The 107,500-nt window shown below is 43.1% G+C and overlaps 8 protein-coding genes across 9 annotated transcripts in view; 5 read left to right on the top strand and 3 right to left on the bottom strand.

Moving 5' to 3' along the window:
• Positions 1 to 13,662, bottom strand: part of fibpa (fibroblast growth factor (acidic) intracellular binding protein a) — a 14,316-nt gene extending 654 nt beyond the window's left edge. The window contains exons 1-9 of the mRNA XM_063190578.1: positions 13,122 to 13,662; positions 12,825 to 13,023; positions 11,430 to 11,556; positions 10,025 to 10,125; positions 7,293 to 7,426; positions 6,468 to 6,576; positions 6,253 to 6,316; positions 5,547 to 5,633; positions 3,019 to 3,116 (exon numbers count right to left, since the gene is read on the bottom strand). Coding sequence (XP_063046648.1) covers positions 3,019 to 3,116; positions 5,547 to 5,633; positions 6,253 to 6,316; positions 6,468 to 6,576; positions 7,293 to 7,426; positions 10,025 to 10,125; positions 11,430 to 11,556; positions 12,825 to 13,023; positions 13,122 to 13,206 — 1,004 coding nt within the window. The 5' untranslated portion in view covers positions 13,207 to 13,662. The remainder of the gene's footprint in view (positions 1 to 3,018; positions 3,117 to 5,546; positions 5,634 to 6,252; positions 6,317 to 6,467; positions 6,577 to 7,292; positions 7,427 to 10,024; positions 10,126 to 11,429; positions 11,557 to 12,824; positions 13,024 to 13,121) is intronic.
• Positions 13,663 to 18,395: 4,733 nt separating this feature from the next.
• ccdc85b (coiled-coil domain containing 85B) lies at positions 18,396 to 20,121 on the top strand. The gene has a single exon (XM_063189533.1). The coding sequence runs from the start codon at positions 19,367 to 19,369 to the stop codon at positions 19,967 to 19,969; it is 603 nt and encodes a 200-aa protein (XP_063045603.1). The 5' UTR covers positions 18,396 to 19,366; the 3' UTR covers positions 19,970 to 20,121.
• A 6,356-nt stretch (positions 20,122 to 26,477) lies between these two features.
• fosl1a (FOS like 1, AP-1 transcription factor subunit a) lies at positions 26,478 to 32,971 on the bottom strand. The gene is made up of 4 exons (XM_063189773.1): positions 32,571 to 32,971; positions 31,440 to 31,721; positions 28,740 to 28,847; positions 26,478 to 28,365 (listed from the first exon to the last, which is right to left on the bottom strand). Exons 1-4 carry the CDS (start codon positions 32,676 to 32,678, stop codon positions 27,667 to 27,669), a joined length of 1,197 nt encoding a protein of 398 aa, XP_063045843.1. The 5' UTR covers positions 32,679 to 32,971; the 3' UTR covers positions 26,478 to 27,666.
• Positions 32,972 to 37,533: 4,562 nt separating this feature from the next.
• yif1a (Yip1 interacting factor homolog A (S. cerevisiae)) lies at positions 37,534 to 46,847 on the top strand. Its single transcript, XM_063190743.1, has 9 exons — positions 37,534 to 37,599; positions 37,929 to 37,976; positions 38,539 to 38,786; positions 39,057 to 39,161; positions 41,936 to 42,014; positions 44,039 to 44,096; positions 44,797 to 44,952; positions 45,230 to 45,323; positions 45,631 to 46,847. The coding sequence occupies exons 2-9, from the start codon at positions 37,952 to 37,954 to the stop codon at positions 45,787 to 45,789; spliced, it is 924 nt and encodes a 307-aa protein (XP_063046813.1). The 5' UTR covers positions 37,534 to 37,599; positions 37,929 to 37,951; the 3' UTR covers positions 45,790 to 46,847.
• An 831-nt stretch (positions 46,848 to 47,678) lies between these two features.
• On the top strand, positions 47,679 to 54,562 carry si:ch211-145o7.3 (forkhead box protein N2). The gene is made up of 5 exons (XM_063190714.1): positions 47,679 to 47,920; positions 48,478 to 49,116; positions 50,046 to 50,170; positions 50,487 to 50,542; positions 52,749 to 54,562. The coding sequence occupies exons 2-5, from the start codon at positions 48,490 to 48,492 to the stop codon at positions 53,126 to 53,128; spliced, it is 1,188 nt and encodes a 395-aa protein (XP_063046784.1). The 5' UTR covers positions 47,679 to 47,920; positions 48,478 to 48,489; the 3' UTR covers positions 53,129 to 54,562.
• Positions 54,563 to 55,209: 647 nt separating this feature from the next.
• Positions 55,210 to 83,348, top strand: atl3 (atlastin 3). Its single transcript, XM_063190200.1, has 14 exons — positions 55,210 to 55,297; positions 56,745 to 56,971; positions 58,568 to 58,702; positions 62,824 to 62,928; positions 63,139 to 63,189; positions 65,632 to 65,688; positions 71,797 to 71,889; positions 73,128 to 73,266; positions 74,090 to 74,217; positions 75,256 to 75,312; positions 76,013 to 76,084; positions 77,724 to 77,915; positions 78,810 to 79,049; positions 81,124 to 83,348. Exons 2-14 carry the CDS (start codon positions 56,768 to 56,770, stop codon positions 81,184 to 81,186), a joined length of 1,536 nt encoding a protein of 511 aa, XP_063046270.1. The 5' UTR covers positions 55,210 to 55,297; positions 56,745 to 56,767; the 3' UTR covers positions 81,187 to 83,348.
• A 5,724-nt stretch (positions 83,349 to 89,072) lies between these two features.
• cfl1 (cofilin 1) lies at positions 89,073 to 97,324 on the top strand. Its single transcript, XM_063189702.1, has 4 exons — positions 89,073 to 89,187; positions 93,905 to 94,203; positions 95,477 to 95,553; positions 96,211 to 97,324. Exons 1-4 carry the CDS (start codon positions 89,185 to 89,187, stop codon positions 96,327 to 96,329), a joined length of 498 nt encoding a protein of 165 aa, XP_063045772.1. The 5' UTR covers positions 89,073 to 89,184; the 3' UTR covers positions 96,330 to 97,324.
• A 1,688-nt stretch (positions 97,325 to 99,012) lies between these two features.
• Positions 99,013 to 107,500, bottom strand: part of prss23 (serine protease 23) — an 11,967-nt gene continuing 3,479 nt past the window's right edge. The window contains exon 2 of one of the 2 annotated variants that reach the window (XM_063189700.1): positions 99,013 to 103,529. In XM_063189700.1, coding sequence (XP_063045770.1) covers positions 102,042 to 103,511 — 1,470 coding nt within the window. In that variant the 5' untranslated portion in view covers positions 103,512 to 103,529 and the 3' untranslated portion in view covers positions 99,013 to 102,041. The remainder of the gene's footprint in view (positions 103,530 to 107,500) is intronic. The other variant, XM_063189701.1, reaches the window with a different exon arrangement.

Genomic DNA, 107,500 nt, shown 5'->3' with positions numbered 1-107,500 from the left:
GAGAGAGAGAGAGAGAGAGAGAGAGAGGGAGAGGGAAAGAGGAGGGCAAGGGGGTGCGTTAAAACCCGTCTGTGTTAATTTAAAAGTCTTAAATCAACGGCTCGTAATGTAACGGTGCTAAACATTTGCTGGGCAGCCAGAGAGAGCGGGAGAGAGAGAGAGAGAGAAAAAAATGAATAGTTGAGTACTGTAGTACTTGTTTGTGTAATCAATTTTGATGCGAGGTTCTTATTTCACGAGGGAGTTGTAATGAATATGTCTTTGTAGAGTCTGTAAGTGTGTGTGAGTGTGTTTGTATATGTGTGAGAGAGAAAGTCTGTGAGTGTGAGTGCGTGTGTGCGTGCGTGTGCATGTGTGTGGTGCAGAGTTTGTGTAAACAGCACAGTGCATTCCAGTCAGCCAGCCAGCCAGTCAGACTAGGCAGAGTAGAGCTGGGCTGAATAAATGTCTGGGCCCGGCCAGGAACAAGGTTAGCATAGTGGAGCAGAGAGGAGGAGAGGAGAGAGGAGGAGAGGAGAGAGGAGGAGGGAAGAGAGCAGAGCTGTGAGCAGGGCTCTAAATTAACTTTTTCCACCACCAGCCAATTTGGCTAGTAGACATTTTTTCTTACTAGCCAAATGGAAGGTCAACTAGCCATTTTTTTCTCACCAAAATAAACCATGCGTTAATTATGTTGCTTTTAATTATTTTATTAAACTAGGCTATGTCCTCAACACAGATAAACAATATAAATATTATACTCAATATAATTCAGTCTATTCTATAATTATTTAGTAATTATATTTTTATTACCAGACTTTCAACATACACTAGCCAAACACACACACAACCAAACACTGCAAAACCACATATCCCCTACACAGCATCACTTCACACACAGTGGGCCAAATACCATGGACAATGCACAGAAGACAGGTGAAGGGGAGAAGAGATGAAGGGAGAAGGAGAAGGAGAGGAGAAGGACAGGAGACACCCCCGCGCGCGCACGCACGAACACACACTCACCTACACAGTGGGTGAATGTTGTCTGCATTGTGTGTTTATGCTGCTGCTGCGTGACACCTTCAAGTTCCGACAATTACCGTTACGCTATGTCAACTAGATATCCAATAACACCACGGACACCACGCTTAGGCTACTTTGTTACTTTCGTCGCTAGTTTTTGTTATCTTTTTTTTTCACTTACTCGTATATCCATGTCAAACTCGTGCAGGGTCTTTGCGATGGCGTGGGCGTTATTAGGAAACGATAACTCCATCGTTTGTAGTTGCGAGGACCTCGCAAATATCAGACGGCTTCTGACGGCAACGACACTGTTTTGACAGACAGCTGTCCTGTCCCTTCACTCACTCACGCCGTTTTCGCTCCACCAATACTCTATTTCACCGTCACAACAGTTACGCTGCTATTACTTGCATTCATTGACACATAACCGTGCTTTAACCACTGCCACATTATTTTTCATCTGACAAACCTACAAAACCAAAGTAATCGGCGCTAGTCCGCTCATTGAACATATTCTAGTTCGAGCGGCGCGCGGGTATCAAACACGCAGCCAATGGATGTGAGGCTGCCTTATTGTGATTAACGGTCAGCCAATGGGTGTGGGCTACATCATGACGGTAGGACTAATGTTCATGGGTAATGTAGGCGACGTTTTAACGTTCATCAGACGGCAGCTACAGATCTGTGCAGGCAGCTGATTAACGTTCAGTCGGGCGCGCGCTACCGGCCAATTTGGCTAGTCGATGATTTTTTCTACCAGCCAAAATGATTTTCCACCCGCATTTGGCGTGTTGGCGTGCGTTAATTTAGAGCACTGGCTGTGAGTGAGTGTGAGTGTGTCACACACTGACCTCCACTGGTGAGGAAACACATTTCACCCAAAAGGCGCTCGTTTGCTCAATCTCTCCTTCCTCTCCCTCTGTCTCGCTCTCTGCTTATTTCACAGTTTCTCTCTCCCTCCCTCCTTTCTTCCCTCTCTCTCTCTCTCTCTCCCCCCTCATACATACAGACAAATAGAGAGAGAGACACACACAGACAGACACTGACACACACACACAGAGAGAGAGAGACACACACACACACACACACACTATTAGGCCAGGTGTCTCAGAGGGCCTAAACTAGATCACATCAGCAGTACAGTGCTTCCTGGTCTGGCTGTGCTGAGATATAGAAGTACTCCTCAGCCCCGGCCTCCCCTGAGACCCAGTCAGTTAGCCTAGATACCCAGACGCCACTAGTGGCAGCAAATGTACACCGCTGCCGGGGACACCTAGGGCGTGCTCAGGCTGACAGAGAAACGGTGCCGGTGCCCATTCCCGCACCTAATCTCGAATCAGCTAGCATGTTCATGTCGCAAGACTGAGCGTTCAGGAACAGGAAAGTTGGCTCATGGTGAGAAGTGAGTGAGAAGCCAAAAATGATTTTTCCCTGAGCTGTGACGACACTGTGCACGTCAGGGTAACACATGTGGCCACATACGGAAAAGTTCAGAGGCCAGCATGTACGCGGGTGGCTCGCAGGTGCGTAATTTAGTTATGAATGCAACTGGTAAAGGAATAGGCAGGCACCAGCATCGTTCTGGTCGGCCTGAGAACAGCACTAGTGAACACGTTGAACTCATGCTCCTAATAATGCCGGATGAATCCCGGCATTTGTAATATGATAGGCCTGCAGCCATGTTAAAATAAGGGTTTTACATTTGACAGCTTTTCCCGATATGAGGAGTGCCTTGTATTCTTTTTTTCTAATATTATTTGATTTTTTAACATTTTAGTTTTTCAATTTATTTTGGCTTTAACACAAAGTGAAACAGTGAGCAAGACACACCCAACATGAGATATTGACAATCCTGAATGTGAAGAGTGCAAATATGCAAATATGTTACATTGACAGTCACAAAATGTAGAAACTGAGAAACTTAATTTCTATGCATGATTTTTGTTGGTTTGGTTTTCTATTTTTGAAGATTTAAAACAGTAGGTTAAGAGACGTCACGTGATGTGGACCAACCTGAAGGTGTCGAGTATGTGTGCTGAGTTGGCGTAGTGGGTGAGGTACAGAGCCATGTCTACGGGGGTCCACCGATCAGAACGACAGGGCTCGATAAACTAGAGAGAGAGAGAGAGAGAGAGAGAGAGAGAGAGAGAGACAGAGACAGAGACGGAGACAGAGAGAGACAGGAGAGTCATGGGAAGTGAACTGTGCTGACTTATCTTCCTCACTGCACACAATGAAACAAGTATAAGAGACGCAGTATTTCCCATACATTGAGGAAACTATGGCGCACCGCCATAGTTTAAATTTGGCCGCCATAGTTTCCGAAAAAGTTAAAATACACACTACCGTTCAAAAGTTTGGGGTCACCTTCATTTTTCCAGTTATTTGTTTGCAATTCAAGTCGCAAACATCTTTTAAATAGCTTGAATTGGAATAATGGAAAGTACTGAACAGCCACAGGTGAAAAAAGGTTTGATTACCCATAAAATTGGCTAAACTGGACAGAAGAGTGAAATCTAACCAAGCGTTTTCACCCATTTATTACATAGAAATACGTGTTTTAGTCCATTTTTCTACAGCCATTTCTTTGGTTTATCAGAGAATGCATGGAACTATTGGAAAGCTCAGTGTCTTCCCTTTCCAATGGTAGGTGTATGACATTTGTTGAGTTGCCACCTCATCCACAAATTCAAGTCAAAGTAGCTGCATGATTTTCTAGTCTTCAGAACAAACCTACGTATGAATGCATGATCCATTGTCTCAGCGATGTTTTAGTGTGCAAGCCAGTGCCATACATCGTTGGAAAGTGTAGATTCTCCTCTTTCAAATGACGTGTATATCATCCAGCATTGTATGAATTGACAGGAGCAGACATCAACTTTTGCATGCATGGGGCTCATAGAACTCATGGGCAATTCTGAACCTCATCTCATCCCGGGAATGAATCTGTAGAACCGCAACTGGCTATTATTAATGCCAAAGGAGTCTACACTTTGATTAGTACACCAGACTAGACACTACCTTAGTAAAGGTACACTTTGATTAGTCAAAAGTTAGTGATACATTTTGGTGTGTCTATACAAGTAAATCCATTCAAGTTATTTTTCCAATATCAAATTACTTATTTGTTGCATGCATTATTTTCAGGGAACAATTACTCTAGAAACTGATTTTATACCAGAATTGAAATTGAAAAGGAATAAGCTTAACTGTCAGAAAGAAGCATTGTGGGAGGAAAGTGTGAAAACCATGAGTGCTTGAAAGTTGTTATAGTTAACTTGGGTTTGGGAGCAATACAAAACCTTCAGAGAAGGGACAGTGGGTTTACTGACACTCCCCAGGCTTTGTTTTACAGTTGTATGATAATGAGTTAGGTAACAGACCTTCATTGACACAGCAGAGGAGACATCGGGCTGCATATAGAAATGAATGTGTAATGAATGTGAATATAGACATAAATGTGTAATATGTTGTTCAGCCCTTTTACTTCGAGGTATTTTGATAAACTGGCCCTGTGATCAGCACCCCTCATGTAGAATGTGTACGCCTATGTGTGTGGGGCATAGCCTACTTAGACCCTTTTTGTCTGTGTGTTAACAATTTAACAGTGCTTCTTAATTGTTATCTGTGCTCCTATTTTGTTTGATTTTTTTTCATTGCATAGACCCCGGCATGAGGGACGAATGAAAAGTGTGTTGCAAACAGAAATGATTAACTGTAGGCCCTACTGCATTTTTGTATATAAATGGCAATGTAATACTATACAAGTCATGGATAAAATCTTATGTAATTTCTCAAAACATAAATGACTGAAATGTAGGCCTAAAGTCTCTCCATGCGGCAATGTCATACTTTACTCATTGTTTTGCCATTTTGCATTCACGAAATGGCAAAACCAAAAAACCAAAAAACCCGGCTGCCCCCATAGTTTCCAAATTTTTTGTGGGAAACACTGAGAAGGTAACTTGTGAAAGCTCCCTAGCCTGGAAAAAACTCTTCCACTGTAACTCTCTTGGCAGAAAGGGTGTGGCTATACTACACTGAGAAATGTGAAATTGCCTTCTAGAAGAACAAAATGTAAAATCATTGGAACGATTCTTTCAAATGAATGGTAATGATTCGTATGCTTTTAGATTGTAACATGCTGTATGCTTCAAGTATTGGCAGAGGACGCGCTCAACTTCTTGGAAAAACGAAAGTCTTTGGGTGCGAGATAAAAAGCGTCAACTTAAGGAAGAAAAATCCGCACTCACAAACTGCGTCTCATTATTTATTTATATTACCATTTATTTATTTATATTATTATTTTTGGACATGGTGGTAATATAAATAAATAATGAGACGCAGTTTGTGAGTGCGGATTTTTCTTCCTTAACATGCTGTATGCTGCAATTCACGTCTTGCAATTCAAGTCATTCATCACTCATGGACACTCCCAGACACTTCAGCAGAAAGTACCTGTACACTTCCTGCTTAACGTAGCACAAGCAAAACCCCTCAGTACGACATGTACCTATACGTAGATTACTTAGTATATTCACCTTTTCTACGAGGTCGATGAAGAAATCTCGCACGTCTTTGGTGTTAGTCAGTTTGGCAGCGATATTGACGAGCCCCCTTGAGAGATTCTGTGGAGGAATTAAGGTCAAATTTCACCAGTCATAACAAGTAATCAGCTGAGAAGGCAATTTCGTCCAAATCTCCAAAATATTAGTGTTATCTTATGAAGCACATTTTGAAGGCACTATATGTGTTATTGGAGTCGTTTTGAAGTGTAATGCAAGCAAAAATCAACCATACATGTGAAGAAACAATCTCTGACAAGGCCTAACTGAAGTAATGTGTATGCAAGGCACTGCAGAGATAGCCCTCAGAATAAGCATACTAACTGACAACCGTCAGCCTGTTTAGTCTTGCTAAAATCTACAAATTTAGGTGTGAGGCTTTGATAAACATACAGAGTAATATTGGAGAGAATAGGGGAGGGAGGAGCGGAGAATAAAATGTAGAATAGCGAGTAGAATGTAAAATATATTTTGTAATATACTAGCCAAAATCCATTATATGTTCATGGTTGCATACATTTTGTAATGGTGCACAGTGTGCATTTCTTCACAAATCGTCTTTTTTACCACATGGACATTTCAAAATGGCACAAATATTTGCCTATATCTATAGTAGAGCAAAGGATTTGCTATTTATTGTTGCAAAAGCACTACAATAAAAAACGAGATATCACACACTCACTTTAAAATTGGCTTCCATCTCATTGAAGACTTTTGTTTTGCCCCGGAGAGCGGTGCAGACCAGACTGGAGAGAGAGAGAGAGAGAGAGAGAGAGAGAGAGAGAGAGAGAGAGATGAGGGTTTTAATTGTTAATCATGTTGTCACCACTCCTCCTCTCATCATTCTCAGGACTGCTTTACGTGTATCGACAAATACGTGCGCGCACACACACACACCTCTTGTGCTGGTCCAGCAGATCTTTATCAGTGATTAAAATCTTCAGGTCTTTCAGGCCCTGCAGAAACTCTTTATCAAGGTCCACATCCATGTCCTCCGCCAGGTTATCTAAAACACAGGCCACACATTAATTATTTATATGGCAGATAAAAAATGAAAAGAATTTGTCTACAATGCAGATTACATTGAGCAGAATTTCCATGTTCTCAGTCAAGTTATCTGAAACACAGGTCAAGCAATTCTTTATACAGTATTACAGATAAAAATGAAAAGAATGTATCTACAAGGCAGATAACGTTGAACAGAATTTCCATGTCCTTGGCCAGTTTATCTAAGACAAAAGGGCACCTTTTATTCTTCATTACGGAGAAGGAGAAGATTATTAAGAACGTGTCAGCCATCCATTTGTCTATTTTGTCAGCATTTTTGTAGGCACTGTCAATTTGTATGACACACTGGATTATTTGTGAGGTGGATTCAGAGGTGCCTCCAAAGAATTGCATGTATTTCCTTCAAGTTCCAAAAAGAAGCCCAGATGCTTGCTTAGAAGCCCAGATGCTTGCTTAGACACTCTTTTTTAACAATATATTTTTAAATGATTGTAATATTAAATACATCTTATTAAATCATATAGATGCATACTTTATGTGCTTTCATGTACCTTTCCTTGAGACAGGACAGTGACAAAGAGACAGGAAACGAGTGAAGGGAGAGAGAGGGGGAAGGATCGAGAAATTACTTCGGGTCCAGAGTGTAATGGTATGGCTATGGCACCTTAGCCCAGAACTACACTTATTTGGCTAGTGTTCTCTGCAGGTTCTCACCCAGGGATCCTAGGGTCCAGTTGTTAATGAGTTGTCCAGCACAGAAAGCAAAGTCCTGGAAGGTCAGGTACTGCAGTTTCCTCTTGCCCGTCTCGAAGCGGTTACTCGCGAAGAACACGATAGCGGCATAGTCCCTGAATAACACAACCACAACACACAGACAAAACAAACACAACATGGGTGGGATCAAACACGCAACCATGAAATATAGACAAAACAACTGTAACATACAGACAACACAACCGTAACATACAGACAACAAATGATACAAACACATAACTCCAGCAAGAATCACCTTGGTCATTTTAGGTTTCATATAGGTAACATGTATGAATAAATGCTGTATATTCCACAGGTGCTTTATATTTAAAGTGATGTGCATGTGGTGTTGTGATCTGTAGAATGACAAACTGATTTAGTTAAATTCCCCACACAGAGTAAAAAAAAAATAAAAATCACGTTTGCCAAGATAGTTTCAGTCTCGAAAAACCTCAAACTAAGTAAAAGTGTCAGCTCACAGCTGGTGTGTGTGTGTGTGTGTGTGTGTGTGTGTGTGTGTGTGTGTGTGTGTGTGTGTGTGTGTGTGTGTGTGTGTGTGTGTGTGTGTGTGTGCGCGCGTGCGTGCGTGCGTGCGTGCGTGTGTGCGCACGCGCGCGTGTGCGCGTGTGTGTGTGCAATTATTCCCAGGAATAGAGAGAGTGAAGCAAGAGAACATGTGCATGCTCTGGCAACACGAGAGAGAGAGAGAGAGAGAGGGGAGGTGGGGGGGAACGGAGGGATGAGTCATCCTAGTAAACGGATGACAAATCTGAGGTAGAGAGAGATCAAAGGGAAAGCAGGAGGAGGCATCGCCGGGGTGAGCAGCTGGAGCAGGAGATCAGAGAGGTTTGCCGAAGCCTTCTCACCACAGCCTGCCAGGCTCACCATGGCCTCCAGATGGAGCAGAGCCTGGACAACATCCAACAGACAAGACAGTTTTTTCAAAAGGAGACTGTGGGCTTACCATGTGCCCCGTTCCTAGCCTGATTATCATCGACTTTCAAATCTCTTCGAGACTTGATCTGACCAAGAGCCTAACAATTAACATTTCCCAAACGGCATGGTTGACCCGACTCCCTTGGCTTGCTACTGGTTGTGTACAAAGTGAGAGAAGTTCCCGATTTTTCTGGAGATCAGAAACGATATTTGTATTGCTCCTGGCCTGACGCTGAAGGTGTTGTGTCACTAGGAGGGCACGGCCTGGCTACCCGTTCCACAAATGGAACACTGCAGTCGTGGTTGAAAAGACTTTACTACTATAGTACCAAAGATATTCTTAGGCCGTTAGAACATCTCTGATAGTACCACTTCAGTGTACTATAATACCAGGAGTAGATTGCCAAAGCTGTCTCATCTTCTCCTTCCCCACTGTCAAGCCAGTAGCTCATGATCTTGCAAAAGATTGAAGACACTGCTAGTTTTCTGATGTGACTTATAACTAGTGTCTTTCAAATTCTTCTGGGTAAAACAGGATGCAATTAAAAAGTAACAAAAATTAGTCGCACACTGGATCAAACAGGATTCCTCCATAGCCTTTTTCGTCATCACTTCTTCTCCCTTAATGTAACACCAAAGAAGGGGAGGTATGCCAAAGTCACATCACCTCATCCTGACATCCAGGCCTGAAGCCTGTAGTATGTTTCTCAACAGGGGCTACACAGTCCCCCATGGGGTGTTCAGCAACTGATTTGGGGGCATTGGGGGCATCAATTTTATTTTTTAATACTAAAGGGGGCGTTGGCGGACTTATGATGAGGTCAACGGGGTGTTGGGAGGCTCATGATAATGTCCAGGGGGAGTTTATTCAAAAAAGGTCGAGAGCCACTGCTGTAGTAGATAGAGCACGGCCTGGCAAACATCCAAGAGACAGCTAGTTCCCAGAGGCGACATGAACATCATTTCTTCCAGCTAATATATAGCACGTAATGCAAAAGATGGAGAGCCTTGCCAAAGCCCTCTCGCCTTCTCCTGAATCTCACACAGTCAAGCCTTAGGCTGTCTGTGACACCAAAGCCTGTAGACAGTGCATGGTCTGGCACCCCTCCAAGCTATATAGCTATAGCTATTCAGCTATTCGGCCTGACGCCTGTAGATGGAGGATGGTCTTTGGCAGAGCTCCAATAGATAACTGCTTCTCAAGAGGCGACTTTCACAGGCCTCTTCCAAATGCTGTTCCACCGCTTCTGCTAGCTAAATGAATACATTACTTCTGTAAATGGAGACAGTGTCTACAGATGGTGCAGAAGTTTCAATTTTCTTTACAGCTGTACGGAGCCAGACGCAGACCTCAGACGCAGTTGTTGGACATCATCCAAAGCTCCAGTTAATATAATTCCAAAAATGGTAGACATGCGAAGATTCATTCTGAAAAGACACTCCAAGGAAGAACCGTGGGTGTATGAAAGGGGACGACAGAAAATGTGTTCCAGCATTCAGCCTAGAACGAATTGGCCTATACACACACATGAACAACCAAAAGCCTTAATATACAGTATGTATATGGTGTGTGTGCACGTGTGTGTGTGTGTATGTGTGTGTGTGTGTGTGTGTGCACGCGCGCATGCGCGTGAGTGTATGTGTCTGTGTCTATAGTATCACCTGGCTTACTGTACTTAATCATTTCCTGCAGGTAATACAATACCTCCTCTGTCTCACCTGGTTATTATGCCTGAGAGACGGAACAGAAGCCTCACCTGGCCAGAGCGTCAGACAGCAGGAAGTGTTGGCGTATGTTCTCCACCAGGGGGCCTTTCAGCTCCTCCACCACTTTGAACACCCGCTTGAAGTTATCAAACTGGAGGAGAGGAGAGGAGAGGACATTCCATTCAAATTCCCCACAAATCATGCCACAAATCATGACTAGTACAAGGTGAGCTGAAATGCTTTAGTCTCCCCAAGAAAGACTATACCCAATCATTGTGTTTAAGACAAAAACATGTTTTAAAAGAAAATAACAAAATAAACCTGTTTACGATATACATTAAAGTTAGCTCAGAAAATTATTTTAACCCAACATGGTGTCATCTCTCCAGTAAGACACTCTCCAGTAAGATACTACTTAAAGGTAATTTAGGGCATTTTTGTGAACAGGCACGGGCCAAGTTTTGAATTAACAGTAACATTACCTTAATGGCCGGGCTTTAGGGTTTCATGGGTGCTTGCATTTACGGCCAAAATTGGCTTTCATTAGCCTTGCTGTGACCACTTGAATCTTAGTATCATTGGGATGTGGCTTGCCAAGTTCCTACAGCCTTTTTGGCCATTAATATAAAAGATGGTTTAAAAGGTCAAAAGGAGAGCTTTTAGCATAATTTTCACTTGCATCTGAACTGTATTCATCCCATCAAGAAACCTCTCCAGCCTGAATAATACAATTTTGGAACATGTCCCCACCTGACCTCATCAGAAGTGACTAGAAATGGTCTATATGATGTACAAAATCCACAATAGGCATCTATTTAGTAATTGCAGAGTAATGTGTATAGTCCTTTATAGTTTGTAACAATGTAATACCTACAATGAGAGATGCAAATTATCAATGAATTCATTAATTGTTAGTTGATTGACCTTATCGATCAACTTCTTACCCCAAATCTCAATGTTTCAAAAACAACAAAAAAACTCAATCTAAAAACTTAAATTAACAATGAGATAAAATGCTAAATTTAAACTAATCTTTAATCCAAAGGTGATTGAAATGTTCCCACTCTTCACACCCCTTTCAACACGCACTTCATCATGCCATTTCACCTGGGTCTCTTGCCAGTCGAGTTGGCGATTAATTGCAATTTTTTTGTTTTTTAATCGATTAACATTTTAGGTCACTTAAGTCGATAAATCGATTAATTGTTGACATCTCTACCTAGAATATTTTTAAAGATATTTTGTTGGTCCTTTTGACTTTATTTATGATAGGACAATGAAGATGGTGACAGGAAGCGAGTGGGGAGAGAGAGACGGGGAAGGGCCGGAAAAGGACCCGGGCCGGGAATCGAACCCGGGTCAGCCGCATGGCAGACAAGTGCCCTACCGTTTGGCCACAGCAGGGCCTCTACCTAGAATATAATAAATTTCTCTTCTTGTCCATTCCCCCCTCACCTGTCTTCTGCAGCTCTTCAGGGTGATGCCCGTCTTGGCGCTGATGTCATCCAGATCCTTCTTGGTTCCCTTGGAGAGCTTCTTCCCCAGCACTTCTCTTGCAAAAGCATCCTCAAAAGCGTAGTACCTTCAAGCCACACATAGACACTGGTTTATCAAGTACTAAGTTTATCAAGACAGTAGTTTTATCAATCTACAATAATTTTCAATCTTGTCACATCATGTGACACAATGTCTTTCAATAGGATGAACTACTTTTGGTATTGTCTAAATGTTCTGTGTGCCCCAAATGTTTAAAATGTTTTGTATGAGTCACTTGACTGCAAATCCAATCTTCTGTACTAATGAAAGTTATCTAATAACATAAACCCTACTTTGTCACATCAACTCTTAAGACACACATGACCTAAAAAGGTTAATTAGGAAATTAATATTTTATTAACTGTTTTTTTGGATTCAGCTACCTTGCCTCAGCAGCATTCATCAGAGGTGTCATGTGATGTTGGCAAAACACACATACTCCATCACAGATATACTTTAATATTCCTTTGGAAAAAGGTGAACAAACTTTTCTTGCCGTTTATGCGTTAGCCTGGGCCCACTCACACTGCGTGGACATTTATGTTAGAGACTATTCTGGCCAACCTTCCTATTCACAATCACAGCTTTACCGCTTTGCTGATATGCTACATTCACTGCTGATGTTGGACCAAAAGCATAATTACTACTACACCCTTTTTTTACAGACTTAACTTTGAGACAAAAGTACTTGTCACAGTGTGGCAAACAAACAGCCAGTTGACTTCCCATACAGAATATATTGTCAGCCGAAGATGGCTGAGGCTGAAACGTTGGTCAGTCATGCTTTCCCCATACACCACCCTTACATTCATACCCAAGAGTTTGCCGTTTCACTAATCAATGGCATAACACACCACAAGACCTCATTCAACTGATCTAGGGTCAGCGCACTTCCCATCGAAACAGGACATATTGTCAGCAGTCAGAACAATGGGGCAAGGGTGAGGCCATTATGGCTCGATGATGATTATGATGATGACTGACTCAGGTATGACAAGGCTTACAGTAGACTCTTGATAGTACGGCTGATAGGCAATCAGAGGTCAAATTGTACCAGTGCACCATTACACAGCTCAGCTTCTCCTCCTCTCCTTGACAGCACAGACAGACAGAAAACTAAACTCTCTCTGGTACAGTATTCATGGTACCACAATGGAGTACACTAATCAAATTAACTGAAGGCCATCACAAAGAAAATAGAATTTAGTGACTGTCTACACAAAGTCGAATACATACTGATTAGACTAATATACACGACTCTATTGAGCACACTAATTAGATTATACATAACTCTAAGTATAATCAATTCCAAACCTTTCAATCAGCATGGCTTGGCGGTCAGGTGGGATCTGGAAGAGGAGCTGATTGCCTAGTTTGGCAGGGTTCTGCAGAAGGCGCTCGCACATCTGGAAGGTTCTAAACTGGTCCATGGTGTCACTCAGTAGTACCTCGGCGCTGGCATCACACTCCTCCAACACACCCCCTTCCATCCGCACCCTCACGGCATCATTCACTGAAAAATATGGCATGGGGTATGAGTATGAGAAGTAGACATAACAAGAGAGTTTACGTATGTGCGTGTGCGTAAAAGTATGCGTAAAGGTAACTTACCAGTGTAACCGTTTAGCCATAACTGATATACCTCCTTGTCCAGAATAGTTGTGTTCCCAACGAACACATCGAGTTCCACAGACATCGTTGCACACGTCGATAATTTACAAAGGTATGTATTGAATGTGTATGTGTAACCCTCAGACAGAAGAAACCTCTAACATGTATATTAACGTTTCTACACTAATACAGCCTAATGACATTGACACCACATCACGAGATTAGAGGAGACATAGCAGATATCATGTGGTTTCAATATGTGCTCCTAGAGTGCCAAAGACAAGCTCAAAAGAGCAATATCCTAGTGACAACTGGTAAAGTAACTAAAATTAACGTTAGCCAGCTAGCTAGTGCATTGGCAAAAAGGCCCTTTCAAACCTTATCGGATGAGTACATAAATGTTTTGAACTCATATGTAATGTAACACTACGTTGCAATCACGTACTTGTAAAGCCAACATTCTACTACAATGATTTCATTAGTTAATTAAAATATAAATGCGACCACTTCAATGTTTTTCCTGTTTGCTTCCGACGCGTTGTGGCACTTTTTACTGACGTCATCCCACGTGACATGATGTGCCTTAAAGTGACACTGACCAATAAAAATAACATGCAGAGGCCTCGCCAAGGCCACGTTTTGTCACTCGTACAGTGAGCTGGTGCCATAATAACGTGTATTCGTTGTGTTTTTCTTCCCTTACCCTTTTTGTGTCGACAAGACCAACATTGAACACTTGTTGCAGCCAGATGAATTTAATGAATTCTTCATTCCATCTGTTCAGTTTCTTATGGTTGGGTTGGGTAGGTCACAAAGCAATGGTAGTGTTGTTTGCTCCCTTTGGTGCGGGTCTAAGTTAAAGGTGCACTGTGTAATATTTTTAGAAGTTTATTTCCAGAATTCATGCTGCTCATCCACAAATGTCACCTTTTTCAACAATACTTACCACCACCATGGAATTCCAAGTAGGCTATTCAGTACGACTTGGAAAATTGCATTTTTCATACATGAAAAGGGGGATCTTCTCCATGTTCGCCATTGTGAATTTCCAGAAATAGAAATTTTTAACTGCAAAATTTACTGTACTTTGGTCACACTTGTAAATGTTAGTTTATTACATAGCAAATATTCATGAACAGACCAATTTTGGCAATAGACAGTGCACCGTTTCAATGAGCAGCATAGTTGCAATAGGCCTATACTCTGGCCACCATCCTACACAGTGCACCTTAAAGGACTAGTTCAGTCAATTTCAATATGCTGTTGTATTGCTCACGCTACCCTTGACTTGTCAGTACCCGTTGATGCCACATTTTTCGGCTAAGCCCTTTCCGAGATATGAGCTATTCTAATGGGGGCAGCATTTGTTTACATTTTTTTTAAATGAACATAGGCCTACTCCAAATATTTTCCCAAAAGGTACCGCTGTTTGCTAGTTGTCTGCTGATGTTGTATAACCTTTCGGATGTTTTTGGAAATAAATAAAAATGTTTTTTTGAAATGTAAACAAAGCGCTGCCCCCATTACAATGACCAAGATCTCGGAAAAGGCTGAAGAAGAAGAAAAAGAAACCTCAGGTACTGACAAGTCCAGGGTAGTGTGAGCATTACAACTGCATGTTGAAATTGACTGAACTGGTCCTTTAAGGTTCAATAAACTGGTTGGGCAACTTCCCATATGTCTGATGTAAAATGCATGTCCAGGAGTGTTATTCCTTCATTATTTAACTGTTGTTTCAGATTGTCTTGAGAATTAATTTGTTCACACATAACTTATTCGACTTATCGACACGCACATATCGACTGTATAGGCCTACTATTCGACTGTAAAAATAAACCACATCAATACCATCCTCATATTTTAACCTTTATTATAGCATACAATACAGTTATTATAACACCCCCCCCCCCCTCTCTGTCTGACCAGCCCTACTCACAATGACTAAAACAGAGGGAAGGATGAAAGGACGTCAGAGAACAAGAGTAGTGGAGGAAAACAGGAAGGCCGGGGACAGATTTCTTGCGTTCCAAGAAGCTGCACTGCCACAACATGGTTTGTAAAATGCTCTCAACAACACATCCACCTTGACATGCTTTTATGTGAAAGCCCACCTCCACACTGCACGGTAAATGATTCATGTGGCATTTTTTAAACATGGGAACATATCTCCAGTGAATCATTTATAAACGGCACGGTGTGTACTTGTGCTGCTGTGTTGTTCCGTCGTGACTATAGTCCCCAGTCCTTGTTCACAGGCTCGGATGTAATGCTTCCATTAGCCAGCTGGGAAGCCAGCAAGGGCACGACACAGGCTGTAACCCAAAACACCCGACAGCTTGAGGCCGTGGCTGACCTGAGGACAGCAAGGGACCCTTGTCACAGCTGGGATTTGTCTGTCATCAAAGATAAACCAACGCTTTCAAAGATGAGAATTTTTTACACCCATAGGGAGACTAAGCAAAGGGGAAAGCCGGTACATTTTAACAAGTTTTGCTTTAATCCTTGATTTATATCCTGATATTCCTTAATTTACAGGATTAATAAAAGTTACTCTACACTGATAGATAGATAGATAGATAGATAGATAGATAGATAGATAGATAGATAGATAGATAGATAGATAGATAGATAGATAGATAGATAGATAGATAGATAGATAGATAGATAGATAGATAGATAGATAGATAAAAAAAACCATTATGACTTGAGGGAAAGAAATTCTTAAATCCATGGCAGCTTTCACAAATGCAAATAGCCTGACATTTAAACGAAGGCATTTGCGGAAGTGCATGGATATTTATCTGAATGAGAAATTTGCCTGGTGCCATTACGTAATGACATTTAAGGCAGATGGACTTCCTCTATGTGGCTGCGATTACATAGTTGACTTGTACACTCTATCTATTTTCGTAGAGTTAATTCACTCCTCAGAGAGTGGAACCAAATACAATATGATGTAGTGCTAAATTCAAATCTCTGAGTTTTTGTACAAACATTGCAAATAATCTTCGGCTCGATCTTGCAGTGTTAGCTCAACACGTAGTGAGTCAATATTAACACTCTTCTAGAGTGATTTGGTCCCACTGTAGTTGAATTAACACTATAATGTTTACTGTGTGTAGGTTATAATCCGCACACGGACAAATAAATAAGTAATGTTACAAAGATAATCTTCACTTTAATAGGATTTGATACAGTGAACTTGCAGGTTCACAGAGAAATATGCGACAGGCTGGAATGGCAGGGGACTCGGGCATGTAAAAATATTTTCAGCGCGCAGTGACAAAAATAAAAGCAAGCGTCAGTCACTCTTCATTAATATTGCATGTGCCCTCCGGTCTCTCTGAGCTTTTGACGGCTTGCTGTTTTTAACAACAGAAGTGACTCAGATTGAAGAGGGAAAAAAATAGAAAAAGGAAAGAAAAAACGGTAGACATATAGAGAGAACATCATAACACATGCACAAATGCCACTACATGAAGGGAGCCTCCATGGACATTGATATAGAGAAAGCTTTAGAAAGCAGGCATTCTGAATTCATTATGATATTGTTTTCATCTATCTGAATAACTTCTGCTTTCCAGGGTGCTGTTTTGTACTGTTCAAATCAGTCTTCGGGAGAAGGATTATGTGAAGGAAGGCTCCCATGTGAGGTTCCCCGTAGATGCAATATGGCTTGAAAAAAAAAGATGATCACTAAGCTTTGATCTTTCACCGTATTATATTAATTTATACATTTGTACACCTTAATTTCCCTTGGGATTAATAAAAGTACTCTACTCTACATATAGGATTATATTGCACTTATCTTGATGCATACTGTATTTCTACATGTCGCAGACCACATACAGTATAATCATCCAGGATGTACCCTATAAATATGATTACTATTTATATCTATTATCATTCATTATGTGGAAGTGAGTTGATTTGCTTTGACGCTAGTACAGTACAATACAAAGACATTTTTAAGCTGCCGCTATTCAGTGCAGCTGTGTTACCGCAATTTTACTCTGCTTCCAGGAGCAGATTAATCATAAATCCATCCAAATCCCCCTCTCTCTTTTTCTCTCTCTCGCTCTCCCTCTCCCTCCACCTCCTCTACCTCTCTTTCCCTCAACCTCCACTCTCTCTCTCCCTGCTTTTGTCTCTTTCTCTCCCTCCTTAATTTTGTCATTCTCCACCTCTCTATTTCCATACCTCTCTCTTTCTACTACTTTCATCTCTCTCTGCACCCTTCCCTCTCTCTCTCTCCCCTTTTTCACATCTTTCTCCTGCTGCCACCCATTCTTTCTCTCTACCCCATGTATCTCTCCCATCCAACTCTCTCTGTATCTATCCCTTCCTTTCCCTTTCTACCCCCCCCTCTCTGCTTCTCTTTCTCTGTATCTCCCTCTCTCCATATCTCTATCTGTCTGCCTCTCTATCTCTGTATTTCCCTCATTCCATCTCTCTCTCTCTCTCTCTCTCTCTCTCTCACACACACACACCCTCTTCTCTCTGGCCATCCATGAATTACACAAGTGTGAAAAAATGGCACAGTCAACTGTCTCATTGTTTGTTTAAAAAGTTTCGACAGCACTGTCTGTCCTCTCTGGTCACTGTATAGTCCCATCAGCCCGGGCTGCTGTGTAACCTCACCGTGGCCTATTCACATTCCCGCCCCCGCACTCCCTGTCCCCTGCTGTCGTCCAGCACCCCCCCCCCCCCCCACCGCCTATTGTTACTGACCCACGCTGACAATAGGTTTGGACCGCGGGGCCGGAAGGATGTGGCTGAATACCACTGCTTAATCTACCAAAAAACGCCTTTTGTTTTTTCTTCTTCACACACTTTTTCATTCTGCGTGAACTCTCTTTCTCTTTCTCTCCCTCTCTCTCTCTCTCTTTCTCTCTCTCTCTCTCTCTCTCTCTCTCTGTGTGTGTGTGTGTGTGCGTGTGCGTGTGTGTGTGTGTGTGTGTGTGTGTGTGTGTGTGTGTGTGTGTGTGTGTGTGTGTGTGTGTTGGGGACACAAGCAATCAAATAGTTTTATTTAAGGCCTGTTTTTTGTATGCCTACTCAAACCACTGTGTATCTCTGCATGTTGAGTTTCAGTTTCATGAATGGTCATGTATGACGTTAGGAAAAAACAAGCAAAATGTACATGTTAATCTGACAAAGTGATGTCATAGTTCCCATGAGGTAGCCTACCATACACACTGATCTTTACCGTAAAGGAAGGGAAGACGGAAAGGAAACAAGAAGGGAGGGGGAGGAGGAAGAGGACTCTTCCAGTGTACAGGGGACATTCCTGATGCGGTTACCACGACAGGCATCACAGGGACATCCATTATTACCAATCTTCGAAAAATATTTACCTCTGTCGTTTCGCTGCAAGTGAGCTAGGCTCTGGTATTCCTGCTGCTGCCCATCACATCATTCATTGGAATCACCTCGTTTCCATAGCTGCTCAGGCCGTCCCATTTTCCCCCTAAATTTATTTATTTATTTCGCACGAGGGGAAAAACATCGCCTGGCCACCAGCGAGACCTGACTGGCATAGCCTACTATGCAACGAAAATACTGCAATATGGAAGGATCCCTTCGTTCGTCAAAACACGAATCGGCTTTTGCATGAAGGTGGAATAAGGACCGTGGAGAACGGCGGTCTGAATCTTTTTCATAGAAACAGAGAAAGGAAGAACGGACATTGTAGCTTAATCCTTGACAACAGACCAGCACACAAGATTGTGATGAGTGCACAGTGGATCATTTTCCTCCTGTTGTCTGGTCAGTTTTTCGATTTCACCCGGGCGCGTTGTGGCGTTTTCTCCACTGGAAATACGCAAAAACATTAATCGGATGAAAAATAACAGTTTATTGAGGTACTAGTACGTCATTCCCAGCGATAACCGACCATAATGATGCCACGGTTGCACATTTAAAACACGCTCATCCGAAGATTACAGTCACTACGGGGGAAATACAGGGCTTTTCATGTTTACAATGGCACTCCTACGCGACGCTTGATCTTTTTTATTCGCCGTGGAGTTAAAAAGCATTGCTTTTAAGGCCTGGAAAACGGGAGTGTCGTGACCAATATCATCAGCGTTACGGTATCGACAAGACTGGGTGTAGTGCAGCTGTGTGCGTGATTTGCAATATGCAATTTTCAATTTACTGAATGCGTAGTGTTTGGGACTGGAACTGCACGCCGTTTGCACTACATTTTTTGATATTCCCAGCTGCACAATTGATCAGCAACAATGGGGAGCGACAGTGAGGTTTTCAACAGAGAGTTGTCAAAGATGTCTGACGAGGACTTGATGGCCTGCTCCAAAGAGGAGCTTGTTAGCAGACTGCGTAAAGAGGAGACGGAAAAGATGTCAGCGCTGATACAGCGCGGTCGCCTCATCAAAGAGGTAAATAAACAACTGCAGGGACATCTTCTGGAAATCAGGGAGCTGAAAGTCATCAATCAGCGCCTTCAGGAGGAGAACCAGGAGCTGCGGGACCTCTGCTGTTTCCTGGACGACGACCGACTCAAGGTGAAGAAGTTGGCCAGGGAATGGCAGCTGTTTGGCCACCACGCAGCCAAAGTGATGCGAGAGGACTTGGGTGGGTACCTGAAGAAACTCGCCGACCTAGAACGCATGCAAGACGGCCTTGTCAAGGAGAACCTCGACCTAAAAGAACTTTGTTTGGTGCTGGAGGAGGAGTGCGTCAGCCGGAGCGACTCCAGTCCCGGCGGGTCCACAGAACTGAACCTGCCGTGTATGGTGGCCCGGGACCTGGGGGATGGCAGCTCCAGCACCGGGAGCGTTGGGAGCCCGGACCAGCTTCACTTGGTGTGTTCGCCTGACGACTGATGTGCTAAGAAAAGCCATCTTTTAGCGTCATAAATACACCCTATCCTGGAGGAAGTGTCTGCAGTCCTGAGAAGATTAAAAAAATAGTTTACAGCTTGTTTCAATGTGCGTTGGTGGCCACAAGTGAGCTTTTGCTGAAGCTGCCAATTCTGTCCATGGGAGAGGGGTGAGGTGGGTTGGGGTGGGGATTTGGGTGGGGGTGTATATGGTAATGAAAGCAACGTGGTCCTCAATCACTGATGCTCTGCTGAAGCAAGTTTTACCTTCTAAGACAGTGAAGCAACTCAAAACTGGATTTATATGAATTGGTGGTTTGAAGGCTATCCAGACATTTCTACTTACACAGCTCAGGCCTTTACATCCCTTTCTTTCTTTCTTTCTTTCTTTCTTTCTTTCTTTCTTTCTTTCTTTCTTTCTTTCTTTCTTTCTTTCTTTCTTTCTTTCTTTCAGTGTTTTCTTTTCTTGCTGTGAACTATTGTAAGATTACCTTTTTTTATTTTAGAGGAAACTGTATATGAAAATGAAATTGTACATTTTATTCTATAATAATATTGTCATGGGCTTTCCACGGATGGAAAAACCAAATTGATAACTTTTGCCCAGGTTTTCAAGCACGTGCACTGGACTATTACTTGTCATTGTGGGCTATGATTCTTTTTTTCTACTGCACCGCACTGCACTAGACAGATAGGGCTGTGGGCGAGTGAATAATCGGAACAATTTGCTTGTTGAACCTGATTTGAGCCATAGTAACGATCTAATTTAGATCAGTTTGAAGAAAAAAAAAACACTGAAGTGAACTGAAGGGCAAATTATGAACAAAAAAAATCACATCGTTTGCTACAAGTAGTAATGTTAAGATCAGTTTGACTGGAAGACATTTTATTTACATGCTTGTGACTGAAAGGAGATACTTTTTAAAAAAAATAGCTGAAATCATTCAGTCAGGTTCTGGAGGTGCTCCAAGTAGCCTTGTGTATTACTGTGGTGTTCAGATGATGGGGCCTGTAGGCCTAGGCCTTCCATGGGCCTCGTGGTAGGCCTACTAACAGTGGGCCATAGGCCACCGGCCTCTACAGCATACACTGTGTCTCTGAGGGGGACGATTAAATATGGCTTCAGGAAGAAAAGGTCTTGCCAGATAGACTGTATTCCTCCTGCCTGTGCTCCAATCATTAACTGGCTAAAGAGGTGTGCAGCGCTGGGCTGTGCAGAGTCAACTGGTTCAGCGATTTAGCTGGAACAAATACATTTTCTGAACCTGGGATGTGTACCTCTGCCTCTAAGATGATGGTCTTTGCTGCAAATTGGGACCCTTCTGAAAGGCAGCATTTTTTGGTCCCCTCCCCAACCGGAACATTGTGAAGCTCGGGGCTCCATGCATCATCCTCACCAAGCCCATCTTGATGCGGCCCCTGCTTGTGTGTGACCATGTGCAGAGTGCTACTCCTTTGGGTGGGTGGGGGGTATCTTATCCCCACCTCTGCAAAATTATTTAAATTTCTAGTGGTGGTGGGGCCAAGACATAGCCTGGCGACGCCATACTATGTACTCCACCCAAAGATTTTGGCTCCATACATCAGTCGCTTTCGCCCAGGCTAGCCAAGACCCAGATGCAATGCAAGTCCACTCATATTTCTCCACTCATATTGCCTGAAAAGCTGCTTATAAAACACCTCCCCTCTGGTGTTCTGAAAACTATCACTCTTACCGCGTGAGGACATCACAGCCCCATCTCACCCTTGTGTCTTTTGTCCCCATAGTCTGAACACCGCCAGTAAATGCACATGTTGGGCTGCAATGGCCTTAAATCAGGAGTGTATGATACAACAGTCCAGCTGTGTAACACCAATTACTATCACGACTATTATGTTCTTACATACACTACACCGTACGGCACTAAATGAGACCGGAGAACTCCAGTGCTCTCAACCATTAATGACCACTCTATGCTGGGCCTATATGACCAACTTCACTTGCACATAGCTGTAATATAATTTAACAATTTTCATCGAACTGGATTTTTTCCTAAGACTGGATATTTTGGCACATAGGCTGTAGTCCTATAGTTTGTACACTGGTAACGTTTCGAAAGATGGATAAAGTGATATTTCACATTGTAGATTATTATTATTATTATTATTATTATTATTATTATTACACAGAATAAGTTTGGCTCACCAGTCATTTGTTTTGTGTGAATGTTGTCAGAATACTTTTCTATACGAGTATCACTGGCATGATCAACTTCACTTTGGTAATTGCATTTTTTGTTGTTTCTTCTTTTTTTTGTTTTAGTTTTTCCTTTTCAGCATAAATCTTATCGCCAATATTTCATTCTCTTTGGCTGTACCTGTTGGGCTATGCTTGTAGTGTGTTGGAGAGCTTTAAAATACACTGATTGAGACACCTAATCCTGTCATGGGCTGTTTTCTTTTCTGTCAAATCTGAAGGTTTTAACCCTCTGAGGTGTACAGACATGCCATAGACTGTATCACACATGATATCAGAGCATTGACAAACATTTGGAATCATCGCATGATGTCATAATGCTCTGAATTTTAACATAGCCAACTGTTCTATGGAAGCTGTGGAACGTTCAAGTAAAATTCTAGAATTGCTGCGGAACAATCCGTACTCAAAGGGTTAAACTGTGTCATTTGCCTACAGATTAGAGATACCTACTACCCATCAGGGGACCTATTCAAAGCGGTGGTTTCTGAAGATTCCCGGAAATTGTTCCTATTTTCAGGTCGTGGCCTTGGCAGCAGAGTAGAGCTATTCCTGGTCTGCTCGGTGATCTTTGTCGCACAGAGGCTTCTTTATCTGCTTAGCGATGTACTGCTGGTTGGTTTTGCGCTGGACAAACTCCCTCTTTATAATGAACTACATCATATGCTCTAAGGCCATGTGTCCAAGAGAGAGTGAGTGAATCTCTCTCTCTCCGTCTCTCTCTCTGCAGAGATAAAGAAACAGAGAACTCTATGTTCTCTTGGCAGAGGCCCTGAACTTTTCACCAAAATTGGTTTTTCTCCATTTTTTGTTTTTAAAGGCGCTGCACACAGCATTTCAGTCAGTGAAAAAGAGGGTTATTGCTTACTGGCTTTACTTATTATTAAGGCAAATGAACATTCAATTGGCAGCCCCAGTAGACCAGGGAAAAAAACAGATCTGCCTGGACTTGTGTCAGGTTGTCAATCATGGGCTTATAAGTCTCTTCTATTCAGGCAGTGAAGGCCAGAATTGGCATGGTGTGGGACCCCTAGGCCCCCTAGAAGGCAAATTTCACAACAGAATTACTTGGACGTGTCATAATTCCGAGCTAGGACTTAAGGATAACGCGTGACTCCCCAGTGTGGAGAGGACTATTAAATAGATATGAGAACTTTTCAGTACTGAGGGGGTGGGGCTGGCAGATGGGGGCCCAAGGCTGCAACTGTAACCAGCCTGTGTGTTAATCGGGCCCTGACGAAGGTCCCTAAGGGGAGACTCATATGAGAGCCATCCAAAAGTTGCATATCCATAGTATTACTTTAAACCAGATACTATACGCTATCCTGTATTTTTAGCGTTCATATATCACGTCCTGGATCTGTTGACCTGTTTGTTGTATCCATTTGCATCTCTGTTGTAGGACGGCATATTTCCTGTCAACACAGAACAGGATATGTATCATCACAACCGGTTACAGAAGCAGCAATGCGATCTCACAATATACTTGTTGAATCCCAATATTCTTTGCACGCAGAAAGGCAGCAGATAATACAATATTTTTTGTGAGTCTTTATGACAGAAAAGGCGAGGCATAATGGATCACACAATGCAGGATCACTATAAAACAACAAGCACAAATACAATTCAACAATTATTGCCCACAAAAACCCTCAACAGTAATGTCATATTTATGATATTCAGCTCTGAATAATATTCACTTAACCTGAGCAGTGTTTGTTTCACAGTCTTTTTAAATGACATGGATACAGCAATAACACTATCAAAATATGGTACATCAATTTTAGAAGTGCTCCATAGCATATCAGTATGGATTGAACACAGGCCAACACAGGCCTACTACACTATATGCCACTAGTTGCAATTTCGGATGGATTTGGAATGGCAGGGTTGTGTGGCAAACAATCTTTATCATGTTTCAACCATCATATTTATTTACTGCATTGATGACCATAGTTAGGATAGTAGGAAGACAGTAGAGTTTCAAATTCTGGAATGGACAGAATCATAGGACAACACATGTGGTAGTAGTAGTGTGTTTTAACAAGCAGCACATGAACACACATGAATACTAACAGTAGGCCTAATAACAGTTCTAGTGATTAGACGTTATGCTTGATTACTTTCGCTTGATGTAATCTATTTATTGACTGAGACATCGACTGTCCAGCCCAATTGCCAATTGATGAGGCAAATAACATTAAATGAACTGAACTGAACCAAACAGTGGTTGTTTGCTGATCTTTTTTTTCCAATTAAATACGGAAGTTGAACTCGTGTAACCCGAGGGAAGCTGTTTTTCGTTGTCCCCAATGCTGAAGTTTCACCATAGACCAGAATTAATTACAAGCATCCATTTGGCTCCTATCCCACTCTTTAATTCCCAGCCTCGGCATCCCTGCCAGATGTTTTCATTTGCCTTCAGTCAGCACAAGTTGTCTTTCCCGAAAGTGTTTTTAACACCCCTCCGTCATAAACATGCTCCTCTGTTGAGATGAGCTGCTTCGTCGAGATGACTTACCAATAGTCTATACAGCGTTATACATTTGATGTTACCGGAATGGCAAGGTCTAAGTCATAGTGCATTAAGGGCCCTGTGTTATGTCATAGTGTTGTAGCCTAGTACTATGGAAGTTAACTTTTCAATGTCTATTAAATCGTGCCACTGGAAGTACAGTGTGCATTAAGGGGCTACAGAGGCGATATATCATCTTGTCTAGATTGTACTGTATTTGGTTCCAGAGTACTGTACTGTCTAAGTGCTGAAACAACACTTCATTTTTTACTGTGTACAAATTGTAGCCCAGACTCAAACCCTGACCCCCGAGGGACACTAATGTAGAACGTTGTAAAAGCTTGGTGCCTCAGCTCGATGGGGTAGCTCATATCGACGCGACACACATGGGTTCAGAGAGTGGTTCCTGTTTATTTATTGATTTATTTATGTTTTGAATGAGTTCGACTTGGAAGAGTCATCGGTGTGTGTGTATGCGAGTGTGAGTCACAGCGTTTGTCTTTTGTCTGGGTTTTCAGGACATCCTAAGAGGAAGTCATGCACTGTGCCCTCCCTTCCTCTCCCAGATTCCCTCTCTTTTTCACCGATGGCATGAGTGAACCGATCTGAGTGAGTCGTACGGTGCCGAGCAGGAGCATGCCCTGGTCCACTCACAATGGCTAGCCTTACCTGTCCTAACATGCTTATATGCCAGCTGGCCCATACATGGCACATGTAGGCAGCCATGGTGTAATGGTTAGGGAATTGGACTATCACAGGGTTGCCGGTTCAATCCCTACCCTTACCAATCCCTTCCTCCTTCCATGACTCAAGTGCCCTTGAGCAAGGACCTATCCCCACAGTGCTTCGCTTCAGGAACTGTAACTAGTACAACCATTACCCTGAAATATCTGTAAGTCGCTTTGGATAAAAGTGTCAGCTAAGTGTAATGTAATAATACAATGTAAATGTTACTGTGTCATTTCACCAGAGTACCAACACTATGCCAGTTAAATGTCCATCTTTATTCATACTTTCTGATACGCCACCTAGTTGCCTATTCACAGCTGTCTGAAGATTCTCATTTGCGCAGGTCATGTCTGAAATGGATGCCAGACATTGTAATTGTAGGATGACTAACCTTAAACTCTCAAGACAAGGCACCTGTTACAAATTTGGCTTAAATAATTAGTAAATCATAAGTTGTAATGTATTACTAAAGACTGTGTATAATCATGCCATAGTAGTGCAGTATTATGATTGATGAGTCAGCGTTCCACTACACAGTAAAAAAAAATAAGTTGTTACCTGAACACCTCTGGGATAAATATAATCTAAATACAATCTACTGGGACTAAATACAATCTACTCTGGGGCTAAATACAATCTAGATTTTTATATCGATTTTGTAATTTGTTGGATTAACACTGCACTTTAATACTGTGTACACACCTTATATAGGCCTACTACCACTTCACCTGACCCATAGAGCATCATTCACAGCTGTCTGTGAACTCATATCCTTCCAAGCCATGTGATCCAAAGAGTTGAGTCGTACACAACTTGACTTGGCCGTGGAGCTTGAAAGGTCCCAAAAGTCCAGTTGCTTAAACCAAGTTTCTGTATGATACACCGGTCATAAAACAGTAGACAGTGTAATTTAACAACATCACTGAATCAGAAGTCAAACTGAAACAACAACATCCGAGGTGTCTGGGGCCACCGTGGATGAGTGTACACATGATTGTAATATTTGTTCTGACTAAGAACATACACACAGTGTTTGTGAGTCACACTTTTTTATTTATTCAATCAATCAAAACATGTCATAGTTGCAAACACAGTAGACACTTCTGTTACGACAGACTGGTAACAAACAACTCTTAGAAAAATATCATATATAATTTTTTTTGTCCCAAAATAAATATCTCGACGTACCCTTGTGGTCCAGCCTTGTGGTTGTGTCTCTATGCCATAAAATAACATATATTACCTCTATTACCTTTATTCAATATCTTCAAACTTAAAACAACATGCCTGACAAATAGTGTGACATTTAGAACTTAATCTGAAGTGCATAGTGAGCATGTAGTCACATGGCAAAAGTAGCATTTTACAGGTCTACTACTGTCAATATCATGAAATGGATTTAAGTTTGTATATAAGCAATAATATACCTAAAAAGGAAAGTACTACAATCTTAAATAAAAAAGAAATCAGGGGTATTCGGGCAGTACAATGCTCGGTGAGGTTACAAAAAAGAGGGGTAGGGGTGGGGCAAAGAGTTAGACATGTATTGGACTTTAATGCACACAGTTGAATATACTCAGAAATAGCATAATCAGAGCAATCACACATTCTGTGATATTACCTCTGATGCTACATGTGTTGAGATGATACCAATAGCAGCGTGTTGTATGTAACATAATGCATGTTATAACTTAAGTGTTCAAGGTTTTTAATGTCTATAATCATTAGTATAGCCACAAAATACATGTGGTTTAGTTGTTACTGAAATAACTGATATATTTATCTTGGGTCCAAAGTAGCGTTTCTCCATTTTCATGTGCTGAAATGTTTATTTTACTTCTATGATATCCCTTTAAAACACTTTTAACCGTGTTTCCACTATCCTTTTTTAAAACTATGACATTAGGATCAGCAGGCAACATTTTATCATCATATTTTTGTACTGTGTCCTCATCATTGTTTGCGTAACATTCAGTTCATGTCCCGTTCATATGCATCTCTGCAACATTAGAGCAACGCTTGGGCTACGTTTAAGCCTATCACAAGGTCAAAATGGTCCCTCCAAGTGCTCATAAACTATCCTTTCTTTACTACGATATCAGGATCAAAGGGCATCATCTTTCGTTTTTTTCATTTTTTATATTTCTATATTCTATCATCATCATCATCATCATCATCATCAGTCCATGTTCTTCACGTATCTCTGCAACGTTCGAGCCAATCACAAGGTCAAGATGGTCGGGGAGTGGAGCGAGTGATCAGACTGGTCCCCGCTGCTGCTGCTACGGCGATGAGCTATTCCACAAGGCGTCTGGTGCCTCCTCACCGCCTGACCACTCCCAAGCGGGTGAGCAGAGGAGGAACTCGAAGAAGACCCGGAACCGACGGTAAGGTTCTGAGCGGAACCCTCGGAGTGGCCTCCAGTGACATCCAGAGCGGCTGTTGGGTAGGTGAAGACTAGGCTGGCGGTGAAGGGGGTGAGGGACGGAGTGGACAACAGCACGGGAGTGTTGAGGGTCTCCGACTCCATGAGCATGGTGGAGGAAGATGTGGAGGCAGAGGAGCCAATGGTGGTGGAGGTCAAGGCCAGTGAGGACGGAGGAGGAGGGATGGTGATCTTGGGCCTGGGCTTGTCTACCTTGGCCTTGGAGGCTGAGGCAGAGGTCGAGGGGCGGGGTAGGTCAGAGTCGTCGGGCTCGATCTTGATGCCACCCAGAGTTGGACGTTGGTGATGGTGGCGCTGGGAGTGGGAGATGGAGTGGGTCGGGTGGGAGTCGGAGTCTGAGTCGGAGTCGCTGTCCTGGGCCTTGCAGATGGGACGGTGGGCCTCGAGAACCAGCTCGAGCTTGTCCTTCTCCTTTTGCAAGTTGGCTATCTCCTTCTGCAGGCGAGACTTTTCATCTTCCAACAGGTCGGTCTCCTGTAGAGGAAAGGAGGGCGAGAAAGCAGAATTAAAACAAAGCAAATAATCGTAATGATTCCTTAATTTTCTTCTGGATTAGTCAAGTTCCCTCGCGACACTACTCTGCCAATACTAACAGTAATGCAACAGAGTCTACAAACTTAAGTTGTAAGCAGTCCTGTGATTGTTCAAGTGTCCTTCTAGTTTAATGAAGAAATTTCCTTGATTCCACGTTGTATCTCTTTGGATAAGCTGAATGAGTTGGGTAAATGAGAACCCTCATAGTCATAGTAAACTATAGTTACCTTGGTCCATCCAAAGTAATTTAAGTTGTCCAGCCTGCAGCATATACGTACACATCATAAATGTCAGTTTGTCAGTTTTCTACTTACACTTTGAAGCGTGTCGGTCAGCTCTCTTCTGCGGTTCCTACATTTGGCTGCAGCCATTTTGTTTCGCTCTCTTCTGATTCTCCTGCGTTCTTGCTCCTCGGGGGATAACTAGTTAAAACAAAACAAAAACACACATCAAATAATGTTTAACTTAAGAAAGAGGAATGATGTCTTATAACCAGGGCTTTGAACCATTATTTTTTCCCAAATGTTCCGTTCCGAACAGAAACGGAATTATAACGTTTCCGGTTATGAGTTCCACCAATAAATTGACGTTCCCGAACCGGTTAGAACAGAAAAATATTGTTCCCGGAACGGTTAATTTCGTTCCTGTCAGCTGATTACTCCCCATAGGCCTAACTGACGTTAAAACCAAGAAAGACGGAAGTGCAAATTAGTCAGCCTACATTCCAAGCTGCTTATTCAAGAGGATGAAAAGAACATCCTCCAGAATTTTGTCATTCAAGGACACCCTAAACAGAGAATTGGAGAATAAACCTCAACGATGAAAACGAGGCTCCACACTGACTTGGGTCACGGGGAGCACTATGATGGACATTGTGAGTTTGTGCATATTTGAAGCGGCCATGGATGCCCAGTAACGTTGAACATTTTCGGTGCGCTTTACACACGCTTCTCTGCAATGTCTTGCAATGATGCAATGGAAACTCTGCCCTTTTGTATGACAGTGGTTTCTCTCATTTAAGATGTGGAGTGGAAACTTTGTAATCCACAGCTCTCTATCCATTCAGTCAGATAATGTCTGATGTCACACAGGACGTGAACCTCAGCTGTCATGGTAACGTGCGCAGGAAAATAATGACTTTTTTTGTTTGTTTGAGGAACGGTATTAACCGGTATTAACCGGTTACCATTATTTTTAAATAAGTGTTCCTGTTCCAGAACATAAAAAATAATAACGTTTCCGGTTTCGTTTCTGTTCCGTGTAAAATACAAAAAGTTCCGGGTTTTCGTTTTCGTTCCTTGAACCGGTTCAAAGCCTTGCTTATAACTGCACTGAGCAGTTGTGGCACTGTGTGTGTGTGTGTGTGTGTGTGTGTGTGTGTGTGTGTGTGTGCGCGTGCGTGCAGCTGCTTGAACTTGAATTCTTTTCAGCCACATGTGAAGTTATGCCTTTGACAACTGTGGTCCATGGTGCTTCTATGGTAAGTGAAATGCAACGCTACCCCCTACTGGAACTCTTATGTAATTACATGTGAGAGTACTTAGAGCCATGAAACTATGGACCCAGCTCATCATTTACAGTTACTAGCTCATCTTCTTACTTATCTCATCCAGTACACTCACAATAGCGATGTCAACTTCTGCCTATTGTCTGTCTGTCTGTCTGTCTTTTGTGCACTGTCTGTGTACTCTATTCCCTGTCCTCACATTTTGATGAGTCACCTTTAGACCCCCCTATGATGACTCACGGTTGAGTCATATGATTTGCCCCAATGAGTCACATGATCTTCCATTTCCTGTCACACTATTTCACGTATTGAACGCACGGCTACAAATCAAGGTGAGGGGTCAATGTGCAGCAAAAACATGCGGTCTGGAGCACGTTTGATTGTGCATGTAAATAAACAGCGTCTCTTGCTCAACAGGTTGATACTCGTGGTGGAAAGTATTCCAAACCATGACTAAACAAAAAAAATGTGTCCTACATTAGTCTGCCCCAGCCCCATAATATGAAAAGTTATTTTCCCAAAAAGCTACAAACGCCATCAGGGCAATTTGAACTGGGTTAATGTTGTATGAAGAACATTCTTCAAAATGGATGTATAGCGTTTTGGAAAGGAACTCTTCATATTGTGCATTATGCAAAGTGCTGCACCAATGATGACAAAACCATGCGTCTTGCATCAGCCTTCGCCTTACTCTCATGTCATAAAAGGAGGTACCCCATCTATGTAAATGTTCCTCTTTTTACCAATGCTGACCTTTCTCCCAACCCCTTTTTGTAATCGGCGAAACTGCGACACCAAAGGAGTCGCTCACACCCCTTACAGGATATTACACATGAATGACACACCGACTACAACATCTGTCCATCCATCTGTCAACCTAGCACGCCCTTTTTCTCCTGACCGTGGACTCCAATATGACCCCCCCCCACCACCACCCAATGTAAAACTGAAATGCAGTGTTAATTAAACACCTAGAGTGTCGATTTGATTTTTTTGTAGATTGTATGTGGTCTTAGAAAAATGATAGAGAGGATGGCATTTTATGGGGAATGTGAGGGGGAGACTCAACACATTCAAAAAATCAGTTGTTAATTCAAGAAGAGTCGATTTAACATCTTCTAGATTGCATGTGGTCCCAGAGCACTCTCTTCAGTGTTGAATTGGCCCCTCATTTTTTGGTACTGTGAAGCTGCAACTGTGAATACCACAGTATAGTATTACATTGCTTATGGGATAGTAATAACAAAACTGTCCCCAACCCCATCCCTCCCAAATATGACATCCATGACTGAGGCTTTGGACAACTCTCCCCACCCTACCAACACCCAAAGCAAGTAATATCTCGGTTATGTATCTCCCCCACCCCCTTTACACACACATCGTCTGTCTGTCTGCCTGTCTCTCTCTCTTTCTCTTTCTCTCTCACACACACACACACACACACACACACACGTTTCAATACTACCTAACAAGGATCTTTACTTTACTGCTGCTAGACTAGACTTACGTGGTCATCAGCGCGGCGCCTTGTACTGTGCCCACCAGACCCAGACCCGGTGGGGGCCCGAATCACGCCCGGACGGAACACCTGGTGGCCCTGGAAGTGCCTGGGGCCACCCATGGCACCCCCCGGGGCCCCCGAGGGGATCGGGTACTGGGGCCGCAGGGATCTGGAGGGTCCTGGGGGTCCCATGATAGAGGGCTCTACCATCCACTGGAGCTCCTGGCTGGAGGTGACGGCATTGAGGCTGGGGACGAAGTGACTGGAAGAACCTGCCACCGAAAACTTCTGATGGAGACAGAAAGACACATAGACAGAGAGATCAGACAGACGGAATAACAAGATTGTTGGTGAAAGAATTGAATGAAATTAAGAATTAAATGATTGTGTGAAATGATTGTTGCTTAGTTAGGACCTGGAACAAGAAGGCAGCAATCATCTTTAGATCAAGCAAGCAGCAATCATATCATTCTTAATTTAATTTCATTCATCATTTCATTCTAGAGTCTAGCAACAGAAAACTGAGAGATCAGACAGAAGGGCAAGCCAAATAACATTCAAATAGCACATTATGTTGACTTCCTTTCTGTGGTGCACACATATAGGCCCTACAGAAAATGTGGTGAATGATGGGGTTGTAAAGCTGAATTTACTTTATTGACTTTGGTTTCAGATTGAAATGCTTGCTGCTTAGTCATTGTTCTACTGCCCAGGAATGCACCACTGGAATGTATGACAAAGGACATTTTCATTCATTCACAGTAGGCTATGTTAACACATGTAACAATCGGTTATGATACAACTGTCATTTTGGTTTAAACGTACAGAATGAATAAGAGGTGGAAAGAAAATGTCACCAGTAGTAGTCAACCACACAGGTAAGCTCTGCTAGCGGTGGTGACAGTCTTTTTTGACCTTTGCCACACATAGGCTAGCCAAGTAGCCTGTAGCCTGTCATGCTCTACAACTATCTCTGTCATTCATTAGATATATGGCCAATACTTTTTGACTTAGGTAACCCTGTTTAAAGTAGCCTATGTTTGTTCTGTGGCAAGAACGAGAGAATCCAAGACTTTCGCTTGATGTAGTAACAAACAATGCGTAAATGTGTAATAATGTCACTGAAGAGTCACTCACCTGTTGCGGCTGTGTTGAGGTAGTGGTTGTTCCCGTGGATGAGCTGGATCCGCCAGAGCCACTCTCGGGGAAGGTCTGGTCGGTGCCTCTGAGATAGTTCCGATACATAAATGCGACGTTTGCCTTGATGTCTTTAGTGTTATCCGGCAACTCAATCCGGTACGCTGGTGTGTGTGCCTACTTCGCTTGAACTGCGTGCGGAATCCTCTGCCCAGGCAAGTACACGGCACTTTCAAAATCAAGGAAGCACCACCTATTGTCGGGAAGGATAATCCAAGTATCCGGGGGAATAGGGAAACGAACTGAATCGTAGAATCAACAAAAGTGTGTGTGAAATTAAAAAATATAGTGTAGCATGACCACGCGCATACAACTCGTTTCTGATTCTAGTGAAATTACGGATGAGTCAGTCGGTTATAAACTCCAGTTTTTTACATCTCAATCGCGACGCCCCTCCCATTTCGGGAAATGGTGCGAGCAGACGCGAATCACATGGATAGTGATGACGTAAATGACCATATTTAGTTTTTTCCGGGAATCCCTCTTTTGACAGTTCTGCTTCTGTTCTCTTCGCGTGGCTGAAATGCATTACGGTCATTTACTACGCGCCTGATGTCTTCCCACCAGACCCATCACGTTAATGAACCAAGCAAAACAGTAAACACTTTCAAGAACAAATGTCTCTTTAACTCGTGACCCATCTTTGTAGCTCAAAAATGTGACATGAGATATAGGTTATCAAATAGGCCTATTAGTTTCATGAGCACTGTCTATGTCCATACTGTCTTAAGTCCATGTATAAGTACTGTCTATGTCTATACTGTCTATGTCCTTACCTAGATTAGTCTATGTCTAATGGGAAAGCAAGAAATGTAATTTCAAATTCTTTGTATGACCAGTGCATGTAAAGAAATTGACAATAAAAACCTACTTGACTAGTTTCATTCTTGTAGTATAGTATAGGCGCACTTGACCCAAGGGACCTCGGCAGTGAAAAGTGAAAATAACCAGTGATGACTAAATATGAAACAGTCGATGTGCCATAGCCATGTTTTTGTCTAGGGTACCACATTAAACGAAAGCAGGGAAAGCCGCATGGGTTGTAAAATGACTCAGAGGCAGCGCGCACGAGACTTGTTTTAGCTACATTTTCCCGGGGTAGACTGGTACCTCCCCCCAAACCAACGCTAGTTCTTCTAGCCCTATCTGAAACATGTGCTGTCATTCCACCGGATAATGAGTTCTTTAGAATGCATTCAAAGGACTTCCTGTTCTTTAGCGTCCCAGCAACAAGGAGTTCCACAGTTGATTAGATCTACAACAGCTGCACTTGTTCCACTAGCCTACATCCTCATATACCGGTAATATGTCATGAGATTTTCGACAGCAGAACTAGACCAAGCCATCATTTGAGGGATACAGTGCATAGGCCTACTGTGAACAATCTATGCTGTGCCTTCAAAGACAAATGCTATTTTCATTGGCTGCATTTATTATGGCTATTTCATCATAGGCAATATAATAACAGCCTAATCATACAAGTTATAAATAACAACAACAACATTGTTGTTGTTGTTGTTGTTATTTGATTATTATTATTATAGACTAAATGATATGGGAAAAATCTTTATTTTAGCATTCCTTTAATTGATAATAATACTTTTTCGGTGGGTTGCAATTTATTTATTTTTCTAAGTTTCGACCTTTTAGAATTGAAACTCTATCTTATCTTGGCTATTGTCGACATCTCTGGGTCATGTCCTTGTTTCATCAACACCTAGAGAGAGAGAGAGGGAAACTGAGAGGAGAGGAGTGATTATGACTCATGCTTCTGGAATGCTGAGATGCCACACCCTCTCTGGTCCCGGAGAGGCATGTCGTGACCTGCGGGAAGGATTGCGTAGCTCAACACGCCAATTTGCCTCAGGGTCAATACCACCTGATTACGTTTTAATACATGTGCAGAACGCACACAGGCACACCTTATTCTTAAATGGACACATAAATCATGCATATCAGGCTTCATCTAAAGTTTTTTGTCACACTTCTTCCGGTCAGCTTCTTCTCTTTTTTTCCCCTGGATTTTTTCCATCCTTGTGGAATCTGGTAGCATATTTCTGTCAGGGGAGAGAATGGAATAAGTAGGCTATCATTAGGCCTACCTCCTACCATTACTTCCAATTGACTACTAATAACAAGCATAACGCATTAATAATCATAATAACAGCACTAATAATATAGTAACAACATCATAATCATAATTTTATAGGCCTATGTCACACTTTAGTGTGTGTGTGTGTGTGTGTGTGTGTGTGTGTGTGTGTGTGTGTGTGTGTGTGTGTGTGTGTGTGCCTGTTTGCCAGAGTGTATGAGTGTGGTGTTGGGTGGATAGCGCTGTGCTGCAGGGCATAGCCGATTGATCACTCTCGGTCCCGCCGACAGGTGGGGACAAAGGGGTATGTTGCCCCAGGCCCAGAATTGGGTCCCCATTACATTTTATGTATTGGGTAAAGGGCCCTTTTAGATGACTTTGTCCTGGGCCCAGTGAAAGCTGTCAGCGGCCCTGATCGCGCTCTACCACCTTAATGAGCAGACACTCGTGGTGTCACTGTCACTATTTACAAACCCCAACTCCGATGAAGTTGGGACGTTTGGTAAACAGTGAATAAAATCAAAATGCTATCATTTTCAAAACATTCAATCTATTCATTAGATGGAGAATAGTGAAAAGACAACATATTAAGTGTTAAAACCGAGAAAAAATATTGTTTTGGGGGACATATGTACTCATTTCTAATTTGATAAATCCAACACGTCTCAAAAGAGTTGGGACGGGGATCAGTGAAATTTAGTAAACATCCAAAAAAGATAAAACAACAAAGAAGAACATTTCAAAATGAATTGTACTGACGGACAATATAGGTGTCCAGGTATAAGATCATCACAGAGAGGCTGAGTCACTCAGAATTAAAGATGCAAAGGGAATAATTACCATAGTTATTACATACATTTTTTAATTCCCTTTGATTTACCACGATTGAGTGTATATAAGACATATTTTTGTTAATAAAATCATTGTATAGGTTCATGACATCATGAAATACATATTGGCTGTAGTCTCACTCTAATTCCTGGAGTGCTAGAGCTATTGAAAATTGACCATATTAAGAATGCTTAATGCATGAAAATGACACAGGGGTTTAACATTCTCCTAAGCACCTGGGCTCACTTGAAATAGACCCAGAAGACATGGGAAACTGTCCTTTGCTTACAGAAGTCAGCAGAAGTTGTAGAAGTCCATTCTTTTTGACAATAATAGAGCATTGCACATCCTGTGCTACAGTGAAAATGGACCATCCAACTTGTGTTAGTGCTAGCTTCAAAAGTCAGCCTCCATGATGGCATGTGGATGCAGTAGTGCATTGGTTAAGATGTTCTCACTCATCTGTAGAGTTAAATACAGTGCTGAATGGTATAAATGGGTTTTAAACAGCATGAAAAGCCACTCATGCATTATATTTTGAAGGGAGATCTTCAATTACTGCCACATAGTAAGGTCAAATTGCATTCTCTACTATGTTTTAACAGTTTGGCTCCATCATAAGGACCAGCATGTGATAAAATGGTGGGTTTTTGGTCAAGACCTGTCACACTGTAAGCACTACAGAAAGGAAAACATTGCAAAACATGACAAGGAATACACCCACCATTTAAGCTGGTGAAGTCATGTCCAAGATAGGAATTAACACTGTTTTTTTATATAGGCCTAAAATCATCTCATCGGTTAATGTATTCAACTGTTAAGTGTTGTCTTTTGTTTTGTTTTTAGTCTTCCTCGACATTTGCTGCCATTTATTGTCCCCGTCCCAACTCTTTTGAGACGTGTTGGATTTCTCAAATTAGAAATGAGTACATATGTCCCCCAAAACAATATTTTTTCTCGGTTTTAACACTTAATATGTTGTCTTTTCACTATTCTCCATCTAATGAATAGATTGAGTGTTTTGAAAATGATAGCATTTTGATTTTATTCACTGTTTACCAAACGTCCCAACTTCATCGGAGTTGGGGTTAGTAGGATGGACAGTAGCCTTGCGGTTATTACCAGGTTATTCCCACTAGATTACTCTTCCTATCTGACTAATACTTTCATATGATGATTATAATATACAGTGCACTAACACAGGGCCGATGACAGCTTTTGCTGGGCCCGGGAAAAATACGCATGAGGGGGCCCCAAACCCAATACATACAATGTAATGAGGATCGAATTCCCCCTTTCTCCCTGGGCCTGGGCAAGTGACTCCTTAGAGCCCTGCTGCCGAATACACTTTGTTTTTTTTGCATGTAACCTCTGATTAGGTTTCAATCGTCTAAGCCTAATGGCAATAGAGTTGTTTCTAACCTAATGAAATAATCAATTATATTAATATAATAATCCATTATGATCATCTATAATATTATCCATTATAGCCTAATATATGCCTAGCCTATCTCATATCAAAATTAATTCTGTGTTGTTCAGTGACCACACAGGCAAGAGTATTAGGCCTACATTCACTTCTCTGCCAATTCAATAGCAGCATTGCCGTATTCCGTATACTGTATTTCATTATAAATGTCAGAGAGTCAGACTTGTTAGTCTGTTGACTGAGCTCTCTGGTCTACACATAGAATTTGTAGGCCTTGTATACAACAGTAATTTTTGTAGCCATAATAAAATTGCTATTATCTTATAGACTATTGGTATGCTCTTATCTTAATAGACTTTCTTCGGTTCAGTGCATAAATATGAATCAGAGCTCCTTATTTAACAATAATTAGATTTCCTCATCAGGTTTCATGTGAAAAAAATGTTTGAGTGATGTTCAGACACACAAATGATTTTGTGGAATTCACGAAAACACAAAAAGCGACTTGGCCAATACGAGTGTCAGGATCGTCACGCTTGCCACGCAGGCAGAAAATTCGTCAACCAATGACGGCTGGCAGAGGGCGGGTCTAAGGAGCCTCATCGAGACACGTACTGGTAAGTGTCAGCTAATGTATGTTAGCTTTTAAATGATCAAGAAACATGTATTTTGTCAGCAGTTAGCATCAGAATGTGCTTACTTTAAAGGGAATCTGCGATTTGTTGACTTGATCTAGAAAGCGAGAGGTGTGTTGACTGTTGCTGGAAGCTTATGCTTCAGGTAAAGTGTGCCAGCTAGTTGGCTAGCCAAATAGCAATTGACGTGGATCATGCCCCAGCTGACGAAGTTAGCATCTGTCTGCAGCAACTGCCAGCAAGCCAATTTGTTTTCCTACACTCTCAAGAGATTTAACAAAATTGTCATTGTTTGCCTGTTTCTTTCCTAGAAGCACTGTACGTACGTTAGAAAATGGACCTTCATGGACACAGGGCGAGTAAGTATTGTGGGGTCACCATCACACAGATAACGTTAGTCAAGACTTCCTGCTTGAAACTGATAAACAACTGTAGCATCTCTCCAAGTTGTGTAGATATCACAGAACACTTTGTCTTTACAAGCATCCGATCAGGTTCACCGTTGAACCAATCCTGTGTTCAGTCAACTTGCCCAGTAACATCAAATAGCTCAACATCATAGGCATAAGCACGTTGTCATGCAGGCTGGGTATGATAAAAGCTTTATGAATGGAATGTGCAATTTGTTTCATCATCCAGGTAGCCTAGTATAATAAATAGGTGTTATTTATTCCCCCTCCTCCCTTTTACTCTCTTGTAATGCTCTGTATCTCTAAGTATCTCCATGCCACTTCCCCTTCTGAAATGACCAGTAACATCAAATTAGTTCTATACAACTTCACACTGCAGCCAGAGATGACACACTCCTCTTCCTGCATTCTCTCTGCCGAAGCTTTAGTTGCAAGTTGGCTAGGTGAGATACAGAAAAAAGCTGTTTGAATGGATATAATTGGCTCCAATTTTGCTCATTAACCCATACAGCGAAGCCAAGGGCGCGTGCGGCTCCTCCTGCTGGTGAACCGATGCTGTTTGATGACACCAGTTCCGGGGCCCCCCAGGTGCCCAACCAGGGCTACTACAACTCCTCGTACAACATGAGCGGGCCTGCGGGCGGAGGGGGCGTTGGCGGGCCCCCCATGGGCAACATATTCAACGACCCCATGGCCAACGTCGCCATGGCGTACGGTTCCTCCTTCGCCGACAAGGGAAGGGACATGGTCAACAAAGAGGTTGGTATCGTACTATGGAATGCGTTAGAAAGACTTTATTGCCATGTTACTCAGTACAATGAGATTTAACGCAGCTTCTCAAAAGTGCATGTACGGCATGTCCCATTTCACAGGGGGGAAAAAAAGCTTATTGATAGAAACTAGAAAAGGATGGGAACATTAAACAGATAATCAACTAGTATGTGTTGGAATGTTCCCACGTCACATCATGTTGTGTCTGTCTTTCAAGCTTCATTTTTCCCTTTCTGCTTCTGTATTTCCCCCTCACAGTTAAACCGGTTTGTTTCAGTGAACAAGCTGAAACACTTTTTTGAGGTGGATACGAAATACGTCATCAAGAAGCTGGTGCTCCTCATGTTCCCTTACACACACCAGGTAAGTTAGGCTCAGGTTGAAGTGTACCATATGCCGTGTGTTGCTTGCTGGGGGATGTTAGTCAAACCATAAACGTAAACATAAACGCATACACCTGCGCTTTTTGCCCCTACCCAGCATATGCATGACATGTACTCAACCACAAACACAGGCTTGTGTCTACCCCTATTAAGCAGTATGCACTGTATGTTGCTTTCAACCATACATGTACACGGCTATTCAAAACTCAACTCAGATTAGCCTTTAGCTCAGGGGTTCTGCACCTGTGCAGAAGGGAGGGTGCAATGCAATCCTCGAGTGCGGGAAGACGTGGGTTACACTAGGATGGGGTGTGGTTGGATGGAGAAGACGTGGGTTACACTAGGATGGGGTGTGGTTGGATGGAGAAGACGTGGGTTCCACTAGGATGGGGTGTGGTTGGATGGAGAAGACGTGGGTTACACTAGGATGGGGTGTGGTTGGATGGAGAAGACGTGGGTTACACTAGGATGGGGTGTGGTTGGATGGAGAAGACGTGGGTTACACTAGGATGGGGTGTGGTTGGATGGAGAAGACGTGGGTTCCACTAGGATGGGGTGTGGTTGGATGGAGAGGCCTATGGCGAGTTCAGCTGCTGCAGCGGCTTGCTACGTGTGTGGTGGTTTCCCAATGGAATGGCCTCAACACAAATGTAACGTTCTGCAGCATGTTTTGGGATCGTTTGCTTCCCTTCTGGAAGACGGGATCAATCACAAATGCAGATTGTAAAGTTTTATCCCCTATCAGAACGGCACAAAATATCACTCTCTGCCATATAGCTCCTAACGTTTGTCATCGTGGGATCTTCAACATACCAAAATGCGTGTTGCTACGTTTCAAGCAATTAGCATTTTTGATTCAAAGTCTTTGGCCGTTTAATTCTGCTAGTCTGTTTACTTGTGCAAGTTCTTTGGAAGCTCCTTTGTCGTGTACACCTTTTTAGTGTACATGTGAAGCATATCTCTATGTACATCGTAATCATTATCTATATCGTGCATCCCCTGATTATTTCCCCAGAACGTTAGTGACGTTCCACTTTCCATTGCATTCATTTGGAAATGTCCTTGTCATATTTGAATAACTTCGCTGTAAGGATATCAGTGCAGGGTACAATATATCAGTATATCAATCTGAGTTGTATATTTTCCAACAGACATTGGACAAAAACACTGTGTACTTGTACTAATACATGTTCTGTAGTAATTGGTCCTATCACTCTGTCATAGATATTCCATGTCTGGTCCATTTACTGTAGTACAAAGCTTTTGTCCTTTGCTTCATCTCGATGCACAAAACATCCCATATTCTGATAAGTCTAGGCACTCATGCCTGCCCGTGTTGATGCAAGTTCCATTCCATTACTTTACATTTAGCAGACACTTGTATCTACTGTGACTTACAAAAGAGGACATTGACAGCAATACATTACACGCTCTTGCATTTTGCCTGACCGTGTTGATGCAAGCAAACAAATTGAGAAAAGCTCCATTCCATAACAAAATTACATTACATTACATTTAGCAGACACTTTTATCCAGTGTGACTTACAAAAGCAATATACAAAGTGTGAAAAGGAGCATAGTAGATATAATGCAAGCAATACATAGTACTGCTAGTGTGATGGCTTACTTATGAGAAGGACTTGTCTGATTCCTTTGTGTTGTAGGCAAGCAATGGTGGCAATGATGAGAGAAGTTGCGTGAACAATGTTTTTATGTTGAAAAATGTGATTTAATCATAATGCAAATGAGGGTGGATTTTGAATGTGGCAGCAAATCAAATCTACGTAGAATCAAATTTTCAGATTTCATGCCTTTACGCCATCATAATTCCAGACAGTCGTGCTGTCAGAATTTAGCGCTGAACTTTGCTACCCAAAAATCACTTGCTTGTGTCACCCGCAACAACATGCAAATCATCCCATGGCATGCACTGATAAGCCAAAGCACTCGAGTCTTGCCCCATGTTCAGTCATGTGGTTACTCCCGACAAATCTTGAATTCCTGATTCCCTAATCTTAAAACACATGCATTAAACCATAGAAAACACTACCATACAATGCGCTCTGCAGAGTTTTCCACAGAACATATTAGTCAAGGGGGGGTTACTGGTATCAGAGACATGTGACTATCATGATTGGAAAGGCTGTGTTGTGCAGTTTTGTTTTATAAAATCATATTTCATATTCAATATGATATGAAACACCTCTTACACCATTTTTCTAAAGCAACATTAGAAGTTACATTAAGTGTACACTACCCTAATCTTCTCAGGGGGCTTAGTCAAGGGTAGTGGGTGTTTGTTGACAAGGTGGCCACCTCTGCTAGTAAATGCTTGGGGAAACCCTAGTCTGTATTTTGTCTGACCTTTCTGGCCTTTGCCAAACAGCGCTGCCTGTCTTAAGGGCCGTACACACACATCGCTGCTATTTACTAGCTTCTCGCCTACTCGCCTCTTTCATGGAACGTTCACTGAAAGTTCCCGCGGCTTTAACTGCCAATGAACAGGCGAGAAGTACCGAACTCTGCCTTCCAATTGGTTACTCACTTACTCGCCTCGCTCGAAGATAAAATATTTTCAACTCGGGATACGCCCACATCGCATCGCTTGTACAGTACTCGCCTACTCGCCTGCTAGTCTCGTTGGAACACATTGACATTCTATTGAGTTAATTCGCTGACCGACTAACTAGCAGCGACGTGTGTGTACGACCCTTAATGTCTTGTGCTGTCTGACGTGTCTTGTGCTTTATTCAGGACTGGGAGGTGCGATACCACAGAGATACTCCCCTGCCTCCCCGACACGATGTGAACGCTCCCGACCTCTACATACCCTGTGAGTCACGGTTTAGTCAGTATAATATTAATATATAATGTATACCACTATTGGGTAGCTACTTGACGGCTCAATTTGAGGGGGTAGGGAATAACACCTCAAGCACCCTGACCCTGAGCACGGGGGCTCCGCAAGGTTGTGTTCTCAGCCCCCTGCTGTTCACGCTGCTGACACATGACTGCACAACGACCCACAGCACTAACCATCTAGTGAAGTTTGTGGATGATACAACACTGGTGCGCTAAGGGCGATGAGACCCACTACAGAGAAGTAGACCTGCTGGCCAGATGGTGCAAAGACAACAACCTCCTGCTGAATGTCAACAAGACCAAGGAGATTGTTGTCAACTTTCAGAGGGTCCAAAAACAACTGCCACCATTGACCATCGACGGTGATGCTGTGGAGAGAGTGAGCAGCACCAAGTTCCTTGGAGTGCACATCAGCGACGACCTCTCTTGGACCACCAACACTACATCACTGGCGAAGAAGGCCCATCAGCGTCTCTACTTCTTGCGCAAACTAAAGAAGGCAAGTGCTACACCCTCCATCATGACAACATTCTACAGAGGAACCATAGAGAGCGTCGTGTCCAGCTGCATCACAGTGTGGGGAGGAAGCTGCACGGAGAAAAACAGGAAGACACTCCAGCGTGTTGTGAACACAGCGAAGAAGATCATTGGAGTACCACTCCCCTCCCTGCAGGACATTTACACCGCACGCCTCACCCGAAAAGCACTGATGATCATCAAAGACACAAGCCACCCTGCACACAAACTGTTCAGCCTCCTGCCCTCTGGAAAGAGGTACAGGCGCCTCCGTTCCCGTACCACCAGGCTTGCAAGCAGCACGATGCATCAAGCAATCAAGATACTGAACACTCAACCCACTCTCCCTTCACTGTCAGCCTCTAGCCAGCCAGGCCACTGACAACGCTCCCCCCCCCCTCATCCCCACCACCATATCTGCGACTGAACATTCCACCTGCACTACTACATCTGTGACTGAACTTTCAACCTGCACTAACTCAAAACATACACATGCACACACACACACACACACACACACACACACACACACATACACACAAGCACACTGCACTTTCTGCACTAAACCCAAACATACACACACTGACACACAACTCATACTCACACACATACACACACACACACACACACACACACACACACATACACAGGTACACACACACAGACGCACACCGCACTTTCTACCTGCACTAAACACACACACACACACACACACACACACACACACACACACACACACACACACACGCACACAAAACACACACACACACACACACACACGCACACAAAACACATACAAACACACACACACACACACACATACTGCTGCTGGTGTATTTAATAAAAACCTTTTTTAATTATTTATTTCTTCAAATGCTACTATTACTATGTCAGAACGCTATAAAGGACTTTTAGAAAAAGAACAACAAAATACCTCCTCTTAATGTATGTTCTCTACAAGTCTTCTGTTGTCCAGTCTTGCACTTTAAATGTCTGTATGAGCAATGTCTACGTCCATACTGTCTATGTCCATGTATGAGTACTGTCTATGTCTATACTGTCTATGTCCTTACCTAGATTAGTCTATGTCTGCATGGGAGAGCAAGAAGCGCAATTTCAAATTCTTTGTATGACCAGTGCATGTAAAGAAATTGACAATAAACTTGACTTGACTTGACTTGACTTGACTCAATTTCCCCTTGGTGATCAATGAGGTACTGTAACTATACTCTATAATATAATACAAGTCATTATTTTCCTGGGCTGGGAATTGTGCAGACACATTGTGGGGATAAATGAGCATAAACATGAAGAAGTAGCTCTCAACTTCCATGCGAGCTATGCAGTCAGCCTGTGTAGGAATAAACAAACAATTCATGCGAATTGGGGCGTTTGAAGAGGTGACTCATTGCGGCATGATGATGACATTGTAACCTGATTCGCATATTGATGCGTTGTCTGTTTGTGTCTTTGTTACAGCTATGGCCTTCATTACCTATATTTTACTAGCTGGGATGGCCCTTGGAATCCAGAAAAGGTAAGCTGTCCTGTCACCTGTAATCATAATCAATTATTTTTTGTTTGTCAATTTGTTTTGTAGTTTCTCACTCAACTGCTACAATTCAAGTTAAAATTTGTTTTTTATACCTTAGCCAAGCATCTGATTGCTGAGAAGCATGCAGTTACTGATGTAAATGTGAGCAGAAATGACATTTGCTGCTAAAACTGACAACTTAACTCTTTGGTCATTTTGTACAGTTAAATTGCGCCCTCTATAGTGTAAAATGTGCTATGACATATGAATAGAGCAGAGAGAGTTGCTAAGTAATAGATGCCTTATTGATCCCAGAGGAAATGCAGGCAGTTTATTAAGACATTTTTTGGATTAAGAACACATGGCCATAAGGCCCGCTAACCACAAAGGGGCTCACTGACCGGGAGTCTTGCTATTAATAGTTTTGATTACTTTATACCTTTTATTGACCTTATTATTATTGGTCTATTGTTTTTGACTAGTTATATTTTGGCCATTTTGGTTTCTATACTGGCTACATTGAAATAAGTAATTACCCTCAATTGTACTTGTTTTGACAATATAAATAAATGCTCCCATCCATTATGTTTAGTATTTATCAGGAGTAGCATGCACTTCCTCTCAAAGAACTACCGTATGAAGAGAGTCTCACCATGTCTATTGTCTCTTCCTTCTCCTCTTGCCTGTGCTGCTGGGAGGTTAGGTTCAGTCCAGAGGTGCTGGGTCTGTGTGCCAGCACGGCGCTGGTGTGGATGGTCATCGAGGTCTTGGCCATGCTGCTGTGCCTCTACCTGCTCACAGTGCACTCTGACCTCTCGACCTTTGACCTCATCGCATACAGTGGCTACAAATATGTCGGGTGAGTGATGTTTTTTTTTTTTTTTAAATATCTCTTTTTAGTCATCCCTCATAGTCAGAACTCTGTCCCCTGTCCTTTTCTTATACTTGTGCATCAATATTTTTTTCTGTAAAGGAATGTTAAAATTTTGCCGTTGTTACTGTATGTTTTAGTTTATTTCATATTAGCAGCGTTGACTCTACCAGTCCCACATTTTCAGCGGTTGTGCCCTTCTAGGATTAAGTATGAGACAAGTAAGTGAACAGGAACTTGATTCCTTTCCCTCTCTCTGGTTTAGGATGATCTTCACCGTGCTGTGTGGACTCCTGTTTGGCAGCGACGGCTACTTTGTTGCTTTGGCATGGAGCTCCTGTGCACTCATGTTCTTTATAGTGAGTATCATCATTTACTGTACTACATTCCTGATCCGTCACCATAACTAACCTGCAAGATCTTTTACATCAACTTTGCACATAGTAGACAGTTTTATTCAGAGCAACTGACAAAGGGTACTTTAATGCTTTACTTGTCAACACTTTGGAGTCGTTAACTTTTTCTTCGTTCTACCAACAGAAAAATGAATAGATCCAGATTTTTAAAAAAATGCACAGACTGCAGTGTGCAGATATGGTTGCTTTCCTTTTGAACTGATTTTTAGAATCTCTTTTAAATTCTACTCTGTCCGTTTCTCTTAACCAGGTCCGCTCCCTGAAGATGAAGATCCTGTCCTCACTATCGTCCGACTCCATGGGCGCAGGAGCGAGCGCCAAGCCCCGCTTCCGCCTCTACATCACCATGGCGATCGCCATCTTTCAGCCCGTCATCATCTATTGGCTGACCTCCCACCTGGTCAGGTGACCTGCTGTGATGTCTCACACTCATCATCACCTGTTGTTGCCATGGAACTTTGAAATCATATAATGTCCCTTTGACGACCCGTCGCAAAACTTTTACTACGACTTGCCTTTATTAGCCATTGTATCAGAATGGCGTGTGTAGATATTTGCACGTAGGTGGTCTGTTTTTTGTTTTCTTTTTTTTGGAAAGAGCGTCCAAAAAAGGTTGATCAATTTCGCAAAGAAACCCATATTGAATTTGGTACTACATGCATAGGAAGAATGGTTATCTCCTTGCAAAAAAGTCTTCAATGTTAAGGGTTTTGTTTTTGTTTTGAAGCAGAAATGGACATTTTAGAACCTTGTAAGCTCATTTTCCATGATTGTATGGCCTAAACTGAAACGGACAGCCGGCAACCAAAATGAATGACCAATGAAAGAATCTGAGGAGATTGCAGACTGTTTTGTCAACATCAAATACAAATTTGTATTCCTCCATTACCTTCCTGGGGTATTCCAGGAAGCTGGTTCGGCAGTAAACCAGAGGGGCTATTCCGAGAAGATGGTTAAGTGATAAACCAGGTTAAGCTGCTGTACAGGAAGTGGTAAATCTGCTAGGAGATGGCCCACAAGCGTCATTTAGTTAATAAAATGGGGACTCCCATGGTCTTCTATTAGATAATTTACCACTACCTCATGGTTGACTTAACCTGTTGTACTACTGAGTCAGGCTCTTGGAATACTCAAGCTGGTTCAGTAGTAAACCAGGTTAAGTTAACAGTGAGGTAGTGGTAAATCGCCTAATAGAAGAGCCCAGTGCTAATTTTGTTAATTAGACAATGCTGGAACTCTATCTATTATTAGATTTACCTCTTCTTGTAAGTTAACTTGACCAGGTTTATCTCTTAACCATGTCCTTGGAATACCCCCTTGGATTGACTCTCTCTGCTAAAATAATGTGTATGTTGTGGTGCACACACCTGTAACTCCTTTTCTATTTATCTTATACGTGCTACCAGAAGCATGAACAGCAGTGTTTTGATTTTTGTAGTAAAATAAAAACAGAATGTTTGAATTTCATTGGTTTGCTGTGGCCTGTGATTGATGAATCTTGATGGTTGATCCATGTTATGTGTGATGTATGATGTGAAGGTTTTAAAACCTTTAAACGTCCTTGAAGATCTTTATTAATTTTATGCACTTTGCAAAATTTGTTAAAGCTGAAATTTTAATGTTGTTTCAGATTTGATGTTAACCTATTATGCATTGCATTATTATAAAATCACACTCCCTCCCACAGCAGTATATACACTTACTGAACAGGTGTGAGAAGGAGGACTTTTTTGGCCAAAGTGAAACAATATGCAAAGCACAGAACAAGAGGGTTGTGCATTATTTGCCATTATTTATGGACATATTTTTTAATCAAGGAAAATAACCTGGATGCAACCAACAATACAATACAAGTAAACAACATGTATTTATATAGCACAATATCACAACTATGAAGTTGACTCAAAAGTGTTTTCGAATACACTCACACACAATCCTGGTCCAATTGAATATGCACTGCCTTAATCCTTAATGGGGTTGAAATTTGTTCATAAAAATAAACATTAATAACTGGATTACCATATTTTGTAGAGCTGTAAATGCATGCTCTGTGTGATATGCAAGAATTGCACCATGTTTCTCCAATGTGTTGTTGTTGGTGTTATTATGCATGCATGACATTTGCATTTGGTAACACAGAATTATGTTTAGTTGAGTACACAAAGCAAGCTGGAGAACAGAGTACGCACGCCTACAGGTCAATATTGGTGATCTTTTTTTATTTTTAAGAACATATACTTTGATAAACCCAAACCCAAACGGACCTCGGACAAGTTGAATGTGTACTACAAGGGGGTGAAACTTGTAAATCATGAGCGTGTCGCTTTAAGGTCGGGCAAGAGGCGCGCCGCCGGCAAAGCGTCCTTTTGGTTTCCAGGGAAACCAGGGAAAAGTAAGAACGCGGACACCAGTGATAATTCGTGTGTTGAGCCCGTGGTCTTGTCACTGGATTGTTCCAACAAAATTATATCGGTGGATAAATGTATTCGCGTTGATGAAAATATACAGCTGGTCAACTTTGCAGTAGTTTGGCAGTGAAGGTAAGTTGGTCTTGTTTTGCAGCCGTCCTTGTCTGAGCACCTTGGCATATTTGCAAAAGAATGGTTAGCTTGCTAATTGTTGGAAATGTAACTTAATATTCTAGCGCCATTTTCTCAGGTGGAATACCATGCGGCTTCATTTTAGTTTTGTTTGTGACTGAAGGATTTTTTCGTGTTTCTGTGAAATATGTGCATTAAAAGCACCAATGCCTTGTGTGCACCTGTCCGTCTCCGTTGCTGTAAGCCCGTGGATCCGCATGATAGCTCGCTAAATCATTTACACATGAATGTCGTGGAGCATAACAATAAAATTGGTAGGACTTTGAACTGCTGGACCCTTTTGTCCACTCTACCTTTCCCCTGAGCCAAGTCTGCCTATGACTAAACCGTTTTCGTTAGGTTTTCAGTTGTAATGTTAATAATTATATTGTTTAGACGTTCTTATGATGTGTCTGGCATTAAGGCATTTCAAATAATTGTCAGTTCACCTGGCAATGAAGTACCATTTGTTTTGACACTTATTTCTCGCTCTCTGTCTCACCCTTTTTGTGTGTCAGGGAGTGAGAGCGATGGACAAAGACCATGCACTGCCACCCCTGTCCCCCATCCAGTCCTTGGCTGGCACTCCCTGCAAAAGCCTGGCACTCTCCCCCTCTCTGCCCCACTCCTCTGCCACTGTCCCATCCTCTCCTCCCCTCTCCCCCTCCTCCACCCCGCTCAGCCTCCCCTACACCCACTCCTCCCCCTCCTGCCCCACACCTCCCCAGCCCTTCCTCGCACACACCTCCACCCACTGCCTCGGGTCCCCAGTGTCCTCTTCTGACCAGGATGACCTCACCTGCCTCAGTTGGCTCCACCAGAGGCGTAACCTGCTTCCCATGCAACCTCTACTGAAGACCACCAATTCCTCATTCTGTGGTGGTGACCCTCACAGCAATCTCGTGCTGGCCCCACAGGGGGCGCCCTCGTCCTCATCCTCCTCGTCCCCAGGCAAGCCCCCTTACTCCTTCAGCAGCCTGATCTTCATGGCCATCGAGGAGTCGTCGGAGAAGCAGCTCCCCGTCAAAGGCATCTACGAGTGGATCGTCAACACGTTTCCCTACTACCGGGCCGCGCCGGGAGGGTGGAGGAACTCTGTGCGGCACAACCTGTCGCTCAGCAAGAGCTTCCGCCGCATCAGCAGGGAAAAGAACAAGGTGAGGACTGGAGAACCCATTCACAAGCTGGGAGGGTTGTTGGTTTAAAGCAGCATGTAGTTGAGTGGGTTTTAAAGAGTTAAAAGTGAAAGCAACACTCAATGGTAGCTGCCTGCTTCTGCATAAGCCAAGTCAAGTGGCAACATTAAGACAGATGTACATAAAGCAAGTGGGTTTATAGAGTTGAACAAGTTGGAGTGCTGGTTTGAGTCCGACCTGGGTACATTACCAGCCCTACCACATGTCTCTCCCCCAGCTACTTTCCTGTTGCATTTTCTCTATCCTGTCACAATTAAATTGTGAAAAGCACAACAGATACTTTTTAAAAGAGTTAAAAAAGTGAAAGCTACACTCCAGTAGCTGCTACTGCATATAAGCCAAGTCAAGAACAAGGTGAGGAGGACTCAGTAGCAAGCTGAAGGTGAGCAGCAAGGTTAAAAAGTAGAGTGAATTGAAAAGGAACACTACCACATTAACCACACCAAGCACCCACAGGTGCAAACATTACGTCGCCTTTAAACTTCACAATAAATCTCTAACGGCCCTCAATGGGCTATGATCAAACATAAATAAGTTAATAAGAGTGCTCTGTCACTGTAGTTCAAATGAGGGTTACAGTTACAGTCAGTGAGTAACCCAGATTGTGAAACTGCAGTGAGTAAACCTCTCTACCAGAAGGACCCAGGTCTTGCAGAAGACCTGTTTTTTCCCCCTGCAGAACTCCATAATGTACCAAATTGCGATATTTACCCGTCATTGTGACTTAACAGATCCAGGAATATGACTAAGTTGGGTCTTTACACAGCATCACTGAGCTTGCAGGTGCGTCAGTGGGATGAATGTTAGATAGGGGGAACAACCTGGAGCACACAACAGTAATATGACTATAGGAATATGACTCAAATGAATGTTGTGCCATGTTATTGCAGTCTGGTGGCAAGGGCTCCCTCTGGTGCGTGTGTCCCGAGTATCGCCCTGCTCTTCTGGAGGTGCTAAAGAAGACACACGGCTGTCACAGCTCCCACATCCACCATCTCCTCAACAACTCCACTCTGTACGTATATGCTGGTATTAGTATATGCTGTATAATAATATTTAAGAAGTATAAGCAAAATCCAATAAATACTGTAAAGGGCATAGCTTATCTGCAGTAAAAGGCCACATGACCATACGTGGATTTGATTATTTTTGGTACACTTTTCATCAAAAAATTATCAAATATAGGCATATACCGTAATATGATAAGTATTAGGCTAACAAGGTGGAACACTGCCATTTTACAGGCGTTTTCACATTGGAGATCCATACACAATAAAACATAAGATCTGCATGTTGCTTTTATTGACATTTATTTCCTGTCTCTCATTTAGGCCAGAGTCATCTGATTACGGCTCGTCTGTCATTTGTGAAACTGTCGAGATGTCAGGTAAGCCCATGCAAATATTAATAACTTTTAACCACGTTAGTACATGTATAATAAAAACATTTGTTGGGCAGCTAAGAAAGTAAAGCATTTGATTATTATTTTCTTCGGTAGATTACAAACGGTTGTAGATTGCGAGTTTGGTTGGTTGGTATTTACAATGCGAACTCCATAACCATGTAAATGACATTTAAAGTTCAGACATGATAACAAAGGGCCTCTCAGGGCAGTCACTAGTGCTTTCATTTCTTTTCTATTTTTAGATTCAAAACTGTTCTAGTTGACTAGTTTTACTATGTGAAAGTGGTGCAAAACTAGTTTGTTTGAGTGGTATCGTCATGGGAACTACCTAGCATTGCCCTGGCAACCTAAAGCCACAGCAACACTGGGGTCTGCCCTCTGTATGTGTCCTTTTCTGTGTGTGGGGGCTTAACGTAGAGTGATTTCCAGCTCGTGTCAGCTCGCGGCAGTATTTCTTGCACACTGAGCTCCATCTCTGGGGCAACAGCAGAATTATGTAACTAAGCTACTAAGAATACTCTTAAAACTCAATGACTCCGTAAAGGAATGTCTGTGCTTCAATCCAGCAGTCTTTACACCAAGACATTCTCAAGTACAGACAGACAGACAGACAGACAGACAGATAGATAGACAGATAGACAGATAGATAGATAGATAGATAGATTTCATACAAAGTATTCGTTGAAATAGACACAGTCACAGATTTGAGATGAAGTTGAATGGAAGAAAAATAATTTAATCTTTATTGTCCATCAGGGTGGAAAATTGGCCACTCGCAGAGGTCAGATGTGAGATAATTGCATAGACATGTGTGTATGAGTGAGCACTTGACCAGCGTATAGGACTTTAAAGGAAACCCTTTTTTCACAACAGTATACACAATGTAATATTCCACAAATGTACATGTTCAGACCTACTTATTTCAAGTGAACATTTCAAGTAAAACATACATATTATCAACATTATTACAATGTCGTTGTAATTGTATGTGAACCGGCATTACAATGTATTATTATGCAACACATTATTTATAATGCATGACACATCATATAAAGGCTTTGTTAACACACTTTTGCAGTTGTTTCTCTGTCCTCCTACATCAGGGGTGTCAAACTCAAATTGACTGAGGGCCAAAATCAAAATCTGGAACGAAGTCGCGGGCCAAACTAGAGTAAAATTATTTTATAATAATTATAGCTAAATTTAACACACACTCTTTCCCATCATATATGGTAGTTCAAAAGTGTCTGCACATCCTTTGACACCAAATTTCATGTTCATGTCTTGTTACACTGCACATTAATGGTGTATGTGGGTCAGCTGTAATACACATTTGAAATGGTCTGGCGGGCCGAATAAAATGACTCTGCGGGCCAAATTTGGCCCCCGGGCCTGAGTTTGACATCCCTGTCCTACATGTACCCTTTTCTTCCTCCTACCTCTGGTGCTTCGCCTCCTTATCCTCATTATCTTTCTCCTCCTCTTACTCATTTTACTCCATCTCCTTTTCCTTCTCATCCTGCACCGCATTCTCATCATCATGTCTTTTTGCACAATTAACTTACCATTTTTTACATATTACTTTTTCACATTCTTTATCTTTACTATTTTTATTTTTATTTCCCCCTCCCTGACTATTCCTGTGTTATTTGTGTCTTGAAATGTCCATGTGGGCATTCGTTTATTTGTGTATTTATGTAAGCTACTGGATACCTGAATTTCCCCCTGGGGATTAATAAAGTTACTCTACTCTACTACTCTACTCTACTCATTCATCATCATCGTCATCTTATTCCTTCTCCTCTTGTTACTCCTTCTCCTCTTCATAATCCTCATCTTCCCTTTCCTCCTCCCCTCATTTTCTGTTTCTCCTCCTCCTCCTCCACCTTATCCACCTTTTATTTCCGCTGTCACCTTCTCCTCCTCATGCTCCTTCTCTCTTCTACTCATCTTCCTCCTTCTCATCTTCTGCCTACTTATCCCATTCTCCATATCCCACATTTAAATCTTGTTGTTGTTGTTTTATTCCATGGCATAATTTATGCTTCTTAGAGGACGTCAATGTTTGAGAAGACCTCATTGGTCGAAATGATATTCTGCCATGGAATTAAAAAAAAAGTTTGAAGTGTGAAGACCTCTCACTCAAATACTTCTCTCATTCTGCCTCCTCTTCCACCACCTCCTCCAGACGCCCTCTCTTCCCATGAGCACTGCTCCCTGACCCCCGACCACGAGGAGTTGGTGGCCATTGAGTCCGTCACGCTCCACCACCAAGAGGAGGTGGAGGAGGAGGAGGTGCATGACGAGGAGGAGCTGAAGGTCTTGAAGCACCAACAGGAGGAGATGATGGAGATGGGAGAAGAAGACGCCAGCGAGGAGAAGGACCCACTGGCCGACAGCGGCTACATCGAGCTCCACTACTACCAGTACAACCAGTTCCAGTACCTGGTGCTGCCCGGGGACACCGAGCTGGACCTGGAGACGGTGGAGATCCTGCAGCTGGACGCCGAGGCCCAGGAGGCGGCCGGCTCTCTATTGGACCTGGCCGGTGGCGGACACTCCGGGTAATCAGATGGGCAGACTAGACAGACAGACAGAGAGAGCGTCGACCATAGAGAGAGGCGAACAAGAAAGTATCAAGTCCTGCCATGACTCCTCCTCCTACTCCTGAACAGTCCTGCCATGATTGCAACTGAGTGTTGAAATAACACTGCAAAAAAAATATTAAAAAAATCGAGAGGTGGGACAGAAAAGGTCAGGAGTGAAAAAGTTAAGAGTAAAAAGTCCTGTCATGTGCTATGCACAGTGTATTTTGCTGTGTTAATTCAACACTGTGAAGTGTTCATTTTGGCCTTTACGGTGATGGTTGACTTTGCACAGCAAAATGTACTGTGTATTTGTTCCGTGTATTTGTTCTGTATCTACCTGTGCTTTCCAAATAACATACACGTAAATGGGTTCGCCAATTAGCTTGTGAACTTACACATCAGATGGAGGAGACGATTGGCTGTAACATACTGCATGTGTGGCAGGACTTTTTGCTTACTTTCTGAACCTAACTTGTCCGTGTGAAGTGGAAAACGAAAACAACAAAAACAAAGGTCAAGCACGGCTACAGTTACTGCAGTTACTGTTACTACTAAAAAAAAACCACACTGATCACAGAAAGACTGAGGCGACACAATGGTGAGCTGACTTTTTTCACTTGACATTGCTTAGAGATGCTGAGATCAATTTGTTACGTGTTTTGTTTGACTGTTATTTATGAAATGATTTACTGTATGTTCAATGTTGACACCACAAAGCTGCCTAGAAGTTGCTCCTGTCACAGATTTTTTTTTTAAATATAGGTGTGGTGGACCTCACATGATAAACACAGCCAATGCACTTAAAACTTTCTTCCTTACAATTTTAAGTCACTGGAAAGAATTCCACTCAGATTTGAGCAGTTGCAATTCCTTGACAAGATTTATGAAATGATAAATATGTTTGTTTTCCTTCACATTCTGGACTAGGGGCGGAGCTAGTAGGTGGGGCAGACAGGGCTGTTGCCTCAGGGCCTAGGGCCCTTCTGTATGTGGTGGGGGCCCTATCGCGAAAGGGGCCCGCTCTGTGTTTAGCAACAGGGCCCTGTGCACAGTTGCTCCGCCACTGGTCTGGATATCAAGGATAAATATACTGTTGCCGGTTGTAAGGGCGATTTTATGATGCTTTCACACACCTGTAAGACTGCCAGTGGTTCCAGTTTGTTTCAGGGAACAAATAATGTTTAACTAATCTTGTTACTGTCCGAGTAGGCCTTGTTCATGATGGATGATTATTAATAAGTTACTTTTGAGACATTTAGCCGTTGTAGACTTCTTGGTTTAACATTATGTGAATAATTGATTTTATTTTCTCATGTCGGTGGCCTTCATCGTGTTTCAATGATTATGACTGTTGCTCATGTACTGTATGTGTATAACGATTTGCATGACAATAAAGAGTTCTTGAAATGGCAAATCATCAGTAATCGCCATGATTTTTTAATTGTAGCATCATTCCCCAAATTCTTATTTTTTTGTCCAAGTGAGAGTGAGGATAATGTCAACAGTCTTTATCTTGGGCAAAGCAAATGTTCTTGTATGTAAATGTGGAACGCTTCAATTCTGAGTGCAAGCATGATACCAGGGAGACATAATACTCCTAGAATCTCTGATGATACTGTATGTTGGCGGATCAACATGGTTCTAATTATGGGCGCGCTCGTGCCACTTGGTGTGTGCGCACACGCCCTCTGGTTGGCACGAATTATGGAAAAACTGAAGGGGCACTGTACACAAAGTCAGCAGAGCGGAGATGCATGCACCAGATTATATTTCATATGGCACGCTGTAGCTCTGTCAATGAGATATGTTATTGAGCTCGTATGTTTTCATACAATGAGAAACAAACGACTTACGTTTTGGGGTAATTATCATTTTCCAATTTTTTTTCGCACTGTAAGAACTGCATGTCCCATGAACTAGTCAGTTCCTGAAGTGGGAGGGAGTTTTCTTGAATGTGTACTTCAGCCACGTGCCATCGCAACGACTTGTCATAGTGAGTGATGGGCAATAAAAACTACAAGTCCTAGAAGGCCTTTGGGTGTGGGAAGTGTCAAATGAATTCGTAGTTAGTAAAAGTTTAGTTGGTGTGTGTTAGTTGAGGCACAGCAACATCACAGAGGAGGCTTGGACCAACACAAAGATACCAAAGGTAAATATGTATTTCTGAATAAATGAATAGTATTGTTGACTTTACTGTACCTGTTTACTGTATGTGTAGAAGCTGGCTGTATGTGAACACAAATCTGGCGTTCCTCATCTTTTTTTTCCATCGAACAGCAACAGCCTTGCATGTGACAAAAGAACCAGTTTTTTAATTGCCATCAATTCAATGTGTTCGTTATTCATGGCAGTGTGCATAGTTAATGCAGAATAACATGTCGGCCGAAATGTTTTTGACAGTCAGTTGCTCCTAGCTTGGACTAATATGGGGAAGCTTATTATCCCCGTAGCCTACTGCTAGGTTTGCTAGGTTAGCTCTCTAGCTAACATTAGCTGTCCTTTCAGTCTTTTGCGAAGTATGTCAGTATTAGCAAAGCTAGCCAACTCTTTAGGTCTCTGCAATTTCTCACGGCTGATCATACGTTTGTTGTGCGAGTATGTGTTCATTTGCGTCTCTGGAAATGAATGGTATTCGGCTTGTCTGTGTCGGCTGTAGCTTACTGCAGTGAGCTTATGTTTACAATGATAATTGAGTTCGACAGGTCTCAACCATCACTCATTCCATATGTCTAGTATGCATGGTACTCGCACATTTATGATATGACGCCTAATGTTAAGTAGCCTAGTTTGCTTAAAAGATCAACAGATCACAGGAGTTTCACTCTCACCGCTGTGCTCACTAGCCTACCTGTTACCTCAGACAGGTGTGTGACATATTTCATGGGTGTACCGTCGACATATTTGTCATTCTTTTCTCGTCATTTTTTTGCCTCTCCTTAATGTTCCCGTGGTCTGTTCTAAGGGCAGGCTCAAAGGTTATGACACAGTCTATGCTTATGTGCTTGACCCAATCATAGCTGAAATCCAGCTGAAAATGTCACACTATTTAACAGAATAGCCTATGCTCTCTGCTGGCAAGTTCTAAGGCGTTAAGACTTTTGACGTGACTCCTGGTATTTTTTGAACTACTGGTAAGCAACAGCCCCAAAGACCCCGAGTCTTAAGTGCTGTTTATCCAAATGCATTAGCGTTGGTTAATGCTTGGGCAGTGTTGTTGCTTGTGTTTTTGCGCTGCTGGCTGTGGGTAGTCGAGACGGGATAACAAAGCCGCTCATTCAACAGCGGTGGAATCCGTGAGTGGCCCTACAGCACGCGGTTGGCGGTTCGCTGCTTCCATTGGTCCGTTTTTCACGTTGTGTGCGTCTACAGGCGCAGTTCTGTTTCGACAGAGAAGTCATGCGTGGAATCAGTTACTTGGTCAAATAGATGTAGGCTAGATACATTTCTTCCTACATCAAGAAGCAAGGACTGACCCACCAGAGGGATATGAATTGCAATAGATTCCATGGATTCAGCTTGAAGAAAATATTACCTTTGGTTTGTTTTCAATATTTTCTTTTACTTGAATGAATAACCATCTTTATCCATCCTCGCAGGCTGCTGTATCCGAGGACCAACCATGGGGAGTGAGCCTGGCCCAGTGCAGATAGTCAAGGTGTGTAAGGAGAGCCACTCCTTCGAGCTGGACACCGAGGCCCTGGAGAAGATCCTGCTGGCCCCGGAGGTCCGAGACAAGCATGTGGTGGTGCTGTCGGTCGCCGGGGCGTTCCGCAAGGGCAAGAGCTTCCTCCTGGACTTCATGCTCCGCTACATGCACAGGAGGGTGAGTGAACGAGTGCCCATGTATGCACACCGAATTCACCAAGAGGGCATGACTGTGTGTGTGGGTGGGTGGGTCGGTGTTTGAATAGGCAGAACTCGCCTTACTTTATGAACTTTTTTTGTCATTGTGGTTTGTGATACACCGTACACAATGAAATTCCATTCCTGCAACCCAGTGCAAGGAGGCTGTCTGACAGGCGCCCCAGGGAAGCTGTGTGTTAGAACGGTACCATGCTTGAGGTACCCTCAGTCAAAGGGGAGGATGGGGGAAATCGCTGATCGTTCACCCGTGCCTTTGTATGAGAATTGACACAGAATCTACTAAGACAGAGCAGCCAGATCTGCGTGTGTGTGTTTGAATGAGCAGAGCCTGTCTTGCTTTATGTATTGTATTACATATTTTTCTTAAAACACAAATCAGGGACATTCCCGTTTCCACAGTCAACATGATGTTTAAAAGCAACTCGTGGCTGAAAGATCTCTGGCATGATTCTTGAAATGAGGTCTGGGACAGGCACGTTTGAATAAGACTGACAGATTTTACTGAGGGACAGATGTGACTGACTACATGCTTTTGGTGAATGCACAGGACCGCGTATGAACACAGAAACCAAATGAGACGTGCCAACGGAGTGTTTAAGACTGAAGAAAAAATCCTTCCCCACTCATTTCCTGTCACTCAGAACTGTCCTCTCTGATTAATCAATGTGAAAAATACTCCAAAAACAGTAATGTGGAGTCTCCTCTATGGTGACAGAAATGAACTTGTTTTTACCACATCTGTGAAATAAGGTCAGAACACTGATGTGGTATTGTCAGTTCGCCATTAAAAGTAGCATCTCCTACAGAAATTACCTCATTTTTATTGTTTCTCTGACATAAACCCAGAATGCCTTAATTCCATTTTGTCGGTATGTCAGTTACAGTAGAATCTCGTTCATGTTGTAATGCAAGGCCTCGTGTATGGTGTCCTTGGTGTCGTCAGTTTGTGGTTTAAGTCCTCTTCCTGTGTCATTATGCCGCCTTATTTGTTGTGACGTGACAATCTGACATTCTTGCATGCTGCTTCACCACAAATGCCACTGCTACCAACAGGGTTTCCCCTCCTATCTCTCTCGTTTCCCTTTGTGTGTTAAACATGAGTGAGAGGCGCCATACCCAGTCAAACAGGGGGGCCCTGGAACATGCTATTGATTGTCCACGCTAGACCTGGCGGCTTTGTGTGTCTGTGTGTGTGTGTTTTGTCTTTTCTGGCTCTATGTATTGTATTGTGTTTGTGTTAGTCTTCAGGAGATTTTTTTTTGTGTCTGTGTTATCCTCTCTCTCTCTCTCTCTCTCTCTCTCTCTCTCTCTCTCTCTCTCTCTCTCTCTCTCTCTCTCTCTCTCTCTCTCTCTCTCTCTCTCTCTCTCTCTCTCTCTCCCCCCCCTCCCCAATCTCACACACTTTCTGTCTCCTGCACTCTGACACTGTCATACTTCACACACTGTCACTCCACTCTTTTGATCTCTTTATCTCTCATGCACCCCCCTCCCTCTCTCTCTGAATAGCCGCACACTCACTCATTCACTCGCACTCTTTTTGATGTGTGTCCGCTAGGATGAAGCTGATTGGCTGGGAAAGGACGACGAGCCTCTGACGGGGTTCTCGTGGCGAGGCGGCTCTGAGCCGGAGACCACGGGCATCCAGGTGTGGAGCGACGTCTTCCTGGTGGACAAGAGCGACGGCTCACAGGTAACCACGCCGTGTGTGTGTGTGTGTGTGTGTGTGTGTGTGTGTGTGTGTGTGTCTGTCTGTCTGTCTGTCTGTCTGTCTGTCTGTCTGTCTGTCTGTCTGTCTGTCTGTCTGTCTGTCTGTCTGTCTGTCTGTCTGTCCTGCACTTTGGAGTTAATGGTGCACTGTGTAGGATGGTGGCCAGAGTAGGTATTGTATGAAATTGTGTTTTGAAACTTGAAACTGTGCTCCCTATAGAGTTCTTCAGTAACGCGGAAGCATGTAGTAGATTGTAGTCTTTCATGTTAGCATTTAAGGACTTCCTCGTTCGTATCGGCTTCCGGCCTCCATTGGGAATGAATAGGGGCCAGTTTCAAATAAGCTCCGAGTGCAAGCACGCACTTAGCGAACCCCCGCAAACTGTCGAGGGTGTTAAAAATAGGCTGTAGGTATGACATTGTTGATCATTTTGTGTCAAACTTCGACATAAATACGATGTTGCGTCCATATGCTAAACCCGGAAACTTTTGGCGACTACAGAAGCGGCGCCTGTATCTAACGTCATGTACGTGCGGAGGGTTGTACCCATGGCAACCAAAGGAAAGTATGTAGTTCGGAAGTTTTAATGATCAGAAAGGGGTTAGCAATATTTAATTAAAATCGTCATGATTTAACATGTGAATACACCAACATGATGATACGATCCGTTCCACTAATGAGAAAGGGATGCGGGGACACGCTAATGTTCGTTGTTGGCGTGCAACTTATATTTTTGCCAAACCTGAATCTCTATGGCGTGTTGCAATGTAAAAAAATCGCCATAGAACCGGAAGTCCAAACGCCGCATACAAGTTGACGTCAACGCTAGAGGTGCACCGAAATGAAAATTTGTGGCCGAAACCGAAACCGAAAAATAATGAATCACTTGGCCGAATACCGAAACCGAAACCGAATATTACAGTTCAGTCAAAAGTGATCAAAAGTTAGGTTTTTCACTATTTTTGAATATTGCTGAAATATATGGTTTTTAGGGATGTTTTCCTTTCGAATTTAGAATAGTCCTGTCGAATAAAAAAAATCCAGCCAGTAAAAAAAAATCTGTGTTGGCCTCCCTAGCAGTGTTAAGTGACAAATGAAAAGTACTGCAGGGTTACATTAAATTAACCTAGTAGCTCCCCTGTATTCTAATTTCTCTGGTAGGTCTAGATACGATGCTCATCTTTCATTTCCAACTCGTAAGGCGAGTGTGTCTGAAAGCGTCCCGCCCCCCGCCGACACGACACACACACAGCCAGGGAGAAGCCACGCATCTCGTGCATTTCGGGAATGGGCATTGGGCATTCATAAATAAATCGTTGACACTGTAAATCTGCAATTGTTGATGGTTTTGTAAACATGGATTGTCATCTGTAACTGTTCGGGAATAATGTCACATCAATTTGCGTCTGATTTGGCCAGCGTAAACTTCTGCAAGGTAAGCTGTAGCTGAAGTCAGTGTCAACAATGGCAGGTTATTTCAATATCTCTAACGCTAATAAATGATAAGCTAACAAGCGAAGTAAACCAGCTGAGCACTCTTAGCTGAGGCGATTTTATCTGGCTTACTACACTATAATCTGCAACTATTTGGGGGTCGTTTCATATGGCGTTGCTTCGGATTTGTAAAACAAACTTTGTAAAAGCCACCCCCTGTAGCCGTGCGAATCGGGATACTGTCTGTCAACAATGTCAATTGCTAACTAGTTCTAATGCAGCCCAACTAGCGAACAACTGTTCAGTGGGGTTTACTTTGCCGTGCCACGAGAATGGAAGGAGGGGAAGGGAATGATAAATATTTCTCGTCACGGACGCACAGACCCACTTCCAGTGAACGTGCTGCTGAACGTTCAGAGGTGTACACTCGACAGCATTTTCTAGCTATTGCTCCCCCCTGGTGCTGTAGATGGAAGGCCACTGTAAATAAGTATTGAACTCTTTATGATAGCCTACGTCGGCGGAATTTAGGCTACATGTTTCAAGGGATGACGGTGGGAGTCCCTCATTTAGCAAACGCACGTCTTTTTTTCTGATTTCGAATAACATTCGAATAGTGGCCATCGAATTTCGAATAGTGTTTTTGGCAGAAATGCACATCCAAATGTTTTGACATGTTTTGGAAAGAAAATAAATGTGTATTTGATGTCTTCAAATGTTAGAGTAGAACTGAAATTAAATTAATGCCCATTTTCAATTCATTTTCTATTCGGCCTCCGATTCGGCGCTCAATTGGCTTTCGGCCGAAAACCGAAAGTGTCTTTTTTTGCGTTTTCGGCCGAATATTTTCGGCGGCCGAATTTTCGGTGCACCTCTAGTCAACGCTGAAGAACTCTATTGCCAAATTTTAATCTTTTCATTAATATTTACTGAGTTTACCCACCCCACCCCCCAACTTAACCAACTGCGGGAAACACTGCACACTCCGGTTGAAGCTTATCTTCATCCTGGTGAAAAAATAGTTTTCCTAACATGCACAGACATTTCATGGACACGGGGTTAAGCCCACCTGTTAAAAGTTGTTTAGCATGAGGTTGGCCAGGCTAGGGAACTGAAATGTTTACAGTACAACAAAGTATTCGTGGCATATTGAGTATTCTCAAAGATGTTGACCTATACCCATCCAACCACTAGCGCACATTTAAAGAGGATATGGGTCAAGACCTGGGGTTTTCTTCCATGAGACTCGCAGCTTTGAAGCATTTTGCTCTCTTGTTGCCATGAAGTTTTTGCATATTTTCTGTCTAGCGCAGTGTTTCTCAACATGGCTGCTAAAATAATTATGTAATATATAATACATATTTGTCTAAATTGATAAGTTAATGCTAGTCAGTGGAATCTTTCATTTACGCACAATAAAGTAAATATAGGTCGTCAACTTCGAACGTAGGTCTTGAGAGGTCTCCAAATGTGTTACTTTTCTAAGCTTGTGTGGTATCGCATGCGATGCCATGTTACGGCTTGTTGCTTTGGGGTGCCTTGAAATTTCTCAGGAATTGAAAGGGTGCCTCGCCTAAAAAAAGGTTGAGAAACACTGGTCTAGTGTGTCAATGCTGTTCAGATTTACAGCGCCATGGAATGATAACGATGAGCAGACACATTTCTGCCCACAGTAGGAAGGAAGAGGGAACCCCTCTCTCTCTGTTTCTCTCTTGCTCTATATAACAAGTCACAAGTCCTGAATTTCTATATTAGGCCGGTCAGCAGTCTCTGCTTCCCAGTAACTGACTGACCTGAGCCGGGTCATGTTTATGGAGACACAAGCTCTGGGGCTTGGAGATGTAATAGTGCTGCAATATCTCAGTCTTAACATTTTGCCAAATTCTCCTGGATTACTTAGCCCTGGTTGCCCAAAATGTACTGTACTGAACAGTTGCTTACATGTACTCTAATCCTCTCTCTTTGAGATTACTTTGCATTACACACACATTTGAACGTACACACGTTTTTTTCTTGATTTGCCAAACCAATCCCAGTCCTGTGATTGTGTGTATGAGTGACATAACTATACATTGAGAATACCAAGATTTATTTTAGTAAACCTCATTGTAATAGTATAAGAGGGGAGAGGAGACATAACACTGACGAAATCCTCCATAGAAATGAATGGACAGTTTGTAACGGGCATTATGGCGGTTGTGTGCAAATGTCCTGCCTCTTCCTCTGCCAACAGCCAATCTTTAAGCTGAACAGAACAGACAGTCATCTTGCAGCTCAGAGTTCCACTATTGCTCTCATGGCATTATGGAAGTACTGTGCCTCCACAGTGTCATTATAAGAAATGTGGCTTTAAATGTCTTATTATTGTTGTGACTTTGACCCACAAGATGTAACTAAACGCTTTAGTCTGATAATCCTTTCACAGCTGTTTTAACCATATGATTTCCGCAACTGTTGGGTATCTGGCCGTTGAGTGAGGTAACTTCTAGTATAAGAGCTGTGTTGCAAGTTCAATATGGAGACACCTAGAAGTCCCCTGGAAGTTGTATGGTGTGCACACTGCACATGGAAAAGGGGCTCCTACTGTGCAAGTACAAGTTGTTTATGTCATGGCATGTTTTCAGTGTGTGTGCTGCATAGCATACGGTAATGTGTCTCCCGTTTCTCAGGTTGCTGTGCTACTGATGGACACCCAGGGTGCCTTCGATAACCAGTCCACAGTCAAGGACTGCGCCACAATCTTCGCCCTCAGCACAATGACCAGCTCCATGCAGGTATGCCTGATTGGAATGGCTTTGTTAAATCATCACATGTACTATAAGACATGCTTCTGGGTTTGCGTGTGCACGTCTAAATGTGTGTGTGACACGTAATAAATACTGTAAATACATTCTCCTTTTTTGACTATTCAAACTCATAGCTACAAGTTTTGCTCATCACAGTACCTCATTCTCCAACCAGTAACAAATGTTTTCTTTCCGCAGATCTACAATCTCTCACAGAACATCCAGGAGGATGACCTTCAACAGCTCCAGGTTAGTGCCTCACCACATCACATCACACCCAGCAACCTGCAGCCATTATCTACAATCAATGTGTTTCCTGTCCTGTTAAACTAAACCAACTAAATGAGTGTTTCTCAACAGCGGCTCTGGAGCCCTAGGGAGGGAGCCCTTGGAGAGGCATTGAGAAGGATACAGCTGAGAGGGGGCAGTACTTAGTTGCCATTGGAGGCATTAGTCTTTTTTATATATACACACAAACAAATGGGGCCATTAGCGGTGTTATGATGAGGTCAAAAGGGTGTTTGTTCAAAAAAGGTTGAGAACCACTGAACTAAATGGTTGCCCCCATATCAGTTGATGCTTCATATTATACGACTGAAGCTGAGGAAACTGATTATATTGTATTACATGTTCTGATGCTACTGCATTTTACGTACTTGTTATCCTCTTGAAGTTGATGTTGTGAACCATTGTGGGGTTCAAAGTCAAAGTGTACTTTATTGTCAATCACACCATGTGATGGACATCACACAGAGCAATCAAAAGTACATCTGGCCAACCTCCAAATGTGCAATTGAAACTAAATCATGGACATAAAGACCTTGTACAGCAATGGTCTATCCAATGCGATACATCCCATGGATGAAGATGCAGCCATTGAAGGGGGTTGCAGGAGGCCATTGATTATTTATTTATTGCTAGTGATGGCCAGTCTGAATTCAGAATACCTTACAACCCTAGTGGCACATATTCCAAATGACCTCATTTTACCTGTGTACTTTAGTTCAACCAGGTGATCCTTCAACCAGGCAATCACCTGGTTGGACCTGGACAGGTAAAGCCAGGTCATTTGGAATATATGGCATTGGATTGTAATTAATGAATTCAGCTTGCCTGAATTCACTGCTTATTGCTCACCCCCACCGTCATGGTTCCTACTAGTATTTCAGGACAATTCACGGCAGTCAGGACAAGCGGATAATGAGCCAGGCTTGGAGCTTGAGGGTTGCCAGGTGTTTGGGAGAAGTGAATAGCTAGTCTTCTTCCCCATCCTCCTCCTCTTCCTCCTCCATGTCTGAGGCATCCTAAGTATGGTGCTGTACCCCAGCACTGCTCCCCTGGGGGTGCCTGTTGGCCTGCCCCCCTTGCACCAGAAGAGGTTTAAGTTTGAAGGCAATTCCGTCGCATGCATTGTGTGCTGTGTAACAACACAAAAAAGTGACTTTCACTTCTGAGGAACATTCAAACCTTGCAACCCTTCAATCCTAAGACCAGCTGCCTACTTTAGAACCATTAGGCCACACTTGTTACCACACTGCTATCATGTTAGCACTTCTGGCCTGTAAAGTGACAGCAACACCCTGCAACTTTCTGTTGCAATGCAACAACAGCCCTGGGGTGGTTTGTGTTTTTGTCTTTCTTTCTTCTGGTATTTCATTCCCTTCTTTCATTCTTCGGATCGGTCGCCTTTGGCCTCGTTTTCTTTGCCTTCTCAGAGGAAATGAAACGGGCTACTGTTGGATACAGTAGAATGTTAGAAGATGTGTGTGTGTTGTGTGTGGAAGGGATTGTGGCAGGGAATGGGGGAGTGGCTTATGTGTTTGGATTCATGGCTGAATGCATTGGTTGTCATTAGCAACTTGAGGTTTAAAAAAAAAAAAAAAAGCTGCTACCAGTCTCTGCAAGTGAGTCATGTGATGACTAATGTTGTTCCACCGTGCTGAGGTGAAATGTATTCAAAGCAAAGCAACCTCTGACTATGAAATGTGCGATCCAAACAAATATATCTGGCTTTGCCTCTGACACTATACAGTGTATGTGTGTGATTAGCAGTACTGAAGGAGAGCTGAGGTCAGCACCAGTCAGTGGTAAGGCGAAAGATGGTCTGAAAGGTTACGTCAATTCAGCAGTGCAAGAATGGGGGCGCGTTGTGGGTGTACACGTGGTTTTGCGTGTGTGTTCAATTGTGTTTGCACACCAACAGTTTGCATGTACGTGTATCATTCATGCCATTCATACACATACCATTCAACCCCATGCAGGGAAAACATTAGACTTGTACCACTATGATCTCTGATCACATCCCTCACGACCACCCCACAGAAAAATGAACAATACATTTCAAAGTTACAGACTTGTTTGAGCTCCCACGTGTTGGTCTGAATGGGAATTGCGCAGACACGACTCTTTGATGTGGAAGGACTGATCTGCTTTCATGCACACTAACTTTTCCAGACAGAGCCTGGATACATTCTGACGAGTCCACCCATGCCCCCGTCCACTCAGACAATTTTGGTCTGAAAGATCAGTGAGGTCTCTAGTGTAAAGATCAAAATCACAGACGCAGACAGATCGGGTGATCACTGAGAAAAGTGATGAGAGATGAGGATCACAGATTATATATGCATGTAATTGTTGATTGTGTGAAACTAATGTAATTTAATGTTATCTTGTGTGTTCCTCTCGTTGCAGCTGTTCACAGAGTACGGCCGTCTTGCGATGGACGAAATTTTCCTGAAGCCCTTTCAGGTATTAAAACCCTTTTAATGTTTTCAGTTCATGTCTGTTGACTACATCAGAGAAAGTCTAGGTATATGAGAAGGCTCACTCCCACTGGCTCCTATACCATCGAAAACGTGCAGTTCAGGGTATTGGGTGGTGGTAATCCCACAAACAGGGGTTGAAGGAGAGAATTGTGCACATACCAGGAAAAGGTGCAGGACGAAGGCCAACTGTTTTCAAAGTGAGAAGTCTGCACACTTAATCTGATGAAGACTGTTGAAGTCGAAACGTAATCCAGCCATGAAATAATAAAAGACAAAACGGATTTTAAGTGTGCCGACTTCTCACTTTGAAAATCCAACAAACGGGAACTGAATCCATACATGCCATGCCATGCCATGCCATGATGACACACCAGTGGCTGACATGCCAAGAGAGAGACCAGAGCCCTGCTGCCACAGCAGACCATGCCAACCATGGGATCTGTGGCCTGCTACCAAAGCAAGGCCCTAATCTAAACTAGACTGCGTTCTTGCAGAAAATGCAAAAAGTGGGCTTGCCCTCCACCATTATATTCAATGGGGACAGAAAGTTGCACAACATCGACGATAACGAAAAAACAACAAGAAGGTACACACTAGTGGTGTCAACAATGATGGCATGGACGATCCAGAATTGATCTGGCAAGTTCCAGAATCGATCTGGCAATTTTTTTAAGTTTCAAATACTTCCATGGATATTTCGGGAGCAAATGAATGTTAAAGGGACACTGTGTGAGATTTTTAGTTTATTTCCAGAATTCATGCTACCCATTCAATAATGTTACCTTTTTCATGAATACTTATCACCACCATCAAATTCTAAGTATTCATTATGACTGGAAAAAATACATTTTTCATACATGAAAAGGGGGACCTTCTCCATGGTCTGCCATTTTGAATTTCCAGAAATAGCCATTTTTAGCTGCAAAAAAGACTGTACTTGGGCCATACTATAAAATATTAATTTATTACTTTGTAAACTTTCATGAGAAGATAAACTTTGGCCTTAGACAACACATTTTCAATGAGCAGCATGGTTGCCAATTCCTGCACAGTGTCCCTTTAAATTAAATAAAAGCACTTCAAAACATTACAAGACTGATACAGACTGATGCAGAAAACAGCCAATAAATTGTTGCTCAGTATCTGACTACTTGTATTGCCTCATCGTGACTGATTAAACATTTGCTTTGCTTTCAGTAGAAATGTAATGCATTGCAATGCATTGTAGAATTGAATCGGATCGGATCTTATAGATTTGAATCGAATCGAATCGCTACCTCCCGAATCGTGATCGAATCGGATCGTGAGGGCAGTACCAATCCACACCTCTAGTACACACAATTTATGTTTTCACATCTCCAAACCGGGCCTGTCGTTTTAGAATTTGAATGGTGTCTCTATCTCGAAAGCCCTAGGAGGAGGAGCGTTTCCAGACCTATGGAAGATAAGCAATAGTAAACAATAAACAGGAGTTAAGGATTACACTTTTTCCCTAGCCTGATGATTAAATTACTCTTTATTTATTTATTTATTTATTTATTTATTTATTTCAGTCACTCATTCACTCACACTCACTCACTCACTCACACAGGGGCGTAGCACCAAATTTAGGGCCCTAGGAACAACCTCTTCCATGGGACCCCCTACACACACCCCAACCTACCTATCCCCCCCCCCCCCCCCCACCTCCTGATATCGTCATCCTTCTTGCCTTCCTCGGAATACCCCTCTATGCTGTCCTCTCCTTCACTTGAATCATCCTCATCTTCAGTCATATGACATAGGCTAATAGACATAATACAAATATAAAATGTCTTAATCTTTCACATTACCAGTTATGAAAAATAGGCTATCATATTCATAGGGATGACTTTTCATCACTTCATCACTACGGTGTGAGGGGGAGGAGAGACTGGTAGGCCTACATCTCTCTTCTCAATGCTTTTAGCCTACTATTTCGTGCACTATGGACACATGAGACATTGACATGTTGAACTGAACTTTCTTCAGTGTGCATCGCTGAACAGAAACACACGCGCTCGCGCACACATTCGTTCACTTGCACTGCCCCGCACGCACCTCACGTTTGCCCGTATCAGTGTTTGGGAGAGGGAGGAACAGAGATCAGCTGTGATTTAGCCTAGGCTACTGGCAGAAGCTGACTTCGAAATGTCGCTTAAAACCTGCTGTAAAGCAGAGTAAAGAACAAAAGTAGGCTATCGCTGTTTGGATGTGATGTCGTTATTCTCAACCTTTTAATGTCAGGGCACCCCGAAGTTACCCTAGCCAGCCTAGTTCAGATGCGGCAGGGTTTTCCGAAACTGATGCGCGCACCGATGAGGGTGTGCGAAGAGAAAAGGGCAATGGTGGGCAGTGCATTTGAACGAAGCTGAGCTTGGCTCAATTCACGCTCCACGCTCGGGAGGATGTTCGCTCAAGTTGCGCCAGGACGCTGCGCTCTGCCTCATCTTAATTGTCTTGCCGTTCCGGCGAAATCGCTCCTCGCTCGCTCAAATGTCCAGGAGAAGGCATTTTCTGACAGTTTTCCTTCATATAGGCTAATTATGCCAGGACCATATTTATTTCTTTGAAATCATTATTTATTAGGCTACTGCATATCATTTCTGAATTAAATTGGCCAGGAACTATTTCACAGTAGCCTACCTTGTAGTAATTTTCATGAGCACTCAATGCAGATAGGCTACCTGCTCAGCACGGAGTCTTTTCTTGTGACCGCTTTGCAAACCGCTTTGCGAAGATAGAATGGCGTCAGCAGCATTCAAAACGCAGACTGGTGCCCCGTCAAAATCTCTTAAAAATTATTTTACCACACTTCAGCTATAACGGGCGTTGTCAGATGGTCAGAGACATGTAACCAGAGCTTTCCTATTTAGAGTGTTGAGACCGCAAAATAAAAGCAGAATGAAAGTTCAAGACTGACAGCTGTTCGCACCGCCACCTTGACATTGGCAACTGATGAACATGACGTCGATTAATATTCATATCGTTACGAGGACAAAGTCAATCTGCAAATTTGATGACCAGGGCGGGCAGCATTGCACCCGGTTGAGAAACTGCTTTTATTCAAGACTAGGATATTAGCTAAAATAGGCTCACCTTCTCTCAAGTTCACACCATTTGCACCTGCTGCGACAGGGGTCATCTTTCACGTCCGTGAAATTTTCTGAAATTGAGTGGGATTCATTTTACAAATAGCTTTGCTATCATTTGGACATTTGAACCAACATCGACCCATGTTGGTCTTTTGGGACACTTAGCCTATATCAAAGACACGTATGGGTTATATCACAATGATGAGATCTCAACAAAATGAGATTTTTTTCATTTGACTTCGGCTATCACAGAAGGCCACACGGAATGGGAATGGGATAGGCTTAACCAGTAATCCTAGGCTAGGCTGCAATTTTGACATTTTGGCTCACCTTTTTTGCAAGAAATCAGCTGCAGTTGCTTTCATTGTGTTTACCCTGTCTCTCTTGCCTTTCTATTCTTTTTTGTGAAAGCCTGGTGTTTTAGATGTCGTTCATTGCTAACCGGCAGCTGCGTTTAATGCATAACCTAATATTGAAGTGAGTGAGTGTTAATTCCGCATATATCAAAAGTCCGCGAGCGGGCGGACTGAACCAATGCGTGATAATGGGGGTGTCCGATATAGAATATAGCCTATTTGCAGGCTAGTATATCCAATTCAACAGATGTATTTCCAGAGAACATTGGAATTACATAGGCTAAATTGCCAACATGTATTGACATTATTTTTAAAATAATGTTTTTTTTTTAAAAAGGAAAGAAGAAAATTATTTTCCATTGGAGGGCCCCCGGTGGGCCCCCCAGGTGGTCTGGGCCCTAAGACTGAGTCAGGGTTTTCCCCCCCTGTTCGACGCCGCTGCACTCACACACCATACAGTTGTACTCTATACTCTAGTAGTGGACTTGCTGCTTGGGAGACCTCTGGCAAGTTGTTAACCCCCTTTAAAAACAATGTTCAATGAGATTTCCTTTGGTAATTTCCCGTTTTATGTTTTTTGGGGGGTTTATGCAAGCTAGCCAATGACCCGATTTTTACCAGTAAGAAGAAAAAATCCCCTCCAGGCAGTCAGCTACTGTTTTCGTCAGTCTGACGCCAACAAAAACAAAGCCCTCCTTTTGGGAGGTAAATGTAACCTCTGCATCAAGCGCAAACAGTACTACTGTAATCCAATATAATTGTGGCTTCAAAGAGATCTGATTTGACATTATTCCTGAGTCAAAGCAAACGCAGCTTCTCTGAATGGTGTGTTTCAGTGGGTTGGGGGTCAGTGGGTGACAGTTATGTACAGTTGAACAGATAGAGGGGGAGGGGAGCTTGCCAAAGCTCGAAGACCAGTGGTGCACTGTAGTAGTGGTGGGATACATTGCTGTTGATATCATGCATGCACTGGTGTCTATAAGATGTCAGCGAGCTTTTGGCCGTCATTTTTTTTCTCTGCGGTAAAATGAGTAGGGGAAAAGACACTTTTTTGATTAATTTTTCATTGTTAATTATAACAATTGCGAATTTATAATCAGATGATATTCTCAGAATGACATTGGTCAATGCATTTACATTCTCTTCATTCTATGCTCCTAGATAAATGCATCCTCAATCTATCTATGATTTTATGTATTAATTAACCCATACATGATCATGATAACTTTGCCCATTTATCAGGGTAGAGTGTCTGTCTGAAATCAGTGTTACAGATAGATTTCAGTGCAAACGTCATACATGTGATTTTTCCCTGATTAATCGGGAATTATTGTTTTTTTTTTTCCAATCATTCGATCATTTTGCCAGTCACAGCCCTGTAACATAGTTGTGTCCAAATGCAGACTACTCTTCAGGATTCTGAGCCAAGTGGACTGTATGTACAGTAATATGGGTCATGGGCAGCCCTCGCTGGGCTAACTGCATTAGATAAAGCTCCAATGGCTTGCAGAAGAAGTCCGCCTATGGGGTTACCTCAGCTAGGATGAACCAAGACGCATCAAGATGAAACATTGGAGCTGAGGCGGACATCCTGGGTTCAGAAAGTAAAAACCATGTCTGCTACATATTTTCTCAAGGAAGAAAAATCCGCACTCACAAACCGCGTCTCACCATCTATCTATATTACCACCATGTCCAAAAAGCAAACGCGTTTCGGCTATCAAGCCTTCATCAGTGCGTGGTGCATATTTTCTGCAATTTGCGCCATAGCGCCAGTTAAATGAACCAGCGGATCCTAATTACCACACCCCTTCAGACAGGTGAATTTGTGAAATCATCCGTTTGGAGCACAGGCAGAAGGAATATCTGGCAGGAGTTTTATTTTCTCAATCCAGTTTTTCAGCCCCTGCAATTGGGAAATATAGCTGTAAATCTTGTGACAGCACTTCATTTACCATCATGTTAAGTATTGTATCTTGTGATTTGAGTTTTTGAAATTAACCGAGGAGATGTAGTAAGTAGTTTGGTGATTTGTCTCCATCTGTCCTCTGGTTGGTACACCTTAAGCAACAACAAGGATCCTCATTTTTATTTAAAATAAAAGTAACACATTGCCAAATACAGTACTTGTGAGGCCATTTCCAAATGAAATTAGACAGAAATCATCTGTCAAAAGCACTTAATGTGTTAATGCAGTAACGCATTTCTGTTTGTTTATTTTGACGCCTACGCGGGAACAGGAATACGGTGACCCAGGGTGGATACACTCCCTTTAAATTATGCTGCATAATTGCTACCACCCCGTGATGTTGGCAACACGCCCACAAAATGAGCGCTTAGTGGAACAGATTATTCCAGAATTACATGTGAAAAACACACTCGCACGCACGCACGCACGCACGCACGCACGCACGCACGCACGCACGCACGCACGCACGCACGCACGCACGCACGCACACACACACACACACACACACACACACACACACACACACACACACACACACACACACACACACTCACACACACACACACACACACACACACAAACGCACACACATGCGCGTGCACACGCACACACACACACACAGATTTCTCACTGTGCTTCCTCTTCCCTTGCAGTCACTCATGTTCCTGATCAGGGATTGGAGTTTTCCATATGAGTATCAGTACGGAGACGAAGGAGGCAAAAGGTTCCTGGACAAACGGCTACAGGTACCATAATGAATACATCACATTACATTACATTACATTACGGTGCATTACACTTGCACTTTAACACTTTAAAAAGCCATAATGTGTGTCTTTGTGTGGTGTCAATGTGCATGCTTGATCAATACACATTTTTCCCCACCCAACATTGATATAGTCATAATAACTTTGAAATACTCAGGCGTTTTGGCCTAAGACGCTTCAGCGTGTAGGCTTATCTGAGTGTCTGTTTTTTCCTGTGTGTGTGTGTATGTGTTTCCCCATCGGCCTCCATCCAGGTGAAGGACTCTTAGCACGAGGAACTCTAAACTGAGTTATTTTCTTCTGACACTTAATTCTGTCACTTAGTTTTCCCTATTCCATTGATGCACACCCTCTCCCCGTGGTTTAAGTTAATACCACTATAACAGTGATTCTCAAAGTGTGGTCCGGGGACCACTAGTGGTCCGCGACAGAGCTCAGGTGGTCCACAAGGGGATTTCTATTTTTCCAAGACAAGCTAGCAGTAGGCTATATTTGTAACAGTATTGCAATGCTATAGCTGAAGTCTCATTTTCACCACAATAAGACAGACTTGAATAAAAGGTATGTGATCTGCATCGAAATTAGCAGTGTCAAATTAGCACCCGTCAACTGTCAATTCAGTTAACAGGTGGTCCTTGAACATTTTTGGGGGGACTAAGTGGTCTGAAAAAGTTTGAGAAACACTGCTCTAAACCCTTGCACATACATGGCATGCAGTACTGTAGTAGTGGACTTAGCATCATCTTGTCTTGGGGCGGCGGTGTCTCAGGTGGTACTGTAGAGGAGTCTGTTCAGCAACCAGAAGATTGCAGATGCTTGCCTTGCTCTGCCTGACCCCATTGATGGATCCTTGAGTAAGATACTTGACCCCAAGTTGCTCCTGGTGGCAGGGTGGTACAACTGCGTGGAAGCCACTGCCACCAGTGTGTGAAGGTCAGTGTGTATGGGTGAATGTGAGGGATATAATGTAAAGCGCTGTGAGTGCTTGAAGGAGTGGACAGGCGCTATGTAAATTTAGTCCATTTACCAAGTAAAGGGGGGATAAATCACTGCACTCTGGTCTTCTTTGTTAGTAGTTTATTTGGTGAACGGCGCGTTTCGCTGTTGCTTCATCGGGTTCACAGAGAGTGTACCTGATGAAGCAACAGCGAAACGCAGGTACTCTACTTTGAGCAGTCCATTTAGCATTTACATTCTCTCGGCCTCCATTCCTCCAGGTGAAGGACTCCCAGCATGAGGAGCTCCAGACGGTGAGGGAGCACATCCACTCCTGCTTCTCCTCCATCTCCTGCTTCCTGCTGCCCCACCCCGGCCTCAAGGTGGCCACCAGCCCCTCCTTCAAGGGCCAGCTCAGTGGTACGTCACGCCGGACTCGCAGCAAACTTGTTAAATGTTTGGGTTTTTTTTGTTTTGTTTACTATTATTTATTTTATTATTGGTTTTTAATGTCAAGGGCAATGTATTGTCCGTATTAGCCATGAAATGGCCCCAGCTGCTTAACTGACTTAAAAATAAAACAAGCAAACAAACATCACACATGGTCTGGCTAATTCACGATGTCGACATTAAAAGATGGGTTTGAGTCCCCTTCTGACCGAGAGGACACAGGATGTTTCTGGTCAACAAGGCTGTGTCTTCCCCAATTTTAATAAACACTGGGGCTCCTCAATGGAGCATAATTTCGCTGTTATTGTTTACACTCTATAGTCTATAAGCTTACAAATGAGTGCAGAAGTAACACAGCTGATCATATCACAGTTAAAGTTCACCCCGCCTTCAAGGGACAACTCGGCGGTACATCACATGCAATCAGGGCTCTAAATTCACATCCACAAACCGGCCAAATGCTGGTGAAATTTCAGTTTGGCTGGTAGAAAAGAACACCATTAGTGAGTGTGTGTTTGGCTAGTAAGAGTAATATCTACTATCCATTTTGGTTGGTGCTGAAAAGGTTAATTTAGAGCCCTGTGTGAAAATCCCTTTCTTGTGGTGTGTAAATGATCAAAACTGAGCAGATTGATGCAGTGCACATGCACAGATAACAAAATTCCAACCAGAATGCGTTAGTTTTCATTCCTTTGTGCAGATGTGATCGTCTCTCTGCCAACATGAATGCGACGGTCGGCTGTGCACACGTCTTGGAACTCAATTCATGTGTCTGTCATATTTTAAAACATAGACGTGGCTCCAGAGTTCAAAGACGAGCTGTGTAAGCTGATCCCCACACTGCTGAAGCCCGACGCCCTGGCCGAGAAGGAGATCAACGGCAACAAGGTCACCTGCCGAGGCCTGCTGGAGTTCTTCAAGGTCAGGATGACGGTCACATTACAGAGGGGGTCATGAATGTTTTTTTGTTTGTTTGTTTGGTGATTGTTTGGCCAAAAAAAAAACAATTCATGCACACGGTCTGATCATCCCTTGACAAGCATGTATACGATACATTTTTTTTCAAGCATGTATACGATACAAGTGTTTTGGGGGCTTTTCAGGCCTTTATTTTGACATTTGAACAGAGACCTATAGGATGGGTGGAGTTCTTCAAGGTGAAGGGGGCTGTACTGCCCCCGTTGAGAAACGCTAGTCTACATGGACGGGCCAATACATGGAAGGCTCACAAGTCATAATAGTGTGGATTAAAGGTGAATTACTACCCACTTTTCCAAACGCCCATCACTACACCCCCTGATACCTCTTGTCATTACATTGCACTTAGCTGACGCTTTCATTTATTCAAAGCGACTTACAACTATTATTTTTCAGGGTATTGGTTACAGTCCCTGGAGCAATGTGGGGTTAGGTGCCTTGCTCAAGGACACTTCAGCCATGGGTGGAGATGTAGGGAGAGGTGAGGGGGGATTCGAACCGACAACCCCCCATGACACAGGCTGGACTTGAACCTGGGTCCCAATGGGCATGCAAGCTTATGCGTATATGGTGTCTTGGCACACTTTGCACAGCACCCTCTTACAAGTGTGTGTTAATGAACTGGCCTGCCAGGCCTAGCCCAAGTCCTAAGAGAGTTCAAAAGAAGCCAGGACAAGATGAATGACTCTCACTAACCCACTTCCCCAAAGAGCCTTGCGTACCAGGTGCGCAGGTGCGTAACTTGCCCATCAAGCCTTTACTTGAAATAATTATACATGGCTTTAGATAAAAACACCTGTCGTAATGTCATTACGATGCTTAAATGTCATTTCATAATGCAATGTTTGTCTGTCTGCCTGCCCTGGATGTCTGTCTGCCTCTGCGATTGTGTGATTCAGTACTGTGGCTCTGACTCAGTCCCTCCATCCTGTTTCAGCGTTGACACAGTGCCAATGCCATCTTCCTTTTGTTTGTCTCCAGGCGTACATCAAGATCTACCAAGGCGAAGACCTACCACACCCAAAGTCTATGCTGATGGTAACCATGCCTCTTTTTTCCCCCCTTCCCTCAATTCTTAGTTTAGGATGTGGTCTTTGCCAAGTTCCCTTGGCTTGCTTTCAGTCAAATCCCAAATGTGGGTGTGAAAAGTAGCTGTCTGTGGTATGGGGGTTTCTCCTGGCTTTTCTGCCTGAACATGGACAGATAAAACTATTGTCATCATAGAAAACTCTATAAAACATATGTTCTTTACATTTTTTACGCTTTTTATTGTGCGCATTCCCAATCACAGCTTTTCTGAAAATGTGCAATTGAGCTGCAGTCTCAGCTGTGGCTGATTGAGCTGCATTACTGTATGAATAGTGCTGTGCAAATACAGTTATTAGTTGGTTGTTGTCATTGTTAAAGGGACACTGTGTGAGATTTTTACTTGTTTATTTCCAGAATTCATGCTGCCCATTCACTAATGTTACCTTTTTCATGACTACTTACCACCACCATTAAATTCTAAGTATTCATTATGACTGGAAAAATTGCATTTTTCATACATGAAAAGGGGATCTTCTCCATGGTCCGCCATTTTGAATTTCCAAAAATAGCCATTTTTAGCTGCAAAAATGACTGTACTTGGACCATACTAGAAAATATTTGTTTAATACTTAGTATACCTTTTTTGACCATTTCCTGCACAGTGTGCCTTTAATGAGAGAAATGTTTCTTCCCCTTCTGTCTGCCTTAGGCTACAGCAGAGGCCAACAACCTTGCAGCCGTGGCTGCTGCCAAAGACCAGTATTACAAGAGCATGGAGAAGGTGAGAGAGTGGTGGTGGTGATTCACCAATTATGCACCTAAGACTTTTTGTTTGTTTAAGAGGGCGGGCATGTTCAAGCACATCATGTGCTGAGCTGTCTCTTCTTCTCCTACATTGGAGGAGTCCTACGTGGTGTGAGTAATAGTGGGTGAGTAATGGTGATTCTTTAAAATTATGGTAAAAAAACACACACACACACACTCACACTCACACTCACACTCACACACACACACACACACACACACACACACACAATTGAACTGCAGGGCAATTTAAGGAATGTGTTGGACAATTTATTACCTACTTATAATTGAGATGAAAAATGTTTAAATGCTTAATGTTGCTTTTGTGGTGTGGAGAACACAGTTTGCTTGATGCATTGGGAATTGACAAAGAAAGAGGAGCAAACTTGCGATCTAAAATCTCTATTGCAAAGTACATTTTGGTCAACGTTGACTTGGGATAAACAAGCCGCTTTGTGCCTGCTCAGTGCTCAGTGTTATGCCACTTGACCTACATTCCTCCTTTTCCCTCTTTCTCTTTACATTCCTATAACAGCGAAAATCCACCATCCATGTAATGCAAACTTTGCAACACAACCGCAAACACTACACTACCCTTCTGACAGATGTGCTGATAACTGTAGGCTTTCATTAAATTAAATTTAAATGATGTGAAACTGTTCTGTATTGTGACTGGACCACCGTACAGCCTGCCCCTGCGGCTTGCTCGGCTTTTGGACACTGGCAACGCAATATGGTTGTAGCGCGAAAAGATTTGCATAAAGTTCTATTCAATTTTTTTTAAAACTTTTGAACATGGTGCAATGACTGCTCTCATCGCATGGTGTACCTGCGGCGTCCGGTGAATCATGGGTCAGGTGTCAGGTCTGTGGAGGGCACCTGCCATATGTTGTCCCCTCCTCCTTGGAGGAGAAGCACAAGTTCCGCATGGGGGAGGCGCTATCAGAGAGGGTTTATGGGTACCGGTATAATGAGAGACAAAAGTCCCCACTATTTCCGGGTGGTACTGTCCACTAAGTGGCGCCAACGGAGGCCGTTAGAATGCATGGGGTCCTATGGAGCTCAACCATAGATGCTGCCGTTGCTTGGGAAAGAATTGGTATCGTGGTTTCATTCCCAAAGGCAGGATAAATTATCCTTTTAAACAGCACTTAGTTTGAATTTTTAAACTCTCTTGATCTTTATAAAATAGACTTTATTTTCAGTATTACGTCACGAGTGGCTTCACACACTGCGTTTGGATTGGTCGACTGGCTGCATTGCTGTGATCCCGACTGCCGTAAAGCAATTTCGTTAGCAAAATGCTAGCGGGGGCTGACTCATACATGCCAAACCTGTAAGAACTCAGAAGGGTTTAACTCCCAGGTTATTGTACATTTGATTTAAATCCACATCGGTTTCTCAGAACCTACAGTAATATTGTCCGGTTTTAGCCGACAGCGAGCACAATTGTGTGTTAATAGCGCCAGCCTTATGGGCTGTGCTTGCTCGACAGCGCTCCTGGGTGAACTGCAGGCAGGCGTTGGATGGCGAGTTTGGACACTGTATGTAAACCCACTGTGGTATCTATTATTATATTTTTAAATTCCTGTATTTGTTCTTCTGTGGTGTGTCAGGTGTGTGGAGGGGACCTGCCCTACGTCGCCCCCGCCTCCCTGGAGGAGAAGCACAAGTTCCACATGGGGGAGGCGCTGCGCACCTTCACCTCCACCAAGAAGATGGGCGGCCAGGAGTTCTGCGACCGCTACCAGAACCAGCTGCAGGCCGAGATAGAGCACCTCTGGGACAACCTCAGCAAACACAATGAGGTGAGGCACAATGGGGTGTGGGTGGGTGGGTGTGTGGGTGGGTGTGTGTGCACGTATGTGGTTATGAGTGACTTAGTTCGTCTGAGAGACATGCATGTGCGCGTGCATATGTGTGTGCGTGCGTGCGTGCATGTGTGCGTGCGTGCCTACGCGTGTATGTGGTTATGAGTGGTTAGGTCTGTCTGAGAGATTAGAGAGAGCACCCCTAGGACAACTAGCCTGGGCGAATAGCCGACTGTTGACTCCGTCAATCAGTCTGGCAAAAGCCATGAGGAATCCGTCTCCGTGGACGATGGGAGATGGTCTGATCTTACTCTATCATTTAAATTAATTGAAGTTCCAAACTCAAATTAAAACCCATATTGTGCTTTATTAGCATGCCTAGCATTACGTTATAGCGTCGCAAAAGCATACACATAACAAAACGAAAGTGTGAATATAGTTACCTTAACCAATCAGTAACGGAGCTCGCGGGTGAGTTCTACGTCACCACTCTCAACTGTTTGCTGATTGGCGAAACACTGAGAGAACCGAGCTCGAGGCTTTTGCCAGACGATGTGCGGAGCCAAAATCTTTGGGTGGAGGATGGCGTCGCGAGGCTATAGGACAACCTCAGCTAACACAATGAGGTGTGCGTGCGTGCGTGTGTGTGTATGTACAGTTATACCAGTCTGTATGTGCAGTGCATCTACTGGTACACGTGTGTTTGTTTCTGCGTAGTTTAGATGGCCATAGAGTTGCTGAAACGCACTTTGCATTAGGTATGACAATATCACTGCAGTGGTACAAACGTAGTATTGAAGTAACACCAGCCTACTTATTTGTACACGTCTGTTGCCTACTTAAAGCTTTCCAATAACTAACTGAAGACATGTCTTTCCCCAATTTTTGCAGTCAAAGAACGTCTTCAGTGCATTCCGAACGCCGGCGGTGCTTTTTGTCCTGGTGTGCCTCCTGTACGTGCTGTCGGGCATCCTGCTCTTCATCGGCCTGGCCTCAGTCTCGTTCGCTTGCGACTGCGCCCTGGGCGTCTCCATGCTGGCCATGCTCACCTGGGCCTTCATCCGCTACTCGGGGCAGTACCACGGGGTGGGCACCGCCATCGACCAGGCCGCAGGGGTGCTACTGGAACAGGTGAGGGCTCTTACATGGAACCCAATGCAATATAATATACTGCAGTGCCATAGATCAGCCAGCAGGGGTGCTACTGGTACAGGTGAGCTCTTACACAGAGTACAATACAATTCAATACAATACAATCAGGGCTCTAAATTAACATCAGCCAACTGGACAAATGCTGATGATATTTCAGTTTAGCTGGTAGTAAAGACCAACTTACTAGCCACTTTGACCCATTACTGAGTGTGTGTTTGACCAGTAAAATTAACATCTACTTGCCATTTAGGCTAGTGATGAAAAAAGTTAATTTAGAGCCCTGAATACAATACACTACACTGCAGTACCATTGACCAGGCAGCAGGGGGACTACTGGAGCAGGTGAGCGCTCTTACATTGAGTAGAATACAATACCATACAATACAATGCAGTGCCACCATGCAGCAAGGGGACAACTGGAGCAGGTGAGCTACCTTACATGGAGTAGTATACAATGCAGTGCAGTGCCATTGTTGACAGGGCGGCAGGGCTGATACTGGAACAGGTGAGGGCTCTGATGGCGTATACTGCTCTGCAAAGCAAAAACGCAGTTACTGCGCATATTTCCAACTGAGTGAAATGACTCTAAAGTTAATCTATTGTCCAGCCCAAGTAGTTTTAGGTAGTAGGATAGAATAGAATTGAATAGAATAGAACATTTCCATATATTCAGACATGTATAGACTTAAAAAGATATACCAGGTGCCCCATTTATCATCAGTTCATAGAATGCCTTCTAAATTGTGCCCTATGAATGGAATATAGACTGTTCACAAGTACAGGAAAATCAGGATTTATCAGACTAGCGTTGACCGCTCCTACGCACACCTTTGTTTGCATCGATAACTCCCACACCTTCCAAATCACTGTGCACGTGCGCACTCTGGGTAATTTGCAACACAATTCGGCTCCAAGTGACCATATATGGTGTTGCAATACATTCAAATGCCATGTTAATTTGAAAGCACCACCCTGTTTGGACGAATGCAGAATGCTCCAAGTAACCATTTCTGGTATTAAACTACATTCAAATGTCATGTTGATTTGTAAGCATCACCCTGTTTGGACATATGAAGAATGGTCTAAGAAACCATATATGGTATTGAATATACATTCAAATGCCATGTCAATTTTAAAGCACCACCCTATTTGGACAAATGCAGATTGACGCGTCACCTGAAGTGCTGGCAGGAAGTGCAGAGATAATCATTTGCATGGCAGAAGTGGAGGTGCTTCTGACAGGAGGAGGACAACGTTTCAAAATAAGTGAAAGAAGGAGACACATGGACATAAACACTCTCAAATAGCACACTGTCATACTCCATTGAAATCCCAAGCAAAATGCATGGCACGGTCAATATTATTTGCAATTTCATGGTTCTTCCACTTGCGCGCATGGTCTGAGGTGTTGGGCACATTTCCAAGTTCAAGTACATGTTCGTTAATCCCACACTTTGCTCAGGCTCTGATCACATGCACGCTTTACGCACATAACTGTTCATAAGAACACGTGATAAATGAGGGCCCTGGACCAATGATGCCTAAGCAAACTATAGTATTTTTCATCACCAGCCAAAGTGGCTAGTAGTAGATGTTAAGCGTACTATCCAAAAAGAGGGTTCAAGTGGCTAGTTAGTTGGTCTTTTCTACTAGCCAAACTGAAATTTCACCAGTATGTGGCCAGTTGGCTGGTGCTAATTTAGAGCCCTGGTTGTAATTACTGTATAACAGGAATGTACTGTACATTGAAAACAGCCATACTGTTACTTTACTGTAAGTACTGTATCTCATGCCCAATAATTGCCACAAACGGTCCTATTTGGTGGCGACACAAGTTCCTAGAACTCCATGTTTGGCCAACCTGATGTATCTTATCAGCCACTGTCATTACACTTTGTGATAACTTTAACTCAGATTGTTCAACCTTGGGGTCAACACTCCAGTTGGGGTTGCCAGGAATTTAAATGGAGTTGTCTGAAATGTCTACTGGTGAAAGAAGAGAATACTAATTGTTCTTTGTTCTTCCTTATGGCTTTCTTCTTGTCTGCCTTAGGGTACCGTTCTGCTGAACAAGTCTCGAGCTTCACCAGCCCTGATGGAGAAGAAATCCAGCTAGAAGCAGCAGCAGCAACAGCAGCCCAGCCGCCCCTGTCTTGACATCACTAAGTATATACAGGGGTTGTACAAAATAATGGAAACACCTGTCATTTTAGAGTGGGAAGTTTCATGGCTCATGAATTTTGTAATGCACACCACATTATTGGTGTCATATCAAAGTTCAAAAAGGAGAAATTCTTGGTGCGCGTGCAACTGTTGCATCTTTGACCTAGACAGCAAGTCTTTGTGATGTATCAAGAGCCACAGTATCCAAGGTAATGTCTGCATACCACCAAGAAGGATGAAGGTCATCCAATAGGATTAACTGTGGACGCAAGAGGTAGCTTCCGACGCTAAAATGACAGGTGTTTCCATTATTTTGCCCAGCCCCTGTGTATATTATATATATATATATATATAAATGTCTATCAGAGAGTCCCAAGCCAGGAGGGGACCCTCGCACATGCGCTCTTTTGTACAAACAAAGAAGAAAAAACAAGAAACAATGTCAAACACTACATTCAAAGCACATCAAACTTGTATCTACCAAAAAGAAAAGAAAACACACACAAGCAAACAAAAAACATTGATATCCCAGACGTATGGCATCACCAGCCTCTGCATCTGACATCTTCAGATGATCCTGTGGTATTTTTGCTGGTGTAATGATTTACACAAACACAAACAACATTTGAAGCTGTCTACATACCATCACTGCCAATAACCAGCTTATTATTAAGTGTACGATCCAAGTCTGATGACTTAAAAACAAACAAAAAAGGAGCTGTAACATCATCCTTTTTGCACTTTTTCCTCAGATTTGGTTAAAAAAAAAAAAAAAGTTGCTTTCTTTTGCCCCACTCCCACCCCCTCAGCTATGATCCTGAGAAATGTTGTTGGAAGTCATTACAGAACACTGTGATGGTTGTATATGTATATTGCTGACATGTTGAAACGTAACTGAACACTGTTCTGCTGCCTATTGTTGAAGCTTTGCTATTCATTGTAACGGATACCAATTGTGCATTCCTGCTTTCTCTCTTCTCTTCACTGTCATCATTCCCATTCACATTCCCTGCACGCCTGCTTCACATCAGCGATATCTTAATTGTTTCAGAGTAGTATTACGATTCCGAATTCCCATTCCTAATTGCGGAATTGTATTCCGAATTCTGTCTTGCTCTGTATTTATTTCTGTCTGACCAGCCAGCACTTTTTTTCTTTCTTTCTTTTTCCACTTTTTCCTCTTTTTCCTCACATTCCTCACGTCACCCCCCTCCACCTCATATGACCATTTCTGTCTGATGTGATTGCTTGTCAGAGGGCAGGAAAAAAAGTCACGTCACGTATACATTCCCTCTCTTGAACCCAGCACGGTAGAGCTGAGAGCTGTTTACAGTAATAATAATAATAATAATGATGACGATGATGTAATGTCTTAGAGATTAGGTGGTTCTCCCTCTCTCTTAGTCACTCTGCCACACATGCAGTAATGGGCTTGAGTCTCCAAAGATTTATTTTATTTTTTTCATTTTCATATCCATGTTCTGTGTCCTGTACAGAAAGAAAGCAGCAAATCAACTTGACATCGTTTTTTCTGTATTTTTTTTTCATTCATTTCTTACATTTCTTCTGTTTCTCTTTATTTTTTATTTCCATTTAAAAGCGCATTCCCCCTATTCCTTTGTCCATCAGGTGTGTTGTGTGAGTGGGTGTCCCTTGTTTAGTTGGTTGATTTGAGGTTTGCTCTGTTGTCTCTCCCATGCTTTAAGGAAACGGTTTAAGGAGTCTACCAAATACATAAAGGGACACCCTGGATCCCTCTCTCACACATACACACACACACACACCGGCGGCCCATCTAAGCACTTATCCGCTGACGTTCCCTTGCCCATAAAATCAGTCCCGTTTGATATTTTCCCCCACTCGTCACATTCCGTGTCAGACTGTTCCTCGACAAAGAGGAGTAGTCTTTGTGTGAGGGCAGGTGTTCTAGAATGATCTTGCCCTCATTTCCAATTGTGCTGTTACATATTTTTTATTCATTCTGGACTTTAAAAAATGTATGCATGGAATTCATCCTCTCTTCGTCAGCTTTTAAAGCTGTTGGTATAAGTCATATTTTTTGAACAGATTTAAGCGACAATAACCAAATAAAGAGTATTTTATGCATTATTGTAATTTGTTGCTTGTGTTTGTGTGATGTTTGCTTCAGTATGTGGTTGTACCAGAGGAACATCAAGTTGATCAGAATTTTGGGTTTTGAAGTTTGCCTTGAAGGAGCACTCATGCATATTTCAATATGCTGTTGTATTGGTCACGTTACCCTTAACTTGTCAGTGTCAGTGTTGAAATTAGCTGGAGTTACCCATTAAGTCTATGCTCGACGCAGCTAGTTTCAAACTAAGAGGTTCTGTTTGCATTACCATGTTTTGTCATTGGTAGTTGTGTGTGTACCAGTGTTGCTCATTAACCATTTGAGATGGGACACTTTTTTTCCAAGTATGGAATTGTGAGTAACTCCAAATTTTGCTGACATTCTAATCACAGTGTGTGTGACCCTACCCTACCCCCAAAAGGGAGTGGCTGGTGATTAAGAAGGATTCCTTATTTGCTGTGGCTAGTGTTCACCTACATGAATTATGATGGGGCCAAAGTCCTGTTTGCCTTGTTTAGTGCCTGTGCTTAAGTAGTCTACGTTGCGAGATCAAAACACATGTACAGTCATAGACTGATAATCATCATTAGGACATTGAATCAGTAGGCCTTTGCACAAACAACTGGATAGGGCCTTTTCTTTGTACTGAGAAGTAACATTGTGGTTGTTTGGAGAATTCAATGTCCTGGGTTTGAGAAATGAAAAACTGCAACATTCTTGGGTCTTTTTGATTCAGTGTTTTCTGAATCAGTTGGTCCTTACTACTGCTACTGTTGCTACTAGTAGAACACGGGTCATTACAGGGTTCCTATGGTCATGGAAAACCTGGAAAAGTTATGCAATTTTAAAATTCAATTTGCAGGCCCTGAAAAGGTTATGGAAAAGTATAATTTGTCCAGAAGTTTAGGAAGAGTCATGGAAATTTGATCTTATCAATCATCCACATGAAAATCGATGTGCGTGTGCTGTAACAAAATAATTGCCATAGACCATCTTATTTGGTGGCGTAACAAGTTCCAAGAAATCCATGTTTGGTCAACCTGATGTATCAACCACTTTCAATTCACTTTGTGGAAACTGTAGCTCAGATTCTTTTCAACCTCGGGGTCAACACCCCAGGTGGAGTTGCCAGGAATTTAACTGGAGTTGTCTGAAATGTGATGAAAAAAGAAAAGTAATTAATATAGATCAACTAATTAATATTCTGATTAAAAGCACCACATGTAATCTTAAGCTTTTCACAAATAGCTACGGTTAGGTACAGGTTTAATAGCCTTCTTCAAGTGAGAAAACCTAGAATGTCAAAACGGGGTCTTGGGTCATTTTATTTTACACTTAGTTTCATCTTGATTTGTTGTTGTTCTGTGTGATATGCCAAAAAATGAAATTGGGCAGAGGCACTAGATGGCGACAGCCTGGCTAATACCTCGCCCCTTCAAGTCAGGAATCGTGATGCATATGTCAGGGGCCACTTGGACTAGCTCATCGTCACCGGCCCAGTAATTAATCTACCTCAGAGAGCTGTTGAGGGGACAGAACAGAGGAGGCACTGAAGCAATTGGTCATTCATGCCTACTAACGTTTCCATCGCTTGTAGATTAGAAAATGCTCGCACGCTGGCTTTAATGCATGAAATGGTTGATTGACAAGAATACTTCAACATCTTAAATGAATTCTTATCTTGTCAGTAGCTGGCGTTAAAAGTGGTGAGCTTTTTCTGTCTTGTGCACAATACAGTAGGCAAAGACAAGAAGCGGTATGACATTTTTTCCATTGTGTACAAAATGATATGCATATTCTTTTGGGCCTTCGCAAATCCACTATGGGTTATGCTGACTGTACAGGGGTGAGTTTCTCAAAAGAGAAGTTGTTAGCCTGTTAGCGACTTCAGTAGTTGTCAATGGTAAAATGCATTGAAAACAGCAAAGTAGCTAATGTAGTTAGCAACTTTGGTTTTGAGAAATTCACCCCAGGATAGGTGTATGAATGCTCGTCTTGTTGATGAGGTGCTGGATACATGTCCACTGAAGCATCTATGTTGCTTTGGCCCTAACTGTAAGGTTTGAGGGCCAAAGGGGTCAGTGTTCCCGGGCCCATGGGGAAGGAGGCCCAGAATTGGGTCCCCATTATGTATTGATGTATCGGTATGCATTGAGCGACAGGGCCTGTCAGATGACTTTGTCCCAGACCTTTGCCAAAGCTGTCAGCGGCCCTGGTGAGGGCACTCTCCCCTTGTTACCTCTCTCCTCCTGGGCCCAGTTGGAGTGATCATTAGTTCACCTATGAGAGATGCTGACTCCACAGAATAAATGCTGTATGCATGTCCACTGAAGCATCGTTGCAAATGCCGCTTTGCTCCAGCCCCTGCTGTTCCTAAGTGGAGTCTTTGGGCCTGGCCCAATTGACCTGACCTACATCCCAAGTCATCACATGGGCTATAGGCTACTGTGCCTTCCTGCCTGCCTGCTGAGGAAGGATCTTTGATGAAGCCGATGCTCCCCCATCATCAAAAATCAGATTTATTCTACTCTTATGTAGGCTAGGACTTAATCCTAAGTAGTGCTTAAAGGGACACTCTGCAGGAAATGGTCAAAAGTTTGGCCAAAGTTTATCTTCTCATGAAAGTTTACTAAGTAATAAACTAATATTTTCTAGTATGGCCCAAGTAAAGTCATTTTTGCAGCTAAAAATAGCTATTTCTGGAAATTCAAAATGGCGGACCATGGAGAAGATCCTCCTTTTCATGTATGAAAAGTGCAATTTTTCCAGTCATAATGAATACTTAGAATTTGATGGTGGTGGTAAATATTCATGAAAAAGGTAACATTAGTGAATGGGTAGCATGAATTCTGGAAATAAACGACTAAAAATCTCACACAGTGTCCCTTTAAGTATGAGGTGCCCCTTATACAGTATACTGTATATATCAGAAATAAGTCTCACATCATCAATAAAAGTTCATACATACACTATATTATTGTGCACATGCACTATGCACAAACATTTTATTTGCATATATAAGAAGAAAATATTGTATGGCCTATACAATTATTGTATGTATAAACCTTTAGTGTTGTAATACAGTATATTGCCTACGTAGATAGCACCTCATACTTTAAAGTGCACTGTATAATGTTCTTAGCAGTTTCCAGAATGCATGCTGCCCATTCACAATTGTTACATTTTTCATGAATACTTACCACAATCAAATTCTAGGTATTCATTATGATTGAGAACATTGCACTTTTCATACATGAAAGGGGGGATCTTCTCTATTGTCTGCCATTTTAAATGTCCAGAAATAGATATTTTTAGCTGCCAAAACCCACTGTACTTTGGTCATACTAGTAAACATTAGTTCATTATTTAGTACATATTCATGAAAAGATCAAATGTGGCAATATACATGCAGTTTCAATGAGCAGCATAGTTGCAATACCTACTCTGGCCACCATCCTACACAGTGCACCTTTATGTTGTACTTAGACTCAAAAAAGTTTTTGGGAACCCAGCTCTTAGTACTTGTAGTAGAGATACTTCACTCATTGTAATACAGATGTCCTAGAGCACATGTATAACACACATCCACATAGAGCACACAGACATTTACGCCGATCTGCTTAGATAAATACATTTAACTTAACTGACTGCCAAGGTAAAAGTGGGTAAGGTAGCATCTCTGTTATTACTGTGTATGGTTCAAGAAGCTGCAAATGTTGCCTGACTTTGGTTGAGTATGCTTCACACTGTATGTTGTTTAGTATCCAATGTCAGCAAAGAATCCCACAATTCCTGTACCAATATCTCTACCTGCATCAGTACCACTTCTGCCACTGTGCACAACAGAAATGAGTAGAGCAGAGTAGTAATACAGGTAATAAGGAGGGAGAAAATAAAGACAACAGAAAAATAAAAATAAAAAAGGCAATTGTGCTAAAGCATTTTCTGTGAGTTGGGGCAGACAAATATACAAAAACGTACTCTGTAAGTTGAGGTAGACACGATTAACATTACCAGAAATGAGTGCTGACAGATAAATCTATGATATAGTACTGTGATGTATAAGTTAGAGAAATAAGACATGTTCTATTTCCCAATGTCAAGTGTATTGGAAGGCCCTAGTCACGCCCAGTGATTGAATACCGCAGAGTTCCCCAAAGAGTATCCAATCACTGGGCGTGATCACGAAGGCTGGTACACTTTGTAGGACGCATACTTGACTTTGGGAAATGCCCATAAATAGTATTCAAAGTAGAACATACATCCTGGTAAGGTGCATGAAGACAATGGGTAAAAATGATCATAAGGCAGGCAGTGCACAGGGTGAAGATTTCCTGCAACGTCACAGTAGGCCTACAAGTTCAAGTGTAATGGGCAACCAACCAACCAACACACACACACACACACACACACACACACACACACACACACACACACACACACACACACACACACACAAACACACACCATGAAGATGACTTGCCATTATTTCATTAACACCATTACAATGACTGTCTATAGGAGAGAACCACTTGACTGCAGTCTAAACCCTGCTCTACAGTAACCACTAGATGTCAGCATGAAACAAGAAAAGCAAATTGTGACTGATTTCAGTTTGAATGAAATACGATCATGATGTGTGAAATGGTGGTAAAAGATTTGCTCATGTGGTGGAATTTTTATTATCAATATGGTATCTGTTTCTTCAAAAGGCAGCATCTCACATTATTGACCTACAATGAGTGTGGTGGTGTTTGTGTTGTGAGGATGTAACACACATAAAGCGCATCACAGCGTTATCATTTTAATGTTGTCTCTTCTCTATTGTTTTAATTTAATGGCGTGATGATGCTAATGTGGAAGGCTTTGAAACGCCGACCGGCTATGAGAGTGGTAACCTGCTTTCCCCCCTTTCGCTCATTGGCTCGCTTTCTGGTTCCTTTTTCGCTGCATGATGCACACTGCCTCGTTGTGTGAATTTCGCTGTTGAATAGAAATGCCCTTGTTTCCATATATGGCGATCAGAGTCGCGAGCTGCGTCGTGTGCACGGGATTGGGTGATGCGCGTTCATGGCCGCCACCATTCGCTTCCTTATTTGGAAGTGAGTTAAGCGAACCTTAAAGGGGGCAGAGACAGACAAAGGGTGAGGCGCAGCAAATTGTGATGGAAAATATAGTGCCGCTTCGCCGCAACGTGTACAAGAAGCGTCTTTGTTGTTGATTACCTATTGTTGTTTACCAAATAGATGTGTATGAAGTGTTACACATCAAGTTCCATTAAACACGATCACGACAAAAATCACACATTCTACAAAAGTTGGTTGACAACAGCATACTCTCAAATGCATTAATGATGTCCAAGGGATCCTGACATCCATGCGCTTTTTCAAATTATTGGTGCTATCTTAGATCTCCCTTAAAATTAGTGGTGGAACTACGTATTTGAAAGGCATGGTTGAATTGAATAGTCATTTTTGTTTGCCAGGATGCTGATCAGTTCCACAATATCACAAAATGAGAATACTAGCAGGTGGGTGGAATGAGAAGTGGTGAGGGTGGGTAGCCTACTATTCTATCCAGCAATCAGCGGTGGTTGCGACCATGGCGCACCATTTTACGCCCAATGTTTTGATTAAGATTTTGTGAAATGTCATGGCATCCCAACTCCAACTCCCATCATACTCCTCGCCGAAACTCGTGATCACTCTCTTCCTGAGATGCTCGCGCCCAACGAACGCAGCATCACCAAGCACGCGTAGGAAGGCGCGCCCGTGAATTGTATAAAGTGTGAGCGAAACCGGAGAACGCGTCACAGCTCATTCAATTCCCAGTCAGACGCCGACTAGCACAGAGACAACCATGGTACGTTTAACATTTAACAATTCTGCGACATTTGGTCCTCTCTATCGAATGATGAGTGTAAAAAATAATCAGCTGTTATTATTGAGACAAACGCCCAGGATTAACAATTGTTTTTTCTTTTTACAATGGCTCCTTTAGCGGTAGCGCCGGCTGGGTTGACCAGTGTTTGGTTTGGGATCTACTAGATTCTGATGGTTTGCATCATGGTTGCTGATGCCCCGTTGTTCTTGGCCATGTGTGGTGTGAAAATGTAATCGTTTCCCCTTAGTGCATTGCCTACGTTTTGGGCTTAAAGGTTAGAATGGAACAGCTGCGACCCAAAAACAACTGGCGCCATTTCCTCACACATTATTTCCGCAAAATCAGGCCACAGGCCGTTTTTTTCTCTGCCCAAGCCAAACTGCCACCTTGGCTATCATATGGGTTTTGCAAGGTGATGTTGGTCGTTGTCTGTCTGATCTGCTCGCAGTGGTACCCTTTTCCTAACATCTCTGACACCGCATTCCATTGTAGACATCCTGTTTGGTAGTTAACCCGTAGGCTACGAATAGTGCCGAGCGTGTTAGCTAGTCACTTCGGCTCCATCCTTTGTCTCCAGATACTTGTCTCAAACCTCTTTTGACGTTCTAATGCGCTTTTTAGATAACGACCACCATATATCAGCTATGGGGACACCGTTGTCCATGCATCACTGTGGTTTTTGTTTTACCGGCGCATCAAATAAAAAGGCGAAGGTTTTGCGGCTTAATTTAGCAGATGTATGAAGACTGCATTCATGGCCCCACCCTAATTCCCAGTTGCAGTTTTAACCGACTTGTCATTCACAAAGACTTCCCTCTCGGTCTAACAAGTAAATGCAGCCAATTGAACGATTAAAACGGTCTTGTAATTCCCAGCTCTCTCTAGCTTGCTTGTGGATTTGGTTGTTTTTGGGCATTTGCTGCACCAAAGAGGGGGGAAACGGCCTGACTGCGTGTCAGACTGGGTGGATGATTGCAGACGCTTCCTGGTTTGTCAAATTCCGCCGTGGTGATTCGCAAGCAGCCAGCTTCGACCGAATTTATTTGAAACATTGTTGCGTCTACACGCTGGTTTAAGTGCGCATCCTATAGTCAGACAACAAATACACAGAATCTGTTTTGATTTCGCTCTATCCAACTATGTACGGAGCGCAGTGCATGGCTTATCTGAAACGCTGTCATGACCCAGTCGAATAAAAATGCACTATTCCATCATGCGTTCCACATTTGTCGGACCAGACATGATGCCAGCGGTATGCTAATCGCTCATTGGGGCGCTGTGTGGCCCTTTCAGCTGCTCTCCATCTTTTAAAATAGACCGACGATTTGCGGCCTGGTAAACTGACGTTTGTACTTGAATTGCTTAAATAATGTAAGGACATGTATTTAATGGGTTCGTCTGTTTTTAAAGGAGAAACATGTTAGGAAACTCAACAAAATTGTAGCGTTCTGTTGGATTTGACGCTGGAACATGGCCTGCTGGTGTAGCGCACTGCCATGAAGGAAACGCCGGTTCCGGTTCAGCTAGACCCATCTTACATTTGTATTTGTCGGCTTGGTCGTTATTAAGAACTTGTTTTGACGACGTTTGGGCTTCAAGCTTAACATGCCAAGAGGCCTTTCTGGCTAGTATTTTTTTCATGGTGGCTGCACTTGCAATTGTGGCATGTGCATGTGTCATCGCTGGTATGCAACGGCATAGTTGCCACTTTTTGTTTTAGTGGCCTAACCCTCGTGAATATGACTTCATTGTGTCAAAGCTAGGCCCCCATCAGCAGTCACAAGGACTCACTGCCCAAATGCTTTGAGTTTGTGAACTTCCTGTTTGGCTGAGTTTTTATTGAAGCCGTCCATTTCCGTTTGGAACGTTAATTCCTGGACGGCTGGATGGGATTGCATCATCTGACGTGTCAGTCTGGAGCTGTCAGACTCTAGGCCAGCTGTAAAATATGAATGTGATTGGTGAGGTGGTGTCGTGTAGCTGGGAGAGACTTGACTGACTGACTCAGACCTCTGAGGTGTGTCGTATGCCCAGATGCAACTATTGCCCATGTTGTAACAGGGTGCCTGGACATGTTCACATGGCAGTGGCCTGGCAATCACGCACACCCTTGGCAAAGCTCTCCACACCCCTTTCTCTCTCTCTCACACACACACACAGACATGCATACCCAGTCCAATCGCACATACTCTGGCATTCCTTTTAAAGTGGGTCACCCTACTGTCAATGCCTGGCTGGCCCCTCTCACAACCTGAGGGCCTATCTGGAGGAATACAAGGAAGTGCTCTTTGAACTTATTTGGAGGGTGAACACACACACACACACACACACACACACACACACACACACACACACACACACACACACACACACACACGCACAGAGCACCAGTAAAGTAATGTCTCGTTTTTTCCTCTCAAGAAATGAGCCGTCCTTTCTCAACGGCCAACTTCCTTTGCACCTTTTGTAGTCATACTGCTGCTGCTTCTGCTACTGCTGGTGTCATCCTCCAGAGATCTGTCAGGCCTTTCACTAGCACCCCATCCCCCCCCCACAAATCGCCCACCCAGTCTTTGCTATGGGTAGGCCTATAGCCATATTATGTCTATAGGAAAACCAGCCCAGGGCCTGTTGTACTGTGTTGTGTGGTGTTGTAGGCCTGTTGTTGTGTCTTGGCTGTTAACTCCTGCCTACTGCTTAATTCTGCCCGCCGTTGGACTTTGTCTCCTGTTGCATAAACTAATGAAAATCCGAAGACCTGAGCCGAGTCTTTTATGGCTCTTAGAGGGAGTGTGCGTGTGACTCAGACTGTTGGTCGATCTTACAGAAGCTCAGGATGGTGGTGTTGGTGGTTTCGGTTTGTTGCTGTCTGAGTACATTCTGTATATATGTCTGCCTTCCTGTATGTGTCAGAATGGTAGTGAGCTTAGTTGTTTGCTGGTAAGAACCAGGGGCCTATACTACAAAGCAGGTTCAGGAATAAACCAGGCTAAGTTAAGAGGTAAGTCATGTAATGGAGATGATTTACCTCACAACTTAACCTGGTTTACTCCTGAACCAGCTTTGTTTGTAGTATAGGCCCCAGGGACACTGTGTAAAAAACTTGGGCCTCGTGAAAAATTAGATTCACCAAGGAAATCTTGGGGCTCACGAAATATTTGACATTTAGCAAAGCAATACTATCGATGTTAAATATTAATAGCCTGCAAAGACCCCCCTGTCCTTTCTGGGCCCTCAGGATTGTCCCAACGTTTCACCCTTGTATGGTCACAGGGAGTAGATGCAAGATTAGTGGTTTGCTTTTTGATAGTTGTAACAACGTGCAGTATTTCAAAGCGAGGATGGCTTGTACAGCGGATCCTGAAAACTCCCATCATTAGACACGTTTTTATTGCCTCTCCATGCGGTGAGGCCAAGTAGCCATATGTAGTGTCCCTATTGCAAGTGCGCTCCCTCAGCAGTGCAAATGGAGAGCTGCTTAGGCCGTTGCACACATTTTGAGGAAGTGCTACTGTTCTTTGACGCTAGTGTCTGTCTCTTTCTTTCCCTCTTTCCTTGCCACGCCTGTCAGTGAGTTGTCGGCATCACGTGATTACACGAGATGAATAGTGTGCTTTGTTTCTCTCTCACTCTTTCACTCTCTGTCTCACTCTCTGTCTCACTCTCTCATTATTCATCCTTGCTCAGCATCTAGCCCAAGGTCACTAGGACTTACTGATGTTTCCTGCTTGGGGGCTCAAGTAACCAAAAGCCTGTGTTTTCGGTCTCCTCCAATACATGTTTGACACATCCACAACACACACACATTGCGTGTTCCTTTCACTACCTGCCATGTAGTTTGGCATCCATTGTCAGGGGAGTTCCCAAATGTCTTTCTCTTTTTGTCTCTGCTGCCACCATGTGGCTATTGTGTGCAAGAGCAAGATGAAGTCAAGTTTCCATTTACTCCTAGTGCAACCATTTTGGAGCAGTGTGGTCCATCATATTTGCTGGAAAAAGTGGCTATTGCAACTGACCAGGCCCCAGGATGAATACTTGCTTTTACAGCAGATGAAATGCCTTTTTGTCTTCTTTTTCTTCTCCTTTTTCCTCCTCACGTCATTTCACTTCCTGCACTCAGGAAGTTTTGTTTTATGTCGCCATAGCAACAGGACATCAACATCTGCAACTCTGCCTGTTTTGAGAATGCATGTTAGAATACACTTTTTCAGCACCTGGGTGCTTCGATTTCATTTAAAATGCTCACAATTATTTTTTTTGTGTGTGAAGGTGTTCAATTTTGTATTTTATTCACAAAGTATGTGAATTGAACTGAAACATCTTTTGAAAAGTCATATTTTCTTATCAGTGCATAGTAACTGGAGTTATGTAGAAATCTCTGTACGGTTCTGGTCCTAATTCTCCTATGATGAGATCGAAATGAATGGTATTGGGCCTAAACATGTGTCTGTGTATGCCTGCCTGTGAGGCGAGCCCTGATAAAAGGGTCAACGGCGTTGATTTGACAATCAGTGCCGATGCCACGTTCCTTTGCCATCAGGGAGATCTACAATAGTTCCTTTTATAGAGGAACTATTCCTTTTAAAATGAATATAAATATCATACATCTGATGATTCCCCCCCCTTTTTTGCTGATCTCTAAACAGAAGGTATTAACTGTGCATGTCTTCCCCCCTTCCTCTCTGCCCTTTGCCAGGCATCTGGAGTCAAGGTCGACGAGAATGTCCTCTTCCTCTTCAACGACATGAAGGTGCGCAAGGCCAACCTGACGGAGGAGGAGAAGAAGAAGCGCAAGAAGCTGGTGCTCTTCTGCCTGAGCAGTGACGAGAAGAAGATCATCGTGGAGGAGGGCCAGGAGATCCTGCAGGGCGACTCCGGCGACCCCTACACCAAGCTCATCCAGATGCTGCCCGAGAAGGACTGCCGCTACGCCCTCTACGACGCCACCTTCGAGACTAAGGAGACCAAGAAGGAGGACCTGGTCTTCATCTTCTGGTTAGTAATGCACAATATACCAATACTAGACCACACACACCAACCGCACACATGCCTACACTAGACATGCATATACCAAGACTAGACAACAAGCCAATCCTACACATACCCACCCCCTCTACACACAGGAATACTAGAGCTCATACCCACACCAGACCAAGAAGGAGGACCAGACCTCTTAACTGAAACCTGATTTACTCCTCAACCAGCTTCTTAGTATAGGCCCCTGGTCTTCATCATCTGGTTCGTAGACTTGCAGCTCACAACACACCACTAGTCCAAGAGAGGGACCGCCTCGTCTTCATTTTTTGGTCAGGCTGTACTGCACATGCACTACCTGCGAAAAAACGCATACACCATCACTACACCGCCAGGAAGGAAGACATGGTCTTCATCTTCTGGGGCTGTTTTTGATATTTTTAATAAGGTCCCATCTTTAAAGGTTTTGAATTTTTTGGAATGTATTGATGTTAAGAAGCGTATTTAGTCTCTTAATTTATACAGTTGTGTTTCCTTTTTTTTAAATGTGATGTAATGTTTTTTTCTCTATCTGTATTGGCCATGATATAGCCATAGCTGCTGAAATGGCAATAAATGTAAACAATCAATCAATCAATCAATCATCTTTTGGGGTGCGTTTTGCGACTAAGTCATTGCTGACTAAGTTAGCAACTTACTTGGTTGCAATGCCATTTCCCATTGGCAACCTTCAAAGATGCCAACTGGTTAGCAACGATGAAACGGGGTCCCGGTCAGTGGACTGCACTGCAAACATATCCACACACATTCTTGTACAGTTTCTCACATGCAGTGCCTGGCTGTACTCATTCATACACACGGCACTCACCATTCACCAAACCTAGAAGAAGGAGGCCTCGATTGTAAGTCTAGAGCAGACCAAGATCTACCATCCGTGTAGCTAATTATGCATACATGAACACACTTGTGCATGCCCAGACCAAGATGAAGACCCAATCTTCATTTTCTGGTGACTGCAGTCCAGCTGGAACACATGTACATGATCACACACACCATACTACCAGGTGGATAATTGTGCTTTGCTTTTTTCCATTAGCTTTAGAATCCATAGGTTAAATTAAGTTAGTTAATGAGATGTCAAACTTCAGGGAGCTGCAATTTGATGCCTCAAAAAGCAACTATATAGGTCTAGTTTTACTTAAATGCACAGAACAAATTCTGGCGTTTTTGATGTGAGTAGTTGTAGTTTCAACTTTTTTTTCCTGAACGCTTTGTTTTACCTTTATTTTTTCAGGGCTCCTGAGACGGCTCCCCTTAAAAGCAAGATGATCTACGCCAGCTCCAAGGATGCCATCAAAAAGAAATTCACAGGTGAGGTAATATGGTTGCCAGTTTTAATCCCACCCTTTCCAGTAGGGTGACTGCGCAATCTAGCAGCACCTTCGTCATGTATGTAGAGCCCTTGAGCAAGGCACCTAACCCCACATTGCTCCAGGGACTGTAACCGTTATTCTATACCGGGGATTGTGAGCACCATCCCGGATCAAGTTGCGTTCCATAACGCAATACGTCCTGTAATGTTGCTCAAAAATTTGCCGCCAAATGTGTCTGGCCAAGCTGTCCATCTTTGCTGTATTTTTGGTGTTTCTGTATTTTGGCATGGCAAGTCTCTGGTGCTGCCACCTTGGTGTAATCTTCTTTCGCAGTAACACCCATAGATGTTCATGCAAGCTGTGTTACACCCAAGCAAAGATGGCGTCGATCTAACGGATATTTATTCCGATAGACAGGGATGGCCAATGTGATGCAGTGTTTCTTTTTGATGGTCCACTGTGTGCTCTACAGGTTGACAATTTGACATGGCCTTATCAGGGCTGCAGTTGTAACCGAATTAGAAAATTCATGTGTCTTTTGCATCACATGTGAATGGCATTTCTTTGGAACAGTGTTGCCACTGAAACATTATCTGTTTGTTTCAATCATGTCCAGTATACTCATCTGGTTCTCCTTTCCCTCCTCCCTCCACAGGCATCAAGCACGAATGGCAGCTGAACGGTCTGGACGACATCAAGGACCGGCGGTCTCTGGCAGAGAAGCTGGGAGGGTCAACAGTGGTGTCCTTGGAAGGAAAATCGCTCAACGAATGAGGACCACACACACATTCACACATACACACACACACACACACACGCGGGCTCTCCTCTGCTCATTCCGAACAGGTGGGGGCAGTGGGAGAGGCAACGTTTCTTTTGGTTGGGACTGTGTAAAAGAGGGTGGGTTGGGGGGGGTGGATGTCCATATTTTCGGGAGGGAGCGGGTGAGAAGTCGCCGATTTCAAATGCCACACAATTTTAGGCTGTCATTCTGGTTCATGTTCAAGGAACAACTAAAAGAAAACACACCAAGCAAAACAAAAAAAACATGAAATTGAAGTGAAACATTTGAAGTTTTCATTTTTTAAAGAAAAACACAAAAAATGAAGGAAGATTCTAATGCTCGAAATGTGCTGACTGGGGTTTTTTGTTTCTTTTAGCATTCCACCAAGAGTGCTGGAGAGTCAGGGACAGGGCAGTGACAATTTAACAAATTTGATTCCTGCAGAAATGCGTCTCCTTACCGTTTTTTGTTACTTTCCCTTTTTTGCCAAACCCCTCTTGGTATGTTTTTTTGTATGTGTGTGCACTTGAGACTATAGGAAGTATGAAGAAAGGAAAAGCAGGAAAAAAACATTTCACTCCAAGAAAATGATCGCACGTGAACAAAAAGCATTCTGGGATTATTGTTTTTGTTAATTTTGCTTTTTCGAAAGCACAGCCTTCACCCCCTTATCCCCCCTCCCCCCCATTTTGTTGGGTTTTGTTTAGTTTTTTTTTAATTTCGTAAACATTTCCAAGTTTTCAAACCAGGGCATCATTGTAATAATATTGAACACATTCTCTTCACTTGTGTTTAAAAAAAACAACAAAAAAAAGACATGCAGGAAAAATGTAGAAATTTGGTAGGTGAAGTTTGTTTGGAATGACATGACGGTGGGTTAGGAGTGATTGCTTCGGACAGCCTGTGTACAGAGCCTACAAGGGTTATTGGCTTGTGGATGTTTTGTATTGTCTCCTTGTCTCTAATAAAAAAGGCACTAAATTAATTCTATGTGTAATGTGTGTTTGATTTGTCAAACTGTGCTTCAAGTATTGTTTGCTTTTTTGCAGGGTTTTTTGTTACATTTGGTCCACAAAGTTGTTTTTCCCCTAGTTGTGTTATCTTGCCTGAATTCCTTTAGGAGACACATTTGGTTCCTTTACAAATGGCTGCTGCCAGACATTCAAACGATGTAAACAAAATCATGCAAAATAAATGGAAGCACATTAGTTTGCGGTTTTAAAAGGCTTCCAAAGTTTCACAGCTATGCAGATGAGGGAGTTGCTGAAAAGCTTGTCGTGCATAGTCAAAAGCAAAGCATGATGTTATTCTGCAAAGCAAACCTGGAAGACTTTTTTTTTTTTTTTTTTTTTTTAACTGCAAAGACCAACTACAGTTCCATTGTTTTCACATGCGTTTGTTTACAGATGAGTGAATTGGTGAAAGACAATTTTTGCTGTGTCCAATGAGAGTGATACATGGTGGCGTTGCTCTATAAAACTAACTTAGGTTTTCCCCAGCTGGATATTGGAGTAGGCAGCACCATATATGGAGAAGGGAACGTCCATGTAAACACTGTGGTGAACACACACATGCCAACCATTTTTAAAGTCAAATGAGGTAGAGTCTAGAGTTAGATTTCAGTACTCTCTTTTTTTTCAATGACTCTTCAATTTGGTGACTTGTAAATTATGACTGACTTTTGGGCATTTTCTGCAAGAATTTATTGGTTTTAGGAAATAGTCTTCTCTGCCACCTTCACCGAAACAAAGCAAAGGGCAATGAGGTTTGGGAGAACCATTAATGTATGTGATTTTGCCTGATCAATAAGGAATTGCTTATTTTTCTGACCTGCAAAATGCAAACAGTACTACAAGACCACGGTCACCATAAAAATTGAACACAAAATGTGTTGAGTATACTTTGCTGCTTTTTAGTATTTGCCGGTGGCGTAATGGTTAGGGAGATGGCTTAAGATCAAAGGGTTGCAAGTTCAAATCCCACCCTTACCTCTCCCCACACCTCCATCCATGGCTGAAGTGACCTTGAGCAAGACACTTAACCCCACATTACTCCAGGGACTGTAACCAATATGTAAATAACTATGTCGCTTTGGATAAAAGGCGTCAGCTAAGTGTAATGTAATGTAATGTAAAGGTAATGCCAATCACAGCCCAGAAGCACAAATATGCAAAGATTTTAAAGGCACCACTCAGCTATGTATGGCCAGAATACACAAGCATCATCCCTTTCTTAGTGATCCAGGTACTCCCCTGGCCCACTGACACACTGACATGTTATATGGTCAATTTTTATCAACTGGATATGAGGAGGACAAGACAGTTGTCAGTACACATATAAAATCGCTGCACACAACGACAAAAATGCTGAAAGACTACTGGAAGTTATTTTGTTAAAATGCTGTGTATACTACACTATACACATTGTGTAGTTTGAGCAGTACTCTATCTTATGAAGATGCATGTAGTTTCATTTTAAAACAACAATGTTCTGTGGAAAGGTGATGTTGAGCTGTACGATGTTCCACCACCAGAGGGCGCCATACACCTACTGGTTAAAACATTGTGTTTGACAAAGCACAGCGATTTTTAAAAACATAGCCATACTATTTGAGTGAGAAACATGATTGCACTGAGGGAGTGAAAGGTCACATAATTACTTCTGAGACTCACATTCAGATAGACATCTTTAATTAAAATAGAAGCATTTTAAATAATAACTTTATATGTTCACCATTAGTTTCTCCATAAACCATGTCCTGTTACACAGCCAGCCTCCTCTCCATATCTCTGCATCAACATTTGCTTTCAATTGAGTATGAACCTTTATCTGTGTGATATGACGTGTGAGATGACAAATGACCCATGACTTAGATACATACGCAGAAAATCACAAGGCACAGAAGGTGTGTAGATCAAAAACTCGGATGTCAGTAAAATCGTAAGCAAAACAGTTTCTTTGCTATCTGAATTCTCTTCACAAACATCAACTACTGAACAACATAACATTGCGTTGAGGGTAGGTTTTAAAATGGAAGAAAGGTTTGTGACCAAGCAGGTACACAATACTATTACACATTATTGTTTCTTATGGAATTGCACCAATAGAATTATTAAAAGTGGTTCTCCTAATCAGGAAAAATACAAGGGAAACAGGGAGTCAACTTCTCCTATCCAATTTGGATTAAATTAAAATGTCAAAAAATATTTTCGTGGGGAGGTGCTCAGCCAGAGCAGCTTTTCCCTCGTACTACTCTGGCACTCTAAGGGCAAAGGTCAAACCGGTTCCTCCCATCTTTTCCTGTTGCGTGTGTCGCCCTGCCCTCATGGAGAACACAGATCCATGCTGCCAAGCCAACCTAGGCCACTTTTGGGTAGTCTGATTATCATTGACTTTCAAATCTCTTCTAGACTTGGTCTGACCAAGAGCATAACAATTAACGTTTCCCAAATGGCATGTTTGACCCCTGGGCCTCCCCAGGTTTGCTACTGGTTGATTGGTGTCTGACAAAGTGGGTGGAGTTCCCAATTTGTCGGGAGATCAGAAATGACATTTGCATTGCTCTTGGCCTGACTAGAAGCAACGCATGGCCTGGCTAACTTTTGGGGGTCTTTTCCCCCATTCAACATCCCGATTGCAAATAAGATAATGCTTTGAATTGTGCTTTTTGCGAGATATTGAATAAAACTTTGATCGTCAATGGCATTGAGCCTTCCATCACAAGGCCACAAGGAAGAGGAAAGGATGGAAGGAACGAGTTTGACTTGCACCCTAAGCCACAATTCAGCCTCACCTGCTTTCGAGGCCAAAGGGGAAAGTGTCAAATAACAAATCGGCAACGCCTTTGTCCTGTGTTATCAATCAATCCACAAGGGGTCGGTCGCCATTAGAAATTGTAGACCCCCCCCCTGAAAGAAAATAATTCCGGTTCGCTATCATCCCACCCAACCCCACCCATATCAGATGATGCGGTGGTTCTTCTGTGAGCCCCTTTGAAGATGTGGGCCCCACCTGAATTGTTCTGATACACCAAGACAGGCCTCTTGGTAACCCCTCCCCACCCCCTAAACATGGAACTGTAAATCACATTCAGCCTCTTACTACCTAGGGGCCAAAAAAGTTCACTTTTTGTTTTGTCCTTTGTCGAGATAGAATACATCCTCCATACATCTATTGTATCCACAATGTTGTTTTCCTGTCTGTCTCTGTTTTTTTGTATCCTTTATTTATCTATTTTGTTACCCGGACCGTCCTGTGGACATTATCCCATTTAAGGCGGTGTTCCAAATGTTCATTAGTTCACTGCATATTTCTCTGCTTAGTGTCGTGTCATGATGACATTGTGTTCTGAACCAGTAAATATTTCCAGGCAACCAGGAGGTGGTTGACAGGGTTGTTTGGCGTTGTCTCTCTAGTTTCATTGTACAGGACTGTACAATGTGTTGCGAAAGAATGACCATTTTGGGTTTCAGCCTCTCTCTCCTCTTCAAGGGAGTGGTTCGTTACAGTTGTTCACTCTCATTGTCAATGCATTCTCCGGCCAGTAACCCAACTTAATCTACTCAAGGATCTCGAGTCTTCAGTCTTCAGCCTTCAGTCTCTCACATAAGTGCCAATTCCAGGGTTTAGAAAGTTAAAAACCACGCCACAGCTGCCTTCCAACAGAGGCAACATCAGTGATTCACCGCCATAGTGATGGTGATCGTTAGTGAAACGATCAAAACCAAGTAAACCGATGTGCACATGACAAATTTATAACCAGAATGCATTGTCATTTTTTGCAGGATACAGGAAATCCAAGAAACTCAAGGTTGCAATAGTTGTACTTTTTATGTTGCTACAATTTTGTACTTATTACAAACATATTTCAACCAAATAAAAGGTAAAAAATTGCAACCTTGAGTGCCTCGAATTTCCTCTATCCTGCACAAGTTAGAGAATCCCTACACCGATGAGCACCAAGGGGGAAAGGTGAACACCCTGAGGCTCTCCTGCTTGTTTTCTGACTGCATCGCAATATTTCAGTGCGCAGATTTCACAGTTTCTGCACCATCACAAACATAGCGATTTGCTGGTCTCAGTGCTCGTTATGATCAGCAGATTTAGAACTAGCTGGATCACATTTGTGGTGGGGTGTTCCAAGAACATGGTGAAGTGGTCAACCCGGCTAAGATAACCAATGGAAGGTGGTAAACCTACTAATAGATCACCTGCAGGTGTCATTAAGTTACAAATAAAACTAGAGCACTAGAAGCTCTTCTGTTAGATGGTTTATCACTACCTCAAGGGAAACTTAACCTGGTTTACTACTGCAACAGCTTCTTGGAATCACCCCCGCAGACTTAACTTTCTGAAACCTTGAGGGACACTTCTGATCATTTCATCTCATCATCAGTCTTTGCCACAGGTCCACAGGTCTTGAGTGCTCATTACCAGGGCTCTAAATTAACACCAGCCAACCGGCCAAATGCTGGTGAAATTTCAATATGGAGGGTAGAAATGACCAACTTACTCGCCACTTTGACCCAATAGTCAGTGTGTATTTGGCTAGTGAGATTAACATCTACAAGTCATTTTGGCTGGTGATGAAAAAAGTCGATTTAGGGCTCTGCTCATTACTATCCGCTGATTCAGAGCTGGTTGTGGCAGTGTTTTTTTTACTTTCTCAACCCTGGATTGACACTTGTGATCTCTCCTCATCATCAGTCCCTGCCGCAGTCCACCTGGTTGCCGTGCACCCAGTAGCAGATCTGGGCGAACTTGAGTGGCGTGAAGCGGACGGCCACGTTGTAGTCGCGGTTCTCCCCGTCGATCTCCAGCCACTGGTGGCCCGAGAAGATCCCGATGACCTTGCGCTCCCAGCGCTTGGTGACGCCGTCCCACACGCGGCCGTACACCCCCGAGCCGCTCGCGCCGGGCCGCGCGTCGCAGTGCTGGTAGATCAGGTCGTTGGACTCGTCCTCCACGGGGCAGAAGCGGTACACCAGCTCGCCGGGCCGGTCGCTGTCGAAGCCGGAGAAGTGGATGCGCTTGCCGGCCAGGTCGCGGGCCTGCGGTGCCACGGCCATGCGCATGAAGGGCCGGCGGTGGGAGCCCCGGAGCTCCAGCAGGGCGTAGTCGAAGTCCATGCTGACCTCCTGGGGGCCCTGGATCCAACCTTTGGGCACGCGGGTGCGTTTCACTCGCACCCAGCGCACCAGGGGCTTCTTGCCAGAGTCGGTGACGGTGGTGGAGGTTTTGCCGGTTCTGGTGGAGCTGGAGCCCTGGGGGATCTGGTTGATGGTGTTGATGTTGGTGATGCGGCTATTGGTGTTGGCATTGATGTTGTTGCTGATGTGGTTGTTTACATTGTTGCTGTTGTCCTTGTGGAGCTGTTGCGCGCCGCCGGTGACGTTCCCCACAGACGAGGGCGGGATGAGGAAGCCGACGCGGAGCTTGCGCGCCCCCTTGACGTAATCTTTCCCGTCGTGCACGCAGTGGGCGGCCGTCAGCACGTGCCGCTGGGACACCAGCACCCCCGTGCACCCCGTGGAGATCCGCACCGCCGTGGAGAACGGGTAGTCCAACAGGAAGTGCTCGCCGCGGATGTTGAAGCGCCCGTCGGCGCCGTAGATCTGCCGCTTCATACGGCGCCGCCTGTGGCGTAGTGGACGACCACTCCTACCACTACTACTACGCTCTCTTGTGGACTGGAGCGCGAGCACGTCCTCGTAGTCGTTGTAATCCTCCTCGGCCTCGTCCAGGTCGACGGCGGTCAGGGTGCGAGAGCCGTTGGCGTAGAGCGTCTCGAAGGCCAGCTGCTGGGTGAGCTCCTCCACACGCCTCGCTGTCTCCCCCCGGTGGAAGCAGCTGGCGTTGCAGTGCGTGCTGAAGTCCAGCTGGGTCTGAGAGCTGAAGCGGGAGCGAGAGAGGGGGAGAGGGGTGTGGGGCACCAGGGAGGGGATGTGGTTGTGGGGGTGGTGGGGGTGGTGGGGGTGGTGCGACCCCGACACCCCTGGTGTCCCCACAGGAGACTGGTTTGGTGGGGGTGGTTGGAGGGCTCGGGACACGTGGCAGAGGGGGAGCAGCAGCAGGTAGAGCAGTAGGAGACGGCAGGAGGACGAGAAGAGGGAGGGATGGGAAGAGGAGGAGGAGGAGGATGAAGATGATGATGATGTTGTGTCAAGTGCCATGGCTGTTCGTAGTCTGTCCTGAAAAAAGATTTGAGATTGAGGTTAGTTTTAAAGCCACAATATTAAAGCATTTCAACCACACAACAGAGCATTTCAATTTCATAATGATGTTAACAAAACTGATGAGACAATTTGAAAAAACTCCCACACACTGACAATTTCACTGTTTTCTGTAGCCTCTTACTGCAGATGGGGTCACAGACGGGCCTATTCACTATTTGCTGGGAATACTCAACTATATATATAACTATATAACATTGCTATATATATATAACTATATAACATTGCTATGACAGTACCGAGACCCTTAAATAACAGATTAAGATATAGCTGTTACAATTTTGGTGACAGTTAAGTAATAACATAGGCTCTGCACTAAGGGATTAATACACGTTTTGGTCCTAAACCTTTATCAGGTAATCTAATTTTTTTAGATTCACCTGAGATGAATGTGAAAAGGTCTTATGACAGAGGTCTTATGGTCGTATGGCACAGGGACGTCTCTAACCCTAACAAAAGTTGGAAGTTTACGGTCATGAATAAACTTTAAAGCGTCCTGAAACGCTTATCTTTTGACACATTGATAGAAACTGCCCCTAAACCTGCACCTGTCTGTAATTTCCGAGTCTTCTCACCTGCGGCTAGACAGGTGGAGAGGAGAAAAGAGTCGGGTACAAGACTTCTTCCTTAATTGCCATGGGCGCTGCTTTCTGCAATTGACGTAGCAATCATGTAGCGTCTGTCTCGATGCTGCACCTCAGCAATGTAACCCCATCCCACCCTACTCGAGTCATATCTCCCCACACCATGCCCCCCGACACACCAGTTTCACCCACCCGAGTCATCACATCCCAGCAATCTCACCCCCACATCTCACCAGCCGCCCCACTCAACTCTCCCCATTCATAACCCACCCCAGCCATATACCATACACCTAGCCTGAATATTGTCGACTTCAAAATCTCTTTGAGACTTGGTCTGACCAAGAGCATAACAATTAACATTTCCCAAATGGCATGGTTGACCCGCCTCCCTTGGTTTGCTACTGGTTGTTTGCTTCCCGATTAAGTGGGAGGGGTTCCCGATTTTTCCGGAGCTCAGAAACGATATCTGTATTGCTCCTGGCCTGATTAGAAGTAACGCTGAAGGTGTTGCATCACTAGGAGGTCGCAGCCTGGCTATACCCCCCCCCAGCAATGTCATTCACCCCATCCATCTCCGCCCAGGGCATGGACACTGATTTATGCGATTTTGCATGGCAATCATGTAGCGTCACGTAGCGTCTGTCTCCATGCCGATACCTACCTCATAATATCTCACCCCATCTCCAGCCCCTCTCACCCACTCTCACTAATTCAGGCAGCATTGAAGGAGGTTTGGAACTATACCCTGCCCATCTCAACCAATCTCCAGGCATCACTCGCACACTAGTTCAGGCGGCACAGAAAGCGGCATCGCGGTTCCAGGCTTTCAGAGCGTGACACTCTGCAAGTGTCCTCACCCCCAACACACACACACACACACACACACACACACACACACACACACACACACACACACACACACACACACACACACACACACAAACACACACACCAGCTTTCACAAACAAAACCACATCTAGCCTTCTCACCTCTCTGTATTCATCCACCACTCTATGCCAACCATCACACTCACCCCCCATCACCATCATCCCTATATTTAAGGTGCAGTCGTATTTGCCAAGCTTTCAAGGCTTGACAATCAGCAGGTGGGTAGTGTACTATTGATTTATGGGCCCCTAGCAAGCCGATTCAACACCTCATAGCGGCACAACACATACCAGGGAGATCTCTACGGCATATCTCTCCCCAAGTCATCCTGCTGACATGTTTCAGCTAAATAGCTGTGGGCCGAGGGCAATGGGTGCTGTATAAAGACACATAGGGGAGATGTGAAGAGGATGGGGTGTGTACGCAGATCCAAAAAGTAGGTACAGGATAAAAACAACAAAAAATATTAACATGAAATGTCCGCACATTCTCTCCTGTTCTGTTCTTTTATTAACCTCAAGTAAATGTTTTTGAGCTTGTGCTCTTTCGTAAGACTGTTAAGTGTAGATAAAGATCTTTCAGACATACTGAAATGATAACACACTGGAGATATCTATCTGTGCCACTATGTGTGGGCTTCTGCCCCTGTGTTTTTACATTTCAAATAGGCATATAAAAGGCTTTTTTGTACTTTTAGGACAAGAACAGTGCCTTGGATTCAATCCTTTCTAAAGACCGACGAGCATCTTCAATATTGTTTCTGCAATGCCTGAGCACTTTGGATGTTTCTCTTGTGCTGAAATGATCCCTCTGACATTATTTCAGCTGAATGGCTGCAGGGGTGCATCGTGAAGGTGAATGAGTGCTGCTGTATGAGAGGGCGGTCAGTGGACTAGAGTTCATCCATCCACCTCACACATTGTATTATAACCTAGAGCAGTGTTTCCCAACCTTTTTTGTCCTGCGTACCCCCCTAAGCCATTTTGTCATGATGAGTACCCCCCTCACTCATGCCCTCCATCTTCTCTTCTATCCCAATGTCACTACACTCCACAAATGTGTTATTATAGGGCTGGGCGATATGGAAAAAAAAACAATATCAAGATATGGATTACTTTATATCACGATAACGATATACATCACGATATAGCACAATTACATACGTTTTCAATTATTCTCTTTATTTGCTCTTTATTTTTTCATGTCACAAAACAAAATGGATCTTTTTATTCTCATTTTTACAGTTTACATTAACTTATAGTGTGTATTGTGACAACATGAAATGTAATTAAATGCTATTCAATTGTATAAAATTGATAAAATTACTATCGTGATATAAACGATATAGGAGAAAGGTCACGATATACACTTTTATATCACGATATCAATATATATCGTCATATTGCCCAGCCCTATGTTATTATTACAATTTCAAACGTACCCCCTGCAGTGCTCTCACATAGCCCTAGTGGTACACGTACCCCTGGTTGGGAAACAGTGACCTAGATCACAGCGACCTTGCAACAAAGTTTAACCAGCTATCTGGTTAAACTTTCTGACTATCTGACATCTTTAAGTGAAAGCGATGTGAATTTTAATACACAGATATGTGTGTGTATATTGGCATTGGTATATTATTCATCTGGTAATGCTGTGATTATTCACCTCTCCGTGTTTTGCAAACCCCTTTAGTTGACCACAACACTCCTGTTTATGAGAACACACCACTGCCGCCGTGCTCTGCATTTCACCGCAGTGACCGCAGATAGCTTTTCACCCCTCACCCAAGATTGAGTTATGAATGCTTGACAGTCTAAATGAGAACGCTATGTAACGTCATATCAATTTCAACCATGTAATTTATTTAGGATGATTTTTCATCTGTGAGTGACTACAGATGGTGTTTGTGTGTATGAGTGTATGAGAGAGAGAGAGAGAGAGAGAGAGAGAGAGAGAGAGAGAGAGAGAGAGAGAGAGAAGCAGACAGACTGGCAGAGGAAGAGATATTTGTGTGTGTGTGTGTGTATATGTGTGTGTGTGTGTGTGTGTGTGCATCTGTGTGTGTGTGTGTGTGTGTGTGTGTGTGTGTGTGTGTGTGTGTGTGTGTGTGTGTGTGTGTGTGTGTGTGTGTGTGTGTGTGTGTGTGTGTACTCTCCATGCCCCTGTCCTCTGTGTGTACTGCCAAGAGATCATTTATAACACCCACTGACTGAATGAGATCACATTTTATCTGTCTTCTCACCAGTTTATAGTGGCTTTACTTTAGAGGTCCATCCACAAACCCAACCAGTTTATCTACTGGAACAGCTTATAAATGCCAAAAGAGCTCCATTCCTCCCCAAGTACCTCATAGGACATAAAACAGGGCTTCGGAAAGATTCACATTTCGCTGATAAACTACTTATAATAAAAACAACAAAGAAATGTCTGCTAGAGTGCAACCAGGAGTTTTCGCTC

Source organism: Engraulis encrasicolus, chromosome 23 (genome assembly GCF_034702125.1).
Source record: "Engraulis encrasicolus isolate BLACKSEA-1 chromosome 23, IST_EnEncr_1.0, whole genome shotgun sequence".
NCBI lineage: Eukaryota > Metazoa > Chordata > Actinopteri > Clupeiformes > Engraulidae > Engraulis > Engraulis encrasicolus.
The sequence above is the reverse complement of the archived record's forward strand: the minus strand, read 5'-3'. Positions and strand labels throughout refer to the sequence as shown.

Coding starts and splice junctions, on each gene's coding strand:
- ccdc85b (XM_063189533.1), top strand. CDS start 19,367: ATGGGGAGCGACAGTGAGGTTTTCAACAGAGAGTTGTCAAAGATGTCT.
- fosl1a (XM_063189773.1), bottom strand. CDS start 32,678: ATGTATCGGAACTATCTCAGAGGCACCGACCAGACCTTCCCCGAGAGT. Junction 31,722..32,570: donor CCTCAACACAGCCGCAACAG/GTGAGTGACTCT, acceptor TGTCTCCATCAG/AAGTTTTCGGTGGCAGGTTC. Junction 28,366..28,739: donor TGACCGACACGCTTCAAAGT/GTAAGTAGAAAA, acceptor TTTCCTCTACAG/GAGACCGACCTGTTGGAAGA.
- yif1a (XM_063190743.1), top strand. CDS start 37,952: ATGGACCTTCATGGACACAGGGCGA. Junction 37,977..38,538: donor CCTTCATGGACACAGGGCGA/GTAAGTATTGTG, acceptor TAACCCATACAG/CGAAGCCAAGGGCGCGTGCG. Junction 38,787..39,056: donor GGGACATGGTCAACAAAGAG/GTTGGTATCGTA, acceptor TCCCCCTCACAG/TTAAACCGGTTTGTTTCAGT.
- si:ch211-145o7.3 (XM_063190714.1), top strand. CDS start 48,490: ATGGACAAAGACCATGCACTGCCACCCCTGTCCCCCATCCAGTCCTTG. Junction 49,117..50,045: donor TCAGCAGGGAAAAGAACAAG/GTGAGGACTGGA, acceptor ATGTTATTGCAG/TCTGGTGGCAAGGGCTCCCT. Junction 50,543..52,748: donor TGAAACTGTCGAGATGTCAG/GTAAGCCCATGC, acceptor CACCTCCTCCAG/ACGCCCTCTCTTCCCATGAG.
- atl3 (XM_063190200.1), top strand. CDS start 56,768: ATGGGGAGTGAGCCTGGCCCAGTGCAGATAGTCAAGGTGTGTAAGGAG. Junction 71,890..73,127: donor TCCTGGACAAACGGCTACAG/GTACCATAATGA, acceptor CCATTCCTCCAG/GTGAAGGACTCCCAGCATGA. Junction 79,050..81,123: donor CAGGGGTGCTACTGGAACAG/GTGAGGGCTCTT, acceptor TGTCTGCCTTAG/GGTACCGTTCTGCTGAACAA.
- cfl1 (XM_063189702.1), top strand. Junction 94,204..95,476: donor GACCTGGTCTTCATCTTCTG/GTTAGTAATGCA, acceptor TTATTTTTTCAG/GGCTCCTGAGACGGCTCCCC. Junction 95,554..96,210: donor CATCAAAAAGAAATTCACAG/GTGAGGTAATAT, acceptor CTCCCTCCACAG/GCATCAAGCACGAATGGCAG.